The sequence below is a fragment of the Strix aluco genome, chromosome 28, assembly GCF_031877795.1.
Source record: "Strix aluco isolate bStrAlu1 chromosome 28, bStrAlu1.hap1, whole genome shotgun sequence".
NCBI classification, from domain to species: domain Eukaryota; kingdom Metazoa; phylum Chordata; class Aves; order Strigiformes; family Strigidae; genus Strix; species Strix aluco.
The window spans coordinates 6,320,840-6,451,970 of NC_133958.1; the positions used below are offsets into that span (position 1 = coordinate 6,320,840).

Genomic DNA, 131,131 nt, shown 5'->3' on the forward strand with positions numbered 1-131,131 from the left:
AGGCGAGTGGAGAAGAGCAAAGACCTCGAGGTGCTCAGGGAGCTCCCCCCAAGCCAGAAGAGCCTGGGCAAGCGCCCCGGGGCACTGCGGCAACCAGGAACGCTGCGGGTGGGAGAGGGCTTTCATATGGCTTTGCGTGATGGCTGAGGAGCCGCTGCCGTCGCTTCCCCGGTCATAAATTGGTGTGCGGCGCGAATCCTCCCGGCAGCACCGGCGGCAGCGTGCAACAGCGACGCACCGACGTCCCCCCCACCGCAGCGGGACGCCCGGTTTTGGCTGGTCACCAGTTACCCCATGGGAAGTGCCCAGCGTGACCCGTGGCCGTGGCTCCCCCCTTCTCCTGCAGCGTCGGGGGCCACTGGCAGAACGCAAAACTCCGCAGGCTGAGCCCAAAGCGGCGCGGGGCTGCAGCCGTTCCCCGCGGAGCGCGGCCCCGCTCGCGCAGATTTACACCGGTGCGCGTGTAAGTGATCCCGTTCATTACTGTGATGCACGGTTAATAGTTCTCTCTCTGTTTATTATCATGATGAATAACTGAAGAGTCGTAATTCTGTATACACAAACGTCTCAGCTAAACGCTCGCTGGAGAACGCTGGGGGAGACGCTCGGCTGACAGCTCAGTTTACAGAGAATATTCCTGTAGCTCAATTCACAATAACAAACAGATTTCCACAGACCATAATGTTTTCTAACACGGTGTTTATGGAAACCTCCCGGAGCAGCTTCACCGTGACTTCATCCCACCTTCCAGCGCGGTGCACGAGACGGGACGGGGGGGCCGTGACCCCCGCCAGGACGGACCCAGAAGAGCCGTGGGGGCGCCGCTGCCGCAGAGCTGAGCCCGCGGGCCGAGCAGAGCTGGGGGACACGCTCGACGCCGCGCAGGCTGTGACACGACCTCCGCCAACACCTCGTGGTCCCAAACGCCGGGATCGTCCCTCCTGGCCTGATAAAACCCGGAGGCAGCCGAAGGACATGCAGCATCCTGGGCACCCGGCAGCTTTGGGGGGGCTTTATAAAAGCCAGCCTGCAGACACCCCGCCGGAGCTGAGAGCTGAAACGGCCTTGGTTTTGTCCCCCATGTCTGCAGGAGGGCAGCTCGCCGGCAGCACGCGGGACCACACCAGTGCTACCACAGCAGCTCACACATCTCTGCCGGCCACCAGTGCCTCACTGGGAGAGGGAGATGCTGCTGCTCCAAAGAAAAAGGGACCGGTGGGAGCCCGGGGGTACCGGTGCCGTCTCGCCAGGAGCAGCTCCCGCAGGAGGGGTGGTTGAGGGGTGCTCTGAGAGTGGAGGACAGAGGAGAGGGGGGACTGAAGCATTTAAAGATGTGCTGGATCTTTCTTGCTAAGCCCTCGCTGCCTTCTCTGCGCTCCTCTCCTGCTGGGGAGGGAGGAGAGGGGAGACTGGAAGCACCCAAAAGATTTGCTGCATTTTTCTCTCCTGGCTCGTTTGCTCGCTGCCACCCAGACCCGGCTGATGCCACGCTCCTCTCCTGATTTCTACCCTCACCAGGCTGGGAGCGGGAAGCAATTAACCCTTTCGCCATCCCGGCTTGGGGCCAGCGGCCACCCAAGGATGGGGCTGCCCGTTGCCCCCTCGGCGAGGCCGGGAGCCCCGCTCCGCCGGGCAGAGCTCCCACAGAAGCGACTGACGGTTTCTGCTGGAGCGGTGGATACCTTCGCGGGGTTTCATTCCAGTTTCCTCAGCGACATCCGTGGGCTGGAGCAGGACAGCAGCCAGGTCCTCCCTCCAAGGTAGGAAGAGCCATGTTCTGTGGAAAATGTCTCTGCCACGAAGCAAAGCACGAGCCGGGCTCACAGGGAGCTGCTGATTTGTCACAGGCGTGGAGCAACCTGAGGTTTGCGAGAAAATTATTGCTCAACCTGCCCCAGACAACAACCCCTTGCATGGCAGGGCTGGGAAGGAGAATTTGCTGCCCCAGCTGCTGGAAAATTGAGCCAAAAAGCCCTTTGTTCTTTCTGGGGTTTCTGCGCGTCTCTCAGGCTCTGGTTGAATTTTGTATTAGGGACAGCTGCTGGGCACACACCTCGCCCGCTCCTCCAGCTGCACAGACGTGCTCAGCCCCGATTGCCGCCGTGATAATTCCTGAACTTTTCTGGCTGCTGTGCACCGGTGGGGGAATCCTGCGGCGGGCACCAGCGGAGCCCCGTGCCCACCGTCTCTGGTCCATGGCTGCCTGATGAACCTGCCCGGAGTCCCAGCCCCGGCTCGGGTCACTTGCTGGTGCGTCCTGGTGCGAGGCAGAGCCCGCAGCCCTCCAGGCCACGAGGGAAGCTCTCGCAGCGTTGGGGTCTATCGTGCCGGTTTTGGGGTCGGGCTCACACTGCTTGAGCACTGGCGGTTGCATACAGCACCCGGCACGCTCGCAGGTGAGTGTAGAGGGAGATGGAGGCCAGGGCTTGGCAGGGGATGCTCCGAGCGGGCCAGGGCAACGGGGAGAGCTCGGCACGGAGCCACGGCACAGCCAGAGCGTGGGCAGTGGGCGCAGGAGCCCCTCTGGCTCCCGGCCTTTTGTTGCTCCAGGTTGCACCCCACTTTGCACGGCTGGCAGCCAGCAGCTTGCCCCCCAGCACAGCGCAGCGATGGGGTTTTGGGGGAAAAAGGGGCAATTCTCTCCATGGTGTGAGCGTGGGGTGGAGCGGGGTACAGGGATGCTGCTGGCACCCCGCCACCACCCCGGGGTGCCCCTGCTCATCCCTCTCCCCCGTGCTCTTCTCTCCGCCGCCGTGAACGGCCCTTTTATCTCTTGGGTAGGTACAAATGGAGCTGTCAGATGCGATCAGCCCCACGATATGACAGGTTGCGGGAGCCGGGGCCCCTCGAACAGAGCAGCCTTGTCTGTCAGAGCCGCCTGACACTCCCCATAATGGCCAGATGGATGAGACTCTGAAAGTAGGGCCCGGCGCGTTTTCAACTCTATTTTGGGTGAAAACACTTCTTGAAAGATCTTGAAAGGAGCTGGCAGTTTAGTAGTTCAAATGATTAATGAGCACTGGCTCTGCCGGGTGGATTTCTCGCGCCGTGCCAGCAGCTGGGCTGCTCCAGCGGGCCAAGACACGCTGCACTCCCCCCAGCTCCCCCCGCGCCCCCCAGCTCCCCCCAAGCCCCCCTGGTTTTCCCGGAAATGACACCAACGCGACAGGCCCCGCATATGGAAAAAGTTAAATATAAATTACTGCTGAAAGAGGCCTCGCTGAGCGGAGTTAGTTAAAGATGTTTATGGATTCAGAAACACGGGCCTGCATATGTATTTAGGGATGACAAATGTGATTCAATAAGTAAGGAATTTCTCCGTGGGCTGAGGCGGGACCCGCGCGGTGCGGGCGCTGCTCTGGGCTCTCCGGCTCGGCCGCACCAGCGCCATAAATCCTGCAGACAGGCTCCTTTTTCCTTCCCGGGCAGCTCGGGGTTTATTTTTTTTTTTTTTTTTTCCTGGATCAGCCCAAGTCACTGCATCTCCCGCACTTGGGACATGACAGCGTGGCTCCGTGCCTGGACCCTCCGTGTCTGTCCCCCGGGGTGGCTTCGGGGGGCTTGGGAAAACCCGATGGATGCTCCGTGCGGATCACTGGGGACTGCGCCGTCCACACCGCCGCCGGTGCCAGGCACGTCCCCGTCCCCAGGCTCCCCCGTCCCCCCCGGAGAGCCGTGCTCAGCGGAGCAGCCGGACCCTTCAGGACTGTCAGCGGATGATTAATGACCAACAACTCCGAAACTGCCCCCATTGCCAGTTTGGGTGTTGTTTGACCCGGTGCTTAATGAGTTCAGACATAGCTCAAGCCGCTCCTCGCGGGCAGCTGGGCAGTCTCCTGGAGCCCGCTGGGGTGGGGGCACGCGCGTGTCCCCCACCCAAACTGCCCTGTGCTCCCGCCGCTCTTTAGCGTCTCGCTTGGGGCGCGCAACATCAGGGGCCTCACCAAACTAATGCAAGAAACCCCTAAACTAAACTCCAGCTGCTGCGGCGCGGGCCAGGCAGGGGTGCCGGATCCATGGTGAGGGTGCCGGATCCATGGTGAGGGTGCCGGATCCATGGTGAGGGTGCCGGGTCCCGCGGGGGGGTTCTGAATTTGGGGTGACGCCCCAGCGAACCCGCAGCGCAGGAGCCGGCCCCTCGGCTCCCCCCGATCCCGCTGCCTCTGTGGGACTCGTGGGGAAGCGCCTTTCGAGGGGGGGTCAGCGCCCGGCCGGGCTTTTGACCGACAGCCACATTCCTTTGTCCTGATTTTATTCGTTAGCAGCGTTTGGCCTGGACACAGAGACAGCTAATGAGGGACTGAGTTTATTGCAGTTTGATTTTTCTGTTAAAACAATACAATAAAATAAATGCACTTGGAAATCTGGTATGTGTTTGTACATAGTAGATTTATGGCTCTGGAGGCTTCCAGAGAGACGCAGCCTTTCATTCCCTTCCTTATTGGAACAGATCATATTGCAGAGTTTAAAGGGCTCTGGAGTTGTGATTTATTTGAAGGGAGAAACTAGGGAAATCCAACTATCTGTTCCCTGGCTCAGATCATCCAGTAACTCCCCGGCCAAGGGGATGGATCTGCACCTCCTCCACGGATTTTTCATTTTTTTTCCTCCTGTCGCTTACATTATCCCGCTCTAAATATATCACCGAGACAGGGCTGACTCCTGACCTGGGCTTCAGCACCTCGCTGAGGCTTCCCCAGCCCTTCCTGGAATCCCACAAATAAATCACACTCCTGGAGCCCTTTCCCAGCTCCTCCACGCCGCTCATGGGACAGGACCTGCGCGGGGCCGGCCACTGCCTCGCTCCAGAGCAGAGATCAAGGCAGAGATCTTGTTTTTATCTCTGGGATTGGGTGATAAATCCGTGCCACTGGTCTCTGCTTCCTTTCAAGGGAGCCCTTTCCCCTCCCTCGCTGCTCTCGCGGCATTTGCACAGCCCCGAGCAGGGAAGAGCACAGCAGCTTGGATCCAGGTCAGGATTTGTGCTTGAAACCCTCTTTCATGCATTTCCTAACCCGCCGGCCCCTGTCTTGTTCCTGTGGCTCAGCCGGACCTGCCGATGGGGGGACGATGCGGCTCCGTGCTCCGGGCCAGGGCTCTCGTGGCCGCTTCCCTCCCGCCCTCGCAGAGGAAAACTGGGTTTTGCCCCAATCTGAGGTTTTCTGCACCCCAGGGATTAAGCACCTCGATGGCTGCTGCGGGGACGACCGGAGCATCACCACGGTGGCTCGACACTCGGATCTGCCATGGCGCACCCCAGCGCCATCCCCGCCATCCCAGTGGTTCCCATTGGCAGGAACAGGGTGAGACTGTTCCCCCCAGCTCGAAAATGGGCTTTTTCTAAAGCATTTGGCACTTGCAGTCAGGAACTCTCTGGGGTTTTGTGCAAAACCTCTCCTGCTTCTCCCTGGTCCCGGGTGCCTCCGGGACATTTGGGAATGACCAGTTTGGGTCCCGCCAGCAGAATTCATCCTCCCCCGTGCCGTGCCAGGAGGCTCACGGGAGGAGATTTCCCTTCTCCTCCGCTGTGACCGTCTTGGCTGCAGGGCAGAAGAAGAAAGGGGAGGAGGTTTCCAGCCCGGGGGGGGGCACCAGCTCTGGCAGCCACTCCATCTCAGCTTCTCCAGCCCATGTTTTTCACTGGGTATTTTCTCCCCCCGTGCACAGACGGGCTCTGTTTGCCATTAGCTTCCCCTCCTCTGCCCTAAGAGCTGATCTGAGTGCTAATTCTCACGCATGTTTCGGGTAAATCTACTTTCTTTCCCGGGATGAATTGTGGTTTCCAAGCACCATTAATCATTTCCCTTTAGAAAACAGCGTCGGGGGGCTGGAAACATTGCTCCTTTATTTACTGGGAGGATGACCTGGCACGCTGGCGCCTGGCCACGGCACTGGCGTCTGCGGGACGACGTGGAGCGTGGAGCGAAGCCTCATGGTGAGTTCCCCTCTGCTGTGCCAGGACGGCGGCGTTGGCTCCCACCGGGACCGTCCCCACCAAGAACAAACCCCCTGGCCCCGAGGTTGGGGGTGAGCGAGAGCCTGTGGAGCACGAGGATGGAGGATGAAGAGGAAAACGCTGCCGAAATGCCACGTTTTAACCCTTTCTCAAGAGCCTCTTCCCAGAGGGGTTGTTCCCCTGAGAGCTTGCTGGCACCGTGAGATGTCGTGGCAACGGCAGAAATGCCGGCGCTGTTCTCTGCCTGCCCCAAGTGCCCCTCGAAATGCCTGGGACGTGAAATCAGGACCCTCCGCTTATCGCCCGCCGGCGGGGCTCGGGTGGGCAGCGAGTCAAAGGAAACTTCTCCTGCCCCGATTGCAGCGAGGGTAAAGAGGTGCAGCGAGCACATGTGAGCGGTTTCCTCCATTCCAGCTCAGGACTGTCAGAGGATGATTAATGGCCAATGCCGCAGAACTGCCTTGATTGCCAAGTGCTGTATTGTTAGCACTGACATGTAACGAGCCCGGACATACTTTAACACAATTCTGCACCATAATCTGCAAATAACGTTCGATAGACTTAATTTGTTAAGTATTTCCCCCCGCACAGTCCCTCTCCCCACCTTCTTTCCCTTTCAAAGCCGTGTCAGAGTGGGCAAGGGCCCGGCCGAGCGCCCTGCAGCCCCCCAGCCCCTCCACAGCCCCGGCAGCCCCAGCTCTTGCCAAGGATTTCCCTTGCCAGGCTCAGCTGCTCCTTTAGGTTTTGGCGAGGGAGCAGCTTTCTCTCTTCTCCCCAGCCAAACAAAAAATTGACTTTTTATGCACTTTCAACCCTGTGCAAATTTGTTCCCTGCTGCTGCCATACTCTGGTAAGAGCTGCAACAGTCACTGGCAATTTTGGGGTTCTCCCAGATGACCTCGGGGCTCCCCAGGCCAATAAACAGGTCACCACACCAGCCAGCACCCAGGTGAGGGGCCCCTTGACCCCAGAACGGCTCCTGACTACCAGGTAAAAGCCCCAGCGGAGCCGCCGTGAGTTGCACCGAGTGCTCACAGGGCACGTTTCATCCTCGAGGCACTTTACAAACATCGTATCAAATAGTTATTAGACACCACCGTTACCAAAACACTGGGTTGTCTTTTAGAGCAGCTTATTCCAGGGGTGCCAGAGCGGCCAAGCGTGGGGAGGTGAGCTGGGCCGTGCCGGAGGGTGCTGGGAGCAGCAATGGATGGGGACAGGGATTGGGGACGGGGATGGGGATGGGATGGGATGGGATGGGATGGGATGGGATGGGATGGGATGGGATGGGAATGGGGATGGGAATGGGGATGGGATGGGGATGAGATGGGATTGGGGATGGGACGGGATGGGATTGGAATGGGGATGGGATGGGGACGGGGATGCGGATGGGATGGGATTGGAATGGGGATGGGATGGGGATGGGATGGAGAAGGGAACAGGGATGGGGACAGGACTGGTGAGCAAGAGCTTTCCACCCCACCGCTCCAGCTGCGCACAGAGGTAACCTTAAACGCCAAGCAGGAACCGTGGGGACAGAGTTTTTCCACCCCTATTCACAACTGTCAGGCGGTGATTAATGGCCAACAGGCTCGAAATTGCCTTTATTGCCAGCCCGGCATTGTTACTTGTGACAGCTAATGAGGTTGGACAGACTTTTACACAGCGGAGCAGCCCCGGGGGGTTCGGTGCCCCGGGTGGGGGGACCCTCCCTGCTCTCCAGCAGTGGCCAAGCCCAGGCACATCCCGGGGGGGCTGCCCCCCTGCCATCCCCAGGTCTGTCCCCGGCGGGGCCAGGGAGAGGCAGCGGGCAGGCCGGGACCGCAGCGCTAACGAGAGCGCTCAGAGACCTTCAAACTTGTCTCAATTAACTTCGCAGTAAAACCTGCGAGATATTTTTATACAGGCTCCACTGCAGCGGGGCGGGGAGGAACGGGGTAGGGATGAAAAAGTTTTCAAGTGCCGGAGAGAAGCGGGTGTAATAAACCATTTGTTCATATAAAAAAAACCCCGTGCTGTTAAAAACCAGAGAGCCACGGCACAGACACCACCAAATGTTCCTGGCCCCGGGTCAAGAAGTAATGATTTTTTTGGCTTTTTTTTTTTTTTTTTTCAGGATTATTACAAATAATATTTACCTTTGTGCTAGTTCACATCTTGATGCTGTTAAACACGTGGCCGCAGCTGGTTTCCCATTCAGGGTAATGATATAGCGCCGCTGTTATGAAGCAAAACCTCGCCTGCAAGCCAGAACACCCCACATTTAAAAATCTATTACTTTTCAATATTATATGAATGTATTTTGCTTCAGCTCAGAGCAATTTCCTAGTTTACCCTTATTAAACTGAGAGGGGGCTGAGCAGAGGTGCTTGATTTATGAAACACATACTAGATTCATTAAAACCTTTAAAGATTTAATACATTTTATCAAGGCCTTAAATCTGGGCAAGCGTTTTAAAAAAAACCTAATACAGGGTGTATTTCATCTCTGGCGCCCTTTTGCGCTTATTTAAGAGCTGTAAAATTTGGATTGACAAATATCGCGGATATTTCATTCCTTATTTCTAAACGGCACTGAATCCTCCTGACAGGTTTGTTATATATAACCCTCAGAGATCTATCAAGTGTAAAGATCAAATTATTCTCCTTTATTGACATTTTATACGTCTCTCCCATGTTTTTTAAGTCCCCTTCAACAATTACAGAGGTGGAAGATTTAATATGTTTTCGCCCGGCCTGTCACTTTTCCCGCTGTTGCCCCTCTGTCTGCCCAAACGAGCTCCAGCGGGGGACCGGGGGCTCCAGGGTGGGGGAGCGGGGGGGCAGCGGGGCCGTGTGGGACCCCCGGGGCCGGGGAGGCCGGTGATGGCTCCCACGCGCGAGCCAGAGGTCAGCGCAGGGGTCAACCTTCTGTGGGTGCCTCCGGGGCCGGGCGGGGCACCCCGACACGCCGCTTTCCCGCCTCCCCCCTCCTTGGAGCGGGGTTGCGGGGGTGCGCAGCCCCCCCAGCCTTGCGGAGCGAGGGGCGCCGGCGCGGGCTGGTCTCGAACCCGCGGACCCACGGCTCTCGTGTCTCCAGCGCCCCCTGGCGGGGCGCCGCTGCGGCGGAAGGGGCGGTCGCGCTGTGATGACGTCACGGCGGCGCCGGGCCGGGGCGGCTGAACGGGCCGCGCTGCCCGGGAGAGCCGCCGCTGCCGCCGCCGCCGAGCGCCGGGCATGGCCCAGCTGGGCGCCATCGCGGCGCTCTCCCTCAGCTTCCTCGCCGCCGCCTTCCTCTCGGCCATCCACAAGATCGAGGAGGGGCACATCGGCGTCTATTACCGGTGAGGCGGGTCCCGCGGCCTCCCCCCCGGCCCCGCCGCCCGGCCGGGCCCGAAGCAGGCCGCCTCTCACGGCCCTCTCTTTCCTTCCTTCCTTCCGCAGCGGCGGGGCGTTGCTGACCTCCACCAGCGGGCCCGGCTTCCACCTCATGCTGCCCTTCATCACGTCCTACAAGTCAGTGCAGGTGCTGCTGGGCCGCTGCCCGCCCGCCGGGAACGGGGGTGGGTCGGGCTCCGCGGGTGTCCCGCCGCCCCGGGCTCGGCGGAGGCGCGGGGTGGTGCTTTGGGAGCCGTTGTGGTGAACGCCGGGGCTGGGCTGGGGTGACGGGTTGGCGGGGAGGGGTCGTGGCGGCGTGTGCTTGTGCCCGGTACCGGGGTAGAAGCGGCTCTCGGGACCGTCCTGCTGAGCTTTGCACGAGGGACCGAGCGGGGCAGGTTCGGGTCTTGCTTTTAGTGGTTTCCCCGAGGGGTGCAAGGGGGGGATGTGGGAAGAAACCTGCGGCTGCTTCATATGCTTAGAAGCAAGTAGGATTTGTGCAGGGAAAATCCTGTCTCTTAAGCCTCTTTTCTTAAATCTCTCTTCAGACCACGTTGCAGACAGATGAGGTGAAAAATGTTCCTTGTGGTACCAGGTGAGATGTTCAGCTGATACCTCCTGCAGTCCTTCATTTTTGCTGGAAACCTTTGGATCCTGTCCCTTTTTTCCCCACTGATTGCTCCAGCTTTAAAACGTGTAGATTTGTTTCCACGGACTGCGCCTCCCACCGCCACCCCAGATGAAATCGCTGAAAGTCTGTAACGTGTCGCCCCCGGCTGACAAGCCCTGCTGGGATGGTTTATGTGCAGCCATTCTTAGGGTCTGCACTGAGTTTTCTGAGCCTGGGCCCACATTTTCATGCTCCAGTTTCTGGAGACGCGTGTAATTGAAACCAGGAGCCCGGTGCGAAGCGTGGGGCGTTGGGGGTTTGCTGGTGAGCCGGAGCCGCAGCCGAGCCCGGCCGCTCAGCCCGCTAGAGGGGAGTGTCCTCCGCTCCTGCGCAGGCAGAGCGCTTGGCCTCCAGCAAACTTCATTTTCTTTCCTCCTTTTTCTTCCTTTTGCAGTGGAGGAGTGATGATTTATTTCGACAGAATCGAGGTGGTGAATTTCCTCATCCAGAGTGCAGGTGAGCTCTTCCCCTGTGCCCCTGCAGCTCCAGCCGCCCGGAGTTGTTCGTGCTCCTGCTGGTGTGTGATGAGGTGAAGAGGTTGAGCGTGGCTGCGCTTTGATTTGGAGCTGGGCCTACCCCGTGTACCTTGTAAAGCCCTCTACTTCCTGGGCGTAAACTTTAAACCAGCTCTCCCAGACACTTTGTGTGCTTGTTATTTCATGCACGTACTTGTTCTGTGCTGCTAGTTGCTTCTCTAATACCTGAACATCATCCGTCACTTGTGTTATTTGTATTATTATGGCCCCGCTGGGGTTTACGCTTTGCTGAAGAACTGATTTGAATAACGATGTGTGCGAGAGGTAGGGGAGACACGTGTCTGAGCAGAAGGCTGCCTCTGGAGCCTGAGGAGAACAACCTGTGCAGCCTTTTTTTCCAAATTCGTTGAGTTTTAACGTCCTGTTGGTTACAAGTGTGGTGTAACTGCCTGGCTCGTCGCTGCCTGCTTGGAGACCTCTGGTTCCTGCCAGCCGCAGGACGCCCGTCGCTCGCGGTGCGTAGGCCGCACGGTCTCTGTCTCCTGCAGCTCGGACGCAGCCCACGCGCATCTGCAGATTGTGTGGAGAGGGCTGGCACTGGTTAGATGTCCTTCTGTTCACAGAGCACGTGACAGAATACCGGGTAGGGTGTTATGAAATATTAACACTAAATAAAACTTCCCTGAACGAAGTAGTTGTGGTGCAGAATTCTCCTGTGGGTGGGTTCCTCATTTCAGAGTGGCACTGCGACGCTGCCTGCTGGGGCTGGGCCACAAATTTTTGCTGCACAAGTGCTCGGCCCAATCCCTCCATCCCAGCTGTTTTTTTCTTTTGTAGTATACGACATAGTGAAGAACTACACCGCCGACTATGACAAAGCTCTCATCTTCAACAAGATTCACCATGAGCTGAACCAGTTCTGCAGTGTCCACACGCTGCAGGAGGTCTACATCGAGCTGTTCGGTGAGCCCCCCTCTGACCTTCCGCTGTTGGATTGATGGCTCCTGGAGCGATGTTTCTGTTGGTTATTTGCATGGTCTGTTGGTGCAGAACTCACTACCCCAACTGATGGGCTTTTTACTTATTAATCCAGTGTCTGTTCTGCTTGGAATCGGGGTCGTTAGCCAGCTACAGTTATTTACTCCGTGTTATCTTTTGGTGCTGAGTGCTTCAGTATGTTGTAACGAAAAAAAAAATCCAAACCTGCCAGCAGTAGCAGAGGGCTTTAGGGAGTGGAGCAGTAATTCTGCAGCGTTATTTGTGTGTTTAGCAAATGTGACTTGTTGAATCAGTCGCAGCATTTGCTAGTCCAGATGGAAGAGGCAGTCTTCTGCTCTTTGCTGTTACAAAAAGTACGAGCGAGCGCTCCCTGGCCCGTGGGTTTGATCAGCTGCCTCACGCGCCCCGGCACCGCGAGCGAGCGCTGGGAAACGGGGCTGCTTGGCAAGGGCCTGCTGACCCCCCCCTCGCCTCCGGCTGCTGGGAAATGGGGCAGCACAGGCGCTGGAAGAACACATTGCAAGAGAGTCTGAAGAAAAGTTGTGGTTTCTTGGTAGAAATAGACCAATTGCTGCCAGTGCCGAGTGTTTTATTTATGGCTTTGCACTGACAAGAAATCCCTTGCAGCGTTTCAGCGCTACAGCAGTGCTGAGTGGGGGGAAAGTGTTGCTGTGAATGGTTTAGGACCCCAGATGGGCAGAATTTGTGCCTGAAAGAACACGGGGTGTTTGCAAACTCCTGTTCTCTGTTCAGATGGGCTTTCCGAGAAGCCTGCTTTCCGTGTTCTGCCGTGCCTCTGCACAAGCTGCAGAACTGGGGCCCAGTTCCCCTCCGGTTCCTTTATGGGAGTGCTGGCGGGTGTACTGGTTCTTTGCCGATGGAGACTCCAGATGTCGGCAGCTGCTGACGACAACTGCTTGAAATGGACTCAAAGCCACTGATTTGCACAGAAGGAACTTGTATAAACTCCCGTGTAACTCTTTGTTTGAGCTGAATGTTTTCTGGCTCGGGGGTTCCGCGATGGGGCACAGCCCGTTTCGAGCAGACTTAGGTCATTCTCTGCCCCCACATCTGCGAGCAGGTGCAGGAAACTGATAACAGCTGTTTCCTGGACTCCTGGCTGAACTTCGTTAGGAGCGTGAGTTCCAGATCGCTAAACTGGGACCAAAGCAAATAATCAAGGAGTGCGATGTGATCACTTTCAAGGCCGTTACATTTTTATTTTCCCTGTGCGCTTCTCAGCCGGCCCCAGCTGGAAACACTGCTATCCTTAGAGCTTCTCACTGAAGCAGGGCTTTGGTTTCTATTTCCTTTTGAAATTTCTTAGCTACGCTGGAGTTAACCGTTACCCACGGAGCCAAACAGACATTACCGATGAGTTTTTTGCAGCCTATTAAAATAACTAATGCAGCCATTTCACGTTTCTGCCTTTCCATTTTCTTTGCTGCTGGCACAGATGCTGTTCCTAATCAGTCACAGTTTAGCTGGACCATGTTACTTCAAGACCTAGTTGGGAGGATGTCAGTGGGGAAGCGGGTTAGAACACAGATTCTTTACTGTAAAGATGCTGCTTCTGGCTCGGAAAGATTCCAGACTGCAGGTTATGGGAAATGGGAAGGAGTTTGATTTTATGCCTGCCTTGTTCCTATAGTCTGTCCCAAGTGTTTGGTGCTGGTCAACGCGGCTTGATGTGCTGAGAGAGATGGGAACCTGCCTTGGGGTCAGGGATGGTTCTTCTCAGCCCAGCACTTCTACATCAAACTTAGATTTGTATTTATTTTCCAGGAATAAGAAATCTGAGCCATTCCAGCTAATTCTGTACGTGTTGACAGCAAGCTGCCTTGTAGGGTTTTTAGTTACTTTTTTTTTTTCCCCCCAATCAGATCAGATTGATGAAAACCTTAAACTGGCCTTACAGCAAGACCTAACTACAATGGCCCCTGGATTAATTATACAGGTAATCAGGATTCCACTTTGAGATAACTAAGGTACAGATCACAAGGAGGGGTAAGGGCTAAAAGGAAATATGAAACTGTGAAACTTTTTTAGAAAAGGGCTTTATAATATGGACTTTAACTTGAGGGATGAGAACAGTATCCTTTCCATCCTTTCATAGCTTTGATTCTTGGGTTTCTTGGTGTTGTTCTGGGTACTGGTTTACCCAGGTTCTAATCTCCTGTCATGTCAAGAGATCATTCAGTCCTGTGTTTGCTCTGGTCAGGACTTCTGCAGCATGTGAAAGCTTTGTGTGGCAGAGCATGCCCTATGTGTTAGCTCCCCCTCCCTTTGCAGCCTCGGGGGCCATTTGGCTTTTGATTGTTGGCTGCTTGCCTATGTTTTCTTCGGTCTCTCTTTCCAGGCAGTTCGAGTTACAAAGCCAAACATCCCTGAAACAATCCGGAGGAATTATGAGCTCATGTAAGTGCCTGAGACTTGCACCTTTGTGTTACCAAAAGGAATCGGTCATCCAGATTAATGTGTTTTCACAGCGTGCAGTGATCGGAGTGCCCTCTGCCAGGCCTGCTCGCGGCCCCGTGCTGCCGTGCAGAAAGGCTCTGGTGAGGCTGCACCAGATGAGCACGTGTCTGTCACCGGAAGCGCCTGGCAGGGCACAGCTGAGTTGGAAGATACTTCTCCATTTTGAACACTTGAGCACAGAAATTACTCACCCAGGGGCTCCTTCCTCTTGACACTGGCCGTCTTTCAAAGAGGCCTCCCAGAGCACGTGAGTGAGTGGCAGGTGGATAGATTCCACCACTAATCCCGTTGTTTGACTAGGATGGAGAAACTGTTGATTCAACAGGCTGAAGACTTGCAAAGCTTTGAAATAACTTTCTTTAATAGCACTTGACATACTGATCCCTTTCCAGTGCCCTGAGCCAGCTGCCTTCCCTTGCACTTGATCATTCAGAAATGCTTATGTCCTCTGAGCACTCTGCCAACACTGTGTAGGCCAGAATAAGATCCCTCTCGTCCATTTTGCTTCCCTAGCATCTCGTATGACCTCCTGGTATCGTGGCGAGTCGTGTGCGGTGTGGTCACGATAGGCAGAATCCCAAATCAGCCTGTTACCTGTTGCCATAAATATAGCAGGATGTGCGTTGAGGGAGACTTGGTATGTGTTGAGAGAGGCTTCTTGTCTCTAATCTCTCTTCCTTGATTGGGAGCAGGAGCATTTTATTTATATACACACTTCTAAAACATGTATGTACCAAGCGGTAAGATAGAAAAGGCTTTGGCATGTAAAATGCACAGAGCCATTTGATTGAGTGAAGGGAGATCTCAAAGCTGGGTACTTCCAAATGGAGAAGAATAACGATCTGTGAGGGCAAGGCTTTTAGAGGATTTTCATTTCTTTGTTTAAATAATTTCCTCATTAATAGTAGCCCTAAAAACTTAGACGTGTATGGTCTGTGACCTGCCTCTTGTAGAAGGTGTTGTGGCAGCCTGCAGAGGAGTGTTTCACACTGTCTTGATGGAAGATTCTTCCTGCTGTGGAGGGGAGAAAAAGACGCCTTGATTTAGGGAAAAAGCTGTGTGTGTGCAGGTACATGGAGTCACTCCCGATTGCTGCCTGCTCTAACCCGGTGCTCGACGGAGGACTGAGCCAGCAGCTCATCCTGGAGATGTGGTAGGCCACAGCACCTCAGGGAGCTCACGTTTTGAAACTGGCTTCTTCTGGCTCCTTAGGGAGAGTGAGAAGACAAAGCTGCTGATTGCAGCGCAGAAGCAGAAGGTGGTGGAGAAGGAAGCGGAGACAGAAAGGAAGAAAGCCCTCATCGGTCTGTATATCTCTGCTTGACTGCGGGGGGTGTGGTGGGGTAGGCAGCAAAAAGAGCCCAGACACCAGGGAGGGGTGCACCTGATTCACTTTTGGGGATCTCTCTGCTGCGTCTGTTTGCTGCTGATCTGAAACTCTTCCAGAGAAACTCAAAGAGTTTTTCAGGTGGGTTCCAGCTTTGCCCACAAACGTAGACTGATGCCTTCTGAGGACTGAAAGTTCTTCCCACAATTTATTTCTGCCAGAAGCGGGTGGGGAGGACTTTCATGGGTGAAGCTGCTTCTGGCATTAGGAAGACTGTGTGACGACAGCATGGATGTGTTCTTTTTTCATTTCAGAGGCAGAAAAAATTGCACAAGTTGCTGAAATAACTTACGGACAGAAAGTGATGGAAAAGGAAACGGAGAAGCGGATTTCCGAGATTGAAGGTGAGCGGTGAGCTTTCCACTAAGTAAACGTTCTGGGGTGAATTTTATCTAAAGTGCCTGAAGCAGTTCAGCATGGAGTCAAGTAGTGCTTGAAGGGTGTGTATTGACTGTGTTCTTCAATCCAGGCTGACGTCCACAGGGGTGAAGTTACAGGTCTGAAGTCTTGCATTTTAGCCCATGTGTGTGGTACCTCTTGTAACGCATTGCAGTTCTGAATAAACGTGTCTGAATACTCCGATTCCCCCAACATTTTCACAGCCTGTCTTGCAGTGGAGTTTTCAGGGGGGCAGATCAGTCGGGATAGTAGAAAGCATTCAGGATATTTGGGCAAGGACGAAGTTAGTGAAGCTTGACTCCAGATTTGTAGGTGATTCTGTGAGAGATTCTTCATATAAAGTAAGTGCAGGAAGTGTAGTTGTCACAAGTATGGCAGAAGGGAATGGCAGGCTGGTGTCTTCCTAAAAGAAGTCATGCCAGGTTTTGGATAATGGCTGCAGACTCGCAGAGAAGTGGAAGCATCCTAAAATATTAGTGTGCAGTGTTGTGGGGGCAGCCACATCTCTTGTGGCTGCGAGATAATCTCTTGATTATCTGCAGCAGGGCAGGGTTGTGGAAGCTTTCTATCCTTTTCTTGCTTAGGATTCTTCTAGCACCTGTCTCAGAAGAAGACGTACACAGATTTAGCTTTAGTTTTTTGTGTAGCTTGAAATATTTAGAAAACAAAGTCTGGCTGTTACACACTCTGCAACAGCAGGGGTCTGTTGTGTAGCTTCCAACTGGTAAAGATTGAGAGAAGGGGAAGGGGAGCGTCATCTTTTGAAAATGTAGTATTTTGCTTTAACCAATGAACCTGTAATATCTCTATCCCTGGATAGATAAAAAAAGGGAAAAAACTGCAATACAGAAAGGGAGAGTGTTTCTTTCCTTAAATGTCTCTGCTGGGAGTCGGGGAGTTTCAGTGTCCTGCAGGATCAGACCCTTTACACAACTGTTGATACTGCAGAGAAACAGCTCTCCAACATCTGGCCGAGGGGCAGAGCCTGGAGAGGTTAAAATCGCCTGCCTCTACGTGCCAGAGCCTTAACCTCAATATCCCAGACAAAATCCCATCTGGGGAAGTGCGTTCACAGTCACAGGCTTCATCTGTAGAGCAGTCTGCTGTGCTGTTCCTGGAGTCCTGTGCAAATGTTGTGGGTAAATACCACTTCTGCAGTGGAACAGTTGCTGCATTTTCAGCACGAGAGTTAGTGGCTGGCTAGAGAAGAAAGAGTGTTCCCAGTCCGCGTGACAGGGGGAGTAATAAAAACCTTATGTTTATAAAATGCTTTGAGGTCTTCAGTTGCAGATCCAATTTACTTATTCAGTGCTATCATCCTGCAGCGTTTTAGATGTAAATTGAGATCCCATTTCTGGGTTTCCCGTTTTGTTCCCTTTTCCCCTTGTTGTGTCCCGTACAGTTCAGATGTGGTACTGGCCACTTTAAAAAGTTTCCAGCTGCAAATGGTGCTAACATGGCTGAAAATAAAAATGTGAATATGAGAGCATGTGTCTTCTTCCAGATGCTGCATTTCTTGCGAGAGAGAAGGCACGAGCCGATGCTGAATGCTACACTGCTATGAAAGTAGCCGAGGCTAACAAGGTATGGTCATTCCCTTAGGCTGTGCCGTGAGGCAGGGCTCCTCGCATTAGTCTGTACAGAAACACTCAGCAAAAAAACAGTCTGTGTTTATTGTTTCCTTGTTGTGTCTTATTGTGTAAGTCAACAAGCAAAACAAAGCCACCATCTCAGAAGTTTTCCTCAAGACTGAAACAATTAGATCCTTATTTGCAAATTCATTTTCTTCTCTGGACAGATAAATGTTAGGTCAGGGTACATAAAATATCTGGTCATCTCTGGAGACAGCTCTGCTATTTGCGAATGGGGCCGTGGCTCCCTCTGTAGATAGAATATCAGTTTCAGCGTTGCCCTTTCACGCTGTTGTAATCAGAAATGTCGATTCATTCCGGTCTGCAAGGTGTCGAGCCATCAAAGCAGGGAGATCTCTCGAGTGACAGGCAGCCTTCGAGTAAACAGTGTTCAGGTGAAGAACAAATGGAGCTGATCTTATACACCAAACTAAGTAGCCTGGCAAAGCCTTGGTACTGCAAAAGCAAACCCCCCCCCAAAACCCCTAGAAACAGAGAGGCTGAACTGCCAGGGTTCTTACTGCCCACACCACGTTCCCAGGACATCCCAGCAGGAAGACTTTCAGTTCTGTAAGGGTCAGTGAGAATGGACAGAGGTCTGGGATGTTTGTGCACAGGTTTTGTCCCAGTTATTCTATCCTCTCTGTTATAATGTCATTATCCTGAACGAATGAGCTCTGCTCTCTGAAACAGCCTCGTCAGTCTACTCTCTGGAAAAAAGCCAGTTGTATTTTTCTCTCCAGTAGCTCGCATTGCAAGGGCTCTCAGTGAGTTATGTGCTTTCGAGCATCTCCATCTCCGGTACATTTGGATTGAACATTTCCCCAGCTGCCTCCATCACGTTCTCATTTTGCCATTTAGTCACTGGGATTTAGAGCTTCACTTAGACATACTGAAAGAGAGCCTTCGTCTGGGCACTCCGTCTCTTCAGCGGAAGAGAGGATGAGCATGCTGCTAGTGTTGTAGAAGAGTAGATGCCTCGCATGCTCATGACAGAAACTTGCTTTTGACTGAATCCGAGCTGTTGGTGATCCGTTTTCTTTTTGTGCAGCTGAAGTTAACTCCTGAGTACTTGCAGCTGATGAAATACAAGGCTATCGCAGCAAACAGCAAGATATACTTTGGCAAAGATATTCCCAACATGTTCATGGACTATGCGGGGAGCCAGACCAAATTTGCAGAGGGGCTGGCAGAAGGGATCCAAGAAGAGGATGGGGCAGGAACCAGTGAGGACACAAAACTACTTCATAATGTCAACTGAAAAGAGAGATTTCTATTTGTTTTATATCAAAAAACCATGAACTGGGAAGTTCCTTTTTCTTTTCCCCCTTTCCTGTACTGAAAAAAGATGAATCAGACTTAATCCTTTCAATCTTTTGTATGACAATTAGACGCAAAGACTTTGGTATTCATGGGGTGTTTTTTCTGGTAACTTCTAAGCAGCCAGCTCCAGGTATGTCCTCTAGACGCACCTCTCCCTGCTCTTGGACATGTAGACCAAATTCCTCTGGAGAGGCCAGGCAGGCTGCTGTCCTGCAGCCAGCCGAGATGGGTACTTCCTTTTGGGTTGAGGTGGTTCGTAGCAGTTGGCAGTAAAGAACCTTTGAGGTTTTGGAGGAAGGGAAATTGCTGCTACAACTTGTTGTTTTGTTTTTCTCGTTGGAAATTTCGCATACTTTATTTCAATCCCCTTTTAAAAAAAGGTGCTAGACTTTTGTACACTACGCGTGTCTGCTTGAAGGCCCAGACCTTGCCCGAGTGGCAGGTTAGTGCCCGTTGTGTGGGGCGCTGGGACGATCTAACAGCCTCTGTCTGTGCTCCGAGTCTGTCCTGAGTGCAGGGTGTAGCAAATGCACAAAACCACCTTTCACCAAGGTCTGAGCCGATGTGTTTTGCCTTGGTAGGGCAGCTGAGACCACGTGCGCAGTGAGTTACAGTTCAGCTGAAATCCTGCGGGTCACCTACTTACCGTGGGGGGATCTAAGCCTTAGACCATGTGTCGTGCAGGTAGTGTCCCAAACTCTTCATTTTCTGATCTTAACACTAGTTTGTTTTCCATTTGTCATATCTGAGGAGGGCAAAGGAGAGTAGTCTGTATTTTGAGGCTTTTCCCAGCAGTTTAGCTGCTAGTTGGGGGGTGTAGGCATGCTGATGGCAGCAGCGTCCTGCCAGTGGATAATTGGACTTGATTTTCAGTGAAACCAGACTGCAGGCATGGTACTTGTCACAGCTGTCATAGTTAGAAAAACTAGGGAGAAAAGAATTTTTGTCTCAGGGACCCTGACTTTGCTTTTTGCAAACTCCTTGCTGGCAAGTAACTGCTTGAATGACTCATCCCACGGTCATTACAGTACGTTATCTGCCTCTGCAAGACTGACTGTATTTTAGTGTTTACAGTGTCTTATTAGAAATAGGACATTCAGGTAAACTGAAATGAATGGAACCAAGTTACTGTTGGTTTGGGTTGTTTTTTTCTGAATAGACCTCGTGAAAGGCAGATTTACCAGTAGCAAAGGACACAAAACATCGTAATGAAAAGTCCCAGGGCAAAGAAAAGAACCTCTTGTCTCTGAACTGTCCAAAGATAAATTTTCCTTTTTTGCTCAGAACAATGCTGTATAATGTACCTTTCACTTCAGAAAACGGATTAATTCTTCACGTACCAGATGCAAAGAGGTAATAGGGTTTTATTTTACACACATGCAAAACTTGAGGGAGTGTTAAAGACAAAAGTTCAGGCCTAGAGAGAACATTTTTTTTTCTCTCCCTAATCCATCTGCCACTTGGCAGGAAAGCCTGTTTATTAATTGCTGTTATAATTTGCAGCCAACATACTAATAGAGATGATGCAAGTTTAAGTGCTAACTTAGTTGTCAGAGACCAGCCTATTGCATTTACAATCGTGTACCCCAAACACTTGCTACCTACTACACTTGGTTTTGTTCTTCAGTGTTTTAAATATGCATTAGCCTTTTTAATAAGGCGATCACACTAAGAGAGGAATCTGATTAATTTCAGCTGCTGGTTCCAGTATTTTACTTCAGTTTTCCCTGTTAGGAAAGGGACTATTGATGTTTGAAAACACGAAATAAGAGATAAGCATCAGTTTCTGCTGGAGAAAAGTCCCATCTCCTATGTGTCGTCTTTGAATTTGTTGGGAAATGCGAGCTAAGGGAAGTTCCATCTCCAGAGCGATGTACTCCGTTAGACAGCACAGCCTTTTATAAATAGCTCCCTGCAGGAAGATGATGGACAGGGAATACAGAAAGCAATGAGGTAATAGTACCTAATCCTTGGAGGGTGATCTCATTTGGGATTGTTCCACGTTCATGTTAGAGATTTCCACTGGTAACTAAAACCTCCTTTTTACATGAGTATTTTTCACTAATGAAAAGACCCAAATAAGCCGAAGTGGTATTACAAAAACATATTTTATATGACTCCACAGTAAGACAATAGTTTGGAATAAATAGGTCTTAATGATTTTTTTTTAATTGAAAACATTACTGCTAAGGTATTCTTGTAATTTAGTTAAATTGTTATAACAGTAAAAAAAGCAAAAACAAAGTTAATTCATATAGTCTTCACAAGCCGAAATCCACTGTTGCGTTTTCATTCAGGTTTCTTCATCATTTGTATAATTTCCTTAATTTTCCAGAGTAGATAATGTCACTACATATAAACCTTTATTGCATCTATCAGACATTTTGTCCTCATTTCAAGATTTCGGATTATGGAAATGAAGGTCTGAATTTTCAAAGCACTCTGTATAACAAAGAAAACACAGGTTTGTGGTACTGCTGATACCTGAGAGTTGCTGGCGGGAGCATGGTGATGCTTTACCAGTGCAGTCTTTGATCTTACTACGTATTGAATTAAAAGCCTTTTTATTTTGGTATTTGCTATGACAATAAAATGGCCTTCAATTTTAGTATCACTCGGGTTTTTTTTATGGATAACCTTTAACACAAAGTGTAGATATATTTGCAGGGGAAGGTTTGCCAGGGGTAGCCCCAAGGCTGCCGTGGCGCCGGGGCTGTGCTGGCGCCCACGCCTGTGCCGCTGCGCGGGGCCGGTTCTCCCTTTCCGGTGGGTCGAGGAACGCCGCAAGCGTCTTTCAGCCTCGCTTTGCTAATTGGATTGGTGAAAAATACGGTAACAAGACTTCAGTGGCAAATATCTAGGATTTGGTAAAGTTTGCAGAAAATCATTGTCATGTTTTACCAGACAAAAGGCAGGAACCTTCTGGGTATTTTTAAACAGCTGTGTAAATACTGTCACTGCTCAGAATATGGGGAGGGAGAGTAAGTTCTGCCCATTAAGACAAATATTTTAGCTAATGGGTTCCAGCTGGCAGTTTCCCATTCTTTCCGTCCGACTTGCCGCGATAAAGGCTGGCATTGTCCGCGGCGCCGGGGCCTCCCGCGCCCCTGGTGTCTCCGGCTGCGCTCCAAGCACTCCCCAGCGCCCGCCTGGCCCTCGCAGCGCCAAATGGTGTCACCTGCCCTGGGTTTATTAAGTTTTTTTTCTCAAATAATTCGAATTTGCACCCTGGGGAAGACTGTTCTTCACGCGAGTGGGAAGAATGTAATTTTTTGGGGGTGGGTTGTGTGGGCTTTCTTGGTTTTGGGGTGTTTTTTCCTGGAGGACGCGGGTGTTGTCGTGATGGGCAGCATTTGCCCACTGAACAAACAAGGCTCTTGGCTGCCAGATTTTCTTTCCGATCACGAGGGCCAAGGGTTTCTGCAGACGCCTTCCCCCTAGCTAAAAGACGCCTCTTGCCCAGATCTCTCAAGAGCTGCAGCTCCCGCAGTTCCAGCGGGGTTGAGGCAGAGTTACACGGTGCTGACGCCGCTTTCTTGTAGCCAGGACCCTGGATTTGTCACTAATTTTGGCCAAAACCCACGACAGGCATGCGGGGAGGGAGGGAAGGGGAGTGCCCGCGCTGCAGGCAGCCCCCGCCAGGCCCTGCGGCCCAGCCTTTCCCCTCAGGAGCCCGTGGAGGCTGGCGGCCGGTCCCCCATGGCGCGGGGAGCGGGGACCGCCCCGGGCCTTGGCGCTGCCCTCAGCGCTGCCCGCCATGGCGCCCGCCGACCTTCCCAAGATGGCGGAGACACCGCCCCCGGGCCCTGCCCCGCCGCTCCCATTGGCCAGCGTTGCGCGGCGGAGCGATCCCATTGGCCGCGGGAGGGGGAGAGGCGGGGCGGGGCTTGCGCGTGTGTGCGTGTGTGGCGGAAGCGGCGGGGCCGGCCGGGGATGTGGAGAGCGGGCATGGCCGCCGCGGACGGGCTGGGCCCGGCTCTGCGGGCCGTCACCGAGCAGGTGCAGCAGGCGGCGGCGCGGAGGCCGCAGGTGAGGGGCGGCGGAGCCGCCCGGCGGGGCGCGGAGGGGGCCGGAGTCGCGTCGACGGTGGGTGGGAGCCCTTACCCCACCGGGGTAGGCCCGCTCGCCATGGCGGCGGGTCCTCTATCACCATAGAGACGGGCCCCGCATCGTGAGGGCACGTCCCTCGTCACCATGGAGACAGCCCCCATCACCACAGAGATGGGCCCAGCATAGAGGCAGGTGTCTGTTCCCCCCAGCAAGGGAGGCAGGACCTCGTCATGGACCTTAGAGATAGGCCTCCCCCTCCACTAGAGTCAGGGCTAGGTAGAGACGGGCGCCTCATCGCCATGGAGGCCACCTCACCCCCTCCCATGGCAGCCCCAGGCTGTGGGGTGACTTGAGTTGGGGCTGGGGGGCCTGGCTGGGTGCTGCAGGACACTGGGGAGAGCGTGGGGCAGGTTGGAGCCTCCCCCGAGCATCCCCCTCACCTTCTGCAGGGGCTCCCGGCCGTGCAGCCGCGGCTGGTGGCCGTCAGCAAGACGAAGCCGGCAGAGATGGTGATCGATGCCTACAGCCATGGGCAGCGCAGCTTCGGGGAGAACTACGTGAGTTGGCTGGGCCCCACGGGTGTGCGAGTGGGTCCCCACGCACCGGGCAGCCCGACGCGTGTGGCTCTGTGCGTGGGGAGCCAGGCTCAGGCCCCTGGCCTGGGATTTATGAGCGCACGTTGGTCCCAGGAACATCCATTCCAGAGAGACCATTCTTACAGTGCGGGCATGCCTGGCGTGGTTTTAACGAGAGATTGTCTTGTATTCCCCTAGGTTCAAGAGTTGCTAGAAAAGGCATCAGATTCCAGAGTGAGTATGCAGTTCCTTATATAGTCTCTCTTCTTATATGGCTGTGCCCTGAGAGCTGTTTAGCAAAAGTCCTGGTTTTTGTTAGGGATTTGGCGATGGAGGCTGTTTGATCCTTGTCTGTTCAGATAAACAGTGGGGTTATTCTTATCTCTTTGCTTCTGCCCCGTTCCCCCTCCTTGCCTTGCTGGCTCCAGAGGATTCTGTGAATACGTGCACCTTAGTCATAAAGTATTTGTCTGAACAAATGCTTTACCTTTTGTGCTTTCTGCTGTAGGAGACGCAGCAGTCCTCCTTGAAAAAAATGGTAGCACTCAGTTTAGAGAAAACATACAATTTTATGATTGTTCAGTTACAAAAGAGCTTTGCCCTCCCCGTTCACTGTGTAACGCTCTGCAGCCACAGCCCTGTTCCTCTCCAGACTGTGAAGCAATCTCAGTACACACCACGAGCACTGCCTGAGCCCTGTCTCTCAGGGTAAACAAAAGAAGAAGATTGGGTGTCTGGTATTCTGTTTGTGGGCAAACTAAGACTTAAGTACTGTGTGGGGGAAGAGGGAATTGCCATTCAAACCTAACTGTTCCTCTCTGCTTTCAGATTCTGTCCTCTTGTCCGGAGATTAAGTGGCATTTTATTGGCCATCTGCAGAAAAATAACGTCAACAAGTTGATCGGTAAACTACTGATTTTTATGTGCAGTGACCCTGTGGACAATAGTCTTCCAGTGTTTAAATAATAACAGCCTCACGTACATTAACTCACCAGAGCGAGCTGAGTTGTAGGTACAAAAATTTCTGCACCAGCAGAATTGCCCTCAGCCTGTGTTTTCTCCCCAGCTGTCCCTAACCTGTTCATGTTGGAAACGGTGGATTCTGTGAAACTGGCTGACAGAGTCAACAGCTCATGGCAGAAAAAAGGGGCATCTCAGAAGCTGAAGGTCATGGTGCAAGTTAACACAAGTGGAGAAGACAGTAAGTGTTTTTTTCTGATGATGTACAGGTTCTTCCTGCTGACTTGACGGAAACAACCTGAACGGGATGGGTTGGTTTGTGCTCTTACAGCGTTTCTCTGAGCTAAGGTGAAACTTGTTCATCTGTCAGCTTCTGCCTGGCTGCGGGGAGGGGACGTCTCTGGCAGAGCTTGGCACAAATCTCCCTGCTTTTTGCCAGGTAAGCACGGCCTTCCTCCCAGAGACACCACGGCGGCTGTGGAGCACGTCCTCAACAAGTGTCCAAGCCTGGAGTTTGTGGGGCTGATGACGATCGGCAGCGTTGGGCACGACCTCAGTAAGGGGCCAAATCCTGACTTCCAGGTAAGACTTTCTAGGAAAAAATGTCAGCTGTTGGCTGGCCTCCCGTTACAGTCTGTCGCCTGTCGCGGCCAGACCAGCGTGCAGGCCAGCTGTCAGCGTGACTGGATGTTCTCAGCAGAAACACCTGTTCAGAGCAGTACAGAGCTCTGAAGCACCGGTGTTAATGCAGCTGTTGGGCTCTTTTCTTCAGAGGCCTGGTGCCCGTTTGCATTTGTTTCTCTGAAGCTGTAGCCAGGGTGTTGGCAGGGGCAGCGACTGCTGTCCCGGATCCACCGTGCTGCATTCAGACGAGGTTTGCAGCCGTCCTTTGCACACTGAGTGCTCAGGGCTGCATCAGGCAGAGGAACTGGGTCTGCCTTCCTCGTCTGTCACATTGGTGTGATAATTGGATGTCTTCAGGAGATGTGTAGACTTGTAAGTGCCTGTGTTGTCAGTAACGTAGCCTGTAACGGGAAATCTCCAGGCACTGCTACGGTGCTGCGGAGCCAGCTTCAGTGGGAAGTGTGGGAGCTTCACGTTCTGTGTGAAGGAGACTTCAAAGAAAGGCAGAAATGGAGATCTGTGAAACCTGAAACTGAGCTGGCATGGCTGTCAAGTGTCTGATCCTCTCTTCTTTCCTCCTCCCTTCTAGATGCTGCTGTCTTTGCGGCAGGAAGTGTGTGAAAAGCTCAGTCTCCCCGTTGAGAAGGTGGAGCTGAGCATGGGCATGTCCACGGACTTCCAGCACGCAGTAAGTCTGGTTTCCTCCTGCCACCCCTTCTCTCGGGAGACGAGCAGTAGGCGCCCCAAAGCCCAGCCCAGGCATCGCCCATCTGGGCCTCTTAGGCCTCGCCTTGGCTGGAGATCCTGACAGTGCTGTTCCATGAGAAACAGCTCTCCTGGCCCCGGGGCGGAGTCCTGGGTTCAGAACAGACCCCGGCTGTAGCGCGGATGGCGAGTGGGTGGGGACCCGTCCTGGGACACGGCGAGCGGGCTGTGATGGCGGGTGCAGGGGGCAGCCCTGCCCTGAACTCCTCCTTTCTGTCTCTTCGTAGATAGAGGTTGGATCCACAAACGTCAGGATTGGAAGCACTATTTTTGGAGAGCGGGATTATTCCAACAAAGCAGGCGGTGGCAAGGCCCCTGCTGAAACGAAAGGCAAAACGGAGACCTTGACAGTGCAGGGTCATTAGATGGGGGAGAAAAAAAGTGGCCTCGAGAGAGGACAGATGATGGGAGACCTCACTATGCATTCTTACCTCCCTCCGTGTCGGCACCGATCATGATGGAGAGGGAATTCCTCATAACAGAACAGAGGCCAGAAATGCCTCATAATTTATTGTGATTATAGAGTACCCATAGAAACAGGAAATTTTTATAACCAACAAATGATAAGAAAATTTATGGTTGGAAGTGACTGTGGTATCTCGGCTCCTCCGGGGTCATTACGAACAGTGACTTTTGGATAACTAGGTGGAACAAACCAAATACTTGCCAGGATGGAGCTGCTAATGAGCAAGATGTATCTGCAGCAGTGTCGGTGATTACGTTTTCACTGAGGACTAAAATTTTCATTAAACAAGTTATAAATCTTGCCAGCGACGTATAAATGTTTCCCCGAATAAAAGTTCTGTGCACGGTCACTACTGAGGGAGACTGGGACAGTGGAGAGGCCGTATCCCTTTGAACAGACAACAAGCACACAAGGATGGAGGAGGAACACAGCTGCCAGCATGAGATCCTGGCGGAATGTTTTGGACACAGATCGCAGGCGTGGGAGTGTCTTTTCGGCTGGAGCTTATGTTTGTTCTTTTCAGGCTGACACTGTGAACTTTTCCCATTGGTTCTGTGTCTGCTGAGATCTGGGATGCTTTCAACCTTCCCCCTCCCCTCTTGTGAAGTGTTGTTAGGAGTTATTTTCATCCTGCGTTGTAGTTCTTGACGCTGTACGTTCTTTTTTTGGTCAGAACGGGGCCTTTCTGCCAGCTCCTTGGTCTGCCATCAGCTCGCTGTTGCTTTCCAGGGCAAGTCACTTCACCGTCGGGTGCCTCCACCACCCCGTCTGCATCTGTACGAGGAGAATATTTGCATGTGCACGGGGCAGCGGTGGGGTTTGCTGGAGGCCCTGCAGGAGAAGTACTTCAGAAAGTATTATTGTTCCACCGTGTTCTAGGTTCCTGCAAAACAAATCCTAGCGCCAACAGAGCTTCTAGGCTGTGTCTTAATATCTTAAGCGCTGGTCTAGCCTTGGCTTCTGGAGGAGGGAAACGGGACTCTCAGTGCAGTAACTGTTTCATTGGGGTGGGAGCAGAAGCTCCTGCGCTGTCACATGCTGGTTTTGGCCAACAGTAGCTACAGCAAGTCTCTTGTAACCTGTGTTCAGCCACATTTTGGGGCTTTTGTGTGCTGCGAAGAGGAGGAGACGTTGGTTGCCAGCAGGAACATCCTTCCCAGGCTTTTCTCTGTGTGCGTGTGGTTAAATCTCGCTGTTGGTTTTACTCTCTGACTCTAAACGCTGAATGTAAATGAAAAGAGTCAACTCTAACACCAACCTGTCATAGCTACATGGTTTAGAAGCAACGTGCAGTCTGAGCTGCCCTCGGCACTGCACCATGTGGTGTTTCATAGTCTATTAATAAAAAGTGGTGAATTTTAATACCATCTGTGCCAACTATAAAGCTATTAAAGATGTTATTTTTATGTTCCAGCGTTGTCAGTGCCCTGAGTTGTTGCTGAAGCTGTTCCCCTAACCCGGAGCTGCTGTTGAGTGAGATTTGCGTGTCCGGGGGTGGAGGGAGGGGGTGGTTGGAAGGACGGCGGAGGCAGGGCTGGCCGGGGAAGGGGAGCTCACTTTGTCGGGAGAAAAACCCCTCTGCGGAGTGGGGTGAAGTGTCGGCGGGCGAGAGGTGTTTCTGGAGAAGCCCTCTGGGTGGCACTGCTCCCCTGGCCCGCTGGGGAGGCACAACCCCTCCTCGGCCGCCTGACAGGTACGGATCGAAAATGAGTCTCAAAAATTAACTCTCATTTCCCATCTGATGGTCGAAGCGAAGCCCTTCCTCCTCCACATCTCCCCCCAGAATTTCAGCACCACGCACTGACCGCAGATCTGCAAATTTCACCACGTTTAAAGCCTTTGGTTTATTTTACAGAACGCAGGACGCCCGCTCTGTCAGGATTTGGCTCCAGCGTGCACGAACTGCAGCGTCCCTGCAGCGCGTTTGCTGTGTCGAATGTGGCCGGAGCTCTCCGCAGCAAGCGAGGAACGAAGGTGAACCGCTACTGCGCTGACACAGCCGCGGGGGTTGTGAGCCTGAGGGGGGGATCAGGGCCCCCCAGCTCTGCTCGCCCCTCACTGCTGGCCCGTTCCCACCAGCCTGCGGCTCCCAAACCAGCTGCGCTGCCGCAGCTCGCTCTGCCCGCGCACGGAACGGCGGGACGGGCTCACGCTGAGAATTGTCTTTGCGTCGTGGCTCACGTCCCCTTTTGCTTTTCCTCTTTCAGTCATTTTGTGCTTATTTCCCGAGTTGAAACTGGGCGCTAGCCAAGCTTAACGGAGTAGTCAGTGGTGTAAACGGGGAGGTGAGGCTGCGGGGCTGGGCAAGGCTTGTCCTGGTTTCCGTGCCCGGGAGCTCTGGCTCAGCACAGCGGTGGTTTAGGAGCGGCCTGGCTCAGGAGAGCGCGCCGGCCTCTGGATTTCTGATCTGCCTCCGTAGCGTCTGCTAAAACGTTTGGGACTCCCTCAGCTTTGGCAGGGGCCTCCTGCGTGGGACCGTGTGTGTCTCGATGGTTCTGGGGGCGCTCTCTGCTGCGGGACCCCTCTGCCCTCCGGCCAGGCCGCGCAGTGGCCTGTGGGGAGCAGCTTGGGTGCTGTGCCAAGGCGCTGGCGAGGAGACCAGCGTCAGCTTCTGCTCCTTCCTCTGCAGTTGTTTCTCGCGCCCATCCTGCTTCCAACAGGCTTTTTCCCTTCTTGACCGCGTCGTGCCGCAGAGCTTTGCCGTGCTCCTCCCGTGGCCGAGTCCACAGCGCCCACTGGCACCTTCTGTTCCTCCTCGAGGCGGGAGGGTGCGGAGCCACAGTGTCGGTGACGCCGGACACCTGCCCGGGGGGGAGCGGGCGCAGACCACCCACTCCTTCCGCAGAGGTCACCCGGCAGATGGGAACTGCTGGTCACTGGAGTGGAGCCAAGGAGTGGGAGATGAAAGGCTCCCTGGCCTCTTAATGAACCGCTCCCCGCGCAGGCACCTCGGCCCCCCGCCACCCCAGCTTTATTTACATCTATTAAAAGCTCTCAGCCGGTTTATTGGAGCAGCAGTGCTGTCGCTCCCCGCGCCTCGGGGCAATGTCACTGTCAATATTTGCCTTGGAGGAATGTGCCCGGCAGACGGAGGCTGGTTGTGCGGCCGGAGGGGCTCCTCCTCCCTCGTGACCCGCAGCCCTTGCTGCTGGCCAATGGTGCAGGCTCCGTCACCTCCCGGGGCAGAGGCACCGGCTTTCCTGGCTGTCCCCTGAGGTGACCCTTGTTGCCACACTGCCCCTTGGATGGGGGCTGGCCAGGCTGACCCCCCCTCCGAGCCACACCGGCATGCGGAGCAGCGTTTCCCATGTGCTGCGGAGAAAAACCTTCCCGGGGGCTTGGGGAGCATCTGTGGGCAGATTTGGCTGCCTCTAAAAGGAATAAAACTGCCGGTTGTGCTGGACGGAGTGATGTGCTGCTGCTTCTCCTTTCCAGGCTCCTGGGGAGATGGGCTGGCTGCCCGAGGCCATCCTCATCCTCGGGAAAGAAGCAGCAGCCTCTCCTGTTAGAGAAACTGAAGCTGCTGAGCTCCGCAGGCTCCGGTTACCCCTTAGGTGAGAGTCCCGCCGTCCTTCGCTCGCCTTCCCGTACAAAGCCAGGCTTCATTTATTTTTTATCCCATACTATCCTTTGTGTTGCGGTGTCTGGAGCAAAGCTTGGCCTCCCTGCCAGATCGCAGCGCGAGCTGGGGGTGCGCTGCAGGCAGCAGATGTGCCGGGAGGCAGCGGGAGGGCTGGGGGGGACACCAGCGCGCCTGCTCCCCGACGCCTGGCACCCGCTGCCGTAGCCAGGCCTGGTCCCAGCGCCCGGCACCCCGCAGGCAGGCGCAGGGTGCTCGGCTTGCTGGAGAAAATCGAGAGATTTGGGTCAGTTCCCTGCTCTGCCTCGGGCTCCCGCTGCGGCCGGGATGCTGCGGGCAGGTGAGAGCCTGGGGGTGGCCGGGAGCCGCTTGGCCCCGGGGCAGAGCCCGCTGCAGCCCTTCAAAGTGGAAAGTGTGTTTATTTCTGGGATATCGGGTTTCCGGCAGGAAGGCCAGCAACTGCCAAGGTTTTTATTGGATCCCAGTGAAAGGAATTTTTAGAGAGTCCTGTGCTTGTTGTCTTTCCCTGTGCCTGCAGCGGTTGAGGAGCGTTTTTACCTTTGAATGGGAGTAAGGGGCAGGGGGATTTGGCACCCGGCACCGGCACGTCCGTGGTGATGGAGTTTCAAACAGGTTGCCTTGTTCTCTCCAGGGCAGGAGGCATCAGGAGGGGTCGGGGCTGGGAAAGCATCAAGAGGGACTTGGAAGTAGTTGAAAGAACCTGAACTCCGTCAGGCTCGAAGCATGTGGGAAGTGTTGCTTGAGCTCGGCCCTCATAGCGGGGCTGGGGCCGGGTATTTCACATTTGTTAGTAGTTTGGACAAGGTTTTGACTGTTCTTGGAGGTGATTTTATAGGAGATTGAAATTCTGAAGACCACGTACAGTGGCTTGATTGCTTCAATGTGTCGTGGAGACAGCTCCAGAGCTCTGATTGCTCTTGGATGCTGCCGGCACTGACCCAACACCCTCCAGGGCCCGAGCTCCGTGCCCAGTCCCATTTCTGTCCACGCACGGGGAGCTCTTGGCTGAACGCTGGGGGCTCCCTGGGCCCCTCCTCACCCGGCGGCAGAGCCACTGCCCCGAGGAAGGGGAGGACGAGAGGGGCAGCGGCTGTGCTTTGGGTCGGGGTCAGAGCTCGGGAGGAACGGGAGCGCGAGCAGCTCCCCGGCTCTCCCCACGGAGGAGAAACCAAACGGGCCGTTGAGGCGACGCGGAATCCCGCGGGGGGAGAGTGCTCCGGAGCAGCCGGGCCACCCGCGGCGAGCTGTGAGCCCGGGCTCTGCTCGAGGGCCCTCGGCACCGCAGCATCGGGCCGTTCCCTCAGGGACGAGACGCTGAAATCTTGCGTCTCGTGCTGATGGGCGCAGAGGCAAGCAGTGCTGCACGGTGGCTGCGGGCGCTGGAGCTCTGGGAGACAAGAATTTCTTTATTTAGGGCTTGATCCGGTGGAAGGAGGTGGCTGAGCCCTGTGCACTGCGGCGTTCGGGGTCGCGTCCCTGGTTGGGGCTGGGCTTGGCGGGCTCCAGATCGCCAGGCGAGCGGCCTCTGCTCCGTGTTGGGGCGCCCGGGGAGAGCCGTGGGCTCCGGCCTGCAGGCTCGTCTGCTCCAGGAGGAGGAGGGGAAACCACTCGTGCTTTCTGCAGCGTTTGAAGTGGGAGGCACAGCTCACTGTTTGGGTTTTGGGGAGGGGTTTCATACTGTGCAGATGCTCGCAGGATCTCTGAGCGGATACTGGACACGAGCGGTTTCCTGTTGCTCTTCCAGGATCTGGGACCAGCATCCTGCAGCGCTGAGCACTGGAGAGTCGCTTCTGCAGTGGAAATTTCACTCAGTGGAAAAAAAAAAAAAAAAAAAGAAAGGAGGAGATGTGGGTACACTGTTGATTGTCATTTTTTTACTGACAGGATGATGCCAGTCTCCGGGGCTCTGGGGTCCTGTGGCTGACCCCAGGGGCTGGGGGTCTGCGGGGGGTGCCGCTGGCCACGGAGGAGCCCCTGGGGCCACGGTCCCTGTCCCTGCTGGGGGCCGTGAGCGCCCGGGCAGGGAGGAGCTGGAGAAGCGGCTGACGAGCTGCCAACGCTGCCGAACAACAGCGCGTCGTGTGGAAACAGCTTGGGAGTGTGCGCCGAGGAGTATCCCCTCCTTCCGACGCCCACTGCCGCAGCAAGGCGTATTTATTTGGAGAAAGGAGTAAATTTCTTTTCCCCTCCAGGAACTATTGGTCCTAGAGAGAAACCGCATTCCCAGAGTCGCCTCTTGTCGTCCTTCCATGACCCTCTTCCTCCGCGCCCTGGCGCGGGGGCCCGGGGACGACTTTGCTGCTTTTGATCCCTTTTGATTTGAAGCTGCAGTGACTCGGAGGAGCTGAGCCCCCGGGGTGGGGGGGGAGAGGGCTGGGGGCAGCGCAGGAGGCAGAGGGGACGTGGGAGGGGGGAGCGGGAAGAAAAATATTGAACTTGGTGTGAAAAACAGTGAAGCAAACGGGGAAGGCGAGAAGGGAAGAGTGTTAATGGCGGAGCAGAGGCCGGGAGGGGTCGGAGCAGCTCTGTGAGCTTGGGGAGGGGGTTCCTCCGTGGCACGGGGTGCCGGAACAGGGGACCTGCGTGTCCCCACCCTGGACCCAGCGCCTGGGGCCCGTCGCAGCCGGGGCACTACAGCGAGGCGTCGCGCCGGGGCCCGTACGGACCACGCAGGGCTCCGGCCCTCACCGCTGCTGCCCGGGGCTCCGCTCGGGACCCGGCGGGGCTGGAGGATGCTCTGGTCCATGGGGCTGGAGCTCCTGGCGCTGTGGGACCCCACGGGGGTCCAGCCCCAGCCCACGGGGGTCCCGCTCTCTCCCACACAGCTCCAGGACCCCACCGAGCTCCATCTCCAGCCCACGGGGTCCGGCTCTTTCCCACGGAGCTCCAGCCCCTGTCCATGGGCGACTCCATCTCCCTCCCACGCAGCTCCAGGACCCCACGGAGCTCCAGCCCCGGCCCACGGGGGAATCCCATCTCTCTCCCACCCGTTTTTGGGGGGGAGGCGAGCCGGTGCCCCCGGCGGGGCCGGGGCCGGGGCGGGCCGGGGCGGGGCGGGGGAGGCGCCAGGGCCGGCGGAGCGCGGCGAGCGGGGGAGGCGGCGCCGCCGGAGCCGCCCCGGGGAGCGGGGCGGCGGCGGGCGCGGAGCCGGAGCCGGAGCCGGAGCCCGGAGGAGCCCGTCGCCCCGGGGCCGGGGCCATGCGGCGGGCGGCGGCGCCGGTGCCGCTGCTGGTGTTACTGGTGTTACTGGTGCCGCTGGTGCCGGCGCGGAGCGGCGGGGGGGCGGCGCGGAGCTGCCCCGCGCAGAGTCTGGGCTGCAAGTGCTCGGCCGAACGGCCCAAGGCGCCCGGCGGCCCCGCCGCGCCCCGCCGGAGGGTGGTCTGCAGCGGCGGGGGGCTCCCGGCCCCCCCCGAGCCGCGCCTGCTGCCCGACGGCACCGCCACGCTGTGAGTACCGCGCCCCGGCATCGCCCCCCCGGCCCCGGCATCGCCCCCGGCCCCGGGCATCACCCCCTGACATCGCTCCCCTGGTCCCGGGCATCGCCCCCGCGCCCCGGCATCGCCCCCCCGGCCCCGGACATCGCTCCCGGGTCCCGGGCGTCCACCCCGGCCCTGGGCATCCCCCCCCCGGCATCACCCCCCGGCCCTGGGCATCCCCCCTCCCAGCCCCCAGCATCTGCTGCGCCTTGAGAGGGACTGGAGCCCACGCGTGGGGGGCGGCCCCGGGGAAGTGGGGGGGGGCCCTGGAGCAGTGCACAGCGGGGAGACCCCCGCATCCCGCCCCCGCCGGTGGAGCCACCCGGGGCCGCGTTCCCACGGGCGGGCAGGTGCTGGCAGGGACAAGGGGGACGGGGGACAAAGTCCCGCGGTGTGGGGGAGCGCGGCGCAGACCGTTACTTTCCTCGCTTATTTTTCTCCCTGGATAAGCGGCTCCACACCCACAAAAGCGTTGCTGGGCTCTGCGTGACCCTCAAACTCGCAGCGAAGCGGGGGGGTGTTGGAATAACGGGCAGGGCCCCGCTCTGCCCGCGGGTCGCGGTGTGGACGTGAGCTGGAAATCCAGGAAACGGGCTCCCGCTCCCGCTTCCCTCCGCAGCCTTCGCTGTCTGAGCGCGGGGGGAGGAGGGTTTTGTTTGAGAGTGGCTGTTCTCGCTGGAAATATTGGCTGGAAAGAGCTCAGGAGCAGTAAGTGGGGTTTGGGTTTGTGCAAAGGGTCTACAGCTGCCTCTTGCTTCCTAAAAGTCTCCTCGGGCCCTCGGTGCCGGGGGGGGTCGGGGTTTCGGCCGGCGCTGGCAGCCGTTGCGCCCGCTCGCTGCAGCAGCGGATTGCAGGGTTTATTTATAACTCCAGAAGAAACGTTTGAATTAAAATCTGGTTCTGGAGGGCAGGGCCGGCAGCGCCGTTGCTGGAGGGAACGTCTCCCGGAGCGTCGTCCCACGAGGGTGGCCATGCCTGCCTGCCCCCGCCAGCGTGCCCGCGGCCTCGCCGCTCCCCTTCTGCTCCTCGGGGGGTTCTGTGGGTCGCTGTGGAGGTTGGGGCTGGGCGGGGGGCTGCGGCGCTCCTGGTCCCGTCCGCTCTCGCGTGCTTGAACCCACTTGGTCGCGTTGCCGCTCACGCGCCGGAGTCGCTGCTATTTCCGAGCATCTCTTGGTTCCGCACGTGCTCGCTGCGAAGGGGCTTCGTTTTGGGGTGGCAGCGGCTGCAAACGGGGTGGCTGCGTGGGACACCCAACCGGCGGCACCGTCCCGCACGTGGAGCGCGGCCGTGGAACACGCCTGCGCCGCGCGGCTGCCACGAGCAGGGTCGGAAGTGCGACGGTCGTAATAAAAGCGTAAATCACCCCGGAGCGACAGCACCGATGTGTGTCCCGGGCTGCCCTGGCAGGGGGACGCTGGGAGGCTGCAGGGCAGGTGAGGCTCGGGCGGGCTTTGCTCTTCGTTTCTCTCCTCCTACAGCCCTTTCTTATACGTCAGCCCCTCGGTGATACCCGCAGGGATGTTTGAGTCCTTTGTCAGTTTGTGTTAGGGAAAAGGATCCGGTTAGCTGCCTGCCCTGGCGCTCTCTGCAGCGTGAGCGAGTGTAACCGCGATGTTGAGCCCGAGTGGAGCCCCGCTGCAGCCCTGCGCCGGCGGTGCGGCCAAGGCGGGCCGTGCCCGGCGGGACAGGGGGGTTTGGAGCCCCCGTGCCGGGGCCGGCTCCCTCGGAGGGGCCGGGATGGCCGTGCCGAAGCATTAGGGCATTACACGATCCCACTAAAACGCGACATGAAACCTACAGGCGTAGGCAGAAACCTACAAATATGCGGTGACCCTGGGCTCTGCTCTCGCGCAGTAAACATGATTTATTCTAAACCCTTTCCAGATGGAACAATCAAAACCAGAGGCTCCAGCTTCGGGAGCGTCTCCTCGAGCTGCTGGGGTGCGAGCAGGGAGCGGAGGCGGCAGCGGGGCCTGGGCACATGGCAAGGGCTGCACGTGCCTCGGGGGACACCCCGCTGGGGACAGGCAAATTTTGAGCCCCACGGGTGAGCCGGCTCGGGGCAGGGCTCCTGCCTGTGTCCCCAGGGATGCTTCGGTCCCACTTGTGTCCCCAGGGATGCTCCAGTCCCGCCTGCGCCCCAGGGATGCTCCGCGTCGGCGCTGCCCCAGTCGCAGGCAACGCGTGGTGTGTTTTGTGCAGGAGAACGCTCAAAAGCGGAGCCCGGTTCCAGCCGTCGTCCGGCCTGGCCTGGAAGCAGCCGCGCGTTAGTGCTAACGAGCTGCGCGCGGGACGAGGGCTCCCGGCGCGGGAGCGCTGCTGTCCCGGCCGCCCGGGTGATGGCTGGGGGTGTGCGGGCACTCGGCACATCCCTCACCCTGGCTCTCATTTGGCTTTTTCCCACACTCTCCATTTACTTCTTTATTTATCTTTAATTATTAGGCCTGCACTGAGGAATCCAAGGCTGCCTCCGTGGCAGCTGCTGCTTATTTACCCCCCGCGCCTGCGAAACGCTCGCTGGCATCGCAGCCTGAGGACGGGCAGAGCAGGGGACGAGGGCTGACGGGTGCCCACGGTGGGTGCTGGGCTCGGCCGTGGTGTCCCAGGGAACGTGGCAGTTCCTCACGGGGAACCGTCCGCTGAGCAGAGCTGCGGTTCCTCTCCTCTCCCCTCGGCCCCTCGCAGGATCGCTGCTCCGCAGCCCAGGCAGTGCCCGCAGATGTGGAGCTGCAGAAATTAACTCCATGTGGGGAGGCCGCGGTGGCGGGGAGCAGAGCCGGCGTGGCCGGGGGTGCTGGGGACCGGTGGCCTTGATCCGGGGTTCCAGTGCCGGAGCCCCTTGAGCTGCAGGATGGCAGCGGGGCAGAGACTTGTGGCACTTGGGTTCTTGCCTAAATACCCCCGGCTGTCCCGGCCGTGTCCCGCCGGCCTTCGGTCCCACCTGAGGAACTCGTGCCAGGACCAGTGCAGGCAGAAGCGCTGCCTTCACCACGGAGCAGGCGCAGGGAGCTGGTGTGGCGTCCAGCGAGCGGGATGATGCTCCCGGGGCTGCGATATCCCCGTGCACCCCCGGCAGGCGTTACAAGGCTCTCTGACAGCCGCCCTCTTTTATACCTGGAGGTTAGTTCTTGCCCCCATCGTGGGGAGGAAGGAGGGATGCCAGCCCTAACAGATTGGCTTGTCCCCCCTTTTTGACTCGTAGCCCTGCAGACCGATGCGGCCTGGGGCACAGGGCATCCCCCAGCCCCTCCGTCATGGTCCGGCCTCCCAGGACTGCGGTGTCCCTGTGGTTCAGGGCTGGGGGATTTGGCACCTCTCGGGGCGTCCCTCCGGCATGGCTGCGAGGTGCCGGGGCTCTGCAGACGCGTATTAACAAGGCTTTAATTCCCTCCCCCTCCAGCTGACCCCCGTGCTAATCGCCTAATGGAAAAAGCACTGTATCCCTAACGAGACCCAGATAGCCGCGCCGGCCGCAGCCGGCCCCGCTGTCACACAGGCAGGAGCCCAAACCTCTTCCAGATGTGGAATCCCAGCACAGGCCTCATTTATGTGCACAGCTTGATTGCACTGAAATTACAGATTGTCTGCAGGGAATAGAGGGCTTTGACTTATGACCAATTTCCAGTTCTACTTGAACTCCCCTCTCCGAGGCCGGTTTATCCTGGGCCCTGCAGATGGTTTCTTTCTCAAACCTTTTTTCAGCTTTTTATTTGTTATTTATTGGGCTGCAGGTCCAGCAGGTTTGGTGTTTCGAGGGGCTGTGGGTCGCGTCGGAGCATCCCAGCCCTGATGCCCCGCGTCGGCTCGGGAGGTTTCACCTCCTCTCCGGGGCTTATTTTTCCTGTGCTAACAAAAGCCGAGGGTTGGAACAATAATTTTCACCATCCAAAATAGCCCGGTGTGACGTGAAACTGGAGGCAACGCCCCAGGCACGTCGCGGGGAGGGGAAGAGCCCCCGAGCGCCCAAACAAAGCGGGGAGGGGGCAGCTCCCACCAGGTCTGGGGGGTCTCCGGCCCCACTGGGCTGGGAGCTGCGGGGTCCCCCCTGGGCCGCTGCCGGAGCCCTTCCCAGTGCTGGAGCCCTCGGCACCTCTTGCCAGCCCCGGGGCCCCTTTTTTCTCTTCTAAAATCCCTCTGCAAACCAGCGAGCTCTGCTCGGGGCGCAGCCTGCGCCGTATCTGCTGCGAGCATATGCTTTGAATTAAGGCACTTGGAGAGCAAAGCGTAGCCGGCCTCCCCGCCCCCACCGCGGCCCCCCCTTATTAACCTCCGTGCCGCTGCCTGCGCCTTTCCCCTGCCTGCGCCTTTCCCCTGCCTGCCCGGGCTGGGGAGCCACCGTCTCCCCGCGTCCTTTTTTGGTTGGGTCCAGAGGAAGTTTATTGTTTCAGCAGCCCAGTTTCTGGAGCCGTTATTTATCCAAGTGGATTCCAGCGTGCTTGAAAAAACAATCTTGTTTTTTTCGCTTTTGGCTCTTCTTTTTGAGATTGGAAAAAAAAAAAAAAAGGAGAAGAAGAAGAAGGGATCTCTCTATCTCCCCGCCTGCAGCCTCGAGGGCTCCAAGCCCTGAGAGCCTCGGCGCGGGCGGGTCGGAGCGAGGATGCCGAACCCCTTCCAAGGCTGAACCCCCCAGGATGGGAGGATGCTCCCCGGGGGTTCCTTCCCGCCGCCCCCATCCCCATCACGCATCCCCCCCGTCGTTTCCGTTTGACTCGACGCTCCAGTCCTTAATCCCCGCATTGTCCGGAGAGACTTTTCCAGCCATCGCTCAATTAGCCGATTATTGTGGCAGCGGCGGGGCTGTCCCGGGAGCTGCCTGCCCCCCCACGCCCCACGATGCCGGAGGGTCTCGGGGTGGGATGAAGGCGCCGATTCAGATGGGGGGACGCTGGAGCGGCGCGAGGACGTCGAGAGCTGGGGGCATGCATGGAGTCCCCGGGCCTTTTCCCAGGCGCGTGGCTGCTGGGCTGGGTTTTGGGGTACCACCTCTCGGCCAGCGCTGCCGAGGATGAGGAGCCCCGGGCTGGGCTGAGTGCCAAGGGCTGGGTTCCCGGGGCGCGGTCCCGCTGCCCCGGGGCGGCTTGGGGGCTGCTCACCCGTGGCCCCCGTGTGCTGGGTCGGGGTGACCTCACGGGCACACTTATTCCATCGTATTTTGGGGTTTCTCAGCTCATCTCCTGTGAGGGGACAGTGCCGGGACCCGCACTCGGCTCTGCCGCCTGCGGACGCGCGGGAACGGAAAGTCCTGTGGAGCCTGATGAGAACTTCCTGGAAAAAAAGAAAAAAACAGAAAACATTTTGGAACGGAGTATCCATAAAACTAGAGAAAACAAAATAAAACCGCGTCTGAGGATGTGAGTTGTAACAGGGGAACGCGACCCAGCTGGCTTCTACAGGATGGGGAAAAGAAGAGCCAGGATTGATAAAAGTTTTGTCAGGAAGAAAACTTTCAGTCAAATCGCTGCTGTCAGTGCAATTTTTGTGTGCCAAACCCTCATTTTGGTCAAGGAACTCTTCCTTAAGGAAGGGCAGACCAGGTGGCGAGCAGCAGGGCGCTGCATGGACGGGCAGTGCCCGCGGCTCAGGGGTCCCCGACAGCCCATCCTGGGGAGCCAGTGGCGCCGGGGGTGGCTTCACCCTTGGCCCAAGTGCCCCGCGGGGAGGATGTCCCGTGGGTGCAGATCCCAGGGGAGGCCGATCCCGCCGGAGTGGTGCCTTTTAAGGCGGGGAGATCTGTTTTGATGGCGGAGGCACGGGCGGTCCCGGGGGTCCATGAACAAAGCAAGCGTCGCTGGGGCCGAGGCTGAGCCCTGGGGGCTGCGTTCCCAGTTGGGCTCAGCTCTGGGAGGCTCTGGTGTGGCTGGGTCTGGCTTGCTCCCGGTGCCCGGCTCCTCCCTGCCCAAAGGCTCCACATATCCTTGGCTGGGGACCCCCCTGCACCCCCAGGGCACGGGAGCAAACACAGGAGGTGTGAGACCAGAGTCTGGTTTCTGCGTTCGCAGCTCATGCAGCCCCCAGGGCTGTTCCAGGGGGGGTCCCTCACGCATCCCAGCTCGGCCCCCCCCAGCCGGGGGTTTCTGCTTGCCCTCGCTTTAGCAGGGAGCGCCCCAGGTCCTCCCCTGTGCACGCAGCCTGCGGAGGCTTTGCTGGGTTGTGAAATCCGCTGCCGATGGAATGAAAACCTTCTGGAGCTGTTGGGGCCTTGAGTAACAGCCCCCACCGTCGACGTGACGGGGAGTCAAGGCGCCCCGTGGGGCTGGGAGCATCCCTGCCGCCCCCCGCTCCGGGCAGGACCCCGGGGCTGCGCGTGGTGCTCGCTGCGGGTGAGCCAGGCCCCGCCAAAGCAGGGTCTCCGCAGGGAGGAAAGGGCCAGACGTGGCCCCGGCCGCGGCAGCTCCGGCCGCCACGTGTGGAAGCAATTTGCAGGCTGGCGAGGCCGCCGCCGCTTCCGCTCCCCACCGCCAGCCGGGTCGCAGGGCCCCGCGGACGCGGCCGGGCCCGGTGGTGGCTCCTCATTAGCACAGGATGCAGCACAAAGTGGGGGGCTGCCCCCCAACCCTTCCCTCCACATCGCTCCGGGGGTTTGGCAGCCCCCCGAGCCGGGTCCCGGTCCCGTCCGCTCCTCGGGCAGCCCCGGTGTGGGACCCCGGCCAGGGAGAGCCGAGCGCGGTTGGCGGCGGCGGCCGCAGGGTGGGTGTTTGGGGGAGCCGGGACTCTGCCGCACACAGCCGCCATTCAGCTGGGCCGCAGAGCCCCCCCGTGTGTAAACAGCCCCAGCGCCGGCCCTCAATGAGCCTTTTTTTCCCCTGGCCGGGGCTCCAGGGTGCCCTCCCGGCCCCAGCTGGCGGCTGCCCCCGCTCTGCTTTTGGGTGACGTTTGTCGGCGGGAGCGTTGCCGGTGCCCCCGCGGCCACCCTGGAGCTCCAGGGAAGTACCTCTGGTCCCTGAGAGCCAGCTCCCGTCCCCAGGCCAGGGTCTGGCTCTGCTAATTGCCACTGAGGAGCTTTAATGAGCTCCCGGCTGAGTTGTCGGGTGCTTGTGCCCTCCCCCCTCTCCTGTCACCCCGCAAGGGCCCCCGTGGCAGAGCTGTTTATTTTGGAATAAAATCTCAGTGCTCCAAGGCTCCCGCGACAGCCACACTGCCGTGACCAGAGTGGGTCAGGTCGGTGGGGGGCAAGAGCTGGGGGTGCCATGGGGTCCCCTCCTGGCTGCAGGTCCCTGAGGTGCCCTCTCGGGGCAGGCGCTGGGGTGGGGACCTCGTTGCCTGCACGTGCAGCTCCTTGCACCCAGGCCCAGCAGCGATGCCCCAGGAGCCAGCACGGCCCTGACACCTCCAGCCCGGTGCTGCTATGCACATGGGCCACGGCGCGGCATCCCGGCACGGCCGTTGCGTCCCATGTCTCCACCCGACCGTGCAAACCTGTCCTTGGGACTTCACCATTGCCGCCACCATCCCGGCGGCACAACCGCAGCTGCTGCTTCTCGCAGTGGGGTCTGGCCATCCCCGCTCCCTCCCCAGCCTCGCGGGTCACCGGGGCATGGCTGGGGCTCCCCGGCAGGTCGAGTAACGGGGCTGCCCCTCTGCTCTTCCCACAGGCTGCTGAGTAACAACAAGATCACGGTGCTGGAGAACGGCTCCTTCTTCGGGCTGCGGGCGCTGGAGAAGCTGTGAGTGCCCGGCGGGCGGCTGGGGGGTCGGGGCGGGCAGCAGCAGGCAGCGGGGTGCAGGCAGGGCTTCTGCGGGGCAGGTGCCGGCAGCACCCCACAGGTCCTGCTCCCGACGTCGCTCCCGGGTGCTGCGGCGGGGCCGGCACCAGGGCGCAGGGTTTGCCACTGGCACCCACGGGCATCCCAGGGACCCCGGGAGCTGCGCTGGGGCGGGAGGCACCGGGGGGGGCCGCGCTCCGTGGGGGCTGGTATGAAAAGCAACATTGTCCCCCCGAACAAAGTCAACTTTCTTATCTCTCCATGAAAGGCATCTCTATGGAGGGAGCTGTAATAAGGGGAGATTTATGGCCCCCAGATGGGTTTGATCCGTAGGTATGCAGGAGCGGGGACCGGCGCACTGAGGGCGTTTTGTTCCCCGCCGCGGCCCCGCGAGGGTCTCGCACATTCCTGCGCTGAGCGGGGCCGGGTGGGCTCCCGCCGCCGGCCGCTCACCCGGTGTGACGGTGGCCTCGGCCCTGGGCATTCCCCGCGGCACTGGGGCCCGGGCTGGGCGGTGGGGGTCCCCTGCCCTCGGGCGGTGGGTCCCTGCCCCGGCATTTTCTCTCAGGGCATCGCTCTGGGTGCAGACGGGCGGCGGCCAGGGGCAGCGGGGAGGTGAGGGCAGCGGAGAGTGCAGGCAGGGGCAGGCAGCACGCCCGGGGCTTGCGCACCCACCGCTTCAGCCGCGCTTGGCCAGCGGCGGGTCTGGGGAGGGTCACAGCCCCACGACAGCAGCCGGGGGGCTCAGGGGGTCTTCCCATGGGCAGCGGGACCCACACTGCCTGCCTTTCGTTAGCCTGAACAAGGAAGCGTTTATTAACGTGTATCTGTCCGAGTTACAGGCCGTGCACCTGCCCTGACCCGCAGCAGAGCCTGGTGGTGCCCACTGGGGGCTGTACTGGTGGGCACGGGGCTGTACTGGTGGGCACGGGGCTGCACCGCGGGCATGGCTTCAGGTGTGGGGTCACCTCCTCCACCTCCCCCTGCTCCTGGCACCGAGCGCTCATTAACGGGAGGGATTAACGTGCGCGCGGGCAGGGAGCAGCCGGGGCCACCGCGGGCGCTGCGCTTGCCGGGAAGGGCCGTGGCAGAGCTGGGGGGGCCAACACCCTGGGGGGACTGCGGCTCTGCAGCCCCCGGGGTGTCCGGGGACCCCCTAAAAGTCTCCGTGCTCTGGGAGAGCAGCCGCCCGCGTCACCTCCCGCTCACCTCTGCAGCGCCAAGGCCCCACGCGGGTCGGAGCGGGAGCGCCGGCGGGTTTTGGGGGGGGCCGCGGGCAGTGCGCCCCCGTCCCGGGCCGGCATCGCGCCGCGCCGCGCCTGATCGCTCTCGACAGGAGCCGTAATTGTTTTCATCGGGTCGGTTCGGGGCCGCGGCGCAGACGTGCCCCGTGGAGGGACAGCGCTGGCGCGGCGGGGATGCGGCGGGGGCTCCGGGGGCCCCTCGCTTCTCGTCCTGGGGCTCCCGCCCACCCTGGGTGCCCACCGTGGGGGCTTTGGGGTCCCAGCGTGACGGGGGGAACCCCCGTTCCCAGGGTCCCAGCGGTGTGCAGGGTCCCCCCACGGACCACCGCCCCTCTCCGGCCTTGCAGCTTGGCATCTCCGGTGATTTGTAGCGGCGTAATGAGATTAATGAGTCTGAGCGGGGCCGGTATGCGGCCGGGGGGGCCGCGCTCATTAGCGCAGCCCCGCTTGGGAACGTCCTGCCCTGCGCCGGGGCCAGCGCTTCCCCCCGGGGGGGGGCTGCGGGCAGCGAGGGGGCTCGGGGTGTGTCGAGGCCCGGGCGGTGGCCGTGCAGGGTCCCCGTGGTGTCAGGGGGGTCCCCGCGCACACGTGGCACCACGTCGCCGACGGCTCTCGTGCCTGCGGCGCGTCACCCCGCCGGGGCAGGGGGAGGAGGGGGCTCAGGACCGGCGGAAACGCGAAGGCAAACAGCCGCAGTGCGGGGAGAGGAGCCTTATCGGAAATCAGCAGCAGCCCCGGGCCCCCGGCCAGCGGGGAGGATGTGCCTGAGCGAGGAAGGCTCCCCGCCGGGCCCTGCGCCGGGCTGGCCGCGAGCCCCCGGGGCCCCACGCAGCGCCTGGGGGGGTCCCACCCGGGGCCGATGGTCCCCTGCAGCCCCCAACCCCTGGACCGGAGCCCGGGGTGCTGAGTTTTGGACGCTGCGTCCCCGACCGCTGCGGGCCCTGCTGGTGGTGGGTGCTGGGAGGGGGGTCCGGGGGTCCCTGGGGACCTGCGGCTGGTCCCCGGCGGGGAGCGGGGCTGGCACGGGTGGTGCCCCTTGGTGCGTATGGGCGGGTGTTTGCGGGACGGGTGTTTGCGGGACGGGTGTTTTTGGGGCGGGTGTTGGTGCAGCGGGTGTTGGCGGTGCAGGTGAGCGGAGCTGTTCCTTCAGCACCAGCACTCACCTGGCCCCTCTGCCTGCACCCCTGCCTGTACTCCTGCCCGCACTCCTGCCCGCACAGCCGGCTGTCGGAGCTGGCAGGCGTGGGCAGAGCTGTCGTGTCGGCCGAGCGAGGCGGGGGTGATGCCGGCCGGGGAGGCCTCACAGCCACCATTTCCCTTCCGTGGGTTTGCACCCCAGGGCTGTGCACCCCCACGCCCCGCCCGGCCCGTTTGGGGTTCCCTGGGGACCCCAGCGGGGTGATTTTTCCTCTGGAGACAAAACACCTCTGTGTGTTCATGGCAGCGGCCCCTCGTGTCTCGCTGGTGGGACCCCCGTGCCCGCCTGCACCCCCGGCTCTGCCCCAAGGCTTTGCCCCACTGCCCCCTCCCAGGAGCTGGCTCATGGCCCTGGCGTGTCCCCAGGGCCCTGCACGGAGCAGCGGGTGACCCCGGCACCCTGGTGACCACTATAAATAACCGCGGCGCTGCCATATGGATCCCATTTCCTCTCCCGGCCAGCGCCGGTGCTCGGCAGGAGCCACCTCGGGGGTCCCCGGGGCTGTGGACGGAGCAGCCGATGCCACCAGCCGACACCCCGCGCCGGCGCACGCCCGGCGACCCTCCGATTAGATACGTGCCTCCAGTCGGGCTGATCACCCAAACGAGCTTCCTGAGGGCCGCAAAGCCCTTTCGGCGCTGGCGATTGCGGCGTGCTCTTACCCCACCCGCGGGAGATAACGCGCTGGGACGGGGCATCCCCCCCCCGACAGCGGTGGGGAGCCTCTCGCCTCCCCTGCGCCCTTTGGAGAGCTAACGAGAGGGAAATGGGACGGAAAGCTGCTAATGAGGCTCTTGCAGGGGGTTCTGCAGCGCTTGGGGCCGCTGAGGAACCTGTGCCTGGGAGATGGGGGCTGGCAGGGGATCGGGGTGCGCTCGTGCCCCCGCCCCACTGTGTCGATGGGGCTCCTGAGGTCTGTGTCTGTCTCCCCGCAGGGACCTGAAGAACAACCTGATCAGCACGGTCCAGCCGGGCGCTTTCCTCGGCCTCCCCGAGCTGAAGCGTCTGTAAGTGCCAGCGCAGCCCCCCCAGGAGCCCCCCGGGGCCAGCGGGGCCCCCCCAGCCCTGACGGCCCCTCCACTTGCCTCGCAGGGACCTCTCCAACAACCGCATCGGCTGCCTGAGCGCCAGCGTCTTCCAGGGGCTCCCCAACCTCCTCAGGCTGTAAGCATCACCCTGGGGACCCCCCGGCCAGCCCTGGCTCCTGGCTCCCAAGCGGGAGGAGCCCCCGGCGGGGGCTGTCCCATGCCCTGGGGCACCGCTGGCAGTTTTGCAGCCCCCGGGGCTGTCCCTGTGCTGTGGCCCAAGGCTGGTCCCTACCCTTTGCCTGCGGCCGGCGCGGGGGCTCGTGCCCTGTGCCCACTCTCACCACGGGGTGCGCGGGGCCTGGGAGGTCTCCGGTCCCCTCCACGTCACCCTTCCCTCCTGTCCCGCAGGAACATGTCTGGCAACATTTTCTCCAGCCTCCCACCCGGCGTCTTTGACGAGCTCCCCTCCCTGAAAGTCGTGTGAGTTTGTGCCCCGGGATTTTGGCACCCGGGGGGGGCCCTGCCAGAGGGTCCCGGGGCTGGCAGCATGCCCCAGGCGCCCCGTGACGCCGTCCCTTGCAGGGACTTTGCCACCGAGTACCTGACGTGCGACTGCAACCTGCGCTGGGTGCTGCCCTGGGCCCGCAACCGCTCGGCGCAGATCTCGGAGCGGACGGCGTGCGTCTACCCCCGGCACCTCCAGGCCTTCCCCCTGCGCAGCGCGCGGGACGGGCAGCTCCGCTGCGGTGAGCCGGGGCCGGGGCGGGGGCGGCGGCGGCGGGCGGGGGCGCGAGCTCACCCCGCCGGCTGTGTCCCCCGCAGCGGGCGCCCCGGAGCTGCACACCCACCACCTCATCCCGTCGCTGCGCCAGGTGGTTTTCCAGGGCGACCGGCTGCCCTTCCAGTGCACCGCCACTTACCTGGACAACAGCACCCAGATCCGGTGGTTCCACAACCGCGAGCCCGTGGAGGAGGACGAGCGGACGGGCGTCATCGTGGAGGAGAGCCTCATCCATGACTGCACCTTCATCACCAGGTCAGGGAGGGGGGACGGGGATGGGAACGGTGGTGGAGGTGGAGATGGAGGTGGGGATGGGGATGGGGATAAGATGGGGACAGGGATGGAGATGGGGACAGTGACAGAGGTGGGGATGGGGGCAGTGATGGAGACAAGATGGGGACAGTGATGGAGGTGGGATGGGGACAGGGGTGGAGATAAGATGGGGACGGGGATGGGGACAGACACTTGTGGCCGCAGGGCCTGCTGTTTTGTGGGTACCAAGTGCCGTGGGTGGGATGCCAAGTGCCTCCTCTGCTTCGTGGTGTGTCCCCCCACATCCCCAAGCTCGGGGGACCGCTGCCACGCATTCGCCGTGGGGCAGACCCGCCGTGCCAGCCCGTCCCCTCTGCCCGCAGCGAGCTCATCCTCTCCAACATCCACGTCTCCGCCAACGGCGAGTGGGAATGCGCCGTCTCCACCTCCCAGGGCAACGTGAGCAAGAAGGTGGAGATCGTGGTGCTGGAGACCTCCGCATCCTACTGCCCTGCCGAGCGCGTCACCAACAACCGCGGGGACTTCAGGTGGGCACTGGCGGCGGGGCGGGTGGGGGACGCCCGTGCGCGTGCCACGTACGGCGCGAGCGGTGTGTGCCGGGGCGGGGGGCTCACCGCAGGTGACCGGGCGTCTGGTAGCGATTAGCGGCTGCGGGGAGCGCCAGCGCCTTTGAAGGGCTTCCCGTGCCGGCGGCGCAGCCCGGCTCCAGCGGCGGAGGTGTTGGAATTTCTCTGGCACGAGACGAAAGGCTCCGGGCGCCCGCCGTAACCCCGGCGGGGCTGTTACGGAATATAAATTACTGGGACAGTCAATGTGGCTTAAATTAGCGTTGCCCCCCGCCCGCTGCTTCCCTCAGCGCTGTGCGAGCGGGATACAGGATGGGGTGGGGGGCAGCTTTCTGGGGAGCATCACCCTCACACACACACCCCCCCAGCACCAAGGGCTTGCTGGGGGGATTTGGGGGCCGTGGCATGGCGCTGGGCGGGGGGAGCGGGCTGGGGGGGTGCCAGCGGTGGGTGCCCCGCGGTCACCCGATGTCTGTGCCCGCAGGTGGCCCCGCACCCTGGCCGGCATCACGGCCTACCAGCCCTGCCTGCAGTACCCCTTCGCCGCGGGGCCGGCCGGCAGCGGCTCGGCGGCAGAGAAGCAGGCGTGGCGGCGCTGCGACCGCGCCGGGCGCTGGGAGGAGGGCGACTACTCCCACTGCCTCTACACCAACGACATCACCCGCGTCCTCTACACCTTCGTGTTGGTGAGCCAGGGAGCGGGGGGGGGGGCTCGGCCATGCCGGGGGGCTGGCGCAGCCGGTGACCGTCACCCCACCATGGCCGTGCCGCTCTGCAGATGCCCATCAACGCCTCCAACGCCCTGACCCTGGCTCACCAGCTCCGCGTCTACACGGCTGAGGCAGCCAACTTCTCGGACATGGTGGATGTCCTCTACGTGGCCCAGATGATAGAGAAGTTTATCGGCTACGTGGACCAGATCAAGCAGGTAACGAGCACCGCTCTGGCCCCCTGCTCCCCCCAGCCCCGCCAGGTGTATTTGGGGTGGAAAAGCATGAATTGGGGTGTTTGCTACTGGGGATGGCAGTAGCTCTTTGCGGAGCCGCTTGCTGCCCTCGCAGCTGACGGACGTGATCGTGGAGATGGCCAGCAACATCATGCTGGTGGACGACCACATCCTGTGGATGTCGCAGAAGGAGGAGAAGGCTTGCACCAGCATCGTCCGCTCCCTCGAGAAGATCGCTGCCCACACGCTCGGCAGCAACTCCCAGCACATGGCGGTGGTGAGTGGGGGACAAGGGGGGGCTGCCTGGAGATGGGAGGGGGCTGAAGGGGGAGGAGGAGGTGGCTGGGCTGCTGGTGGGGGGTCTCTGCCTGTGCTGAGGGTCTCTCTGGCCATGATGGGGGTCTCTGCTCATGCTGGGGCGTCTCTGGCCATGCCTTGGGTGTCTCTTCCTGTGCTGGGGGTCTCTGGCCATGCTGGGCTTCTCTGGGGCCATGCCGGGGGGGTCACTGCCCGTGCTGGGGGGTCCCTGGCTACGCTGGGAGTTCTCTGGTCATGCCAGGAGGTCTCTGGCCATGCTGGAAGTCTCTGCTCCTGCTGGGGGCGGTCACTGCACCTGCTGGGAGGTCTGTGGCCATGCTGAGGGGGTCTTTGGCCATGCTGGGGCAGGGGGTCTCCGACCATACTGGGGGTCTCTGGCCATGCCAAGGGAGTCTTTGGCCATGCTGGGGGGGGGTCTCTGACCATGCTGGGGGTCTCTGCCTGTACTGGGGGGTCTCTGGCCATGCCAAGGGTTACAGCCCATGCTGGGGGGTCTCTGGCTGTGCCAGGGCTGAGGGCCGCCCCGCGGCGCTGTGCCTGGCAGAACTCACGCAACATCGCCTTCGAGGCGTACGTGGTGAAGCCCGAGAGCTACGTGGGGCTGAGCTGCGTGGCTTTCCAGCGGCGGGAGGGGGGTCCGGCCGGGCGTCCCCCCCCGGCCGAGCGGGGGGCCGAGCCTCTGCCCGACCAGCAGCTGAGGCTGCGCTGCACCACGGGACGCCCCAACGTCTCCCTGACCAGCTTCCACATCAAGGTACGGGTAAGCCGGGGGAGTGGAGGGGACGGGGGGGGGGGGTGACCCCCTGCTCACCAGTGACCGTGCGCCCGCAGAACAGCATCGCCCTGGCCTCCATCCAGCTGCCACCCAGCCTCTTCGCCAGCCCTGCCCCGGCCACGCCGCTGGCCGACTGCAAGCTCCAGCTCCTGGTCTTCCGCAATGGCAAGCTCTTCTGCAGCACGGGCAACTCCTCCCGCCTGGCCGACGATGGCAAGCGCCGCAGTGTGGCCACCCCAGTCATCTACGCCGGGACCTGTAAGGGCTGCTGTTGGCAGGGGGCTTGGAGGGCCCTACGTGGGGCTTTTCTTGGGGGATGGAGCTCCATGGGGCTCCTTGGGGTGTGCCCGGGGGCTCCTGCCATCCCTGGAGTCCTCGTGGGGAGGTGGCAATGTGCCTGTGGGGTGCAGTGGGGGGTCCCCCATGGCCAGCCCCCTTTGGGGGTGCAGGCTGAGGGGTGTCACTTGTCTTCCTGACCAGGTTTCTCTGTTGTTCCAGACGGCTGCGGGGTGGGAAACTTGTCGGAGCCGGTCGCTGTGTCGCTGCGGCACCCCGGGGAGGGTGCGGACCCCGTGGCCGCGTACTGGAACTTCGAGGTGCTGGGGGGCATGGGGGGATGGAGCGCCGAGGGCTGCCAGCTGGCCGCCCGCGAGCCCAACGTCACCTCCCTGCACTGCCGACACCTCAGCAACGTGGCTGTGCTCATGGTAGGTGGGGGGCGAGCAATGGGGCTGGGAGCCTTGCCCAGGGAGGGCGCGGAGCCTGGGGGCTGCCGAGGGGCGGTGGGGTGGGACGGGTGGCTCTGACGGGCTGTGCCGCGCCACGCAGGAGCTGAGCGGTTTCCCCAGCGAGGCGCGAGGCGCGGCGGAGGTGCTGCACCCGGCCATGTACACCTGCACGGCCGTGCTGCTGCTCTGCCTCTTCACCACCATCATCACCTACATCGTCAACCACGGGTGAGCGAGCGTCTCGGCGCCGGCCTGGGTTGTGGCAGCGGCCGAAGGGGCCCGGGGAACCGTCTGCGGGGATGACCAGCCAGGGGATGGACCTTCAGGGGATGATGGGCTTCAGGGGGTGATTCTTCAGGAGATGGGCTTTCAGGGGGTGGGCTTTCAGGAGATGGCCCTCCAGGAATGTGTTGCCCCGCAAGCGGCATGGCCACAGGAGCCCGTCTCGGGGCGATGGCTGGGTGTGTCCTGCCTTTATGGCAGTGGGGACCTTGGGCTGGTCGGCTGAGTCTTGTCCCACAGAGGGGGAGGCGAGTGGGACTTTGAGGGTGGGTGTGAAGACCCCCCGAGACCTTGTTGGGTCAGAAGGGGTGAACAGTTGGGGCTCTGGCCCCAGGCAGCGCAGCCCCAGGCGCAGCAGGAGCCCCCCACTGCCCCACTCCCCCCCATCAGGATGCAGAGGGGCTCAGGGCAACAGTCACTGCATGAGCCAGCGTGAGAGCACCCAGCAGGCCACTGACCTACCACAAGCTGCCTCCTGTGTAGCAAAAAGAACAAAACTAATTATATCTAACAGTTAACAAGTACTTAACGAGATGCACGTAAGGCCAAACCATTCCTCTTAACTATAAGTGAAACACTAACAAAGCCAAGCAACATTATTAGCCCACGTCTATTTTCTACTTCTCAGAAATAACCCAATAATAAGTATTATATCGAACACTTAACAAGCACTTAAGGAGTTGCACATAAGGCCAAACCATTCCCCTTACTGTAAGTGAAACAAACACTAACAAAATGTCCAGCAACACTCTCAGTCCATCTCTAACTACCACCCAGTTGGAAGAACCCAGCAATAATTTTTATATCTAACACCGAACAAGCAATGATTTAGATAAATGTAAGGCCAAGCCTGTGGCTCTGACACCACCAGCGCTGCCAGCCCACAGCCAGCGACGGAAACGTGGTGCTGCCCAGCCAACCCCGACCAGCCCAGAGCCGGGGTCCCTTCCCTCCAGCCCGGCTCCTGCCGCCCCCTTCTCCGCGTCCCCGGGCGGGTCCCTGCTGGCCGCCCCGTGATGGGACACGCTGCCAGCAGCTACGCGAAATCCTTGCCCACACGCACGCCCGTACGTGCACGGCTGCTTTACCAGCCGCGCTCCCTCGCCTGGCCAGGGACGGGCTGGCTGTGTCGGAGCATCCCCCGGAGGCAGGATTTGTGCCGGGCAGGAGCTGACGGGCGCCCGTTGTGCCTCTTCCAGCACCATTCTCATCCCGCGGAAGGGCTGGCACATGCTGCTTAACCTCTGCTTCCACATCGCCATGACAGCCGCCGTCTTCGCGGGAGGCATCACCCTCACCGGCTACCTGATCGTCTGCCAGGCGGTGGGTACGGGGGCCGGGGGGGCTGGCCGCTGCCCGGGGCCACTCTGCCATCCGCGAGGATCCACCCGGCGGGACGGCGACCGGCGGGGACGCAGCCGTGTCCGCGGCATCCCCCTTCCCAACCGCTGCTCTCGCCCACAGGTCGGCATCATCCTGCACTACTCCTCGCTCTCCACCCTGCTGTGGATGGCGGTCAAAGCCAGGGTGCTCTACAAGGAGCTGACCTGGAAGGCGCCGCGGCAGCCAGATGGGGACGCGTCTCAGCCGGCCCCCAGACCCATGCTACGGTACCGACACCCCCTCCCCTTGCCCTGGCCCTGCGGGGGAGCGGGGACCCGCGGGTGCTTCCCCGGCCCCATGTCCAGAGGCTGGGGCAGGGCTCGCTCTGCCACACAAGGCCGTGCTGCCCGCAGCTGTGCCGTGTGCTTCCGAGGGCTCGCTCCGGGTGTGCGGTGACACCGTGTCCCCCCCACCCCGTGCAGGTTCTACCTGATCGCCGGCGGGATCCCCCTCATCATCTGCGGGATCACGGCAGCCGTCAACATCCACAACTACCATGACAACAACCCCTAGTAAGTGTCCCTGCCTGACCGTGCCTCCCTCCCCAAACGGGCGGCCTCTCTCCACCGGGGCAGGGCAACTGGTAGCACCAGGAATCCGGGCAAGCTTGGGGAAAGGCCGGTGAGATTTTTTTCCCCAAGAGCAATCCATAGGGAAAACCAGCAGCCAGCATGCCTCCGCGGAGCCCGAGCAGCGCAGTACACGTGACTGCCGGCTGTGCAGGCACCCAGGTTGCTCATCAAAGCCCCTTCCTTCCCGTGCAGCTGCTGGCTGGTGTGGCGGCCCAGCCTGGGAGCTTTTTACGTCCCTGTGGCTTTCATCTTGCTCGTCACCTGGATTTACTTCCTCTGCGCCGGGCTGAGCCTCCAGTGCCGACCGTCACGCCGGAAAGACGTCCCCGAGCCGCCAGAGCCACCACCGCCGCGGCTGGGGGGTGCTGGCGACCTCCTGACAGACTCGGGGTCCATCTCGGTCACGCTGAACTCGGGGCCGCCCTGCCCCGAGGCCGATGGTGTCCACTCGCTGCAGGTGCAGTTCTGGGCGCTGGTGACCACCCACGCCTTGTACGTCGCCCTGTGGACATTTGGCGCCATGGCTGTGTCCCAGCGCTGGTACCTGAACATCGTCTTCAGCTGCCTCTACGGCATCACCGCCGTGGTGCTGGGACTCTTCATCTTCACCCACCACTGCCTCCGGCGCCGGGATGTCCTCAACTCCTGGTTCTCCTGCTGCCCTTCCTACAGGAACGCGCTGCCCATGCAGGCGTACGTCCACCCCGGGCTGGTGCCGGAGGACGGCTCGCAGGTCTTCATCGGCTGCGACCCGGAGGCGGCTCACTCCGGCGCCTCCTCCTCCTCCTCGCCCAGCAGTGCCGGCTCAGCCGGGGGCCGCTGCAAGCTCACCAACCTGCAGGTAGCCCAGAGCCAGGCGGACACTCGCCCGGCCGCTTGCCCGGAGCCGGACCCCGGTGACAGCAAGCCCGGCGGTGCCGGCAGACACGCCAGCAACCTCCACGGCCGCAGGAACCACCGGGGCAGAACTAAGCAGTGCCGGGATGGGAAGCACCACCGCTTGAAAATGCTGCGGGGCCCCTCCTCGGAGCATCCCTCCAGCGAGAGCGGGAGCCTCCACAACAGCCACTCCGAGAGCTACCACAGCGGCAGGAACAGCCCCGTCAGCAGCGGCCGCGCGGCGCCACGGGCCCCCCACGACGGGGAGACGGTGCCCAGCCACTCGGAAGGCAGCGACGGCGGCCGGCGGGCGCCCGATTTCGCCGAGGCTCGCCGGAGGAGCGCCAGCAGGGACAACCTGCGGCAAGCCGGCGCCGCCGAGAAGGAGGCGAAGCGCCGGTCCTACCCGCTCAACGTGGCCAGCCACAACGGCGGCCTCAAGGGCAGCAAGTACGACATCAACCTGGCCAGCGCCGACAGCGTGGCCGGGATGAAGACCGGCCTCTGGAAGAGCGAAACCACCGTGTAAGGGTGGGGAAGGACCGGACGGCCGCAGCGCCGCCGCATTTTCCTCTGGGAGCCGCGGCCGGAGCCGCTCGGGGCGTCTGCGAGGAGGCGGCGCTGCGGGAATCGCCACGTGCACTAGTGGGGACGGGCGGCACGGCCGGGGGCTCCGGCTCAGCCCGGGCGGGGGGCGAGGCCGGGCCCACCCGTCCCCCCCCCGAGGAGGCTCAAAGCTTCCCGTAGCGGCGCCGGGGTCTCGAGGTGAAAGGCAATCCTTGCTCTTCAGCAGCCTGAATTGCAACCTTACTTTAATCGCTCCTGCATGTCACTTCAGACTGATCCTAAATGCTATTTTATAATATACAGAGGAAACAAATGTCTATTTTTCAAAGCTATATTATTGAATGTATATATGTATAGACAGATCAGTAAGTGATGCGAGTGCCTCGTTACCGACCAGTGTTCCCTGGCCCTGGCCCGCCGGTGCCGTGACTGCAATAGTCCCGCCGAGAGGACCACACCAAGTGCCCTTCACGTACAGGCACCTCAGCGCCGACGCCTGTGCGACCCCCCAGGCTGCTTCGGAGCGAGTCAGAGAGCAGCTTCTCCGTCTGAAAAGTTTTTACATGCAAAAGTTTTTATCCGCGTGCGTTAAGACGCCGGCGTTTAGCCCTGTGGGTTACGCGGCTGCCAAAGAAAAAGCCATATTGCAAAGCAAGCACAAGGTGAGAGGAGCCTCAGCGCCGAGGCGAGGCGCTTGTCTGCACTGCTGCAGTGCCAGACGCTAAAATCGCGGCCAGAAAAGGCTCCCAAGCCCTCGGAGGCACAAGCTACGCCACGGGGTGGCTGGCGGAGCCGTGCCGCTGCCGCAGCTGAGACCGACCCTCTCCACCAAAGCACCAAAGAGCCAAAGCCGCGGGCAGAGACCCGGCACAGGGCCTCGTCCTTAACCAGGGCCGCGCGCTCAGAAAATACTTGGGTTTGCTCGTGGGAAGGCAGAGAAACGCCCCCGGCTACCGGCCTCGTGCTCGTGTAAGACGAGAGGAAAGCGCCGGGGAGCTGGGGCCATCCCTGAGAAAACGGGAGAATGATGCCAATTCATTAGGGACCTTCCTCGGGCAGTTCCCATGATGCATCCAAAGGGCTGGAACTTGGATAAGCACTTATTTTTTCCCCATTTAAAAACAAGTCCCCCCTTTTTTTTCTAGCATCTAAGCCCCACTGCAGGCAGCAGCAGGCTCTGGGAGGTCTCCTAGGCCGTGAGGAGGTTGGTTACCCCACAGCCAGGGGCTGTATTTCACCCCACATCTGGCGGTGAGCCCGCCTGACGCCGACCCCAGCCCTAAGAGTGATGCAGAGCCTGGTGCCTCCTCTGCCCTTCAGCCTCCCCCCCGCCCCAGTTTTCTCCTGCGTGCAAATGAGTTTAATTAGTTAGCTACCTCCCGAGGGGCCACGAGGGCCAGGCAGGGGCCGGCGGGGACGGGGAGCCACAAGGCCGTGGAGGAAAAAGCACTTCGTGGTGGATTTCTCTCTCCTCCTGCAACCCCACCCCACCCTGCTGCTCCCCGCCTGCCTCCCCCTCTCTGCCCAACCACCGGCTCCAACCACCTTTCGCTGCACCCGGTATTTAATACAATTTAAATCCTTATCGCCGACACCGCAGCCTACACGGTCGTGCTGATGCTGAGTTGTTATATATGCTTGCTGCACTGTGACAGTATTATAGAAAAAGCTTTGTATTATTAATTACACTTTTTTTTTGTCTGTTTACATTACAAGCAAATGACATATCAACAGAGAGCTTCTTGCAATATACGTGGGGGAGGGAGGGGAAAGTATGCCAAAGAAATGTCTTTAAAGGGGTCTTTTTGCATTTTTATATAAATAGAATGTTTCTAGCAGATATGTTTTGTTTAATATATTAAAGATTTGCCAATCTGCCAAGATCTACTGGTATTTCTTGCAGACTTTGTGCTCAAATACAACAGGTGGCCAGGCAGGGAGCGGGCAGTGTTTATGGAGCAGCAGCACTGCGCGCACGCACAGCCCGACGCCGCGCTGGCACCACAGATTTCCAGCACTTTCACCTCCCTTATTTAACCAAGGACGGGGTCGTTCTGTCCCAGCCACTTCAGGTGCCTCCTTGACCCTCACAAACCCATTTTGCCAAAGGAGGCGAAGCACAAGAAGGTGAGACCTGGAAAAGCCGCAGCAGCGCTACGGAAAAGCAGCGTCAGTGAAGGTGCTGGAGACCTTCCCCCGGGCCTCACCCCGCTGTAAGGCCTCACCCGACTCGGCCCCAACGCCGCCCCGCAGGGCTGGGACGCACCAAAACACCTTTTAGCAGAGGCTGCAAAGAGAGAGAACCCCGAAACCCGCCCTGGCACCTGCGCTCCTGTTTATTTCTAACAGAAATGTAACACAGCCCAAAGCAGTCACTCCAGACAAAGCCCTGTTTTGGTCCAGAACACGAAAGAGGACAGAGCCCGCTCCCTCCCCACAACCCCGCTCCCTTGTCCGACTGTCCCTGCGGCGTGCGACGGCTCTGTCAGCATCAGGTTTCACACTTTTGGTCCCGCAGTCCCTGCGGCCTCAGGCCCACGCTGGGGACGACCATCCTCACAGCCAGGCCTGGGCCTTCCTGAAGGCCCGGATCTCCTCCGGGCCCCGCAGGTACTGCTCGATCTCGCTGTCGGAGATGGGCTCCTCGCCGGTGACGGCAGAGTCCGAAGCGCTCGGGGCTGCCGTGCGCAGCCTCTTCCTCGGATTGATAAGGCAGGGTGGCAGCAAGGGCCGGCGTTTCCCTCCCGAGGGACAGCCCTCCCCCTGTGCTGCCCCTCCTGCCGCCCCGGGAGAGCCAGGGGAGGCCTCACCCGGGGCTGCGGCACGCTGCTCCTCCTCATCCTCCGGGCAGAAGGCGTTTTTCAGCAGGAAAATTCGGTGTTGCAGCAGGTCCCCGATGTGCTTGACCACCGTTTTCTTGTCCATGTTAAACACCCTCAGCCAGGCGAGCTGGGAGGCCATTCTCAGGAGGATCTCGAGAAGCTCCTTCAGCCTCAGGTGCGCCGGCGGCGGCAGGTCGACCCCCGCCAGCTTGCAGAACCGCGCCAAGGTGCAGGCGAGGCGGGCGGCGGGCTGCAGCGACTGCCACGACAGGAACGCCGCGGCCGTGACGATGGGAATAGGGTGCCGGCCGGTCACCAGCCACGTCTCGCTGGCCAGCTCCACGATCTGCATCGTTCGGGCAACCACCTTCTCCTTGTTCTCCACAAACGGGGCAGGGACGTCGGCCGTGTGCTGGAACAGCCGAAAACTGAAAGAGCATAGAGTCCGTCGTCAGCAGCGGGGCACGGGGACGCCTCGGCTGGCAGCGCCTCAGCAACCCAGCTCGGCGTGGGAGCAGGGCTGTAAGGTCCTTAGGACAAACACCCCCCCACCCTGCGAAGGGCCCGCGCTCCAAATGGAGGAGAAAGGGGCAGGAAGAGAAGAATCACAGCCCAGACTGCAGGAGGCACAAAAGGCACCACAGCCAGTAAAATCAGTGGGCTGTTCTGCCCAGTCCACCAGCAAACACCAGCCCTGCTGACATCCCCCTCTGGGCGGCTCTGCTGCGCTACGATCGCTGGCTGGAGCGAGAACTCGATGGAATTTGTCTTTCTAGGGACAACAGAGCGCACTCCCACATCGTGAATTGTAGATGCTGCTGCGCCAGCACTGCCAGCCAGCCCAAGAGGCGCCCAGGAGATATGTCCCCCTCAGCACACGGGGCTGCAAATACTTTTCCAGATGATCTGGTTTTGCCTTAGAGCACTCGGCAACAACACGCCCATGTAGCAGCACAGGTCACCCTGTCTGCACTTGTGGACTTCTGCCCTGGCCACAGCTGTGTTTCAGAAGCTTTTCCACCCTCTGGTGTCAAACACAGACTCTGAAACGGCTGAAAGGGGCCCCGTTACCTGTTCAGGTGGGTCTTCACCAGATCCGCCAGGCTCAGGGCCGGCACAGAGAGCCCGAGCTCTTTCTGAAGGCTCAGGTAGACGCTGGCAAACAGCTCCTGCTTCGCGTAAAGGAGGGAGCAGATCGTCCCCATCGTCAGGGGCCAGTTGTGCTGTCGACAAGTCACGAAGACGCAGCAGCCCCCCAGGAGCTCCTTCTTCTCCAGACTGACCAGGTGGAAGGAGGGGTGCTGCAGAGCTCTCTGGACGTACGACACCGCCGTCTCCTCAAACACCGTCGGGAGCTGGAGGACTTTACAGAGATCCTGGACCCGCCTGATCCCTGTGAGAAGACACTGGTCTTAAAGATCAGCTCCAGCAGTTTCTGATACACTCCCCTCCTTGATATTACGGCACAGCCAGCATTCACCCAGCCCCAGGCACAGGCAGAACAGCCCAGTGTGAAAATATCTCCCGAGTCCCTTAGTGCGGCGGTTTGCTGAAGGCAGGCACTGGCTGGACGCAGAACCAACTGCCACCTTCATGCTTTACTGCCAGCTCTGAAGGCTTTTACTGTTTTAGAGAGCATTAGAAACACATTCAACAAACTAGAGCAGCAAGAGAGAATCGGTGTGTGAAGGAAAGCGAATGGCACGCTCTTACCTCGCTGCAGGCAGCGGCTCAGCTGCTCTTTCTGGCCAGTGCTCTGGGAATAGGCCACCTCTGAAAAACAGGGAGTGTTAGGCCAGACAGTCTCGCAGTCACCCTGGGGGACGGTGCCAGGTAGATTCTGGGCGAGCAGATGCCCATTATCAGAACCGACAGGTCTTTGAGGCCACTAAACTAGAGCTGGCAGCACAGGTTAAGCGCTGGTGAGGAGCAGGATCCCTTCAAGACATCCCAGAACCAGCAAGTGGCCTCGGGGCTACTCCACAACGCTTTTAAGAGACTTGAATGGCACAGAGCAGCTCACCGCCGGTTCCAAGCCTCAAACCTGGCAGAGAAGCGCTGGGTTTTCGCTTCGGGAGGGAGCGGGGAAGCGGCTGCTCTGACCAGGGCCCGGTGTGGGAGGACACAACCCCCGGGCCGACTAAAATGGCCGCGTGGGGAGCGCTTGGTTGCTCAGACCGACTCGGAACGGTCAAAACAAGCTTTTCACCGGCAGTTTTGCCCCAGGCCGACTGCAAACGCTGCCGGGACGCTCTCCCCGCCGTGCCGGTGACCCCGGCGGGGGAAGAACCGCGGGGACGGCGGGCGCGGCCGCACCTCGGAGATGCTCCTCCTCGGCGTAGGTGGTGGTGAGGAGCCCCTCGGCGAGGACGCAGCCGCAGGCGGCGCAGACCAGCTGCTGCTGCGCGTAGTGCGAGTCCTCCACCAGCGCCGCGGAGCCGCAGCCGGGGCAGCTGCCCCGCGCCGCCATCCCGGGGGGAACGGCCGAGGGCAGCGGAGCGCTGAGGGGACGGACGCGGGGGCGGGGCGGGGCGCTGAGGCGGGGACACCCGGCGCCGCCCACCAATAGCGGCGCCCCCCCGCGGTCCGTCCCGCCGCCCGCCCGGCCGAGGCCCCGCCCCCGCCCGCCGCGTTCCGGGCGCCGCGAGTTCCGCCCGGGCGGACCCGCCGTCCCCGGGCAGCCGCGGAGGGGCCGCGGAGGGGCGGAGCGGAGCCGCGCTCCTCGCTCGGGGGGCAGCGCCGAGCTGTGAAAACCGGCCCTCGGGGGACTCAGCCGCAGCTCGTGGGCCCCGGCCGCGCCGGAGCTCTCAGGGCCCAGCCCCATCGCGGCCCCCGTGTGCCGGAGGGCGGTGGGCGGCCCCCCCCGCCCCTCAGGAGGAGGAGGAGGAGGGCGAGGACGGCACTCGGGGCTCCCGCGGCGCGGGCAGGTTTGGGGCTAAATGGCCCCGAGACAGCGGGAGGCCGATTTCCACTTTTCATCCCCTGCCCACAATTTCAGAGCCATCACCATTAGGGCTGGGACCGGGGTCACTGAACTGGCTCCTGGCCGAGAACCTTTCACACATTTTTTTTTTTTTTTTTTTTGCTTCACAGAAACTCTCGATTCTCGTGATGCGGATGAGCTCGTCCATCAGGTTTCCCCACCCCGCGAGGTGTTTACCGTGAACTTCCTGCACAGGCAGCTCGCTGGGATGGAACCAGCCCAAAAATACCTTGAGGATGAGGAGTTTTGGGCAGCAGAGCTGGTCACGAGGAGGGGATGAGGCCCTTTCGAAACCGCTCTTTCAGGAAAAAAACAATGTGATCAGAACACTGGATTTAAGGTATATTTATTTTAGTGTTCCATGAAACCAAAAGGCATTTAAAAACAAACAGGTACCCAGGCTAAAAGCAGACAGCATTAACAGGGAGAAATACATTCCGATCCTTCAATAATAAAACAATACATTTGATTCTTAAGGCCCTTAAAGCCAAGGTGAAGCACAGACATAAAATGCCGTCCCCTTAGGCCAAAGAAAGGCTTTAACTGGCATTGCCGAGACCGAGGTGCAAGGTCTGCGTGCGACGCTTTCACGGCCGTGGAAGTCGAAGCGTGGCCGGTGTGGGACCGTGACCCCGCAGCAGGCTCCACGCCTGCGACCACCAGAGAGAACCACCCCGGGGCAAAACCCAGCCACGACCCGCGGTCCACCTCAACGGACACGGCTGTAGCTGGCGAAAAAGCTGCCAGGAGAGGATATTACAAGTTTTAAGGCTTCACCTCCAAGGAGAACACTTAAGAGCACGTATCACGCTTCGTTTCGGTGTATGTAGCACTCTTGCCACCAGGAATTCAGGAAATCCATACTCCAAAAGCATCGCACGCAGCACCACGGTGCCTTCAGCAGCCAGCGACTCAGTAGTACTGATATTGCTTTAAAATGAGCAAAAAGCAAAGAGTGCAGTCTTGCTTCCCACGTGCCCAGTTATGACTAACAATAATACCACTTTTTTGGAACCGTTGAGCCACTGTTCAAAGGCACAGCTGGTTTTTCCAACTCTCAGACCTAGAACATCAGAAAGCTGTGGAATAAAGTCTAGAAGACAAGTTTGTTAGTGGGGTATAGGCAACTATTTATTTCCAGAGATCCACTGAGGCACAAGGAGGAAACAAATTAATCCTTCATCTTCCCCACTATTTCAAGGCACGAGAAGCAGCAGCAGTGTTCAGTAAGGCCAACCAGTACCAGTCAAAATTAAAAACACCAGCCAGGAGCTGAAGATGTCGCTAAGACCTGCGTTTCAGACCCGTCATTCACAGAAGAGGGTACAGTAGAAAAGAAATAACCCCCTCACTGAAGACATCCGCTCAAATAAAAATAAAACTAGAGAAAAGTACCCGAAGCCTTAGAAGACTCTTAATGCTTAAGGCTTGTTTCAGCTCGAGCTTCCCGTGAAGGACAGCTCTGTCAGAAAAGCTCCAGACTTTGGTAGTTAGTTTACAGTAATAAAAAGCTAATTAACAGCATTTTTTGAATTTTCCAATGAATGTATACATCTCTAGGCAAATATATTAAACTACTCTTCACTACAAAAATACAGTATTTGAGAAATCTCCAGCAGTTTTCAGTGTTATATATGAAAATAGTTACCATATGAAAATAGTAAGCAGACTACTAAGAGGTTGATAGTCGATCAGCTGGTCTAGTCCCTCAATAAAGTGCTTTGCTGTAGAAAAACTGAGTTAGAACCTCACCCCTTTCGAGCTAAGCCAGGAATGACCCAACAGACCCTTCCGGAGGCAGGAGCGTTTGCTTTGGTCCTCTGCGACCCACTCTTTCAGTATTTCAACTTTCTTCTAAACCTTTTTTACAGACTCTCGCAACCCTGAGAAATCCCAGAGATGCACAGAGGCATCTGATTTTTTTTTGATCTTTGACAAGAGCTTGCCGAAAAAGCCAGATCTAGTTTTTCAGTGGAGGAGGCCGTTGTGGTGGCTGCTCGGCAGCGCCACGTCACCGTTCGCTGTCCGATGAGACGGGCGGGAGAACATCCCTGTCTCTATCGAGCTGCAAAGCGGCCTCACGGTAAGGAAGCGGACGGAGAGGTGTTGATTGTTTAGCAAAACCAGCACTCTCTCAGCTCTGTGGAATTTTCATTCCATTCTGAGCAGCAAGTCACAAAGCAAACCAAACCAGACCCGAGCACCAGTGCCGTGACTGCTCCCACCCCCAGGGGAGGGCGATTTGGTTCCTCTCCTGGCTGTATAAGGAATGCACAAAAGAAAGTGTTGTAAGGCTGATCGCCTTTGAAGGTCGTTCCAAGGTAAGCCCCAGCTCCAAAATCCAAGATATTTAAATCTAATAAACTGCAGCGGTGTAGAAGGAAAATCGTCACAGAACTCCCACACAGCAAGAGACACGGGCCACGCACGTGTACGGTGAAATCCACACCTAGTTAAGACTACAGGAGCCAGGCGTACCTTTGCCTCCCTCGTTTGAACGACCTTTGAATCAGGAATTTGAAGCCTGTAAGAGAACAGCCTCCGATTTAAAATGCACCTTCGGCCCCAGTTCATTGCTACCATTCCTATGGTAGACAAACGTACCACGACATCTCAATGTTCCCTGTAACAAAAAAGCCTGTAAACCTTCCCCTTGGAGAACTGCTTTGAAACAATATGTACTTTATGAGATCAGCTAAGCTTTGCTTCTTCCTCTCCAGGCTAAGGTTTAACTTGTGTTCAACTTTCAGGGCATTAATTACTTTTAAAATCCAGCTCACAGCCCTGGTCTGAAGCACAAATCTTTGGACTTCTCCAGTGTAGTTATTAATTATTTTTTTTTTAAAAACAATCAAATCCTCAAGCATAAGATTTCATATTGCACTACAACCTAAGGTATGGAAAGAAGAGTAATTGATCTATCAAAGCTGCTACAAAACAAAACCATTTAAAAAAAAAAAACTTCATAAAGGATCATCAGTGCCTTGCTGGCAAGCAAAACACATCAAAAACCCCTCATCCTTCCTACCACAGTCAGCCTTTGGATTAGATGCCTGAACGAATCTTCCCAAAGAATGGAAAGAAACCAAAAAATAAATATGATAAGTTGACTCCACTTCTGGACTCCATATACAAGACCTGATGTAACTAGTAACCAAACTGAGAGTTGCTCAAGGCAGAAACAGGAAAGAGGTCATTTTCTGTGGGCAGCACAACCGGTACCACCTACTTCACATCGTCTCCTTATTAATCAAACTCCGCTGGCGGGACTTCAGTCCTTTGTTCAAGCTTTCACATCTTTCCAGCTTTTTTGTTTCCAGACGTTGAAACACGAAGAATGTTGGGGGTTTCTTCCATGACTCTGACAAGCAAGTTATCGATGTAGTCTTCGAGCTCACGTACCTGGAGATCTTTCTTGGTAATTGTATCCTTCTGTTTCAAGACCAGCTGGATCAGCTCATCGTGTGTTAGCTGAGCATAAGCGTAGGCAGGATCTGAAGGATCGTATTTCTGAGAGAGGGAGGAAAGGCAGGGTCATTACAGACATACAGGCACTTCCAAATAGCAGCACAATGGTATCTGGTAGCTGGCTTGGGGGATTTAAAGCACCAATGAGCAACTTTACACAGAGCGTTTGCAGAACCACAGCTGCTCTTCAGAAGTATTACCATGCTTGGTATCTTTTAAAAAATTAGTTCCATCCAAAGGATGTTTCGGAACATCAATCACCAGCACTTTAGGATCAGGAAGAGCCGGCTGCTCAGAGCCAAGCTGCACAACAGCCAAGGCACTGACGACAGGGAGCGGCTGGCAGGCCAGGCAAGCTTTCTGCTACAGAGCACCTTTGGGCCGTTAGCAAACCCAGCCTGGAAAAATTCATACGAAACACTATCTACTCATGCACTCCCGGGATGCGGAAGAGCTTTTCAAAAGTACCTGGAGGAAAAAAGAGCAACTGCCTCAGAGTCAGCGTGTGCTACTTGTGGCACAGAGACACGATTTACAGAGCTTAGGCAGCCTTGTCCAGAACAGAGGGCAGGCTCAGAGCGAGGCGGACGGTAACCAGGCCATTGGTTTTAGCATAAAATCTTTGCACAATGTCAGTTCTGTAATTCAACTCTTCTCCAATTTACTTTGAAAGAATGTCCTGCTGACTCCAGGCAAAGACACATGGAGGTTACAGCCGTGCACCATCAACTGCCATCGTTTGCAGATGAGCACTGGGACAGATACGGTTTAAAACATACCAAAGGCCAGGAACGCCAAATTCAGGTGAAGCAGCAATGAACACCCACCTAGGCCTTTGGCATTTCCTTCCTACTGTAGGTATCGCTGTGAAAACACAACACAGCTTCTCTGAAAAGTTTGCTTTTAACTTTTAAGCAAATCTGACGGGTACTCAGCAGCTTCTGCCAGTTCCTCCAGCCACCTCCTGGGACGTGAAACCAGAACTCCAGCCCAGGCTTTTCTTTCCCAGAGAGCACGTGTACAACAGGCTCGCGTGACTGCACCAGGCACGACTTCTTATGCAGAACAGAATACTAATTACACGTTTTCAACTCATTCAGAATAGCAGCTCGTCAGTTTGATTCATCTCACTCGCATTTTCTTCTTTCCCACTTAACGCCAGAAGGAGGCACTGCAGTTATTTCGGTACTAACTTTTCATTTTCCCCAAAAAACCCTTAGAGACAATAACGGTACCCAAGGTTTTTCCCTGCTGACCCAGAGACGCTTCTAGCCATTCTGATCAACGTGGCTTTTAAGCTACACCTCAAGCCTGGAGGTCTCTTTTGAGGCCAAGATTATGCAAAAAGCTCCTTTAAATCTGCGTTTTGAGGCCAAGTTACACAAGCTGCACAGCTACGCTTTCAGGAAGCAGCCGTGCCTTAGTGGCAGGCGCCTGCTCTCTCGCTCTGCACAGGGTATTAACACAACACGTTACAAGGCAACAGCCACCCTGAGGTTATTTTTCCCACCTTCTCAGCTTTAAAAGCCACATACTTATTTCAGGGTGAAAATGAGCTTTGGGGACTAATCACGTCTGACAATAGTGACTAATTTGTCCAATCTTCTGTGCAGATCCAAGTCAGGCAGCTCCCGGCGCAAACAAGAGGCACCAATTCTATTATAGATCAGTTTGCAAGAAAAAAAAAAAAATTAAAGACCGTCTCCACCTTTGGGGACTGACAAAAGGGAAGTTCACGCTCCCCACAGTCTAATAACCACAGTTCCTTTTCTGCTCAGGATATATGAGATGTGAGCCTATGCAAATTATCCTGAATACACGAACTCTGTTCAGTTTACTGCTTAACTTTTGGGTTAAAGTGCCACTGTCCCCCCTACCTTCATGTTCATCTCGAGCAGCTTTTCATTCATAGTGCTGATGACATTCAGGTTTTTACTTTGAGACTTGTTTGCTGTGGCATTCATTGGCTTCACAGGATGGAGTCTGTAACATTAAAACAGGCTCATGTTATTTAGGCAGTACATGTAACACCAGCACTACACAGATCTTCAGACTAAAAGCAAATATAGCAAGAAATTGGGGAAAATTCCCACCCTTATCTCCAGAGAGATAAGAGATTCAGCTTTGGGAAGACAAGGCATTTGTGTCTCAGCTAGAGGCTTTTTTTAAAGTATACCCCAGTTCTCTTTCTACTGTCCTTATCGACTTAAGGAGATAAAGCAGCAGTAACAAGGGACATCCATCCTGAATGGTACGTCACAAAGAGAAGGCAGGTCTGTCTAGACGAGACGGCAGGACACGGCAGCAGTTACTCTGATCTCACACACTAGTGTCTGAGCCCGACTGCCCTAACGAGAACACATCTGTGGCTCTTGCAACATATCAAACACATCTACTATCCCGGGACAAGCATGTATTACGCCTTTTCCAATCTGAACTTAGGCCGTAAGCTGCCAAAAAGCGCCATCTTCATTTGCTCGAGCAGGATTTAGAGTGCCAATTTTAATACAGGAAGAAAATTTTACTTGCATCTCGGCAAATGCTGGCCCAGAAGCGTCCCAGACCCCCGACGGAGCTCTGTAGATAAAGGGCCGCGGGCTGACAGGTCGGCAGCGCTGTTCCTCGGGTCAGGCAGCGCAGCAGCGGCTGCAGAGAGCTCCGGAGAGCAGCCACGCGCTGGGGGCAGAGAGGGGCTTGAGCTGCGCTTCACTTCGAGGCTCAGGAGCCCCGTTCGGCCAGGAGAGGAAGCATCCTGGTTTATCAGGCTTCCTGGGACCGTTCTCCCTCTTCTGACAAGGGATGAATTGCAGCCCATTCCCCACTTGATGGGGTGACCCTGTTTCTTAAACCGTGACCAAGTGTCCCTGACATTTTTCCAAAGAGAATGTGATGAATGTCAGGTCCCCTGGAGCACTCTGGGCACCCTTAATTACACCGATTTCTCTGGTGCCAGCAGTGATCCTACACTGGCACCACAGGCCCCGGGCCCCGACAGATCCACAGCCCAGAGGAAGTTACGGCTGGACGATGCCAGGTCACTGCAAAGCGCAGTAAATCCCCGCAGCTGGAGACAGCTCTGCGCTCAGAGAAGGAAACGCAGGGCTCACGTCAGCACGGAGACACTTTCCGTGTACTTCCCACGTTCTCTCACCTGTGCTTAGGAGACACGGTTTCACCACTCTGCTGAGTTTGGTTAGGGTATGTTTCAGAGGGTGAAACCCATGCCTGAAGAAGCTTCTTCTTGCCAGAATTTCCTGCTTTATCTGCGAAGCCCTCGGCTGTTGGCTTTTTCGGAGACTCTGCTCTACGACTTGGGGTGTCAGAGAGAGGGAAATGAGAGGAAGAGTAGGGCTGGCAAGGACTTGACAGGGAGGAAGAGGAAGCAGAAGGCTCAAAGAAGTCACACGCTGCACGCTCCTCATCACCTGCACTTATTTTCAGTTCTTGTTTCTCAAAATGACTACTACGCTCCCTGGAACGAGACGTCATACCCAAGCCTGCGTCAGCTACCTGGTGACTGGCAGCGTGACCACCCGCTCGGGCGGGCAGCACGGGGGATCCGCTCGGCTCACCAGCACCAGGAGCGCTCCCTCCTCCTCCTCCCGGAGCAGCCGGGGTCACTTGGGCGCCAGCAGAGCGCTCTTGCAGCTCTTCATGCAAAGGCATTAAACCTAGGGACTGCTTTCCAGTCTCTGAAACGTTTTTATCACCTGCAGTGACACCACAGTTCTCCTGACAGTCACCCAGCAGCTCGTCATCGGAGCCTCCCTCCGGAATAACTGGAAGACCAGCCAGTTTGGAACCACGGTCTCCAGTAACGGGAATGGCAGACTTTAGAATTGTAAGACAGTCAAATAAATCGTTGTCACCTTCGTTTTTTAAACGCCTACTAGTGCTGTCATCTCTGAGTGTCACTGAAGGAGTGACAGTCTCTAATGAGCCACTGTGGGGGAGGCACCCGTGAGCATCTGAGGCTTTATCATGAGGTAATGGGAGCCCAGGCGCAGATTTTGCGCCATCACCTGAAAAATGCACGTCACTGCTTAACTCACCAGCCGGAGAAACCGGTGAGCACTTCTTCGGAGTTAAAAACAGCCGAGGTGCTGGCTTCGGGGCCCCACCGCCAGCCCCGCCCCCCCCGGCTTCCCGAGGGGACGGCGCACAAGCTCCCCGGGTTGGTTTGGCAGCTCCTACTTGAGAAAATGAGTCATTTTTATCAAGCGGAGCTGCTTGGGGCTCTAACACGGGCGCACACTCTTGCCATCTCTTTTCACCAAAGCTCTCCTGCTTCTCCTTCAGCTCACTGTCGGGGGAAGGCTGTTCAGCACCCGTCTCTGGCAAGAGGCCACCACTACACTTTGAGAGACTCACAAAGCCCTCGTCGTCCTTTGTGCCGGGCTCAGCATTTACACCACCTCCCTCCCCCCGACCCCGAGCAGCGGTCTCGCTGTTTCGGGTGGGACCTGTGCTGTCACTAGAGAGCTCTGATGGTGGGCAGCACCCCGCTTCCAGCTCACGAGCAAACCCTGCTCGCTCTCCTGCTGCACCTGAACCCGTAAGTAACATTTCACCGACATCAGAACCCTGCTTTTCACCTTCCTGCCCACCCACATCCTCACCACCTGATGGAACGCCCTCCGACCCATCGGGGACAAGGGACATGGATTCCCTGTTGTCTAGATTCCTGCTCCTCAAAGAAGTCTCAACCTGAAGCTGGGGAGAATCGCGCTGCTTCTCTGGAGCCAGAGCAGGGTTGTCAGGTGTGAGAGGCTCCGATCCAGCTTTGCCATTACTAGTTAAAGCCACGTCTGAAGAGCTCCCCGAAGCACCGCGACCGGAGCGTTTCAGCTCAGCAGGGTGCTCTGCTGAGGAACAGTCTTCACCACGAGGAAGGCAGAAAGGGGAAGAGCTGGCAACAGCTTTAAAACCTGGCGCTTCTGCTCCCCACCCGAGCTTGGACACAAAGGGATTATTGTCATTAAAATGACAATCAGAGGGGAGAGAAGGAGCAGGTGGGCGAGAGAGACCCCGGGAAGGCCCCGTATCAGAGCTTTCGGCACCGTGGCCCCATGAGCTCTGTCCCCACTCAGAAGCAAAAGGATTATTCCCACTACCAGAGACGTGCCCAGGAAGAGGCGCTTTGGGAACAGAGGCTGCAAGATGATGGGATGGAGGGAAACGGGCAATTTGTTCGGGATCCAGGGCTGCGGATGCCCTGTCCCACTCGGCAGTAAAGGGGTTCTTGCCATTCAGAAGCTCTGCAGCAAAAGGAGGAGAAGTAAGAGATGCAGAACTAGTAACGTTCTCAGAGTCTGGCACTCGGACTTTCTGTCCCGTTTTAGAAATAAAAGGATTATTGTCGCTACTGATACGGTGTACAGAAAGAAAAGCAGGAAGGGAATCAGGTGCAAGAGTAGGAAGCATGGCTTTGGTTTCCTCCTCTGAAGACACGCCCAGTCTGCAAAAAGGGACAAAAAACTCGCATGTCACTTGTGGATGCAACACGAGGCAGGAACAGACAAGCGTTAGCACCAGACTCCATCAACTCCTAACGCTGGAGATGAGTTACACTCGCAAGAGACCCCAGAGCCTATCGGATAGACTGTGCATGCTTAAAGGCGTCTCTACAAAGCGCTCGATTTATGTCAGAGCACTTCTGCTGTAGAGTTCGCAGAGGTTACTGCGGTAGCTGCTTTTAAGCGCCATCTCATCTTTTACACCCCAAGCAATTTGATTAGTACGACACTTCGTACGCAGGAGGTTTAAACATGAGAAGCACTGAAAATAAGGAGTTAGAAAGAGACACAAAATGTAGCCTTATTAGTAGGACACACCCATATATATATAAAAACCACACACACTTTTTTATATATATATACATAAATGAAGGATAAAGGAGCAGAATTTCCGAAAAAGCCTTGTGTATAAATTCACACAAACGCCCTTCACGTTGCTGTGAACAACGCCAAAAGCAGAAGGGTTCCAAGATTAACGCTTTTGAAGACCACAGCCAAATACAGAAGAGAAAAGTAGAGACGTTAGAACTGGTATTTCAGCCCCTGGGTACGTTCAGGCCGCAGAGCTCAGAAGAACGTTAGTTTCTGCAAAAGATCCAGCAAGAAGAGTCACCCCTACAGTACCTGCAGAGACGCTTGCGCTCAGAGAACCACTATTTCGGCATCGCTTACAAGGAACACCCCTCCATCGATCTCTTTTTCACACCGAGAAAGAACTCGGAGTTGTTATTTGTTATCAAAGCGCCCAAAGGCCAGGTGCAAACCACGGGCACCCTGCGGAGCGGGGCGCTCCTGCCGCAGAGGGGAGCAGCCCGGTTAAAGCCCGCGGCGCCCGCGGCTCATCGCGGTTTGCGTCAGCCTCTGAAGCAAACGCCACTGACCTGGGCTTGACAGCTTTGGTCTTCGCCGGCGCAGGAGCTTTTTCAGGTTTCCGTTCTTCCTCGAAAGGGTTGAGCGGCTGCTTATTTGCAAAGACCTCTTCTGCGCGGTGACTGTCTTCTGAAGGATTCCCTCTGCTTAAATCTGCTGGAATTTCAGGATGTTTGGACTCTTGTTCACTCTTCGCTTCTGGAACTTTGTTCTCCTCATCCTGCAGGATCCTGCCAGGAATATTCTCAGCATCACTGGTCTTCACCAGCTCCTTCTTCCCAGTGACCAGGGAGAGCAAGGCAGACTTTTTGTGGTCCGTTTTTTTGGTCTCTTTAATAACCTCAACACTCGGAGGAACGCTGGTTTCCAGGTATTCTTCACTGCCAAGCAATCTGTATGACGGCAAAGTCACAGATTTGAAGGTCTCCAAGGATGCAGACCCAGAGAACGCATGACTAGGAGATGTTCTTCCCGTCTCTTCAGGTCCTTTAGTAGGTCTGGAAGACAGGTTCTCTTCTGAAGCAAAGAGCTGCTTCCTCCTGAAGTTGTGAGGAGAGGGGGAAGAGGCTGGAGTGTTGTCCTTGGTCGTGCTCTCTTCCATGTAAACGTGACTGCCGTTGATACACAGACTAGACTTGGAAACGGGATCGCTTTTGGATTTAAGGCCACTAAACAGAGAGAGCCCTTCTTTCTTGGTGTGGTTAGTGACTACTTGGTTGAGTTGCCTGCTGTCCAAAGTAGCTGTTTTACGAGATTTAAATACAGGAGGAGAGGACTTCTCTTCCAGGGCATTTCCAAAGGCTTCTGGAAGAAACAAACGGGGAGAAATTCAAGATGTGAGAACATCCTTTCCTCTGACACTCGCTACTGACAACCTCAGCGCTTCACCGTCATTAACGGATTGCGGCAACAACCCCCAGCGTGACTCTACCAGCCGCTTCCAAACCTTCTGGGTCCCCGACCCCCGCCAGCCCTCAGAGACGGGTCTCACGCGCCGTTCAATGACCTAAAACCACCACAGAGCACTTACCGTGGGCCGCGCCGCCAACGCGCGCAGCCAGCGCCCGCCCAGCCCCACGGTTTCCCCGATTCCCCCGGGTAAGCTTGGCCGCGTCTCCCGCCCGACGTGCACACCCGCCACCGCGGGCAGAAGTGACTTTCTACGGATTTGTTCCACGAGGAGAATTTAACTAGCGCTCTGAAAAGTGCGGGCAAACCTCTGGAGAAAGGCTTTGTGCTTCCCCAGCGCAGCGAGTGCCTATACTCACTTTCTGAGGTCGGAGAGGTCTCGGACTCCTCGTCGTCCCATTGCGACTGGAAGTCACTGGGCCGGAGCCGAACCCTCTCGGTGACGGGCTGCTGCGTCGGCAGGACTGACATGGACTGGGAGAGGGAGGTCTTCTGCAGGCCAGGTTTGGAAAACAGCATTTTGAACTTCGATTTCTTCTTTTCCTTCTCGACTGATTCATCTTCGCTGTCAGCGGGGGAGTGAGTGGTGCTGGGAACGATGGCTGACGCCGTGTCGGAAAGGCCACTGCTCCTCTTCCCCTTGAGCTTATCTTTGAGCTTGCCGAAGGGAGAGCGAGACTTGTCTTTCATGGACAGATCAAACATACTGGCTGTCATGTTGCTCCTCATGAACTGGATATCCACTTCGATCTCCCCTCTCTCCTTTTCCTTTTTCCCTGGTTTGGAGCGAAGCTTGTACCACCTGCAGAAACAACGAGATTTCTTTTAGTTCTTGAGAGGCACAGGTAATCTAGAACAGAGGGTGTTTATGTTTTAAAAACCAAGTAAGTCTACAGCGTTAGGAAAAAAAAAGAAAAGCCTTTAATCTTACAACTACGTCATAATCATACGGCCTCAGGCCCCAAGGAAAACATTTCCTATCGCAAATAGAAAATTAGTAAAATTTGTTTTAAAACCCAGACCAGGAAGGGTTAAAAAAAAGAAGAAAAGGAACACAACATGGAATTCCTGTATTTCAGCTCAGCCACCCTCTTCTGTGCTTTTATCTGGCTTCCCGAAATCCGCAGAGGCTCGGACTTTGAAGTGGGTTCGAAAGAAGCTGACACTGGTACCAAGGAGCTTGCACACACGTCCCACGCCCTCATACCTTTCATTCCAGCTTCTTTTCAGTCGCTATCTTAATGCCTCTTAAGCTAAGAAACCCCTAATCAACCCGAGGAGAGGCAAACCAAGCCTCACAGACGGGCTGGGGATTTCCACTCACCCCTCCCAGCTCGGGACTGGAGCACACCAGGACGGACATTCCCCACGGACAAAACCTTCCCCCTTTTCGGAAAGGCAGCTCCACAACATCGAGCGCTGCCCATCAAACGCGCGCTCAGGGTATCCTAAACTGCAAACCCACCCTCCGCACGCCGCTATCGCGCGTGCCCAACTAACCACCCGATAACACTCAAACCACAGTAGGGCTGGCAAAGAAAATTATCAGCGCTGCGCACCAAGATCTTCCGTCTATCGCTGGAGCCGCAGAGCTCCCGACTCCACAGAACCGGTAGGAAAAGCCGCCTGGAAAACGCCGGCGTCTCCCTCCTCACCGGCTGCTGCACGGAAAATAAGGGAAGCGAGCAGAGCCTGATCTGCCCCCCATCAGACTGGCACTCCCATCCTCTGAAGGTGCCCTGGAAGCGGTGACAGAGAATGGGAAAGGCGAGCTGCTTCAGAGAAAATTCAAAACTAATGAGCATTAACTGGAGGAGATGAATTCCGAAATCTGCTACTGAGAAACACACGAGAGGGAAATGACGCTCAAGCACCACGCTCCAGGTCGATGTTCAGACCCGACACCAGCACCAGGGAAGGGCTTTTATAAGATGTTTGGCTTTGTCAGGTCCCTACAGCCGCAGTCCCGCAGCGGCAAGCCAGCACGGGGCACTTTTGTTCTAAACCGCGTGATTTCTGGGAGCATCCTGCATTCGCACGGTGCCACAATTCATTCTGCACGCTCTCTGCCCCGGGGAAAGCGCAGGCCCTGCTCTAACAGCACCCAAAATGCAAACTACGTGTTCAGCGAAAGGCGGCTTAGCCCTGACACGGGGCCGTCGCGCGGAGAAGCACGGTAAATAACGTACCCACAACCTCCCCGCCAAAACTCCAAAATATAAAATCTTAATTCATTATGTTGGTGTGCACCTGTCAACCAACGCGCGTTTATTTTTCAAATAAAACCAGCCCTTTGTGGCTAGACATCACGGCAGCGAAGCCATGACAAAAGAAAAAGGCTTCAAACAGGAAATCAAGGGCTGGGGGGACGACACCAACAACTGGAAAGATCTAAAATTTTCCCAGGAGCATCAAAGTTATATTTTCTTTCCCCCTCCCCTCAATTTTCCTTTGACCCAGACACAAAGAAAGGAGCCTGGGATGACCCACGGCGCTCGCCTCGCTGGCTGACAGCACATCCCCCTCCACACTGTAAACACATTAGTGCTTGACACAACCTTAACGACAGCCACGTTCTAATTAAGGCTTCATAAACCCCGACGGCCCGTCAAGAAACACGACGCAGATCTCAGCGTTGGCCGAGCCGGTGTTAATACCTGGATCTGCTCGGGTGAGCAAGAGGAAGGTGACTCACCCGCCACCACAAGCCACATTACAAGGTGCTGACTCCCAGTAAAACCCTCCCAGTAACCGCCCGGGGACTCCAGCACAGCCGTCCCGTGTTTGTGTTCAAAGGAGCAGGTATGACACAGAGCTGGCGCCCGGCGTTAAAGGTCTCCCAGGTCGGTGTCCTGCTGACAGCAGTGAAGCCAGCCCGCGGGTTACCGACTCTCACACGCGCTCTAAGTATTTATTAAAAAAAAAAATACGTCAACAGCTGGCTGTAGCTGCGGTCGTTCTCTGTCAGAAGGCAAAAGCATTTCAAAGACGTGAAGTTTCTCGGGTCAGTCTGGCTGTTCCCAGCGTACGCTGTCAGCGCTCGCGTGTAAATATTTAAAAATTAAAGCCAAGCGCGAGGCAGAACTGCCTGAACAACCACCGGCTGCGTCTCCGCGGCAGCCGCAGGCGCCAGGACCCCCAGGCCTCTTCCCAGAGGGGAGGCACCCCCGAGCTATGGGACCCTGCCCCGAGGGGTCACCCCATGGGCCCTCCCAGGGCATCAGGGGGTCTCCGTGGGGCACAGGGGTCCCCCACAGACCCACACACACCCGTGGGGCACAGGGACATCCCACGGGGAACTGGGGTCGCCCCATCCCTCTCCCCAGGCCCCGTGGGGCACACAGGGCCCCCCCAATCCCTCTCCTCGGGCCCCGGGGAGCACAGAGCACCCCCAGTTTCCCTCCCCAGCCCCTGTGGGGCACAGAGCCCCCCCCCCGACCCTCTCCCTGGTTTCCCCAGCCCTCTCGGGGCACAGAGCACCCCCCAATCCCTCTCCCCCTATCCCCCATCCCTCTCCCCTGCCCTCGTGGGGCACAGAGCCCCCCTAGTCCCTCTCCCTGCACCCCCGATCCCTCTCACCGGCTCCATGGGGCACAGAGCCCCCCCCAACCCCTCTCCCCGGCCCCCCCATCCCTCTCCCCTGCCCTCGTGGGGCACAGAGCCCCCCTAGTCCCTCTCCCTGCACCCCCGATCCCTCTCACCGGCTCCATGGGGCACAGAGCCCCCCCCAACCCCTCTCCCCGGCCCCCCCATCCCTCTCCCCAGCCCTCGTGGGGCACAGAGCCCCCCTAGTCCCTCTCCCTGCACCCCCCATCCCTCTCACCGGCTCCATGGGGCACAGAGCCCCCCCAACCCCACTGCCTGGTCTCCCCATCCCTCTCCCCCGTTCCCCCACAGCACAGAGCCCCCCTCAGTCCCTCTCCCCGGCCCCCGTAGGGCCCAGAGTCCCCCCGCCCCGGGCCCACCTGGAGTCCCGCCGGCCGCCCTCGGCCCTCAGCGCCGCCAGATCCACCTCGGCGCGGCCCAGGAACTTGTCGAGGCCGACGAGGGCGCGGTGCAGCACGGTGAGGCGCAGGGCGGCGGCCCGCGGCGGCGGCGGCAGCTCGAAGGTGGCCTCCTCCCGCCAGACCGGCTGCCCCTGGCACCGCTCCGCCACCGACGTGGAGAACTTGTCGCGGCCCAGCGCCATCACGGTGTAGGCATCGCTGCCGCCGCCGCCCGCCGCCGCCTTGGCCCGCAGCCCCCGCGCCCGCAGCACCGTCACCTGGACGTGGGTGGGCGCCCAGGCCGGGGCCGCGCCGGACATGGCGGCGGGAGCGGGGGGGAGCGGAACGGGGAGGGAGCGGGGGGGGGAGCGGGAGCGGAGCGGGGGGAGCGGCGCTGCCCGGTGCGCGGTCCCGGTGCGCTCCCGCCCCGCCCGATCGCCCCGCCCCGCCCCTCTCGCGAGATCAGGGGGCGGGGCCTGCGGGAGGGGCGGGGCCTGCGGGAGGGGCGGGGCCTGGAGGTGTGTGTGCGCAGGTGGGGGGGGCGTGTGTACAGGTGTGTGTGTGCAGGTGTAGGTGCAGGGGTGTACAAGTGTGCACAGGTGTATGTACAAGTGTGTACAGGAGTGTACCGGAGTGTGTGGCGCGTACAGGTGTAGGTACAGGGGTGTACAAGTGTGCACAGGTGTATGTACAAGTGTGTACAGGAGTGTACCAGAGTGTGTGGCACGTACAGGTGCAGGGGTGTACATGTTTGCAGGGGCGTACAGGTGTCTGCACAAGTGTGTACAGGGGTGTGCAGGGGTGTACAGGTGTATGTATAGGGGTGTGTGGCATGTACAGGTGTGTGCAGGTGTAGGTACAGGGGTGTACCAGAGTGTGTGGCATGTGCAGGGGTGTACAGGGGTGTAGAGGGGGCGTGGCATGTACAGGTGTGTGCAGGTGTATGTGAAGGGGTGTACAGGTCTGTACAGGGTGTACCAGAGTGCATGGCATGTGCAGGTGTATGTATAAGCATGTACAGGTGTGTGCAGGGGTGTGTGGCATGTACAAGTGTATGTACAAGCATGTACAGGGTGTAAAAGGGCATGTGGCATGTACAGGTGCGTACAGGTGTATGTGTACAGGTGTGTGTACAGATGTGTGTATGTGCACAGGGGTGTGTAGCGGGCACGTGTGTGTGTACAGGGGTGTGTGGTTTTGTGCACGCGTGGGGCTGCGTGTGCCCGCACAGGGCAGCGCGGGGGTTTCAGGGAGGTGTGCGGGTGGGTGTCCAGGGGCACGGGAGCTGTAGGGTGACTGCGGGGGGGGGTGTGCGGGGCAGAGCAGGCCAACCTGTCCTGGCAGCGGCTCCATCAGCTGCGGGAAAAGTGTCGGCGCTTCTCCGAAAACAATCTTGCAGGAGAAACGCCATTTCCCAGACCCGAAAATCGATTTAACGAGCTGTGTGATTCATTTAATGAAACCGGCAGCTACTTCCAGCTGTCACTCCAGCAAAACGCTTCTCACGCCTGCCCCGCGCTCCCGCGGGCCCATTTCCTTCGTTAATTTAAAATAACGAGCCCACGGGGTCCCGAGGCGAAGCGCGGCCCCGCGCGGGGGAGAACGCGGCGGCGAGCGCCGCAGACCCCGGGAGGAGCCCGCTGGCCCCCGGTCCCACGGGCAGGACGGGCACCGGGAGGGCTCCGCCGCGCGGGGGGAGCCCGGGCTCAGAGCACGGCGCCGGCGGCCCCGCCGCTCTTGGCGGGGACGATCTTCCTCTTGCAGGCGAAGATCTTGCGGAGCTCCCCGCGGAAGCGGTCGTGCAGCCAGGCGTAGAGGAAGGGGTTGCAGCAGGAGGAGCTCATGGCGAACCAGTGGCAGAGCAGCTGGATGAGGAGGAAATGGCGCTTGTCGATGAGGTTGATGTCGATGTCCCGGATGATGTTGAAGACGTGGATGGGCAGCCAGCAGACCCCGAAGGCCGCCACCACCAGCACGATGAGGCGGAAGATCTTCCTCTTCCTCAGGCGGTCGAACTCGGCCTGGCTCTGCGTGGGGTGGCCGGGCACCACCCGGTTCCTCAGCTTCACCGAGATGCAGATGTAGGAGAGGGAGACGGCGGAGAGGGGCAGGATGTAGGTGACGATCAGGGTGCCGTAGGCGTAGGCCAGGCGCTGCGTCTCCTTCTCCATCCAGAACTCCTCGCAGATGGAGAAGCCCTCCTGCCGGAACTCCACGTGGTACGTGTGGGCAATGGCGGGGGCCACCAGCCCGCAGGAGAGCAGCCAGATGCCCCCCACCACGGAGATGCAGCTGGTGACCGAGATGCGCTTCTTCAGGGGGTGCACGGTGGCGTAGTACCTGCGGGGAGAGAAACGGGGGAACCCGAGCCCCAGAGCATCCCCCCAGCGGGGGGGCGGGGGCTGGCAGCAGGGCTGGGGCCATGGGAGGCAGCTCTGGGAGCAGGGACACGGCCCCGAGCGGCTGCTGGGAAAGGGCTGGCTGGGGACAGGGGGGACGATGGTGTCCTCTGGCTCTGCCACAGGGCCTGTGGAAGCACCAGGTCACTGCTGTTTTGGGGAGCCCGGCAGCGCAGCCAGCCGCCCCCGAGCACCGCAGGCAGCCCTCAGGGGGCGACAGCAAAAAGCCGGCAACTCCTCTTTTACTTCCTCCTCCCCCGAGCATCTTCCTCTCCTCTCCGCGCTGCCTCACCTTACATCCAAGGGTTGGCCCTGAATAAGCTCCCAGTGAGGTATCTTCAGAGGCCACAATTTGATTTTAGGCAGCTCTTTCACCCACGGAATGCTCTGCCCCCCCGCCACAGCCCGCTGCCGCTTGGAATCGCGGCGTTGGCCACCACGATACTGTGACATCCGGCGGCGCGACGCGCACGGAGCAAAGCGCCAACGGCTCCTTGTTGCTCGTGCTGACATCCGAGACCAGCAAAGCCCCACTGCGGCCATGTGCTCCCCCCCCCATTGGAACGGGAGGATTTGGGCAAAAATCATCCATTTGCGATAAATCCCAATGACGTTTTCGGAACATGCCGAGGACACTGTAACTTGGTGGCTGCCTCTTTAGCGGGAGAAACGAGCAAATCGTTTTCACCCAAAAAAAAAAGGGGCTTTGTTGAAGAGCAAAAGAACTCCAGTGCTCCTGGTGACATTTCAAGCCCCCGACAAGGGCAGCACAGCTCCGCCAGCAGTCCAGGCTTTCTCAGCTCAAATTTTCCCTTTTTTTTTTTTTCTTTTCCCCTTCCCATCATGGTCCAGCCCCACTCTCCCCCAGGGGCAGAGGCAAACCAGCATGAGAAGATCTCTCAGCGCTGCCGGCATCGCACCCATCCCCGCAGGGTTTGGAGCATCTTTGACGAGAGGAGGTCTCTATGGAAACACGGTTTTTATAACCCCCCCCCGCATCAGACCCTGCCCAGGCGCACTCAGGGAGACCCAAGCGCTCTCCACCCGGGGGCCAGAACACCGCGTGATTTGGCTGCACATTTATCCAGCAAAGTATGAAGAAACGGGCGCAAACTCCGAGGAGCCCTCGCGCGAGAGCTGTGCCTGCCAGGAGCACGGACCTGGCGGCCGGTGGACCGGTTTCCATAGAGGTGGCTTCGTACAGGCAGGCGTGAAACTGCACAACATCATTTCCCGACGCAAACCGGCAGCCGGCCGAGCACCCCGCTACGCTTCGTCCCCCCGAGACCGAGCCCTGACGCTAAAGAAAAGGTTGCAGAGACCGCCAAGATCCCCTGGATTTTCCCTTTTCCAATTTTGAGTGTTTTGGCACTTAACACCCCGAGCAGCGGCTTGAGAGGAGCAGGGGGACAGACCCAGACCCTCAAACCACCCGCCCCGCCGCCACTTACCTGTCAACCGCGATAGCCGTGAGCGTGAAGACGGAGACATAAACCGTCATGGGCTGCATCAGGAACACGAAATAGCACAAAAACTTCCCAAAAACCCAGCCCTGGGGGTTGAAGGCGTAGGCCAGGGTGAAGGGCACGCACGTGGCACACATCAGCATGTCGGAGAAAGCCAGGTTGCCGATGAAGAAGTTGGTGACGTTGTGCATCTTCTTGGTCTTGCAGATGACATAGAGGAGCAGGTAGTTGCCGAAGATGCCGACGAGGACGACGAGGGCGTAGCAGGGGATGATGAGGGGTTTGAAGGACTGGATGAGCTGCACCCCAGTGAACTGCGCGCTGGCGTTGGAGCGGTTCTGCAGGGCGAGCTTGTAGACGGTGGCGTTGGCCCCGTCCCCGTCCCCCTCCATGGCTGCGGCTCAGCCCCTCTGCCTGCAGGCAGGAGGGAAAACCCCTGACTCGACCAGCCTCAGCACCCAAAATCCAGCGGCCGTTTTAGGGGCCCACGGGGCGCATCCTGCTCCTCGTCACGGCTCTGCTGCGGCTGTCCCCCACCCTGCACCCGGGGAGGCTCCTCGGGACGGCGGCTTCGTCCTGGGGGCTCCTGGGGAGGGAAATGCAAAATCAGGCTCAGCAAAGGGGCGATGCCGGGGAGCAGCCCTGCATGGGGAGGGAGAGACAGCCCCGAGCTCAACAGCAGTTACGGCTCCGGGGGAAGAGGAGAAGGAGAAAAGCAACGGGGCTGACCACGGGCTCAGGAAAAGCACTTACCGAAATCTGGTCTCCCCTTTAAACGAAGCGTTCGCAGCGATCCTGCCTCTGCCCAGCCCAGCCGGCGCGGAGGGAGAGCTGCTGGCAGAAGGAAAAGGGAAGCGGCAGCGGAGCCAGAAAATAGCTCCTAATGTTTCTGGAAATAACAAACGACGTTAATGGATAAACAAATAAAGATGCTCTGCTACTTTTGCGCTGCCTCAAAGCCTCGTGCGCCTGCACCCCGCTCATCCATCCCCCTCACGAGGTGAACCAGGCTCCCCTCGAACGCGAGTCTGGCAGCAGCCAGCCCAGGCTCCGCCGCTGCTGCAGCTCAGGGGGCTCAGCCGAGACGTTTCCGTAGACCCCGGCACGGTCCCGCCGAAAGCGATGCCGGGTTGTCACGGAATCGACTGCGAAGGGAACGGGATGGGAACAAGGAGGAAATTCAGGGGCAAAAATCAGATCAGTCCTGGAAGAGAGGTCCCTGCCTGCCCTCGCTGGCAGCACCTTCCCCATCCCCGGCACATGCTGCCAGACCCCCGCGAGCCCCTGTCCGGGGCAGCCCCCGCCTCCCTCCCGCCCGCTGAATCATCTCACCACCCGCCGCAGCCTGACTTTAATTTCCTGGGCTATTTCCATATATTACCCCTCACTCTTCCCCAGCACAGGACTTCCCACCCTGTTTATTTCTCTCCGTACCAGACGTTATTTCACCCTTAATCCTTCACGTACCTGATCCAGTCAGACCGAAGCGCACCCGCCCGATGTTGGGAGTCCCCAGGGGAACGCAGCGGAGAGCTGCACGCGGCCACAGAGTTTCGTGACGCGTCTCAGCAGCCCCCCAAGAGCTCCACAGTCCGAATTTGCATTAAGTGGGTTTTTAGATCAACTTCCACGCGCCGTGCCCGCCTCACCCCGCGCGTTTGCAAGGTGCCCCACCTCGAAGGGCGCGTGCGGAGGCAGAAGAGGCGCTTCAGAACAAAGTGCCTCTTATCGAACATTTACCGCTGGATCCAAAGCTGTGAAACCGCCTCCCCCCACGGCAGCCCCCGCGCCGCTCTTTGTTCTACTCGGGGAGGGATTTTACGGGCTGAGCATCATCAGGTAAAAATCCTCCCCCCGCCCCGTAAATAAATTACATGGGCAGAAGCCTCCTCCTGAGATGCAGCCCAGCCCCGCGCACGTCCCCAGACCAAGGGCCGCTTGTCCAAACGAAGCGCCGGCAGCACAGAATTAAGTTGTGCTCAGCCCAGCAGCGTTCAAAGGCAGCTGCCTCCCCGCCGGCTGGGCAGGCTCCTGCTCGGGGGCTGCCCTGGGGATGCAGAGGGGAGCAGACCCCCCCCCCGTGCCCCCCTCAGCCACCATCCCGGCGAGGAGGGTGATCAGGGCAAAACAATTTCAACTGGGGGAAGTTTTACTTAATTTAGTTCATTGCAATTAACACAAGCTCCTCATCCTTGCCGTGAGTACTGAGACCACAGAAAATTTAGATAATTAAAAGGTATTTGGGGAAACGTCTCCCACACACCCAGGCTCAGGCCTTCTCCTGCCCTCTCTGCCCTGCACCAGACCCCTGAGCTAAGGGGGGGTCACACTGGAAGTCGTTGGGCACCCAAGGACATTAATGGGGTGCTCACACATGCACTCAGGTTTGCCGTGTTTAACCCCTCGTGCAATTAGTTGGGTGCTCACGGGTGAACTGATGGGTGCTCATGCATCAAATAATTGGCCACTTACGCAGAAAATCAAAGGGCTTTCCTGCAATTATTCATTGGAATTTGCTCGTGCAAAAAGGCAGGAGAGGCTGCGACCTGTGCCCGGTGGAGGCGCAGGGACCAGCCCCGAGCAGGGGAAGGCAAAGCCCGGGGTGAGCCCCGGCTCTTGGGGGGGTCTCATACAGCTCCCCTGGGCGGTGGGGTGTGTCGGGGAACATCTGGAGGACGTGCACACAGCTGGAGCTATACAGTCCCAGGCACCCAGCAAAGCCACCCCAAAACGGCTCCCGGCCCCACCGGGCTGCGATGCTGCCAGTGCTCGGGGCTGAGCTCAGGACCATCCTGCCCATCACAGCCCACAAACTCCTGGGGAACAAGTTAGCCTGGAAAAAAAACTCTGAAGCAACTTTTAGCTTCAACAAGAGCATTTTCTGCACCCCTGGCAGAGGGTGACGAGGGGATGTCCCTGCCGGGGGGGAACAGAGCCCGTTTCGGTGCTGGCTGGGTGGACACAGCCCCAGCCACACACAGCGTGACCGAGGGCCACATCCTGCAGCGGGGCCTGTCCCCAGCACGTTGTCTGAGCCTGTTTTGTCTCCATGACATTGAGACTCGGCTATTAATTACCTGGCAGTTGCCATGGTTATGCCAAAGCCCTCCAGGAGATGCTGCAGGCAGGATGCAGGACGGGCGAGCCGCTGCCAGGGGCTGCGGGAGGGGGGACAGAGCATCTCCCCCCAAGCACCCACCCTCCCCACAGCCAGCTCCAGCCCCCGCCCGTGGCTCTGGGGGGTCTCCCCGCTTCATTTGCAGCCGGGGCTGGGCACGCTGTCCTGCAGACCAGGCGTGTGGCTGGCGTGGGGGGACAGCTCTGTCCCCACGCACCCACCGGGGAGTCAGTCCTCGCACACGGGAGGGCCGGGGGGGCCGTGCCACGGGCTCCCACCGCTCTCAGGAAAGCACCAGCAGGTCAGCCAGCACCACGGCTGCTGCTCGTGCACTTTGGTGCTGGGCGCTCCCCTGACATGCTCTGGGCATCAAAGAGGCCACTGTGCAAATTCTCTGGTTCTGACCTTAATCCGCTTTACATTTCTTCCCTTCCTGGGTTTCTTTATAGGGCTTAATCTGCGCCCAGAGAAACGTCTTAATGCAGCTGCTGGCTCACGCCGAGCGGCCGGCGTTCAGCGAGCTTTCCAATCCACAGCGCCCGAGGAATGAGGAGCAATGAATTCATCAGCTGTTATTCCTGCTCCTCCGCGCCCAGCACCCCTAGAACACCCCTGAGAGGGGCTGCGGGATGCTCCGGCCCCCACGAGGCTCCTTGAACTGGAGCAGCCCTGGCAGCAGGGTGTGAGGGAGAGCCCTCACCCCTCGGGCCATGACAGGTCCCAGATCCGATCCTGGCGGGGAAAAACAGCCAGAATCACCATTTCCATCACCAGTTCTGGCTCTGATCCCCTCTCCAGGAGTAGCACACAGGGTCTTGTGTGCTGGGAGCGAGACGAGGACAGGGAAAAGCTGGATGAGTTAATTGGTCATTACGGTTTTGCTCTCCCCCCACCTTTTCACCCCTGAGTTTGGGGCTGTGCACAGCAGCAGCTTCCTGCTCCCCATCCCAGGGCACACCCCAAAGCCACACGCGGGGAGGGGGCTCGGGGCGCACACTTGCCTTGCAGGGGATGATGCCCGAGAACCCCCTGCCCGGGGCGAAGGCCACGTGCGATCACCCTGTGATCTGTCCCTTGTGTCCCCGGGGCCAGGCAGAGCCCACGCCGGTGGCCGACGCGCTGCAGCCCATCAGGGCTGGCAGCTGGTCTCACCCAGGCCCGTCTCCGGCCTCTCCCCAGCCATTACAGCGTGACGACATCAACCGTCCCCCCACGCACCGATCAGCTCGGCTCCGAGGCTTTTTCTGTTGTAAGTGGGGAAAATAAAAAAAGACCCCTGTGCTCCCTTCCCAGCCCCCCCCGCCTGCAGACTGAGGGCTCCCCTCAAAGTCAACCTTGCTGCCAGGTAATATCGTGCGTATAATGGATTTGGGCAATTTTCTCAATTAGGAACTGTAATTGTATTATTGCAGTGGCTGCTTGTTCTGGGAGGCTTTTGGCCGCGTTTCCCTGGGCTGCCGTGAAGACAGCAACACAACTTTGTCCTGTTGATCCAAACAGGAGACAGAGCCGGAACAAAAGGGCTGTTAGAAGGGAGCTCGCAGGATAATTGGTGCCAGGGCTGAGCCGGGGGGGTGCCACGAGCACCTCGGCCTCAGAGCATCGTGTCCTCCCCCCAAAGAGGCCACTGAGCTTGTGTGGACACACGAGCCCTGAGCCAGAGCACGGTGCAGCCTTCCTCCTCCTCCTCCTCCTCCAGACACAGTGGGGCTGGCAGAGCCCTGACCCTCCTGGCCTGGCAGCAGGCAGGGGAACAGGCAGCAGCCTGCAGCTCCCCAGGGGCTGCTTGCTGGGACCCCCGGCCCCCCAGACCCGTGGGTTAGAGGCGTGACCCACAGCATCACGGTGATTGCACACGTGGAATATGTTTTCCTGAGAGGAGGCAGAGAGCAGCCAGGGGTAGTGGGCAGGGAGAGGATGGCGTCAGAGTACCAGAACACAGCCCAGACCAACTCTAGGGTATTTGCACTTCCCCACTGTTATTGCAATAAAAAGAAAAAAGCATTTCTTTGAGCATGGTGGGAAGGATGGGGGGGAAAGGAGGGGAGACAAGGGATGATATTCAAAGCCCAGAGAGTTTGTGTCCCCCTGCAAGGATCTGTCCCATTTGGCACGAGGCACCTGCAGCTCCTGGCGCGGGGTGTCCCCACCATCATGCCCCATGGAGCCTTCTCAGAGCAGCGGCCACCCTACGCTGCTCCACCGTCATCCTCATCGCCTGCCTCTTCCTCCGAGAGCTCTTCCTTGTGGGGTTCGGACAAAGCATCATCCTCCACTGCGGAGAGGAGGTGCAGAGCTGCAGCGGGAGGGGGTGGCCCTGCCCCGCCGAGGGGAGGCGAAACCCTCCAGCCAGACGCAGGGCCAGCGATTCCCCCCCTACGCTGGGAGCGGGAACACGGACACGTCCCACCCCGCGGCGGCAGAGGCAGAGCGGAGAGCTGGCACCGAGCACCGCGTCGAGCCCACGAACACAGACGAGCACTAATCCCCCCATCCCCAGCGGCTGTTGAGGGCACGAGCCGCCGCGGGACCCCAGAGCATCCCCAGCGCAGCCCCCAGCCCACACCCGCCCTGGCCCTGCAGCTCTGTGCCACTCACGGGTGACGTGCTGCCCACTGAGATAGACCGGCCCAGCTCCACACTTGAGCACGAAGGTGACGGGAGGGACCAGCTCCAGACCTTTGAGGCTGATCTGCAAAGAGTCAGAGCTCAGCGACCCCCGACCCCAGTCCAGGGTGAAACCATCACCCCACGGCCACCCTTACCATGGGCAGCACCGAGCTGCGCAGCGCCGCGATGGGCACCGGTTTGTGGTCTCCGTAGGTGTTTTTCGAATCCACGGCCACCACGTGCAGCTCGTCCCTGGCGTCGGCCCCCAGGCAGATCTGCGGAGGCAAGAGAGACCCCGTGGCAGGGAGCCCGGCCGTCAGCCAGCCCCGCTGCTGGGGCACAGGCTCTTGGCGAGCCGCGGGTCTCACCGTTCTCAGCAGGACCAAGTGCTCCAAGAAGTCATCGTCCTCCTTCACCACGCAGCTCCGGGTGCCCGTGGTCAGCTGGCAGCCTGCGGGGACACGGCCTTGTCTGTGCATTTGTGCCCCCCGTGCCCAAGCCTCGGGCGAGCTGAAAGCAACGGGGAGGCTTCCCTGGGTGCCCACACCATGGGAAAGGGGGAAACACCCCCCACGTGCACCCGCTGTGCCCCCAACCCGCAGGTCCCACCCAAGCAGCCTGGGGGGTGCAGCTCCGTACCCCACAGGGCAGCCACGGGCCTCTCCTCCGACAGCAACCTGGAAAAGCGAGAGGAGCTGCTCATCCTCCACAGCAGATCCAACACCGGCAGCAGAAACCAGCTCCTGGGGAGCAAACACCAGAGAAGACAGCATTCAGCTGCTCTGGAGCAGAAACACAAGGAAGAAACGTGACTTTGGAGCAGCGGGAGCAAACTCTGGGGTCCCCAAAGCCCAGAGCCAGGATGGCAGCGCGCAGGCAGCTCACACCGGAGCGTTTGCTTTCTGCGACCGGGGACGGCAGCAGGCCCAGCCCCCCCCGGGCAGGACAGCATCGCTAAGCGGAGAATAAAAACACTTAGCTGCTCCTGCATTCCCTAGGGAAAGGAAAAGCCAGTTAAATGCCTTTAGAGACAAAACCAGCTCTAAGAGGAGCAGCCTCCCCGCAGCAAAGGCAGCTCCGGGCAGTCGCTGCACCCTCCCAGCACAGCGCAGCTTTGGCAAACGCCTCCAAGAAGTTTTGAACAGAGAGAGCACTTGGAGGCCTCCAAACACCACGCTAGCCCCAAGGACTGGGCCAGCATCAGTGCTTAATCCAGCAGCACGACCCAGCCTGGGGACGAGGGTATCAGAGGGAGCTGCCCCCCACCCCACACAGCAACCCCAGGGAACACAAACACACCCAGACAGCAACAGGCACCAGCCCCCAGCACCGGCTGCTAATAAAGAAAAGGGGACCCCGAGGGAGGTGCAGTTTGGGAACGGAGTGCAGGTGCTTTGGGAGGGCAGGTGGCACCAATGCACCCACCTTCACCCCCCAGGAGGGCCCGCAGCAAACAATTAAGCCTGAAGGCAGAAGCAGCTCCACCTGAGCAAACTTTATCACAGAATCCCAGGTTGGAAGGGACCTCAAGGATCATCTGGTCCAACCCTTGTTAGCAAAAGCCAGGTCTAGACAAGCTGGCCCAGCACCTTGACTGGAGACAAGGACACCAGCCCTGTGAGCGGGACCCAGGGTCCCCCATGTCCTGGGACAGCCCCCCTCACCCCCTGCTGGGGTTTGGGAAATTGCTCATTAACACCAGGGCTTTTGGGGGGCTAATGAACAACTCCTGGGCTGTGTCGCCTCGGCGGGTCACTGAGGGTACCCTGAGGAGGCTGAGGCCATGGGGGGGCTGGGGGACACACGGGACCTGCTTGTGCTGAGGGTCAGCTGCAGGGATCAGTTACCAGCCCCCCAAGAGCCACCAAATCGAGGTCTGAAGCTCTAAAATGGAAACAGTCAGCCAGAGCTTCATTTTTCTCTTTATTTAGCAATTTCATTCTTGCTGGGTATTGAAAGCAAAACGTAGCAAGGGAGGACCCCAGCAGGGGAGACACCCAGCACCCCAGTCCCTGGGGCTGCAGCCAGACCCTGCAGGCTCCGTGTGGGTGCTGGGACTTCTCCAGCCCCAGGAGGGGGCACTGGGAGGGGGCACTGGGCACCTCTGCACAGGCTCCCGAGGAGGGACACGGTGGCCGGGGCAGCTCGGGGGGCTGTGGGTACATGGGGTGCCCCAATGCTTTGAGCATCATCCTGACACGGGGCTCTCTGCCTCTCCCAAGCAAATGTTCGCACTGGTACAAACCTCCCGGATCACGGTGGGATGGCGGTGCCCGCTTTTGGGTGCTTTCCCACACTGGCAAACCCCCGGGGAGGCACAAAGCTGCTTCCCGGGGCACAGGGCTGGTGGGTGCTGTGCCCAGCCCTGGGGAGGGACAGCCCTGCCTGCCAGGGAGCCCGGGCAGCGCCAGGCCCTGCCTCCCCCTGCGGCAGGGCTGGGGGCTGGCAGCGTGACGTTTCCCTGCACGCCCGCTCAGCCGGGCCCTGCCAGCCACAGCCCCGGGAGGGGGATGCACCCCCCAGCCCCGGGCAGCCCCTCGGCCAGGGCACGTGGAGGAAGCGTCCTTCTGCTCGGCACAGACTCGAAGGCACCGCAGGGATTCGAAGGTTTATTTCACACAGAGGGTGGGGGGAGACGAAACAGGACAAAAACTTTACAGTCACCGTGACGTATTTACAACCAACATTATCCCTGAAGTCGCCGCGCGGCCGCGTGGCGTGGGCTCAGCACCCACGGCTGCACCTGGGGGCGGCACCAGCCCTGCCACCTCCCGCCACGCTGGCAGCACCAAGGGCTTTAAAACAAGAGCTTAACCCCCTGCCCTGGCCCCACCACCCCATGTACCCAGACGATCCCGCAGGGATGAAAATCCCCCTCCTACAACGCTCCCCCCGCCTGACCCCGCTGCTGCTGCTCCTCCGGCTTCATCCACCCCCTCCCACCCCCGAGCGGCACAGAAACACGGACATCTGCCCCAAATGGTCTGCCCCGAATGGCGAGGGAGAAAAGGAGATTTAGAAGAGCATAATTTGCTTTTTTTTGCCCGGTCCCGCGTGCTCAGAGCTCCCCTTGCTCCCCTGTGCTTCCCCTTTGCTAAAGGCGTTGCTGTGGCTCCCGGGATCCCCCCAGCCCTGGGAACGCTGCGCTGGGGCAGTGATGGGGTGGAGATCCTGGGCAGGGCTGGTGCCTGCAGGAGGCTCTTCTCCCCTTCCCGACGGGCTGTCCGGAACCCGGCCGAGCCCGGGACGACGAGGTCCTTCATCTTCCAAGAGAGCAGAGCCGCCAGCCACCACGTCCTGCTGCCAGCCATGCCCAGAAACACCCCCGGCTGGGCGATTGTCCCCCCGTCCCCACAGCGAGCGCGTCCCCGAGGCTGCTCTGCCTCTCGGCGAGAGCTTTTTCCCAGCTGGCTCCAGCTCTCCAGCACCAACGGCACAGAGGAGCCAGCTCCTCGGGCCCTGCGAGTGCTCCCGAGGGGGACCCCCTCTCCTCTCCGGGCTGATTCCTGCACCGGGGGGGGCCTTCCAGCACTGTCACCCCCAGCGCCGCTCCTCTGTCCCCTTCGCAACACCCGGCCCTGCAAGAAGAGGGTGGGAGGTGATGCAGCATCACCCACCGGGCTCAGCCCTCGCAGCTGCACAGCCCCGGGGACAGGGACCTGAAGCCACCGCCCCGGGGGGAAAAAAAAAGGGGAAAAGGAAGGGGAGCAGCGTGCACAATAAATTGGATAATTGGGGGATCCGGGACTGGGGCCACGCGGAAGGTCTGGAGCGCCGGCAGCCCACGAGCCGCCGCGGCAGAGGCAGCCGCCCCGACGGGGGTTAAAGCATCCCGGGGCAGGCAGGGGGTGTCAGGAGACCCGGGCTGACGCCAGGCTCACGTGCCCGAAAGCGGGCAGCTGCCTGCGGGCTGGCCAAAGGCTGCGCTCCCCCAGGGAAGGCAGCGGCCAAAGCGGGCAGAGGAGACGCGGAAAGGGCTGACGGCCCCGACCCCGGCGCAGCCCCGGCCGGGGGGACACACACTCACTGTCTGCCCGGCCCTCGGCTGCTCCCGCTCAGATGGAAGGACCCGCTGGCATCTCTCTGCTGGCAAACCTTGAACGGGAGAGCACAGTGCGTGACGAGCCCAGACCCTTCCCGCGATTTACTGTCCTGTGTTCCCAGGGTGGATGAATCCTTCCTCGGAACACGCAACTTCACGAAACACTTCCTTTCTGCACGTCTCTGCCGGCTGCAGCTCTGCCTGTGCGGGCTGGCACGACCCTCTCCTGCCTTCGGGCCTCAGGAGGGGTTTTGGACCAGAGAAAGCCGGTTAAAATCCACAGTAACCAGAATAATTCAAATTTTGTCATACTAATAAAAAACTCAGGGGGAAAAAAACCCACCCTGTAATTTGCAGAAGGAGGTGTAAATCCATGCAAGGGCGCAGGCAGGAGGCTGGCAGGGCAGAGCCCCAGCACACGCATCCCCTGCCAGCCCTCTGCCCTGGCACGGGGCAGCCCATCTCCCGGCCGCGGGGCTGGCGGCAGCGAGGGACTGAGGGCGACAGAATCAATTCCCGTCCCAGATTTACGCCCCGCTGGAGGGCAGAGACCGGCAGAGCCCAGGCTGGCGACCACGGCCCCGGCTGCCTCACTGCGGAGGGGCTGCCCGCGTTTCCCTTCTTTAACAGCAGAAAGCAGGAGCGGGGGGAGGAGGGGGGCAATCCCGGCTTTGGGACACGTTCCTGTTCAGCTGGTTCCATTCCCTTCTCACCTCCAGCGGTTTTTTTTACCCAGGATCACCAGACCCCATCCTGCCGCGCTGGGGTGCTCCCCAGGAAGGGAGAAGGTGGGACCCCGGTTTTGCAGCTCAGTGGGTGGGTCGGGGTTTTAGGGGAACCTAAAGGCAGAGGGCAGAGGTTCCCAGCCCCACACCCCAGCACCTCTCCCTGCCCCCCGGCTCCACACTGCACTGTCAGACCACAGCTCTGCCACCGACAGCCCCCCCTGGCTGCACCCCAAAGGGCTGGTCCCCCAGAGCCCCCCCAGATACCTACTCGTCAAGCTGGGAGCACAGCGTGGTCTGGGTGCCCTGCAGCTGGGACTCGCCCAGGGGCCGCTGCCGGTGGCCACTGCCCCAGGACAGGCTGGTCTCCTCCATCCGGCTGCTGCTGCCGCTGCCCCCGGCCTCGCTGTCCTCCCCGGGGTGCCCAGGGGCCACCGCCTTGCCGTCCTCCACGGGCCCCCCCTGGGGGCTGAAGGCACAGGGGCAGCGCTGCAGGTCCTGCGAGACGGCGTGGAGCCGGCGGTCGGCGCGGCGCGGACAGCACAGCAGCTTGCGGAAGGCGCTCCTGAAGTCGGGGCTGCGGCAGTAGATGATGGGGTTGAAGGCTGAGTTGACATAGCCCAGCCAGTTGAGGAAGAGGAAGAGCTGATCCGGCACCAGCGGCCGGCAGAAGACCTTGATGATGTTGGCCACGAAGAAGGGCAACCAGCAGAGCGTGAAGGTGCCCATGATGATGCCCAGGGTCTTGAGCGCCTTGTGCTCCTTGATAGCCAGCAGACGGGACGGCCGCCTCCGCCGGCTGCTCCTGGAGCTGGGGGGCTCCTGCAGGAACCTCACCTTGTCCTTGCCGATGAGCTGGACATGCCGCGTGGCCACGGCGAAGACGCGGACGTAGACGAAGATCATGACGAGCAGGGGCACGTAGAAGGAGATGGTGGAGGAGATGATGGCGTAGGTCACATTGGTGACAAAGTCACAGCAGCGCGGGTCGTCGTAGCAGCGCAGCGCCTGCTCGTCCGCCCCGTCCCGCCACCAGTGGTTCATGATGGGCAGGAAGGAGATGAAGGCAGAGATGGCCCACACCAGGCAGACCACGGCCCGTGCCCTGCCCTTGGTCACCAGCGCCTCGTACTGCAGCGGCGAGGTGATGGCGAGGTAGCGGTCCACTGCGATGGCGCACAGCGTCTCGATGCTGGCCGTGACACACAGCACGTCCAGCGAGGTCCACAGCTCGCACACCACCGTGCCGTACGGCCAGTGGCCGCTCAGCAGGATGGTGGCCCCCGGCGGCACCACCAGCAAGCCCATGATGAGGTCGGCGCAAGCCAGCGAGGTGATGAACACGTTGGTCATGGTCTGCAGCCGCGGCGTCTTGGCGATGGCCACGATCACCAGCAAGTTGCCGGCCACGATGACCAGCACGGTGAGGCTCAGGGCGGCCCCCACCACCCACTGCCGGCTCAGGCTGGTGGCCCCGCTGCAGTTGCCGCCGTTGCCCGCGGCTGCCGCCCCCCAGGCGCTGCCGTTGCCTGCGGGCAGGGGACCCATCTCGGCCGGGCTGGGGGGGGCCGCGGGTCCCGCACCCCCGACGGGCGCAGCCCCGCCGCCTCCCCGCGGAGCCCGGAGCAGCCCCCGGGGCGCACCGGCGGGGCTGCGGCGGGGAGGAGGAGCCTTTAAAGGCGGGGGGCGGCCCCGGGCTGCCCCGCTCCGGACATCAATGAAAGAAGAACGGGCTGCGGCACCGCCCCCCCCCCCGGCCGTGCACCCCCCGGCCCGCCCCGCGCCCCGCCGGCATCCCCGCGGTGCACCCCGGCCCCTCGCCCTGCACCCTCCCCTGCCTGCACCCTTCCCCTGCCTCCCAGCCCCTCTCCAGGACACCCTCTCTGTGCGCCCCAGCCCCTCTCCATGCACCCCAACCCCTCACCGTGCCCTCCAGCCCCTCGCCATGAGCCCCAGCCTCTCACCCTGAGCCCCTCACCCTGCACCCCAGCCCCTCTCCGTGCACCCCAACCCCTCACCGTGCCCCCTGCACCCCTCACAGTGCCCTCCAGCCCCTCTCCGTGCATCCCGGTCCCCCACCATCTGTCCTTGTTCTCCCCACACCCCACACTGTGCCATGGGCACACCAGCCCCTCGCCACGCGCCCTGGTCCTTCTGGGTGCACCCCTCATTCCCTCTGTGCCCCCCATTCCCTCTATGCACCCCTCACCGCCTGCTCTGGTCCTTTTCCCTGCACCTCAGCATCTCGCCCTGCACCCCCTGCTCCAAACCCCTCACCGTGCTATGTGTCCCTCCCCACGTGCCCCTCACCACGTGCCCTCTCCGTACGCCCCTCGCCGTGCTCAGGCTCTCCCTGGCCAGGACAGGCTGTCCCTGGTGAGGACAATGACACCCCCATCCCCCCAGCACTCAGGGTACCTCACAGTCACTTTTTCACTTCCACATTTACTGCCCAAACCTCCTTCCCAGCTGATGGAGGAGAATGGACGGACCTTTGTTGCTCCCCCTCCTGCGTTTGGGTGGGTGCTGGTGCTCTGGAGAACCCCCCCACCCTCCTCCGCTCACACATGGCAGTGGGGAGCCACCTCAGACTGGGAGGCACTGGGCTGCCCCACCGCTGCCCCCAGCTCCGCTCCTCCTGAGGGCCCCTGGGCAGACTCCAGAGCGGGTAATTTTTTCACTATCAGCTATTTATACAAATACTGGAACTTCTAAGACGGGCGCTCTCCAAATATGGCATTTTGAAGTTTCAGCCAAATGGGGGAATGTTGACAAAGAGGAAAAAAATATGTGTAAAAAATTATCCAGTTGGCATTTCTTCCCATTCATGAGCTAGCAAAACAGAGCCCCGTTTTTACAAGCTTGATCTTTACAAGACTGTTTTGGTTTTTCAAAGCAGTCAGACGAGGGCTTGATGCAACCCCCCTTAGCTCCCAGCTCTGGCAGTAATTCTGCCTGGGGCCGAGCCCTGGTCTTGCTGTTTTCAGAGGGATTCGTGTCCACAGACAAGACGTGGGCAGGAAAGTCGTCGTCTGCTCGGTGCGGCTGCCCGCGTAGCTCCAGCTCGTGTCGGCACACGGCGCCGCAGCTGCCTTTGGGGCCTGAAAAGCAAAGCAAGAGCATCTGCGGGCACGTCTGTGGGTACTGAGGGCGCTGGGCTGGGCTCCATGGAGCCAGTGGAGACTGGGATGCCCGGCGCTCTTGGTGGCTTTGCCACCACCCTGATGGGTGACCAGGGGCTGGTGGCTTCCCGGCCCCACCTCGGCTTCCCCGGCAGCCCCGGGGGTCGCCCACCGGGCTGGGTGCTGCCTCCCGGGCACCGAAGGGGCTGCAGGACTCAGCGCGGGCGTTTTACAGGGTGTTCTCCTGGTCCTTCACGGCGCTCTCAGCCCACCTCCACACCACCCTGCCCTGGGGGGGTCCCCCGCCACATTCGGAGCGAGAGACAGATGGACACGCTGCCCACGGCAGGACAAACAGCCAGGCTTTCTCCGGTGCCGAAGCAGGCATCCAAAACACTTCCGATGTCTCTGGCACTTAAATGAGACTTTTCCTCCCCCTCCCAGGCAGGAGAGCTCAGCGCCCTCCACCCTTCCCAGGGAGCCGGCTCGCCTGGGAGAGGAAGGGAGAGTCCCAGGCACCCCAGCGAGGCAGGGGAAGGAACGTGGCTCAACATCTTTGTCCCAGTTTTACAGCTGGAACAGCTGAAGCACAGAGGTGCTGGGTCTCGCACAGCCCTGACCCCCAGCCCCGTGGCTCTACAGCCTTGACCTGAGCCCCTGCGGTGCCAGAGGCCCCCGCTGCACCCTCCAGCCCAGGGCTGTCACCAGGGGAAGCGTCATCTCCCTTTGCCCACCCCTGCCACGGGCCAGAACCTCTGTCCCAGCTCTTTACCTGCGTGGCCACGCAGTGGGAGGCAGAGCCGGCCCCGGAGAGACCCTGCGGGCAAGTGCTGGCCAACGGGTCAAGCGACTGTTTAGAAAACTCTGGGAAAATATGTTTATGCCATGGGTCAGAGCAGCTCCTTTGGCTGTTGCTGCAGAATAAACAATGGATATTTAAAAATACTTCCTTATAGGTAGAGAGAGAGTCAGGATGGATTAGGGAAGATCCCTGCTTGGGGAGCAGGGGGGTGCAGGGAGCAAGCAGTGCAGCACATGGAGCTCCTGCTGCCCACCGATGAGTCTGGGGAGAGGAAACCGGCGTCTGAGCTGGTCCCAGGCCCATCTGAGGGGGCACAGGGTCTGCCCGGCCCCGGGGGCGAAGGGGTGAGACAGCTCAGGGAGCAGCTATGAGCCCTGGGCAGAGGGTGTTGAGCAGCTCCTGGGTGGTGCTTCATCGTGGGGCAGTTTCCCTGGGGAGGGTGGGGCAGGGGCTTCCTCTGCGACAGCGTTTCTCCTGCAAGGCGCTCCAACACCCTCTGTAGATTCCCGGGCAAATAACTCGGGGTGATTCAGAGACTAGTGCACCTCTCTAGGCTGGTGCACCGGCCTAACCCCTGTGCAGGGCCAGGACAATCTGCTTGGGCTGGCGCTGGCATCCCGAGCCTGCATAAGGTGTAAACCACCCTCCCTGATCTTAAACAAAGTTTTCACATGCTGGCATTCCTGCTTAAGTGGATGTAAAGTCCCTGCACTGCTTAATCCCTGTCCCACAGCCTTATCCACCCCCACCAGCCCCCATGCACACAACCACCCTACTGAAGTGTTGCAGGTTCACACATTCGGTTCTAGTTCTACCAATCCCCCTCACCGAGGGTGTGGGTGAGCAGGGTCCCGGGCAGGGAAAGCAGAGAAATCAGTGCCTGGGGTTTAGCAGAGAGGGGAGCTTGGGACGGCGGCAGGAGCTCGGCGGGTGCCAGGTCTGGCTTAGGGGAAGGGCAGCGCACCCCGAGGGGGGACATGCTGGTGTCGGTCAAAGGGAACCGGACCCGCAGCTCTGCCCCTCTCACCTGCGGGAGCCAGACCTCGTCCAAACCCAGGGGGCGGGTGTGCACCAGGACAAGGCTGTTTGGGGCAGGGTGGATCGTTTCCGTCTGCCCCAGAGACAAACCCAGCTTGGGCAGGTGGTGCGTGAGCCTGTGGAGGGAGGGCACCAGCTATCACATCCCTGCCCAAGCTCCCGTGACCTGGTATTAAGCACAGTTTTAATCCTCTACTCCTCGTGTTCAATTCATAATTGTGCCTGCGAGCTCACCAAAGGTGGTTGGGCCCCGGGAGGGCGGGCAGGCACCGAGGAGGGGCTGAGGATCGACGGGAGCAGAGGAGAGAGCCGGCAGCAACGGGCAAGCACCAGCTTTGCCTCCCAGCATCACTAAACACAGCACATTCAGACTCTGCCAAGGCTGAGCCGGGCTGATGCCATGCTAGGATAAAACAAAAGCTTTTTATAGCTGGGAACTCCTGCTCTCTCTCCCCGGCACAGTTTGCATACTCGCCCTTACGGAACCAGTGATAAAAACCAGCACACGGCAGGAGCTGCTGCTGGCTGCCGGCACTACGGGCACACCACCGGCAGGGACAGGGGTGTCCCCCTCTCCCCGGGGCCTCACCGCTCTCCCTTTGCCTTCCGCAGCCGCCCCACCGCAGCAGAGGGTCGAAAATCAAACCCAGGGCAGCAGCTGATGGCACCGAAACGGCCAAGGGAGCGTTTGAGGGGTTTTGCCTGTGCACCCCCAACCCTCCCCTGGCACGCGGGTGCAGGGAGCGGAGCCGGGGGGAGGCACCACTGCACCCAGAGAGATGCGCTTCAGCTTTGCACCAGTAAGAGACCGTGCCAGAGCCCCTCTCGAGCCAGGCTTGTGTTGCAAAGCCTTGCCCCTCCGTGGAATTCAGAGCCAGAGCTGCGCTGGCGCAAGTCCCCAGCCCAGAGCAAAGGGCAAGGGCAGCTGGAGAGGTTCAGCGCCGCAGCGCCAGCTCCTGCGGGATGGGCACCGCACCCCTACAGCCTCATCAGCACTCGTTCCCCCACAGATTTCCAAAACTTTCCCAAGAAACCACACACACTCTGGGAACGTGGCAGCACCTCCCCTCCTGGCTCACAGGCCCCAGATTAGCCAGAGCAGCCTCAGCGACCACTGAAGCCCTCAAGAACTTTGAGATAGGATTTACTTGTGCTAACGCCCTGGGGAAGCAGCCAGGCAGGTACAGGGCAGCAGGCTGCGGCGCTGCAGGCAGGACTAGCACCCCTGAGAGCTGTCCCTGCACGAGCCCAGGACCCCACAGCTCCCCCACATCCCCCCCGCTCAGGGCCATGGGGGCTCCTGGGGACAGCGCAGGAGGTGGCTGAGGACCCTGTGATGCTCTACCCTCCGCCTAAGCAAGAGCTGCTCGAGGAGCATCATTTTACCCCAAATCCCCTTGGTGCAGCGTGGGGAGGGAGCCCGGGGTTGCGTGGGGTGGGCGCGGGGCCAGGCTGGGCGCTGGGCTCTTGGCAAAGGCTCCTGCTCCACCTTTAATGTTCACAGCGGCAATTAGTCTGGGGCTCTGCGCTGAGACTTTAGGAATAGTTTCCATATCAGATTCACTAATCTTGCTTTGAAGTTGTTTGGGATTATCTGTCACCATGTTTCCTTGTCAGCACATAAACACGCTGTGATGAAGCTTTAACCCGCTGGGTACTGCCTGTCCCAGCGAGGCCGGAGGAAGCTGGACATAAACTCTCGGCTCTATATAAACTGTCCCCCCTGGTGAAGCAAGCCCAGCTCTGGGAGCCGTAGCAGCCTGTCAGCTGGGGCTCAGGCACAGGCAGCAGCAGGAGGGGAAAAATTCTCTGTCAGAACAATAAAAAATAATAAAAATGTGTTGTTTCACTGACTCTCATGCAAGCTGCTGGTTTAAGAGTTTGGGTTAGTCAAGACAAGCTCAGCACCCCACCACACCCGCAAAGGGGAAACATCTGTATCACCTTTAGGGGTTTTAAACTGGGTTTGTGCTTTACATCAGGTGTAGTTTACAGCCCATCGCACATCTCGTAGCTCCTTTGCCTCCCCGGCAGCCCACGGCAGAGAGCGGGGGCTCACCCCGGCGCACCCCGGCGCTGCCGTCCCGGCTCAGGGCAAGTCTTGCTTCCCACCGCGACGGGGACGGGAGCGTCCCGGCCGGGTCCCAGCTCCCACGTCTTTGGGAGGGCGAGCGGCCACCTCACACGCTCACATCCTGTTTTCCGAGCGAAGCTCCTGGGAGCAAATGCATCGATAATGATGAAAGAGGCAGTGTACCCCGGCTACCAAGAAGGTCCAAGCCCGCTGCCGGCTGCCTGCGCAGGCAGGGCTGAGGTCACTCCATTCGCTGCTTATTAGCCCGTTCCCACAGTGTTTTGCCCTACAGACTCATGGCTTTGGCAGACGGAGCCGTGGTGCCCTCCGGGGCAAGGGATGTGGCCAGGCAGGGCTGGTGGGATCCCTTCTCCTCCGTGGGGCACTCCGAGGTGGATTTGGGGGGACAGATGGGGCTGGAGGGGTGGAAACGTGGCACAGGGGGTGCAGCTTGTTACCCGCCGCAGTGGTGAGCAGCATCGCTTCCCCCGGAGCGGAGGTGGAGGCAGGGATCTCGCTGGGGACCGATCCTGCCCTGCCCGGAGCAGGCAGCGCCGAGGCCATCCCGGGGCTGCAGCTCTGCCGGAGGCTACGGCAGCCTTGTGAGAATTAGGGAAAGGGGCATCGAGATCCTGAAACCCAGCCAGTGTCAAAGGCTGCGCTAAAGCAATCTCAGGTCCTTGTCCTGCCCCCCAAATCCCTGAGCGGTTATGTTTACAATTGAAAAAAAAAATCATAATAAAGCTGTTTTCTTTCCCATGTTGCTGCGGGGAAAGCCTGTGGCAGCAGCAAGAGCAAAGCCTGCGGGCAGTTATTCCCCATTTCTGACATTTTCAACACACCTCACAGCAGGGTTTTGTTTCTGACGTTTCCCATCTCCCTCCAGCCGCAGGTACCTGGAGAAGCGAGAGTCCCTGAGCTGCCGCCGGGATCTGCAAAGGTTTTACAGACGTTTTCACAACTCCTCCATTGTTTCTGGTTTTCCTGCAGCTATTGCTAAAGAAAAACGGGGTGGGGGGGGGGCGGGGGAAGGAGGGAGAAGTTTGCAATAACGTCAGTGCGGATTTCACAAAAAGTGTGGAAACTGTCATGAAAAAATGTCAGCAACAAAAATACCATCTGAGGGTAGCTGTGCTGTGGGGCTGAGGTTTCCGAGGAAGAGAGGAGCATCCCGACCGTGGTCTTCCTCAGCTCTGCCCCTGGCCGGGGTCCGGCCCCGCTTTGGGGACAGCAGCCCTGAGCGGGGACACCTGCCAGCCCGGCCACGGTCATGGGCCACCGGCCAAACCGCCACAGGCCACCTCGGCGCCAGAGCCCTGGTGCTGCCCCCGGTCACCTCCTGCCCCCTTCCCTGCTCCCAGCACCCCAGTGCCCTCCTGGGCCTGACCCTGCACCCATCCCGCCCGCGCGAGGGCTCGGCCCCGCTTGCGCAGCCCCAGGGTGGTGTTTGCTCCCAGCCCACGATGTTTGCAGGGTGCAACAACAACAACAAGGAGGAGGAGGAGGAGGAGGAGGAGGAGGAGGAGGAGGAGGAGGAGGAGGAGAAGGAGGAGGTCAGGCACTTCCCCTCCAGCCGTGGCCGGGGTGGTGGCTCCCATGCCATGGCGGCTATTTTTAACCCGTGCATTCTTCCTGCCTCCCTGGCATTTCTCAGAAACCTTTTTGAGGGAAGCAAGTGGGGAAAAGGTTCCTCCCCGCAGGCTGCATCCTGGAGCTCGTGTCTGGGCACTGGGAGAAGCAGCCGCCCCGGTGCCCTGTCCCCTCGCCCAGCCCACCAGCATGGAGACCCCCAGGGCTGCGAGGGGCTCCAGGTCCCTCTGCCCTGGCAGGTGAACTTCCCTCCCCTGGACTGGGAGCTGAGTGAGATTCCACAGCTCCAGACACCCTCATCGCTGCCTGGAGCCATCTTTCACAGCCCAGCTCTCTCCCAGCCCAGCTCCAGCACCCTCAGCACCTTCGTCCGGGCTGTTTCTCCTCGCGTGTCGCGCGGGTGGGTGTTTCCATCAGCTCCCAGCTCACATCACACGTGGAGCTCAGCTTTTACACTTGTGCAATACACACTGCGGGCAGCTCGTCGTTGGGTGACTCCCCGAGCCTCAGATGGGGAGGGATGAGAATACGACCGAGGAGGTGCAGCGAAAGAACTGAGGGACACGGTGGGAGCCAGAGGGAGGAGGAGGAGGAGGAGGAGGAGGAGGCAGAAGCTAAGCCAGTTTCCAAACCCTGAAGATAAACCCCACGCTGGCAGCTCAGCCTCACCTCCTGCCGCAGACCTGCCTGAGCATCCCTGCTCACAGGGGGGCCAGCGTGGCCACCGAGGGCCGGTCACTCTCAACGCGGGCAGGGAGTGAAAACCTTTCCCTGCCCAGGCATTTCTGCGGTTGCAAAGGGCAGAGGTGGCTTCCCTGGACAGGGCAGGGTGGTGTAAGAGCAGGGAGCCTGCCAGCAGGAGCTGCTGAGCCCCTCCGAGGTCAGGAAAGGTCCAATTAATATTTTTTTCCCCTTTTTGGCTCCCAGGAGCCACCTGAAGCGTGAGCAAGAGCAGTGAGGGGACCCCAGGTGCTGGGACCCTGCAGCCGGGGTGGCTGCGCAGGGAGCTGAGTCCTCTCTGCAGCCGGCCCAGCCGCGCTGCCTCTTGCCTGTGTCTGCCCCAGGTAAGACCTGGGATCCGCAGGGAAGGGCAGGCGGATTGCTCAGGAATACTCCCCATCTCCAAGCCAGCTTCCAGCCCCATCTACGAAGCGGGCTGGAGCGGGACGGCACGTGGCCCCGGGATGCCGGGTACCGTGCAACAGCCAAGGGGCAAAGGCTTCCCTCCCGATCCGGAGATGCATCCCCGCTCCCGGGAGCCTGACGCGGTGCCATTTGCTCTCCCTGCTCTGTTTTGCCCCCCTGCAGTCGTTTCTGCCAGGCTTGCCCCCTGTCCGCAGCCGGAGAGCCCCAGCCCCCAGCGCAGGGGAGCCCCCGCAGCCCCTCGGCCGGGGGCAGAGCTTGCTGCGGGGCGAGGGAGCGTGGCTGGTGCGAGACGCTGGTGGCACGCGTGTGTCCCCGGGGGGGGGACACCCCTGCCCCTGCCCAACTGCCTTTGCAAGGGCGGGAACCAAACGGCGCAGCCCAGGGGTGCGTTTTGGGGTGCTGAGCACCCCCAGCAAGCGCCAGCCCAGACCCGCGCCCAGGGGACAGGGACACCGGGGAGCGCGGTCCGGCCCTGGTGAGGGTTTTCCTGCCCGAGGGCTGCGGGCAGGGCGGGGGTGCGCTTCCCACGGCCAGGATGGGCTTGTTTACGGGGGCAACTTTTATCTGCACAAACAGCCCTTGGGCGGGCAGAGTGGATATGGGTTTGTCGTTATCTCCGCAGGCGATCGGAGGGGAATGTAAACACGGATGGGGTGGAAATGCCACAGCACGGGGGGACATCCTCGCCGGGGGGACACTGCAGTGGGCAGCAGCACCCGGGGACCCACCATCACCCTGTCCCGCGCGGGGCTGGAGCTGGAGGAGCTGGGGGAGCTGGGGGAGATGGGGGAGCTGGGGGAGATGGGGGAGATGGGGTAACTGGGGGAGATGGGGTAACTGGGGGAGCTGAGGGAGCTGTGGGAGATGGGGGAGCTGGGGGAGCTGGGGATGTGGCGTTGGGCTGGAGACGAGCCCTCCCGCGCGGGACCCACGCAGACGGGGTGATGATGGATGGGCTGAGATGAAAGCCGCCCGTCCCCGCTGCCCACCAGGCAGAAGTTTATCCTCCCCTCCGTTTATTTTCTTCCTGTCTGCAGCAAACCCTCCTGTAATCAGCAGCCGGGGTAGTATTGGTGGAAGTGCCGGCGGTGACAGCCGGGGATGGGCAGGAACTGCCCCTCGCTGCCCGGCCCCGGGGGCTACTCCCCCTGGGGAAGGGGCTGCTCCCCCCCCGGGAAGGGGCTGCTCCCCGCGGAACCCCCAGCCCTCGTGCCTGCGGTGCAAACTTCAGTTTTTCATGACTTATAAGACAGATTTCCCTCCCCGGCAGCTTCTAGGGGAGCAAGTGTTTTACAAAAAGCCACCCCTGCTCAGCTAAAAGTGATTTAAACCAGGTCACGGCAACCGCCGGTGAGCGGGCGAGGAGGTGGACACCCGTGAGAAGCACTTCTGCTCCCGGTTTAGAGGGCAATAAGGCGACAACCTTGTACCCCACGAGGATGATGAAGGGCTTTCCAGCCCGGTTAGCTGCCCCGGGAAGGGGACTGTAACCCGCGGGTGCTGGCAGCGGGGGCAGGCGGACACCAGAGCCTGATGCCCCTTCCCTGCCTGCCAGCACGGAGCGGGCAGCACCGGGGCAGCGGGAGCCGGTGGCCGGGGGCATCCCCGGTCCCCCCCGTGCTGCCGGGCGCACCGAGCCCGACGGGCACCGGGACGGTGACACCGCGGCGGGGCTGGGGTCCCCACGTCCCCCACCATCTCTTTTCTTGGTGGTTGTCGGTGCCGTCCCCATGCACAGGACCGCAGAGAAATGCCGGACATCCCAGCGGCGGGCGGCACAGGGGTCCTGCCCCCCCGGAGACATCCCTGATTTATTGCCCGGGGCTGGTTGTTCCTTGGCCCTGGGTCCAGGTGGTTTCCCCTTTCTTTCTTCTTGCCTTTTTTTTTCTTTTTTAATCTCCAGCCTGTGTGGGAAATGGGAGGCAGAGACAGATGAGGAGGAAGGGCTATTGTTAGGGCTCTGGGCTGTGCATCCCGGCCCGGCCCGCTCGGTGCCAGCCGGTTTCTGGGGAGATGGTATCAGCAGAGTCCGGGAAGGACGTCGCTGCCAGCCCGGGAGAGCGGCGCGTTCCCCCCCCCGCGGGCTGGGGCTCTGCGGGGCTCAGCAAAGGCGGCGGGACCTGGGCACCCGCGTCCTCGGTCCGGGACAGGGACTGGCCGTCTCGCACCGCTCGGCTCTGCCGCAGTCTTTCGGGGTCCCCCGGGCACCCCAAGGGCCGCGAGGGAGCCCCCGCGATGGGGACGTGCCCGCAGGTCTCACGGCGCGGAGAAGCCGTCTCTGCAGGACAGGAAGGGTCCGGGGCAGGAAGGGGCATCTCCAGAACGGGCATTTCGTGGGATTTTGGACGCCTTGGAGGGTTTCCCCCCCCATTTACTGTCGCAGCCAGCCCTTGCCCACCCCCCGACCCGAGGGTCCCCCAGGCACCGAGGGCAGATGCCCCGACAAAGTGGGGGCTCGTGGCCCCCTGCTCTGCCCCAGCCAGGATGTGCCCTTAAACCCTGACCTCCCCCCGGCTCCTTGACCCCGTAATGGTCCATTCTCTGGGAGGAGGAGGAGGAAACAGCAGTGGACCTTGTTATTCGGCGGCGGGACGCCTCGCTGGGTTGGGGGTCACTGCTGATGTCATTCGGCACGGCCGGATATGTTATTTTCCTGCCCCAGCGCCCGGTAATCGATTCTGCAGCTGGCACAGGGCGAGGGCTGTCCCGGGTCCTGGGGGTTCTTGGGGGGGGCACCAGATCCTGCCCGAGGTCCTGGGGGTCCTTGGGGGGCACCACAGCCTGACCAGGGTCCTGGGGGCTCTTGGGGGGCACCGCAGCCTGCCTGGGGTCTCAGGGGTTCTTGGGGGGACACCGCAGCCTGTTCAGGGTCCTGGGGGTCCTTGGGGGGCAGAGCCCTCAAAGCACCCCTCTCACACCCCAGCCTGGCAGGAGTCCACTGCTCTGGCCACACAAATGCTGCCCTGGAGAAAGGGCTCAGAGCCCCCCGGGGACCCCCAGCACCCCCCGGGGACCCCCAGCACCCCAGGGCTGGCCCGTGGCTCCGCAGGGATGAGGTTTCACCCTGCAGGGATGGGGCGGTGGCCAGGGAGCCGCGGCGAGTCCAACCCACCCTGCTGCCCCCCCCTGCACTCCAGCTTCTCTTTAAATGTTTTATCTAATACAGTTTTAATTAAAAAACTATTTTTTTCCACTGCCCCGAGGCTCGGGCAGCCCAGCCGGGGCAGTCCTGCTCAGGGTGCGCCCCAGCACCCCTCGGGGACGCGGCGTGGGGGGTACCGGACACTTCTGCAGATGCTGTGTGGCCCCCCCGCCACCCCCCCCTCCTCCGCGTTTGCTCCCTGCCCCCCCGGAGGTGGCGGAGCCATTTGGGACGGGGGTCTGCCACCCGGGCGGGCAGACATCTGTCCCCGCAGGTTCACACGGGGACCGCCCGGGACCTCCCACCGCGGCCAACCCAGCTGCGTGGGGCGGGCGGGGGTCACTAAGCCGGGGTGGGGGCGGCTGGGACCCCCGTCGGGAGGAGGCAGGGGACGGCGCTGTCAGCATCCCCCCGCGGACCCTGCGGGGTCACTGGGTGCACGGCACGGCGGGGCAGGGGGCAACGCGCCGCCCAGGAGCGGGGGTTACGGGGCGGGGGGGGGGTACCCCGGGACGGGAGGACCGGCGGGCACAGGGACCCGCCGTGCTCCCGGGCGCGCCCCGCCCCCTGTCCAGGCCCCGCCCCCGCACAGGCCCCGCCCCGTCACTCGCCTTCCCGTCGCGCCCCGCGGCGGAAGGGGCGTGGCCTCTGCCGGAAGTGGCGGGCAGGGCGGGCAGGGCGGCAGCCGCAGCGCCCCGGTCCCGGCCGCGGCGCCATGTCGGGCCGCTGCTGCCAGGGGCAGACCCCGAGTCGCGACATCCCGGGCCCCGGCAAGTGCCTCGCCCTGCCCGACGGCGCCCCGTTGCCGCCCGGCGACTACAGCACCACGCCGGGGGGCACCGTCTTCGGGACCACGCCGGGCGGTGAGCGGCGGGCCGGGGCCAGGCCTCTCCCTGCCGGGGGGGGGGGACGGGGTGCTGGAGCGGGGGGAGGCCCCGGTTTTGCGGTGTTCGGGGGGAGGGGGCTCTTACCCCAGCGCGGGGTTACGGGGGGAGGCCCTTGTGCCGGCACGGCGGCGTGTGGGGAGCTGGGGGGCTCCTGTGCCGGCGGCGGGGGGCTCTGGCTTTGGCCAAGGCGGCGTGCGGGGAAGGGGGGGCTCCCCCTTTGCCCGGGGGTGTGCGGGGAGCTGTGGCGGGGGAGCCCTTGCTTTGCCCGGGGGCTGCATGGGGGGTTAGAGGGGCTGGGGATGCAGGAGGGGTGGCTGCCACTTTGACTGGGGGTTTGGCGGGGGGGCTCTTGCTTTGACTGGGGGGTGCAGGGATAGTGGGGGGGCTCTCGTTCCGCAGGTGGTGTGGGGGGGACACCCCCCCCTTTGGGCAGCAGCAGCTGTGTGGGCATTCTCATCTCAGGGCTGAGTTGGCGCTGGGGGGGTGACCTGGGAGCCCCATGTGTTGGCTGGGGTGGGGCCAGGGTCTGGCTTAGCAGAGCCAGGCTTTTCCCTGGGAGCTTGGCCACTGCTGCGCTATGGGGGAGAACAAGGGAACTGGGGGGCTCCCCCCTTCCCAGGAGCGTGCTGGAGCTGGTGCAGTGAAACAGCATCTGCTGGGTGCCTGCGCTGAAAAACAAGGCTGCTGTTTGCACTCCTGGGTAGCCTTGCAGGGAGCAAACCCATCCTCTAGTTTGGGTTACTTATTAATTCTGATCTCTAATATTTGCTGTTTGCTCTGGCAGTAAGCAAACCCTGGGCCCTTTTTTTGTCCCAAGTTGCTCTAACTTCTGAAAGTGCAGCTCTCCACTACCACAGAAAGACAGCAGGCTGGTTCCCTCTTTCTTTGCTGCAAGTCTTGTGCTGCCGTAGCTGCGCTGTGTGTGACCTCCAGGAGTGGTCCCTCTTTTGGGGTTTGATCTTCAAATACGAAGAATGCAGTGACTGGGGGGGGGGGGTTAGCTGTGCTCGCTGCCTGCTTGGAGTGGGGGCAGCTGAGGGGGCACACGGGTACATAACCTGTAAGCTTGGCATTTATTTCAGCCACCCTCATGTGTCTCCTGTCCCCGCGTACTACAGCAGGGACACAACGTGCACAGCTCCCTAAAGGGCTCGATCGTCTGAAGGGTTTTGTGTCCACGCTGCTTGAGTGTCTGTTTATTTTGAGTAGTTTGGCTTTCGAGACAAGCGGCTGCTGTTCCAGATGATGACACCGGGCACCAGATCAGTTGTGTGTATTTCCAGCTACGGCAGCTGCCTGCACTCCTGCTGATCAGTGGTTTGAGATAATTTTTTCCATACCTTTAAGAATTTTTCCCCCATGCTGCTACATAAAAGATCAATGTGAGCAGCAGGAATGATGAAACTGTACTTGAGGTCCAGCCAAAAGAACAAACTAAATGGGAGGCGGTGGATGGTGTTTTCTTTGTCCCTTGGACCTACTGGTCTCTTTACAACACGGTATTTCAGGGGTTAAAACTGAGAGAGAAGGGGGAAGTCGGCATTGCTGACTCACTTGTTTTTTTGTGTTTGTGCAGAAAAGCTTAGTTGGGGAACTGAAGTTCTTGTGTTATTTTTGCCATATGTTCTCTCTTCTCTGAAAGCAGCAAATAACTGAAGTACTTAAATGGCACTTGCGGTAATTGTGCGGTGGAAGCTGGGAGAATGACTTTCTCAGCTGCATTCATGTGCTCTGAGAAACCGAATAGAAATTAACAATTAATTAACAGTGCTGTGTAGCGTAATGAGCTTTCCAGGATTATCATCTCAGTTTGTCTCTGGAGAGTTAATGAATGTCTCGAGCGGGGAGGAGAAGCACAAGTGGTGTTTATTGTCGGGGTGTGCGCACCTGGCAAAACCCACAGCGCTCTCGTGACTACGCGGCACTTCTGTCCCCAGCCTGTTTGAGGACAGCTTGTGCCTCCGAGGTCCGGCCACGGGCGCTGGCTGTTTGCCTTCAGGAGCTGAATTCGGGTGCTCCAAGGAGGGATGATTTAAAACTCCTGAAGGACTTGGCGGGGAGGTGGGGGTGTCAGCCTTGGGCTGTCAATCCACCTTCGTGGTCACCCCTGCAAAGAATTCCTTGTCCTGTAGAGTCTGGAAGAGCTCTCGTGAAGACATTAACATTTGACCACAAAACTCCCCAGATTAATGTGCTAAAGTGTCACCTGAAGGAGTGCTGGGGCCAGGCTAGCTCGGACTGGGAGAGCCTCTCTGCTTCCTGGGCTGTGCTCTCTTCGTCTGTTTTCTGCTAGCCCATGTAGCCACTCATTCAGGCAGAATACTTTGCATGGAAGCCCTGACTGCTGTCAAAATAAATAATCTTGTGCTTCAGAAGCACTCATTTTAGGTCATTTTGTTGAAAACATTCATCCTATGTAGCCCACTGGAAACAGTCTGAGATTTCCTGTGAAGCCGTAGATTACGCCTGAAGAATCAGAAGAAAGAAGCAAATCAAGTTTGTTGTGTGAAACCTCTGACTAATTTTGGAGAAGAATTGAGGACTGTAATCCCTGAAGTCATCCCTTTGGCTGTCGGCAGCGCTGGGGCTGTGGGTGACGGAAAAAGGGCTCGGTGCCAGAGCCGGGAACCCACAGCAGCGGTGCTGGGTGGCTGAAGGCTTTTGGGAAGGTGCTGCCCCACGGCCGCGGTGTGCCGGGTGATGGGCACGGATCAGCCAAGCTCACCGGCTGGCGAGGAGCAGGGCAACACTTGCTTTTCCAGTCCTCGGGCGCTTGTAGGTCAGTTTTTTCTTTACCACCTTTACCCTGGCCTGGCTTTGCGGCCTGTGGTCAAAACCACAAGTTTTTCCTTCTCTGCATTGGGATGAAGTTCTTGGGGCAGGTCGCTTTTGAGTCTCCAGAGGTGCTGAAGTGACATCCTGAAATGCAGTTTGGATCAACGGGGCCCTTCGAGGAGGGCGGCCGGCCGCGCGTTGTGATGCTCTGAGGCGTCCTCCCTCGAACCCCGGTGGCAGCGGAGCGGCACAGCCCGCCGTGGCACTGATGGGAGCGAGCAGAGTTTTGCTGTGGTGTCTGGGCCTTGGTTTGGTGTCAGCAATCAGAGGGAAGGACTCGATTTTCCTTTTTCAGCTACCTTCACAGATCTCTGTAGGCTCTGCGATCCCCTCTGGAAGGGAGGAAATTCCCTGTCCGCTGCCAGCACAGGCAGTAGCTGCTTTTCTTAAAGAAGTGGTTAAAAAAAAAAAACAGTATGAAGGAGCACAGAGGAGCGTGGAAGAGGTGATGTGTGACCTTTAAGGACAGCCTGTTCTCAGCGTGTTCCCTTTGTGCCTGTCCCGGCTCCTCGCCCGCTTGCTGAGGGCACACGCATTGTCTTTAAGTAAATCTGGGGTGTCACGAGCCGACAGGCCCGTTGAGCTGCGGCGCTTGCCATGAGCGGCGGCGAGCTGGCGGGGCCTGTCGCGGGAGGAGCTGGCTCGGCCGCGCAGCCGTTGGCTCCTTCGGCAGGGATGGGATGGCCCGCGGAGCAGCGCAGCTCGCCGTGCCTGTGCTCAGGACCGGAGCGACGGCGGGGGCGTTGGGCAGGAAGGGAACGAGATGTTGTACTGGCCGCTTCTTCAAACCTCGTGTTTCGTCCTGATGAAGATCCTCGCAGTGAACCAAATTCTCATCCAGATTTCCCAAGTTGCCCAGCGAGGCACTTGGGTGTTGAAGCCGTGGTATAACCAGGGCTTTTGTGGAGCGGCGTGGTCCTCCCTGCTAAACACGTCCTACCCTCCCTCACAACACGAGGAGAGCTGCTCCTAACTCGGGAGGAGCCCATTTATGGCCTCTGGCTGTGCCTGTTGACAGCCAGGCCGGGTGTCCTGCTCCGGCTGTCTGCAGGGTGTTTGCTTTCCTCAGCTCCGGGCATGTGACTGTCAGAGGGACGGCAGCCAGGCGTGGAAGCTCCTCTCCGCCTGAACCGTGCTCCCAGTTCTCGGTACGTGAGCTGCACTTCTGGGAAGCCCCGTGCTCGCCTCTCTGAGCCTCCCAGGAATTTAACGTGAACTCCCAGATTAGCTGCTGCCTCCAATCCAGCTCGCTGCTAGAGCACGCTCCTGTGTTGGCTTGGATCTCCCCTCGGAGCTGGGGAAGGAATTCAGATTCACCATCTTTTACTGAAAAGGTTGTCAGCATTTTGGGAACTCATTAACAGAATTTTTTGAAACACAATACCCGGTTACGTTATTTTATAGCCACGCTTCAAAATAAAGTCAGTTTAATGTTCCAGGACAGATGTTAGTGGGGGTTTGTTTTCCACACGTGTGTACTTTCAGTTAAAGCTTTTCAGGGAGTACACGGGGTGACGCTGCCTTGTCCTCTGGCTGGAAGGGGCCTGATCCAGGGAGGGGGTTGGCAGCCCCCTCTGGGGGAAGGGAAAAGTTGTTTTCCAGTACTTTACGGGTTAAGGCTGCGGTCTGCCTGGAGGGATCCCTTTCCTGTGTGTGGTCTGTGAGCTTCTTCCAATGCAATTCCGTTAGAAGGAACAGGCTGTCCAGTACGCTGGTATTCCTAGAAATCCACGCCCGGAGCCGAGCTCTGCTCCCGTGGAGACTCGCTGTAACGTGCTGGAGCTGCCCTGTCCCACGCAGGGCCGGGCGTCGAGACTGTGCTCGGGGTAACCGTTACGGGCGTTGGCAGCTGGCTGTGTTGCAGCCTTTTGGAGGTGTGTGGAACACTTTGGAGGTGTGTGGAACACTTTTTGGAGGTGTGTGGAGCTGTGCTGGACAGCCAGCGCCTGGGGTGTGAAGCGCAGGAATTTCTGCCAGGCAGCGTTCGGTGACACGAGGAGGCACCGCCACGTCCTGTTGCCTGATGTCTGCGCTTGTGTCTGCCTACAGTTCTCCGCCCCTGACAACTTAGAAAAGCCTCTTCTGTTTATGAGCAGAAATCAAATTCAAGTTACTGTTTCCCTCGGGTGTTGTCGTGACCTTGAGTTAGGCGGAAGGGGCCGGATCAATGGCACGTGGCATCCGTCTGGGTTTTGTTTCTGTGCAGCAGACTGGTGGCAGTAGCTGTTACTTGGGTACCTTCATACATTTTTGGCAAATAGGGTGTTAATGGTGTCTGGCTTTCTTGGAAGGCAGCAGGGAACAGACAGAGTAAGTGCTAAATAACAGGTATGGCTTTAAATATGACTCCTGTTGCTTCACACATGTCGCTGTGAAGTGGCCCAGCTGTACTCGTGCACAACACTGCTGAAAAGTGACAGTGCTCTTGTCTCCCCCCAGGTACCAGGATTATTTATGATCGTAAGTTTTTGATGGAGTGCCGCAATTCTCCGGTTGCCAAAACGCCACCTTCTGACCTTCCGGACATTCCAGGTGTTACGAGCCCAAATGTGGAGGAGTTGAAGATTGAGAACAACCATGTCCAAAACTGTGATGAGAAAGTGAGCGCAGGTGAGTGACGCAGGAAACGACTGAAGCGTGCTGCTGGCTCCTAGAAACACCAGAGTGACCCAGGGCACGGAGCCAGGGGATCCCTAGAAGCTCTGGTCAATGCCCTGATAACTTCTTGCAAAATCAAAGCGTGCTTGATGTTACTAGGTGATCAGGTTCTCATGGTTATTAGGTTCTGCTGCGGTCCCCAGTAATGTGACTTTTTTCAGATCAGTGTAATTTGTTATAATCCTTTAATTCTCATTAATTTAGCATTTGGGAAACTGCCGCTGGATTAACAGTCCTGTGGTGAGAGCGGGAGCAGCTGGTGCTGCCTCTCTCTCTCCTGGACCATTTCGCAGCTGCTCTGCGTTTTTGAAAAAGATCAGATTACAATTCAGAGTGGGGTTTGCTTGGGGTTTTTAATATCAGCCCGAGTTACAAACTCCTCCTGCCTTTTTTTGACACTGAGGCTTCTGGTGCACAAGTGAGCTCAGCGGGTGTAGCCTGGATAGAAAACCTGCCTTGGACCTCTCGGTTATCCGGTGGCGGCTGCCGTGGGTTCAGCGGGGCCTTGCGGGTGCGCGGGAGGTGGCAGGGAAGAGGTTGGTCCCCGGGAGAAGAGACTCTGCTTCGTGCACCTGAACACTGAACTGAAGGCGCTGTAGCAGCGGCACGAGCAAGTGTCGCTCTTCAACGTGTTTGGGGTTTTTTTTAAAGTTATGTGAGATTACTCCCTGAAACTACCAAGTGTGGTTGTTTATCTTCTTTCTAAAAATAAAGGTCTGGATGCTCATTAGTTGGCTTCCACGCTCTCTCTAAGCAAAATCTTTCTGGAGTCAATATTGCTTAATGTGTTTTTTACACAGTTGTGACCTTTAGTGGCTCCCTGGCTTCTAGCAAACCGCGGGGCGGGTGCGTGCTGGGTGCCAGCTGCTTGTGACCCTTCAACGCTGCCCCGTCCCCAGGAAGGGATCCTCCGCTCTCGCTGGCCCCTGCTGAGCTCTGCTGGCAGCTGGACGGATAAGAAGTTGTGAAATGTGCTTTGGTGTCTTTGGTAACAGAAGTTTGTACCAGTGGTTGTCATCAACATTATTCTTTACGTTCCTTTCTAAAGGAAATCCAGGGGTAGAAACACATTATTTAAAGGTGTCTCCTCTGCCTCTGCTCTTGTCTGTAAGATTCCCTCTACAGACAGAGCTGACGTTTTGCTCATACAAGATGGTTTTTGCAGCAAGTTTGATGCGGATTTTAAGTCCAAACTGCCACATTTCTGAAGCACAGCTGACGGTCGTTTCTTCAATAAAAGATTTGGTATTTAATGTGAAACTCTGAGGACTCATTTGTGGTTTTTTTGTCCCCCCCACCAGGTGAGGAAGAGCAGTTTGACATGGACATCTAAAGCACGTGCCCTGAGAGTGCTTGTCCAGTGAAGAACCAGGACCTTGTCTTGAGGATTCCCACCAGCCAGGCTTAAAAGTAGCCCATGCCTTGAGTGCCTTCCTGCTCCTGGGAAAGGCCGTTTACTCCCCTCTGAGAGCAGAGCGTGGCCTGTCACCAGGGCTGAGGCTCAGCCTCTCTGCCTGGGGGCCAACACACAAGCGCAGCCCCTGCTGACGATGGGCCTTGGAGCGCCGGAGGAGACACTCTCAATGATTGTTTTTGTTTCCAGTTTTATGCTTTTGTTAATCATTTTAATACTGTAAAAGTTACGGAAATGCAATACAAGGGAGAAATAAAAATCATTTTGAGTCTCCTGGAATGGAGATTAATGCAATAAATACAGCTTCTGTCCTTTATTCGTTCCGGCAAGAAACTACCACCCTGTTAGAGAACAATCGATGGGGTGGTTCTGTGTAGCCTTCAGATAAACGCTGTGTTTTGGGGTTCCCCTGAAAGCCAAAGGCTGAGGTGCCTTGAGCCCTCTTGGCAGAACCTCTGCGGGTCCCTCGCGCAGCACCTGGTCACCGCAGGAAGTTTCAGTGTGCTCTGGGTCTGCTGCCAGAAATAGCAAAACCCGCCGCCGCGTCTCTCCAGAGGGTTCTTCTGCCGGGTCGTGGCGCAGGTGTTCGAGCTCCTTTTCTCCCCGCTGAGGCGCGGGGCTCAGCTCCGGGGGGAAGCGGCTGAAACGGGCTCAGGGGGGGCTGAAACTTCCGCACGGCCTCACGCTCGTTTGTCTGCTGTGACTTGGTGGGCAGCGATTAAGACCTTTGGAAGAGAGAGGGTTTAACTGGGAGCTCGGCAATAAGTCGGTGGGGTTTTGAGAGGGGAATCTTCATCTGAGGAAGTGCTTGTACTGTGGGAGCGTTCAGCTGGGGCCCCCGGAGCAAATATCTACATTTCCAGTCTGGGTGCAGCTCAGTGAAGGTGTTGGGAGCGTCTGCTGCTTCAGAGAGGGGGGGGCTGAGGCTTCTTGGAGAAGGAGAAGGTTCATTAGGACACGGCCTGAACCTCAGACTTCCTTAGACAATGAGTGTCTGTTCAAATCAGTCTTGGTAGATAGCATTTAAGTATCTGCTAATTGAGCTCAATTGTGACATTATGATATGCAAGCCTTTAATAATGAGTAACAGAAGAAAGAGACAAAGCAATTGCTGCAGATAAACTTGCATTTCTTTAAGATAAGATCAAGTGTTTCTCTGAAACCCTAATGGGAACAGATTCAAATTTATTGCCCTCAGGTGTCACTTTATCAGTCCTGCAACTCCCTAGTGCTGGGTTTTGTTATGATGTACATTTAGAGAGGAGCTGCCACGATGCTGGAATATGCGCTGTGACTGCAGCTGAGGCCGACTCGCCTTCCTTGCTAAAATAATATTTTCAGCTGGAAATGGCACCGCGGGGTCGCTGCGTTGCTGAGCATCGCGCAGCAGTTGGGGTCCGCGTGGCCTCGGAGCCCTCCTGCCCTGGTCACTGCGCGTCACAGCGGCCTCCAGCTTCCATTTCTGGGAAATTGGTTTTACACGCTCAGCGCTGAGGCTCGTTTTCATGCTCTAACCAAAATGTTTGTAATTGCTGCTCACGTGTGGCTTTACAACTGGAAGGGTTGTACTGACGTAACCCTCAGTAAAGGGCCTCTGGAAACAGGTCGGGGTTTTACCCCTCTTACTCCTCCACAATTTAACACCCGCTTTATCTGCCTCTGAAGTTCTGAGCAGGGTAGAGGTGTCTGCGCCGCTGCCCGGGCCCTGCTCGTCCTTCTGGCAGCCAGCCAGCGTGGCTTGGACGGCCCCAGCCACGGCGCGGGGCTGGCACGGGACAGCGGACCAGTGGCCAAGGGCTGCTGTTTGCCAAGCAGCCACGAGACCTGGTGCTCGCTCTGCGCCCGCTCCCTTCTCCGGGCAGTGTCCTGCTGAGGTTTCGATGGGGGACACGGTGCCGGTGACCCAGCGGCAGAGCTGTCCCAGGCCCCCGCAGAGGTGCCAGCCCAAGCGCACCCAGGCAGCTTTCTGGGGAGAAACAAGCTGATTTCAGCCTTGCTGCTGTTTTTCCCTGGGAGTTCCTGACCCGCAGCGGCCCAGACGTGGTTGGAGCCTCGTGGTGTCAGGATTTTATGGCGGTACAAAAGCAGCTGCCTGGCTCTTTTGGAGTGTCAGGTCTCACAAGTAATGCTTTTAACTCCTGCTCCCCCCCACCCCGCTACTCGAGGGTAACAAGTGCTGTGAGTGTGAAGGATTTTGTCCGTGCCCGCAGTAGCTTTGCATCAGTATCTGCGTGCTTATGTAGATCTGGGGGGAGAATCAAAGCGCCAGGTGCCTCCGAAAGCCATTCATCGCCGATAATTCGGAGGGAGGGAGAGCACCCTGCGAAGCACCCGCCCAGGTGCGAGAGGGGGTCCGGGAGGGTCAGGGCTCCTGCTGACTTCCCGGTGCAGGGCCCTGGGGCCATGGGCCCGTCATCAGCGAGTCGCTGGGGGCAGAGCGAGTCGCTGCCGGAGTTGCGAAGATGCAGCGATGTGGCACTTGTGTGCATCTGCTCCAGTGCCCCTCCCTGGAACTTCTCCACCCGTGGCGTGGGACCGCGCGGTCTGGGCACCCCCTGCTCCACTCTGTCACGGTTCCCCTCCCTCCCTTGCACCCCCAGCCGCTGCTGCATCCTCCAGCGGGTGGTTTTGGGTCCGGCTCCTGCCCTGCATCCGTGTTCCCAGCGCTCCTCGCTGGCCTAAGCCACACAAGGAGCAGCTCAGTGTTTCCTGGGCAGATCCCTGCTTGAGCGGGATTTGTTCCTCGCCCGGCCCCTGCACCAACGGGCCGAGGAGCTGCTTTTGCACGGGCCGAACCCCGAGGCGAGCCCAGGCTGCCTTGCACGCACAGCGGGAGGGGAGGCAGCTGTGGGTGGCTGCCTCGCACAGCTGGGATGCTCCGGGGAGGTCTGAGGGACAAGTGTTGGCTTTGTCATTGCATTTTCTCTCCCTGCCCCTTTTTGGCTCGAGCAGGGCAGAGCAGCGCGCCCAGCGTGCCTCCATCCTGCACCGTGTCCCAGTCATGGGACAACCAACACTCGCCTGGCCCAGCCCGTGCCTTAATCCACTGTTTGCACAAATATTACCCTGGGCTTCTGATAAGCCCTTCGATCTGTTTGTTCTCGCTCACTTTTTCCTTGTGTGTCCAAAGTAAACAGTGCCCGTGTCCCCTCCCTGCCCAAGGCGCGGGCAGCAGCTCGCTCACAGCCGGCAGCAGACCCTGCTCTTGCTCCCACTCAGGGGGGAGCGTGGGGGCCACCAGGCCCTGGCCCCATGCACGGCGAGGGAAGCTGGGAGGCAGGGCGGGCTGCAGCTCATCATCATCATCGCAGCCGGGCTGAGGCTGCCCCATGCCCCAGCGCTCCCTGAGCAGTCGCTGCTTGCCCCCCCAGAAAACCCCGGGGAACTTTCCCTGCTGGAAAACCTTCCCTGCACTGGGGATGCTCCGTCCTTCCCATGCCAACGTGTAAAGATGCTCAAGCCAAGCCAGCCCTTCAAAAAGCAGAGACCCTGCCAGCTCCTCGGCACCTCCAGGAGGGCAACGAGATGCTCCGCAGCCCGAGCACTCGCGGCGGAGCTTCTGCTCTGCAGCAAAACTCCCACCGAGAAACTGGTGCCAAACCCGGTGCGTTCTGCCCCGGCGCGGCTCACGGGAGCATCTCTGGGTGCCAGAGCCGGGTCTGGCCGCGCGTGCCAGCCGGAGCATCCCCTGCCCTGCAGCGGGAGCGGGGTGAAAGCCTCCATGTCCCGTTCCCGCTGTCCCACCGCCTGCACCATGTCCCTGCCCCGGCAGCTTCTGCCCCGGGACGCTGCCAGGCCCTGCCCGTCGCTGGAAAGGTGCCGAGCGCGGGGCCTGGCGATGCCAGGGCCTGGCAGGGCCCCCACAGCAAGGCTGGGGCTGTCCCCCCGATTTATCGTCCTGCGTGTCTGGGGTCCCTCTGCCACGCAGCGGGTGTGTATTGGGGCCGGAGAAGGGCCAGGCAGCGGCGCGTTCTGCCCCGAGATTAGGTCTCGGCTCACAGCCCAAGCCTTGCAAAGCCAGGCTCGCTAGCAGATACCTTGCATAAGCCCGGCGGTGCAGCTTTATTGTCACCGTCCACACTTTGATGTTTTCCTCACAGCCCTGGAATCTCAGCCTTTATTTTTCCACCCCGCTCTTCCCAGGGAACGGCTGTCTGCCTCCCCCTGCCCCACGACAACTTTTGAACCCGCTGCTGGATTTCAAACAGGCTTGATGGAGGGGCAGAGATCGCAAAGATACAGCTTCCAGCAAGGCTGATGGACGCAGGGGGCTGGGGAGGGCGAGGGGGGGGCCCTGGGGAGTCGAGGAGCTGGGGACCGTGGGAGAGAGAAACCTCCTGGCTGGTGTGGCAAGTTTTTGAGAGGGAGTAGCAAAGCCGCGGAGGGAGAGGCAGAAAAATGTAATTTTATTTCATGCAGAGCCCAGATCTCCAGACCTGCGGCTGCCTCCTGCCAGGGGTTAGCCCCGCGCCTCCCGGCCCACCCTTGACAGCTCCTGCAAATGACCCTCTAATGACGGGATGGGCCCAGTGTGAAACGCTGTCGGAATATGTGAGCGGCCGCGGGGGGGTCTGCGCCGGGGGGAACCAGACACGCTTTGTTTATCCGCCGGCTGGGATGTGGATTGGGGATAATCAGGCTGGGCCGGGGATGTGGACTCGGAGCTGCTGGTCCCAGGAGGGGAGGGCTGGGGATGGCCCCGTCGGGCACAGCCCCCCGGGCCACCCGCTGCCAGCCCCACTCGTCCCCTCCGCCGTGCCGGCTGTAGCCGGGGGCCGGCGGTGGGTCCCCGGCCGTGGGAGGGGGCAGCTCTGAGCCTGGGGGACCTCCAGACCCACGGCCGGTGAGCTCGGCCAGACCTGGGGCTTGACCCTCGCTGCCCCGGGACCAGCGTCCCCCCCGGGCTGACAAGCAGGGGGGGCACCGTCACGCCCGGGGGCACTTGAGACCCCGGGCACCGCCTGGGGCTGGAGCTCTCCCGCTTCGGGTGGGGGACCCAAAGGAGAGCTGCCTGCCCGGGCTTCACATCCATCGCTAACAGAGAACAGGGCCCTTCCCTTATCTCACGGGGTAAATAAAGGCGGAAAATCCCCTTAGTCCTTCTCCTCGAAGGCTGCAGGTGCTTCCCCGCTCACTTTTGAGCAACCCCCCCATCAGGGTGGGAACAGCTTCTCCGTTATCTCACACCAACTTTCCTGTTCACGGAGCTGCTGAGCATCTTTTGCACCGTCCGAGGGGACCCCCTTGCTCTGGCAAATTCCAGTAGCAGCCCACCCGCTCTGGGTGTTACTGGTTTTGCTGGTAACACTGGGTGGTAACGGAGCAGCTGCAGCCAGAGACGACCCCGGAGCGGGGAGAACCTCTGGGGGCAGCAGATGTGCAGAGAGACAGGGGGAATTGCATCCTGACAGACCTTCCAGCATCAGAAACGGGCTGTGGAAATCAGCAGAATCTACCGGGTATTTTTAATATATATAATTTATTGATGAATTATACAACCATCACCCTTTCATTACCGCCCCATCCAGCGAGTGGTGGAAAAGGTCTGAGCAAAGCCGTGGTTTTACAGAGGAAAGCAGCGTGTGAGCCCTGTCCAGGCCAGGTAGGAGGGTTTGGGGGGGCTCAGACCCCCCCCCGAGACCAACCGCGGGGCTGCCTTACTGCCAGGGGCATCCCGTTTGCCTGTGCAAACCCTCTCCAGCTCCTGGATGCTTTGGAGAGGGATGCGGGAGCCCCAGGTCCATCTGTCGCATCTCTGCCTGTGTGGTCCCGGGCGAGGAGCGGGTGTGATGGAGGTCGCTGCCTCCCCGCCGGTTTTTCTGGGGTCCGTCACTCCCGGGGCCACGCTCAGCCCCGCGGCTCAGGGCAGGAGCTGGCTGTGACAAACCCCTGCCCTGCTGCGGGCTCTGGACATTGGGCTGACGCATTAACTTGGCTTAATTGTGATACAAATCGGATAGAGTTTTAATAGAAATATAATAGAAGTCTTAAGAGAAATGCCTAAACCCCAGGGGAGATTGAAAATCCCGACAGTGCGGACACTCAGCGTGGCTGGACACCAGTGCTGCCGTGTCCCGCCGAGAGCCCGGAGCGACCGGCGATTCCTGTCGCGGGCAAAAGTGTCGCCCCAGCCCCACACCCCGGCTCCTGCCTCTGCGGTGCAGCACCAGCCCCCGGCCGCCAGCACCGCGGCTCCTGGATAAACGCAGCCGTCGGGCACCCACCACCCCGGCGCTGCCAGGAGGTGTCTGACGGCCTTTCCTGCGCGGAGCCTGGATCCGTCCACGTGCCGTGGCCGTGCAGCGCCACAGAACTAACACCCGGGCACCCCACTCCTCTCCTGGCACAGCCGGAGCTTCGTGGGCTTCAGAGACGCCCCGGTCTGCGTGTTGGACGTGGGTTGGGCAGCCAGTCCTCGGGGACACTTTCTGGGCAGAGCTGTGCCCCTTCCCGGCGGGGACGAGCTGGCCTCAGTTGCAGCCGCACTCCTCGATGATCATGTCCTCGTGGTGACGAACGACGATTTCGCCTTTCTCGTAGTAGAGCATGGAGAGGGGACTCATCCTGACCGGGGAGCAGGCGGGGCAGGGCACCTGGTTGGGCTTGTAGAGCTGCAGCAAACTCTGTGGGGAGACACAGGAAGGGCAAAGCGTCAGCCCCTGCCGTGGGCTGGGGGGCACGGGGGCGCAGCGGCAGCAGCCCCCTCTTACCTGTATGTAAGCGTGGTTGGTGGGCTTGAAGGTCTCGTCCACGGGCGACGGACACAGCCCTTCGCACCGGTAGGCGTTGTACTTTTTGGGGTAGACGATCCAGCTGCCCCAGCCGGTCTGCTCGAAGTCCACCATCATGTCCACCCTCCTGCACAAGGACCTGCCCTCCTCCCCCGGGATGGCAGCGGCAGCGTCGCTTGCTTTGATCCTTTGCTTCTCCTTCCTGTTCCTGCGGTGCCGGCGGGTCCCCGCGCCCTGGGAGCCGCTGTCACGCATGACGTGCTTGGAGGTCTCGGCTGTCCTGATGAGGCTGTGGCCTCCCGGAGACTTGTCCTTGGAGAAGACGAGCAGCAGGACTCTGTCCGTCACGTCCTGGGGCAGGGCTGGCTCGCTGTGGCCAGTGTCACTCGAGGTGGGCAAGCGCATCGTGGTGGTGGCCGGGGCGGCCGATCCGGTTGCCTCCCTTCCCGTGGGACCGTGGTGCCCAGGGGCCACAGCTTGGTGGAGCCAGGACCGGAGCAGGCTGGTGACCTCGAAGACTTTCCAGGAGGCCTGGGTGGAAGCGGCGCTGCCGGCCACGGTGCCCAGGAAGAGCTGGGGGGCGCAGGCCCCATCGCCCCGGCACCGCCGCCGCCGGCTGTGGTAGATGTCCAAGGAGACGTCGCGGGCCGGGGAGAGGACACGGAGCTGGGCCAGACTCACCTCCTGGCTGCTGGAGAGGGACGACATGTCGAAGGCGAGCGCCCAGCGGGAGCCGTTCTGCAGCGAGCCTGGAAGGACGGGGCACGGTGAGGCCGGTGTCGGACGGAGCCCGAGCGGCACGGAAAGCACCCACATGCACCCCGCGCCCGAGAGCCGGCGAGAGCACCGGCACTGCCCGTCCCGGGACAGGGGTGCTCGGGGAAGGTGCCTGTCCCGGGGAGAGGGATGCTCGGGGACGGTGCCGGTCCCGGGATGCTCGGGAATGGTGCGGGTCCCGGGGACGGTGCGGGTCCCGGGACAGGCATGCTCGGGGCCGCGGCCCCACTCACCGTGCGGGGAGAGGCTGAGGGCGGCGGCGGCGGCGGCGCGGAGCGGGGCGGGAGGGGCGCGGAGCAGCTGCAGCATCAGCGGGGGGCAGCGCGGGGGGGCGCGGGGCGCGGCGCGGGTGGGTGCGGGAGCCGGTGCGTGGGTTGGTGCGATGGTCGGTGCCCGGGTGGGTGCGCGGGTGGGTGCGCAGCCCAGGCGGAGCAGGGCGAGGGCGCAGAGCGCCAGCGCGGGCGCGGAGCGCAGCGGGTCCCGCATGGCTGCAGGGGCCGCCCGCAGCCGCCCTATTTGTACCGCGGCCCCGAGCGCCGCCCCGGGCGGCCCCGGCAGCCCCCTCCCCACGGCCCCGGCCCCCTCCCTCCCTCCGTCCCTATCTCCAGCCTCCGTCCCCTCCACCCCCAGCTGCCCCCCGCCATCCCTCCCCATTTCCATCTCCCCTGTCCCTTCTTTTCTCCCTCCTCCCTTCTCCCCATCTTCCCCCCCTGCCTCCAGCCCTGCCCATCCCTCCATCTCCCTCTCCCCGTCCCTCTCTCCATCCATCCCTCCTGGGCTCGTCCCCACCGCCAGCTCTCTCCAGCCCTGCTCTGCCGGGGGGGGCGGCCACCCCCTCCCTGTGCGGGGACACCGCTGTCCCCAGCACCCTGCACTGCCCGGCGCCTGGGACCCCTGGGGATGGGTGGCCCCAGCACCCTCTCCCCAGCCATCCTGTCCCGCTCCTTGGAGAAGGGACCAGGACCTGGGGTTCCCGTGGACACCACCCCCGTCTGGGCAGGGGCTCTGCCCCCATCTTCGTTTCCCCATCTCCCAGCGCCGCCCGGAGCAGGACCAGGGCAGAGGGTGCTGAGCACCCCCCACCCCTCCCCACAGGGCACAGGACAAGGGGGCTGCTGGGTGCTGGGGTGGGGGGATGCCAGCGCGGGGGGGATGGCACCATCCCTGGGTGGGCTTTGCCCAAAGTCCATCTTTGGGGGGCCTGACGTGGCTGGTCCGGGGGTGCTGCTGGTCCGGGGGTGCTGCCGGGCAGGCAGAGGGATGTGACAGGTGACCCCTCCTGCCATGACGAACCTTTATTGCTGCAGCGGGAGCGCGAGTGGCCGTGGGGACATGGGGCTGCGCGTCCCCCCCGGCACGGCTGTGCCCGGCCCCCGGGGAGGTGCGAGGAGCCGAGATGGGGGGGCCCCGCTGGGGAGGGTTTGGCAGAGCGGCAGCTGGTGAGGCCACGCTTCTTTTGGGGGAGAAACGTGCAAAATCTTCACTCAGGGTCCCCCCCTGCGGCATGGGGCCGGTGTCAGAGAGGGGGACGGGGGGGGGCACCTGCTCCCAGCGGGGACAAGTGCTGGCGCGGGGGTTGTTCCCCCCCCAAGTCAGCTTCGCGCCTTGCTGCCAGGCTCCCCCTGCGTGACGTCATGGCCGGGCGGGGTGACGTCACGGCCCGGCCCTTCCCGCCGGCCGCCGGCAGGTGGCGCCGCCCGCGCTGGGCCCCACCGGCCGCCGTTGCCCTTTAAAGCGCGGGGGGGGGATGGTCTCGCGAGAGCGGCGTCTTCTCGCGAGAGCGGCGGCCGCGGGGGAAATGGCGGCAGCGCCGGCGGCGGCCGTGGCCGGGGTCGTTCCTCCCGCGCCCGAGGGAGCGGAGCCCGCCCCGGAGCCTCCCGCCGCGGAGCCTCCGGCCCCGCCGGAGCCGGGCGCTACCGACGCCGAGACCGGGTAGGCCCCTCCCTGCCCGCGGGACCGGGCTCCCCCCGCACCCCCCCCGGCCCTGAGGACCCTGAGGGTTAGGGGGGGGGCCTCTCCCGCCTCTCCCGTTACCCTGGAAACCATGGGGGTACCGAGCGGGGTCCCTGCACCCTCCCCCGGGGAGCTGTAGGGGTCCGGGTGGTCCTTCTGCCCCAGGGACACTGGGGGTGCCCAGAGGCCCCGGGGCCCCCCCATTCCGGGCCAGGCCCCCCCCCTCTCCAGTCCACACGAGGCCCTGGGGCCCCCCCAGTCCAGGCTGGGGTTTCCTCAGTCTGGGCCAGGCCCCCCCCCCCCCCAAGTCCACAGTAGGCCCCAGGGCCCCCCCCAGTCCCCCCCAGAGCCCGGGCCGGGCTGTGCCCCAGCACAGGTCCCCAGGCCCCTCTCTGGATCTCAGTTCTGCTCTGGCAGGGGAGATGCCGCCCTGGTCGATGTCACCACAGCTCTGGACACGGAGTCTGCCAACGGGAAGGACGCCCTGGTAGGTGGCTGCCCTGGTAGGTGGCTGCGGGCAGCCGGGGCTCGCTGGCCCAGCCCGCGGGGTGAGCTCTGCGGGGCGGGTGGAGGCTGTGAGGGTGCAGCCTCCTGGGGGGGACACTGCCCTGCCGGCCTTCCCCCCTGGGGGTCTTTGTAGGCTGAGGTTGAGGCTTATCCTCGGGCCACCTCTTCATCAGATTGTAGCCCTCTTCCTTCAGCCATTGGTTTGTTTTCTTGTTTGGTTGTTTTTTTCCCTCACCACCAGCACGTTTTCTCAAAGGATTCTTACTTGGTAGCGATGTACAGGTGACAGGGGAGATGCAGAGGTGTGAGATAGCCACAGGTGTACGTAGTCTAGAAGAAGGGCAAGTATAGAGAATTTTTTTCAGGAGATAAAATGTTTCTATTTAACAAGTAGATGTCTGGTCATGCCTGACGTGTCAGGACTAATAAGCATCCTCAGTTTTCCAAGATTACTAAGTCAGGGCTAAGACGAAGATCTAGAAGGCGAGAAGGTAGTTATTCAAAAAACAAGATCTGAACACGTTCCTGTGGCTCAGATGAGGACTTTCCATCCTGCTAGTTCTAGTTTTAGTTCCTTGAGGAAATAGTTTGGAAATTAAATCCTCACCCATCTGACTAGTTCTAACGGAATCTACAGAATAGTTCCAGCTCACTCAGCATGGCTGTGTTTTGGGGGGGGGGGGGGGGGGGGGGAAGTGTTTCCTCTAAGTTCACCTCTCTTGACAGGTTACTGCACAAAGCTTCTTTCCTCTCTGATTCAGTCAGTCTTTAAGCCAGCCCCAAGTCTGCTGCTCTGCTCTGGTTGTAGGAAGCTGGCGGGGACAACTCCGAAGCCTTGGACGCTCAGGCAGGCTCAGTGGATGAAGAGAACGGGCGGCAGCTCGGGGAGATAGAGCTGCAGTGTGGGATTTGTACCAAGTGGTTCACGGCAGACACCTTCGGCATTGATACCACGTGCGTAAGCTCTGCTTAATGCTGGGCCTGAAACTTTGGTTAGCAAAAATGGAAGTATTTGGAGTGTAAATTCTCAAGGACCAGGACCCTGCCCAGGCCCCTGGGCACTAGGAAACCAGCGAGTTCAGTGACTAACAACAGCTTTACTCAGCACAGCAAAAAGTGTTTGTGTTTGTACGTTTTGGCTTTAAAAATAATCTTTGTCCTGACTTCAGGACTGTCAGAGCCAGCCTTGGACTTTGTGCCTTAGAGGCCTGTAAATGTTATTTGAAAAGCAGAGGGGGCTTCAACAGACACTTTCAATTGGTGTGAGCAAAAAATCTTCCTGTAAGTGAAAAGAAAATTCAGCTTTCTTTACAGAACCTATGTGGGACTGACCTTAGACTTATTAAAAACTTAACGTTTTTGGTTGTATTTTGTCTCTAAAAAGTACTGTCGACTTCCCGTTAAAATAATTGACTCAGATGGAGCTCCTTGTCCAGATCTTCTGTGTCGTTGTCTCTTACTTTACTGAATGAATTTCAGGTCTTCTCTAAACCAAGATGACACTTGGCTTGCTTACATTTTTCTTAAGAGCTTTGTGGCTTTTCTTGATGCCCAGGGTAAATCTATTTTGATGAAAATACCATTGAACCTGTGAAGATGTTTCTGGGTTTGGAGAGAAAGAGAATAATTAGTTTCTTTGCCTGAAATAATTAATTTCTTAACCCAATCTAGTAAAGAATAATTAATTTCTTAACCTGACGTAGTGAGGTGTACACCAGCACTTACAAATCAACGTGCTCTTTTCCAGATCCTGTCTGCCTTTCATGACCAACTACAGCTTCCATTGCAACGTTTGCCATCACAGTGGGAACACGTATTTCTTAAGAAAACAAGCAAGTAAGTGTGGAAGTGTGTTTGTTGAAATTTTGTGCAAGATAATTGTAGAGGCTTCGTTTTATCTGAAGTCGGTGGGAGGGTTCTGCTGAAACTCTTCAAAAACGACCAAAAGAATCCCATATTGGCAAAAAGCACGTCCAGATTTTTCTATAAATGTTTTGCTAGTTTGCTATAACTTATTAAGAGGGTGAAAATCTTCTCTTTGGTGAGGGCTGCTGGGATAGGCCAGGACTTGTGAGGGTTTTGCTGTTGCCCGAGATAGCGTGGGTGCGGCCCACGTGGGTGTGTGTTTGATCTTCCCTGTGAAGCGTAACTCGAGCTCTGGCATATTTTTGTTTTTAAGATCTCAAGGAAATGTGCCTTAGCGCTCTGGCCAACTTAACGTGGCAGTCGAGGACACAAGATGAGCACCCGAAAACTATGTTCTCAAAAGATAAGGTATGGCTGTTGTAAAAATCGTCACGCGTTTACGTAAGCTGCGATTCCAGTGAAGGGCAAGTTCAAATATTGGCAGCGAGGCTTTCGGGCCCGCATTGTCAAGACTCAATCTTATTTTTTTACAGGACATTATCCCATTTATTGATAAATACTGGGAGTGTATGACAACACGACAGAGACCTGGGAAAATGACTTGGCCTAATAATATTGTCAAAACTATGGTAAGTATTTGGAGTGAAATTTGTGGAGGATTTTCTGCGAGTGGTACATTTGTTTGCTGAGGTCTGACTTAGAGCTAAATGGTGAAGATTCTAATGTTTCTTACGTAGTTGATACACATACTAATAGTAAATACTATGATTTAAACACTTGTTAATGAACTTGATACGATCTTACCCTGTGTAACTTAAACTCCTCCTCTGCTGTAGTGCAAAGAAAGGGATGTGTTCTTGGTGAAAGAGCATCCGGACCCAGGGAGTAAAGACCCAGAAGAAGATTACCCCAAGTTTGGGCTTCTAGACCAAGTACGTAATTAGAGCTGGAGGTGAAGCGTGCTGCGGGGAGCTGCGAGGAGGGAGCGGGGTCCTTTTTGCGGGTGCCTGTTGCTCAGTCACCTGAGCCAGGTCACGCCGTGAGCCCGTGTTGCACCGAGCGATGTGTTGGAGCCTCTGGCGCCTGCAAGTGCCGTGTTCAGGCCCTGAGTGGTGAGTTTGACCGAGTCTAACTGCAGATTCTTTTTATCTCTTTCAGGATCTTGCCAATATTGGTCCTGCGTATGACAACCAGAAACAGAACAATGCTGTATCCACCAGCGGAAACTTAAACGGCAAGTTCTTTAATCAGGTGGCTTGTGAATATTTGGGACTAGGCTGGATTTTCCCAGCCCTGTAGCTGGGTGTCTGTGCGGTTACATCAGTTGAGATGCTGCGGTTAAACCTCTCATGAGCTGAGCTTATGTGTATTGTGTTCCCAGCACGTTCAGCCGGTCTCACTGTGCCTTTCTGTAGAGATCGATTAATTTTACCTTCTTGTGAAGGTTCAAATTTTTTTCTTCAGGGTGGCCAGCTAAATCAAGATGTTTGCAGGAAAGCTGAGCTTGTCGGTTTTCTTCCATAATGATTTTAATTTACGTGCTTGTATTATTCCAATTTCCTGTTTCCCTCACTTGGAGATTTGAAAGAAGTTGGGGAAAGTATCTGTTATTCTTCATAATCACAGCTTGGCGTTTGGCTGTTGTTCGTTTTGGGGGAGTGACGGCTGTGCTGACGACTTCCCGTAGCTCGCTGAGATTCCTGATAGGGGTCCCGCTGGTGGGGACCTTACCCATAATATTAACTACCGATGAGATTTCTTGGCGTGTGAGGCTCCACTGCTCTGTTAAACGTGTTCAGGTGGTACCTAACAGGAGGTGTTTGGGGCTTCTTAGAACAGGGTTATAGATATCTAAGGCTGCGTTGTCTCCGTTTTATGCACTGGTTGCTTTTTATTTAATTTCTGGAAGATTTGACAAATATGTGGTGCCACTTCTGTTCTTACAGGTGGAGCCTCTTTGGGAGGTGAATATTTACCTTTCAGCTTCTAAAACTTAAGTATTATTGTTTGCAAAGCTTTCTTGCTCAGTTATCTTAGAAGCTAAAGTCAATTAAAACCCGAAAGCGTGCCCTGGTGTGATTGCAATAATACTGTAGTACAAAACAACAATTCCACTTCTTAATCTTTAGCAGTTAGAAGCTTTTAAATATCATATTCTGCCCCACTTGACTGGTTTAAAGTTTTATTTTCACTTACGTATGTGCTACACTTTGTATGATTTGACCTGATATTGTTGTAGTTCTAATGCCTAAATAAGTGGTCTGAGTCTGTGAGCTGATACGATATTGTGATTTTGGTTTTTTTAGGCAAGTAAGTGATGACAAACTGGAGAGCCTAAATACTTATCTGCACTAAAACTAGGCAGTGCAGCTGAGATCATGTCATGTTTGTGCAGAATATGGTATTCCTTCGGTGGCTTTACACCGTAAGGGAACGCTGGTAAATTAAAAGCTGACTGGTTTTAGTTACGACAGAGTCTGCAGTTCGTGAAGGTGTTTATCTACAGTACACAAAAATTCTGTGGTTTTCTTTGTAAATCAACAGTGATTTTCTGAAATAGTGTAATGATGATTACTACATGCCTATGCAGTTTAATGTATTAAAACGTTACACTGATATTAGTTTGATTACATTTGACATGTAATTTTTCCTACGCTCTAGTTTTATTTATGAGTAAAAATCGGGTGCTGCAATACAAAATGGAACGCTGCTCAGTCGTGGCACTGACTTTGGTAATACTGAAGAGAAACACCTCCCTTGCTTTTCATTTTTCCTCAACTTAGGTGTATTTTTTTATTTTATAGATGAAAATTAATGTTAAATGCTTATTGCTGTCGGAGTGTTTCTCCAGCACAGCGTGTCACTGGGGTGATGACTTTGCTTAAAATCAGATGGTGTGTGCTGTGGGTTGGGTTTTCTGCTACTTTTGCAGAAATAAATTTGAACTGTGACTGGAATCTCCATGAAAGCAAACAGTAATGCTCTTGATGTGGATCCCCACGCTGCTGTCTGTAGGTCTTCTGATGACAGAAAAGATTCTTAATTCTCACCTTAAGAGCTTGAGCTGAGCTCATTCTGTTGATAAATCTCACTTAGCTCCCGCTCTAAATTCAGACGTTTCAGAAGTTGACTAGAAGCCTCGCAAGTTCTGGATTTTGCTCTGCCCACTTTCAATAAAGTGTTTCACGTGTGACTGTGCAGGAAGGTACCGGAGCTCATGAACTGGTTTAATTTGGCTGCTTCTGCCCCTTCCTGTTTGTGGAGATTCCGTGCTCACGGGCTCTCTCTGGTCATCAGCCGCTTCACGGCCGCTGTCTCTGTGTTCAGGGGGAATCGCAGCCGGCGGCAGCGGGAAGGGGCGGGGAGCGAAGCGCAAGCAGCAGGACGGAGGGACCACGGGAACGGCCAAGAAAACCAGAAGGTACGAGGACAGCTGCCGCGGAGGCACCGCGAGGGACGGCTCGACTTTGCTTCTGATGCCTTAAGCGGCCACACGCCTCTGCCCTTAGTAGATTTGTGGGGAATCATGCCCATATAGAACCATGTGATGTTACTGGTAGGTCACGTGCTAGAAATAATTTGGAACAGGTGAGTATATGCTTATTTTATAGACGAGCCTACGCCCCTTTCGCACGGGCGCTTGGAAGCGAAGCGCCGTGCGGGCCCTGAGCGCTGCGGGCACGGCTCTGTAAGAGGCTGTCCTGGGTCTGGGGTATGTTGTGACTGACCCGTAGCCACCGTGAGGTGCCAACCTGTAGTTTCTGTGTTTCACAGCGACCCGTTGTTTTCCGCTCAGCGTTTACCACCCCACGGGTATCCCTTGGAACACCCCTTTAACAAAGATGGATATCGCTACATCCTGGCTGAGCCCGACCCCCACGCGCCTGACCCAGAGAAACTGGAGCTGGACTGTTGGGCAGGAAAGCCAATTCCTGGGGACCTCTACAGAGCCTGCCTGTACGAGCGAGTCCTCCTGGCGCTGCACGACCGAGGTATGGCGCGTGCGGGGTGTGCGTGGGCTGTACGGCCAGCTCCTCTCCCGAGGGGCGTCCTCGGGAACCTCCCGCTACCGGCGTTTCGCACGTCCCGGCTGTAAGAGCTGCAAATGTTAAATCCGCTGTGTGTTCACTTGCCTTCTGACACGGCCGCACTCGTGCCGTCTTCTCTTGTCACCGCAGCTCCGCAGTTAAAGATTTCTGACGACAGACTGACCGTGATCGGCGAGAAGGGCTATTCCATGGTACGAGCCTCGCACGGGGTGCGGAAAGGAGCGTGGTACTTCGAAATATCCATGGACGAGATGCCTCCGGACACAGCTGCCAGATTAGGCTGGTCACAGCCATTAGGTAAATAATTTTACCAAATATTTCTTAGCAGTGGATTCCAGCTGGTTCCTGTAATCCTTTCCCCAGTAATTTAGACCTGAGGAGGGTAAGTCATGTTCAGCTTGACGGCTTCGTCGCTGCTTTTCTTAAGGGCAAGCTCTTTCTGAAGGGGATCTAAACCCTGCGGAACTGCCCTACGGGTGGAGCCTTTATGCTGTTGCACTCTTGGCCTCACTGTAGTCAACGCATTTGCACTAACAGGAGTTTTATTTGTTAACTGCACGGCATTACTGTTCCAAACCATGAAGCGGGACAGGCAGGGCTGCTCCTGCTGCGCTCTGTGTTCACAAAGAAACGTTACTCTCTGCAGGGAACCTCCAGGCACCCCTGGGATATGACAAGTTCAGTTACTCCTGGCGCAGCAAAAAGGGAACAAAGTTTCACCAGTCGATAGGGAAACACTATTCATCTGGCTACGGACAGGGTGACATTCTGGGATTTTACATCAGCCTGCCAGAAGATACCGAGACTGCCAAATCGCTGCCTGACACTTACAAAGATAAGGTGAGGTGTGGAGTCCATGACTGGGTTAAGTGTTGGCTGGGTGGTAAGTGGAAAACGGGTTGCTGTGGCCTCACTTCTGCCCCCTTTGAGCCCATCCTACCTCCAGGCACCGCTGTGGCCCATCGTGGAGAGGTCCAAAGCGTGGATCTCATTGATCTCAGGAAAACAAAACACCCAGAACCCCCCAGGTTCTGCAGGGAAGGCTCTGCCTGGACTGCTGAGTGAGATTGCCCCCATCTCGTTTCATCTTCTCTTCCCCTCCTGGTTCTCAAATAGTTGAGGTGTGTGAATCGCTCTGCACGGGGGCTCTGATGTGACAGGCCCCCCCATCCCAGCGCAGGGCTCCTGTAGGCCTCCCGCCCTCTAGTCTGTCGCTAAAGGTAACTCTCTTTCTGGCTTGTTTCTGAAGTGGCTGTTTTCTGATATTCCAGGCTCTGATCAAATTCAAAAGCTACCTGTACTTTGAAGAGAAGGACTTTGTGGACAAAGCAGAGAAGAGCCTAAAGCAAGCACCCGGGAGCCAGGTGAGTGGTAGGTGGAGGATGCAGAGCTTAGGAGGAGTGGAGAGCCTGCTGAGACCAGCTTATTGTGTGTATTAATTGCTTCCATTTAACGAGCACAAAGGGAGGCCGATCATTAGTTCCTCACCAAAACCAGGAATGCTTTTATTAAAGCAATAAACATGAAGCTAACGAACCAGCTGCGCCCTTTGCTTGTAACATTATTGCTGCCACCAAACTCGTGGTCTGGCGTCGGGGTAAGGGCAGCGTAGGCTGAGCCGCCTCGAGGGTCGCGGTGTCACCCACAAGTAAGGTCATGATCGTGTTGGCATCAGTGGAAGAAACCTCTTCACTTTTTTTCTCAGATAATATTCTTCAAGAACGGTGCCAGCCAAGGAATTGCCTTTAAAGACATCTTTGAAGGTGTTTATTTCCCCGCTATCTCTTTGTACAAAGGCTGCACGGTAAGTAACGTGGTTCCTAAGCCCATCGTGGTTTTAGCAACGTGTGGAGTGTGTCAGGGAAGGGAAGGTGGGAATTACTTCAGTGAAGTGACTCTGGGACGAGGCTGCAGGTCACTTGGGTGATGTGACTTCATCAGACCACCGAGTGAACGCTCCTTCCCTGCCCAGGATGTTCCCGTGGGCTTGCACGGGGTGTAGGTAGGCTCAGGAGGGGGTGAGGACCCAAGACTAAAGCACTCTGCCTGTTTTTCTGGATCTCATGACAACTGCGTCTTCCACAGGTTTCTATAAACTTTGGGCCGTATTTCAAGTATCCACCCAGAGATATCACTTACCGTCCGGTGAGTAATAACTGGAGCTTCTCCCCCCCGCCCCCTTTAAGCATTTAAACCAAAGGTGGTGGGTGTTGATTTATACCAAGGCTCTATCCATCCACTTCTTTGTACTCGGGTAGTGTAGCCAAAAGGACTGTATTTAAAATTATTTAAGGGTAGTTAGCCTAACAAATACCTTAGCTAAATTTTAACTAGTCTTGTTCCTCTTGACAGAGAAAGTCCCTGTTCTTGCCTGGTTTAGCCTCTTTTATCAGTAAGAGGGCTGAATTCTGGTTTAAGGGAACACTTGGAAGTTTTTTCCCCCCGCTCGTGTTTTCAGGAGGGAAGCAGTCCTGGCCCGTAGGACAGGGCCAGTCCCTCCTGGTCCTGAGCCTGTCCCCTCCTCCCTTCCCCGCGCAGATGAGCGACATGGGCTGGGGGGCGGTGGTGGAGCACACGCTGGCCGACGTGCTCTATCACGTGGAGACGGAGGTGGACGGTCGGCGCAGCCCCCCCTGGGAGCCCTAAACGCAGCGGCGCGCTCGCAAGCCACGCACGGGGACCCAGCCAAGTGGTTTTTATTCTCGAGGAACACGCACCCCTCGGAGCAAGCACCAACGAGCAAACAAGCTGAAGCCAAGGCCGCTCCTGGGGGAGGCGTCCCGGGGACTTGCTACCTGCTGCCGACTCGCGCTCCACCGGCGGCGCCGCTCGGGCAGGTGTTGTGCTGGTTGGGGGCAGGTCCCCGAGGCTTCAGTGACTTTTCCGGTGCAGCTCCCGGCAGGAGCCAGCGTTGTGCTGGCCGCTTGTTGTAACAGTCCCTCGGCAGCGAGAGCGGGCTGTAGCTGGCCCTGCCCGCTGTACGTACACAGGGAACAGCAGCACCCCCGCTTCTGCTCAGCTGGGGGGGGCCGACTGTAACCAACAGCCCCCAGCCCCAGGGAGGGTGTTGGTACAAGACTACTGCATGGAAGACTGAAATTTGGGCTTCTGTCCAAACTGTATTTTTTTTTTTTCCCCAAAAAAACTGGAAGCCAGTTTAAAAATAAAGGCTTTAACTCTTTTGGGTGTGTGTTTTTTTTTTTTTTTCTTTTTATCTTGTGACAAATGAGATTTAAACTCAAAGTAGCCACACTGTAGAGATCTCTCAAGCTGACGCTCTCCTTGACAGGTTATACATGAGCATCTCTGCAGAGCTTTGGATCAATAAATAGTTGGACACTTTGTGTGTGTCTGTACAGGAAAAATAAATTAGAGCTGCTTCACTGCGTGGGGGAGAAGGGAATAAAATGTGTGTTTTGAGGGGAGGAGGGGAGTAAAGTTTGAGGTTTGCCCTGCGGAGCGTGGGCTGGTCCTCCTGCCTTCCTCCCTCAGCCCTAGGAAACACCACTACTCAGAGGTTGCTTTAGTCATTGGAACTAATTAGTGAGGGAGGTCGCAGGGGCCTGACGGAGCCAGCACCTGCTCAGTGGAGCAAAGGCAGGAGGGACTGACTTACATCCCTCCAGTTTTTGGTCCTCATTTGCACAATAAGCAGGTGCTGACTGAGTCAGGTCCCTGCGAGCTCCCCAACTCAACTGGTTTCAATAAATAAAGGTTGGTTTATTGATTGAAACTCTCTATCAATTAGTGGTGTCTACTGTTACAGCCTGTGCTAATTAACCAAGGTCTTGTTAATTAACTTGCGTCTGCCTGGCCCCGTTACACCCCTCGGGGAGGGCAGCAGCCGGTGGCCGGGCCAGGCGCTGCCGGAGGTGGTTGGCGAAGTCGACCTGCGTCTGGGCCAGCACCTGGTTGACGACCGTCTTCGGCAGCCAGCCCTGCGGAGAGCGGACAGAGCCCGGGGCTGCACCTCCCGCCCGGCCTGGCCACCGCTGGCCTGACTGAGCTGCAGGCCTAAATTAGCTGCAGGCCTGACTTACCTTCAGGTCGATGCTGAGGAGCCAGGTGAGCCTGGTGTGCGAGGGGCTGCCGGGCAGCGGGCGCAGCAGCATGCAGGTGGGGCCGTTCTCGGCTCTGCAAGAGGATGGGAGCCCCCCCTCAGACAGCTGCGTCTCGCTCACGCCCCCAGCCCCTGCTGAAGGCTGGCATGTGAATCCCACCCCCCCCCGCACCCCCCTAAGTGCCTGCCAAAGGCGCCTGCTCACCTGACGACCCCCTCCTGCTCCGGCATCGCCCCGTGCGTTGTGGCCACGCCGGCCAGGACGCAGGTGGAGCCGCGTCTCTTGGAGCACCGGACGCTCACAAAGTCCCGTGGCCCCACGACGTTGCCGGGGGTAGCGGCCGCCTTCTCGTGGGTGATCACTGTGTCCTTCCCAATCTTCTGGAGAATCTGGAGAGTTCAGAATTAAAACGTTAATTTGAAGCATCTGCTGCAAAGATGGCTGACAGCTCGCGTGTTGAAATACAAAACCTCAGTGTTTATTGTGAGAAAAATTGCAAATATCTGATCTGCTTCATCCCAGAATGCAGAACGTTACTTTTCAACATCTGCAAAGGGAAGGTGTCTCTCTTAACGCTTCTCTTATTCCAGAGACGCTGTGAAATTGCAAAATGCCCTTCCCTGCTCCTTGGGGTACGTTCTTTCTCCTCCAGTAACAGGACGGGGGACAGCGGTGCTGGGCTGCTCCTCGCCGTAAAGCGGGAGCACGACTCCTGCCGAGCAAAGAGCAGCGCAGCAGCTGCAGCTCGAGCTCCGGAGGAAGCAGACAAGAGAAAGTCTGGCTTCTCCCTTCCTTAAAAACGTGGAGAAATCCCTGTGCTCCCGCTGGGATGGGCAGAGCGATTCCTCGGCCCTCCCGAGGCCGCTCGGGGCAGCCCGTGGGTGTGAGCCCCGGCCGCTGGGGTCTGCCAGGCGCTGCCTACCTTGACTTGCTGGACGCTGGGATTCCAGTCCCCCATCTGCTCCATGTTGTCCACCAGCTCGTCGTACAGCGCGGCCAGCGGCTGCTCCACCACCACCTCCAGCCGGAACACCTTGCCCACGTCCGGGAGCACCTTGCTCAGCACTCTGTCCCCGTTACCCTGGCGAGGGGAGCGCAGAGTGAACACCACGAATATGTGCAGGAGGAGCGCGTCAGGCTGCTGCAAAGCGGAGCCCCTACCAGCACCGTCTCTGTCTTCCAGCCCTCCTGGTCCCCCAGGATGTTGAGAGATTTCTGGAGGGCCTCCTCTCCTTGCCTGATGTAAGACATCTCCACCTCGCTGAAGGGCTTCTCCTCCAGCCTCGAGCCTGCGCGGGATCAGACAGAAGCAGGACCGAGTTGTAAGAACACTGCGCAGCTAACGCACCCTCGTGCCAGATAAGCTTTATCTACATCAAATAAATACACTTCTCCGTGCCCAGGGGCTGGAGAAGGAAACGCAATTCCCGCTGCTTGCCTGCCTTTGCCCTTTGTTTGGCAAAAGCCCAGGCTACCCGCGAGCAGGTTTTCCTCCAAGCCCTCTCCCGAGCCCTGAGCCGTGACGGTCGCCCCCCGCCTCAGGAAGGGGCAGAGCCCCGGCCGCTGGTCACTTACTGAGCAAGGAGCTTCTTCTGCGAACCTGGTTGACCCAGGTGCTGGGCCCCGCGCCGCGGCAGGCAAGCTTGCTCAGCTCCTGGCTGATGGCAACAGCAGCTTGTCTTCTCAGACCTGAGAGCAGAGAGCGCATCACCCGCCAGCACCGCACCACGGAGGGCTTGCTATTTTATTTTATTTTTTTCCAATTTAAACATAACGACACTGAAAAAGTCTCTGCTCGCCGCCTTTGCTGGAGTCCCCACAGGCACAGAGAGCAGTTGACTGCCCCTGCGCTGCTCTGGGACAGAACAGTCCTACACAAACCCGGGCTTTGCTCCAGGTCTAAGCCACGCAGCATGCGGGGAGCAGATGAGTCGTAAAAATACTGAGGAGCAATCATGGGGATGCTCGGAAAAGGCCGTAGGAAATGGAGCACAAGAATACAAAACCCTCGCAGCCAGCGGGACCGTTACCTGCAGCTACCCCCCACGTTCAGCTGCGGCACACGCTGCCCCCCTCAGACCCCGGCAACAGTCCTGGCAGCAAGAAGGGCGACAGAGACAAAACACAAACCCAGAAAGCGACGTGGGACAGGGTGGGGAGAGCATCCCCGGAGCCTCCAGCCCCCTCCCACCACAGGCAGCCCGTGCAGGGGGGCTCCCCCGGCCCCTCACCGGTCATGTTGCGCAGGTTCTGGTAGGAAATGGCAGCACAGAGCTTGAAGGTGGCGGGCAGCATCTCCCTGGGCCGGAGCGAGCCGCGGGCTGCGGGCGGGTGTCTGCGGCGGGCGGGTGTCTGCGGCGGGCGGGTGTCTCTGCCCCGGCCCTCCCGGCGCTCGGCCTTAAGTACGCCAGCTGAAGGATGCTGGCTTGTCAGCAGGGAGATAAGAGCCATCACTTACGGCAGGGCCCCGGGGGCCAAGGCCAGACCCGGCTCCTCACGCATCTGCCGGGGCCACGGGTCGTGTCCGGCGAGTGGCCGCGCACACGTGGGCTGACACGTGCTCCTGCTCGGTGCGATGGAGCCCGGCCAGCCCCGGGGGCCCAGGCAGAGGCACGGCCGCCCTGCCCGGCTCGCACGGTGCTTTGCGGGCGATCCCCGGCCCAGGGACAATCCGTGGGGGCCCACAGCGCGGCTGTGCCCGCACGGATCATCACCGGGATCACGGGATAACGATCAGTTCTGACAGCTAACGGCAGATAACGGCGGATAATAACAACGGATAATAACAACAGGTAACGAGGGACAACACCCTCTCACAGCACAACCATCCCGGAATAACCGGAGCCAGGCTCAGCCCAGCCTCAGCTAAGGCTGGATACAAGAACCAGGGGACCAGACCCCACCGTGGAGCCCTCACCATGGCGGCATGCGGAAGCCCCAGTGCACGAGCCCAAACCCCGCGAGGGTGGGGGGGGACGGGGGGACACCCGGGCTGGCCGTGCATGGCCGGGCAGCACCGGGGATGCTTCGTGCACATGGCACGGACACGAGCGTTTCGGAGGGCACACAGCCCTCCCCCTCGCCCCGCAGAGCCCCGCGCGAACGCAGCCTGTCTTTCGGCCTCCATAA

General features: G+C 58.9%; 13 protein-coding genes across 33 annotated transcripts in view; 5 read left to right on the plus strand and 8 right to left on the minus strand.

The window, feature by feature from the left end:
* The first annotated feature begins 9,100 nt into the window (after positions 1-9,100).
* On the plus strand, positions 9,101-21,287 carry ERLIN2 (ER lipid raft associated 2). 5 transcript variants are annotated; one of them, XM_074808149.1, is made up of 11 exons: positions 9,101-9,279; positions 9,380-9,461; positions 9,862-9,908; positions 10,378-10,439; positions 11,297-11,422; positions 13,342-13,415; positions 13,818-13,876; positions 15,149-15,240; positions 15,578-15,667; positions 17,227-17,306; positions 18,405-21,287. In XM_074808149.1, exons 1-11 carry the CDS (start codon positions 9,173-9,175, stop codon positions 18,612-18,614), a joined length of 1,029 nt encoding a protein of 342 aa, XP_074664250.1. In that variant the 5' UTR covers positions 9,101-9,172; the 3' UTR covers positions 18,615-21,287. The 5 variants fall into 5 exon arrangements, 3 of the variants coding, with proteins under 3 accessions (XP_074664250.1, XP_074664251.1, XP_074664252.1); XR_012621059.1 differs by lacking the exons at positions 15,149-15,240; positions 15,578-15,667; positions 17,227-17,306; positions 18,405-21,287 and adding exons at positions 13,948-14,183; positions 15,006-15,142; XR_012621060.1 differs by lacking the exons at positions 13,342-13,415; positions 17,227-17,306; positions 18,405-21,287.
* A 1,280-nt stretch (positions 21,288-22,567) lies between these two features.
* PLPBP (pyridoxal phosphate binding protein) lies at positions 22,568-27,527 on the plus strand. The gene is made up of 8 exons (XM_074808148.1): positions 22,568-22,705; positions 23,176-23,283; positions 23,500-23,535; positions 24,130-24,205; positions 24,368-24,502; positions 24,701-24,843; positions 25,475-25,573; positions 25,878-27,527. Exons 1-8 carry the CDS (start codon positions 22,610-22,612, stop codon positions 26,013-26,015), a joined length of 831 nt encoding a protein of 276 aa, XP_074664249.1. The 5' UTR covers positions 22,568-22,609; the 3' UTR covers positions 26,016-27,527.
* A 402-nt stretch (positions 27,528-27,929) lies between these two features.
* LOC141916068 (uncharacterized) lies at positions 27,930-32,545 on the minus strand. Its single transcript, XM_074808152.1, has 2 exons — positions 31,396-32,545; positions 27,930-31,297 (listed from the first exon to the last, which is right to left on the minus strand). The coding sequence occupies exon 1, from the start codon at positions 32,461-32,463 to the stop codon at positions 31,522-31,524; it is 942 nt and encodes a 313-aa protein (XP_074664253.1). The 5' UTR covers positions 32,464-32,545; the 3' UTR covers positions 27,930-31,297; positions 31,396-31,521.
* Positions 32,546-32,851: 306 nt separating this feature from the next.
* Positions 32,852-54,317, plus strand: ADGRA2 (adhesion G protein-coupled receptor A2). Of its 2 annotated transcripts, none has more exons than XM_074808144.1 (19): positions 32,852-33,163; positions 40,786-40,857; positions 44,274-44,345; positions 44,431-44,502; positions 44,775-44,846; positions 44,949-45,112; positions 45,189-45,402; positions 45,783-45,947; positions 46,471-46,672; positions 46,765-46,914; positions 47,048-47,209; positions 47,795-48,010; positions 48,082-48,283; positions 48,524-48,732; positions 48,854-48,981; positions 50,235-50,358; positions 50,500-50,645; positions 50,841-50,930; positions 51,183-54,317. In XM_074808144.1, exons 1-19 carry the CDS (start codon positions 32,916-32,918, stop codon positions 52,396-52,398), a joined length of 3,924 nt encoding a protein of 1,307 aa, XP_074664245.1. In that variant the 5' UTR covers positions 32,852-32,915; the 3' UTR covers positions 52,399-54,317. The 2 variants fall into 2 exon arrangements, with proteins under 2 accessions (XP_074664245.1, XP_074664246.1); XM_074808145.1 differs by having other exon boundaries at positions 47,795-48,004.
* A 437-nt stretch (positions 54,318-54,754) lies between these two features.
* Positions 54,755-57,779, minus strand: BRF2 (BRF2 general transcription factor IIIB subunit). Its single transcript, XM_074808146.1, has 4 exons — positions 57,575-57,779; positions 56,972-57,031; positions 56,330-56,651; positions 54,755-55,686 (listed from the first exon to the last, which is right to left on the minus strand). The coding sequence occupies exons 1-4, from the start codon at positions 57,726-57,728 to the stop codon at positions 54,993-54,995; spliced, it is 1,230 nt and encodes a 409-aa protein (XP_074664247.1). The 5' UTR covers positions 57,729-57,779; the 3' UTR covers positions 54,755-54,992.
* Positions 57,780-58,571: 792 nt separating this feature from the next.
* Positions 58,572-73,310, minus strand: RAB11FIP1 (RAB11 family interacting protein 1). Of its 3 annotated transcripts, none has more exons than XM_074808050.1 (6): positions 72,970-73,310; positions 69,364-69,806; positions 68,107-68,899; positions 64,861-67,167; positions 63,587-63,692; positions 58,572-61,751 (listed from the first exon to the last, which is right to left on the minus strand). In XM_074808050.1, exons 1-6 carry the CDS (start codon positions 73,308-73,310, stop codon positions 61,533-61,535), a joined length of 4,209 nt encoding a protein of 1,402 aa, XP_074664151.1. In that variant the 3' UTR covers positions 58,572-61,532. The 3 variants fall into 3 exon arrangements, with proteins under 3 accessions (XP_074664151.1, XP_074664152.1, XP_074664153.1); XM_074808051.1 differs by lacking the exon at positions 72,970-73,310 and adding an exon at positions 71,662-71,886; XM_074808052.1 differs by lacking the exon at positions 72,970-73,310 and adding an exon at positions 70,564-71,201.
* Positions 73,311-74,696: 1,386 nt separating this feature from the next.
* Positions 74,697-77,276, minus strand: LOC141916083 (prolactin-releasing peptide receptor-like). Its single transcript, XM_074808177.1, has 2 exons — positions 76,841-77,276; positions 74,697-75,330 (listed from the first exon to the last, which is right to left on the minus strand). The coding sequence occupies exons 1-2, from the start codon at positions 77,245-77,247 to the stop codon at positions 74,697-74,699; spliced, it is 1,041 nt and encodes a 346-aa protein (XP_074664278.1). The 5' UTR covers positions 77,248-77,276.
* A 4,842-nt stretch (positions 77,277-82,118) lies between these two features.
* LOC141916148 (nucleoplasmin-like) lies at positions 82,119-83,286 on the minus strand. The gene is made up of 5 exons (XM_074808321.1): positions 83,223-83,286; positions 82,952-83,034; positions 82,739-82,858; positions 82,572-82,665; positions 82,119-82,248 (listed from the first exon to the last, which is right to left on the minus strand). Exons 1-5 carry the CDS (start codon positions 83,284-83,286, stop codon positions 82,163-82,165), a joined length of 447 nt encoding a protein of 148 aa, XP_074664422.1. The 3' UTR covers positions 82,119-82,162.
* Positions 83,287-85,585: 2,299 nt separating this feature from the next.
* Positions 85,586-88,898, minus strand: ADRB3 (adrenoceptor beta 3). Its single transcript, XM_074808130.1, has 3 exons — positions 87,622-88,898; positions 86,611-86,678; positions 85,586-86,161 (listed from the first exon to the last, which is right to left on the minus strand). Exons 1-2 carry the CDS (start codon positions 88,896-88,898, stop codon positions 86,639-86,641), a joined length of 1,317 nt encoding a protein of 438 aa, XP_074664231.1. The 3' UTR covers positions 85,586-86,161; positions 86,611-86,638.
* Positions 88,899-100,903: 12,005 nt separating this feature from the next.
* EIF4EBP1 (eukaryotic translation initiation factor 4E binding protein 1) lies at positions 100,904-108,356 on the plus strand. Its single transcript, XM_074808078.1, has 3 exons — positions 100,904-101,127; positions 106,426-106,596; positions 107,946-108,356. Exons 1-3 carry the CDS (start codon positions 100,980-100,982, stop codon positions 107,975-107,977), a joined length of 351 nt encoding a protein of 116 aa, XP_074664179.1. The 5' UTR covers positions 100,904-100,979; the 3' UTR covers positions 107,978-108,356.
* A 5,234-nt stretch (positions 108,357-113,590) lies between these two features.
* Positions 113,591-116,052, minus strand: NODAL (nodal growth differentiation factor). Its single transcript, XM_074808106.1, has 3 exons — positions 115,800-116,052; positions 114,769-115,538; positions 113,591-114,681 (listed from the first exon to the last, which is right to left on the minus strand). Exons 1-3 carry the CDS (start codon positions 116,050-116,052, stop codon positions 114,529-114,531), a joined length of 1,176 nt encoding a protein of 391 aa, XP_074664207.1. The 3' UTR covers positions 113,591-114,528.
* A 1,296-nt stretch (positions 116,053-117,348) lies between these two features.
* Positions 117,349-127,122, plus strand: ASH2L (ASH2 like, histone lysine methyltransferase complex subunit). The gene is made up of 16 exons (XM_074808238.1): positions 117,349-117,498; positions 117,937-118,006; positions 118,835-118,980; positions 119,774-119,862; positions 120,206-120,300; positions 120,426-120,521; positions 120,729-120,824; positions 121,051-121,126; positions 123,220-123,313; positions 123,667-123,884; positions 124,071-124,238; positions 124,588-124,781; positions 125,213-125,305; positions 125,647-125,745; positions 126,027-126,086; positions 126,480-127,122. The coding sequence occupies exons 1-16, from the start codon at positions 117,365-117,367 to the stop codon at positions 126,585-126,587; spliced, it is 1,836 nt and encodes a 611-aa protein (XP_074664339.1). The 5' UTR covers positions 117,349-117,364; the 3' UTR covers positions 126,588-127,122.
* Positions 127,123-127,127: 5 nt separating this feature from the next.
* Positions 127,128-131,131, minus strand: part of STAR (steroidogenic acute regulatory protein) — a 14,175-nt gene continuing 10,171 nt past the window's right edge. For 8 of the 14 annotated variants that reach the window (XM_074808221.1, XM_074808225.1, XM_074808223.1 and 5 more), the window contains 7 exons: positions 130,234-130,427; positions 129,578-129,691; positions 129,164-129,291; positions 128,925-129,083; positions 128,207-128,391; positions 127,982-128,075; positions 127,128-127,879 (listed from right to left, as the gene is read on the minus strand). In XM_074808221.1, coding sequence (XP_074664322.1) covers positions 127,733-127,879; positions 127,982-128,075; positions 128,207-128,391; positions 128,925-129,083; positions 129,164-129,291; positions 129,578-129,691; positions 130,234-130,427 — 1,021 coding nt within the window. In that variant the 3' untranslated portion in view covers positions 127,128-127,732. The other 6 variants (XM_074808224.1, XM_074808222.1, XR_012621063.1 and 3 more) reach the window with 5 other exon arrangements.

Bases quoted from the DNA above. Each gene is read 5' to 3' on its own strand.
- PLPBP (XM_074808148.1), top strand. From the start codon at position 22,610: ATGTGGAGAGCGGGCATGGCCGCCGCGGACGGGCTGGGCCCGGCTCTG. The intron at 24,503-24,700 runs GTAAGTGTTTTT...GCTTTTTGCCAG, and splicing joins TAACACAAGTGGAGAAGACA to GTAAGCACGGCCTTCCTCCC. The intron at 25,574-25,877 runs GTAAGTCTGGTT...GTCTCTTCGTAG, and splicing joins CCACGGACTTCCAGCACGCA to ATAGAGGTTGGATCCACAAA.
- ADGRA2 (XM_074808144.1), top strand. From the start codon at position 32,916: ATGCGGCGGGCGGCGGCGCCGGTGCCGCTGCTGGTGTTACTGGTGTTA. The intron at 45,948-46,470 runs GTGGGCACTGGC...CTGTGCCCGCAG, and splicing joins AACAACCGCGGGGACTTCAG to GTGGCCCCGCACCCTGGCCG. The intron at 50,931-51,182 runs GTAAGTGTCCCT...CTTCCCGTGCAG, and splicing joins TACCATGACAACAACCCCTA to CTGCTGGCTGGTGTGGCGGC.
- LOC141916148 (XM_074808321.1), bottom strand. From the start codon at position 83,286: ATGAGCAGCTCCTCTCGCTTTTCCAGGTTGCTGTCGGAGGAGAGGCCC. The intron at 82,666-82,738 runs GTAAGGGTGGCC...GACTCTTTGCAG, and splicing joins GCAGCTCGGTGCTGCCCATG to ATCAGCCTCAAAGGTCTGGA. The intron at 82,249-82,571 runs GTGAGTGGCACA...TCCTCTCCGCAG, and splicing joins CAGTGGGCAGCACGTCACCC to TGGAGGATGATGCTTTGTCC.
- EIF4EBP1 (XM_074808078.1), top strand. From the start codon at position 100,980: ATGTCGGGCCGCTGCTGCCAGGGGCAGACCCCGAGTCGCGACATCCCG. The intron at 101,128-106,425 runs GTGAGCGGCGGG...GTCTCCCCCCAG, and splicing joins CTTCGGGACCACGCCGGGCG to GTACCAGGATTATTTATGAT. The intron at 106,597-107,945 runs GTGAGTGACGCA...CCCCCCCACCAG, and splicing joins TGATGAGAAAGTGAGCGCAG to GTGAGGAAGAGCAGTTTGAC.
- ERLIN2 (XM_074808149.1), top strand. From the start codon at position 9,173: ATGGCCCAGCTGGGCGCCATCGCGGCGCTCTCCCTCAGCTTCCTCGCC. The intron at 13,416-13,817 runs GTAATCAGGATT...CTCTCTTTCCAG, and splicing joins CCCCTGGATTAATTATACAG to GCAGTTCGAGTTACAAAGCC. The intron at 15,668-17,226 runs GTGAGCGGTGAG...GTCTTCTTCCAG, and splicing joins GCGGATTTCCGAGATTGAAG to ATGCTGCATTTCTTGCGAGA.
- BRF2 (XM_074808146.1), bottom strand. From the start codon at position 57,728: ATGGCGGCGCGGGGCAGCTGCCCCGGCTGCGGCTCCGCGGCGCTGGTG. The intron at 57,032-57,574 runs GTGCGGCCGCGC...CCTGTTTTTCAG, and splicing joins CGAGGAGGAGCATCTCCGAG to AGGTGGCCTATTCCCAGAGC. The intron at 56,652-56,971 runs GTAAGAGCGTGC...GTCTTCTCACAG, and splicing joins GAGCCGCTGCCTGCAGCGAG to GGATCAGGCGGGTCCAGGAT.
- RAB11FIP1 (XM_074808050.1), bottom strand. From the start codon at position 73,310: ATGTCCGGCGCGGCCCCGGCCTGGGCGCCCACCCACGTCCAGGTGACG. The intron at 69,807-72,969 runs GTGGGCCCGGGG...TTGTTTCTGCAG, and splicing joins GGCGGCCGGCGGGACTCCAG to GTGGTACAAGCTTCGCTCCA. The intron at 63,693-64,860 runs GTGAGAGAACGT...TTAATGTTACAG, and splicing joins ACCGTGTCTCCTAAGCACAG to ACTCCATCCTGTGAAGCCAA.
- ADRB3 (XM_074808130.1), bottom strand. From the start codon at position 88,898: ATGGGTCCCCTGCCCGCAGGCAACGGCAGCGCCTGGGGGGCGGCAGCC. The intron at 86,679-87,621 runs GTAGGTATCTGG...CTCCCGTTCAAG, and splicing joins CTGTGCTCCCAGCTTGACGA to GTTTGCCAGCAGAGAGATGC.
- LOC141916068 (XM_074808152.1), bottom strand. From the start codon at position 32,463: ATGGACCAGAGCATCCTCCAGCCCCGCCGGGTCCCGAGCGGAGCCCCG.
- NODAL (XM_074808106.1), bottom strand. From the start codon at position 116,052: ATGCGGGACCCGCTGCGCTCCGCGCCCGCGCTGGCGCTCTGCGCCCTC. The intron at 115,539-115,799 runs GTGAGTGGGGCC...CCGTCCTTCCAG, and splicing joins CCTCAGCCTCTCCCCGCACG to GCTCGCTGCAGAACGGCTCC. The intron at 114,682-114,768 runs GTAAGAGGGGGC...GTCTCCCCACAG, and splicing joins CCAACCACGCTTACATACAG to AGTTTGCTGCAGCTCTACAA.
- ASH2L (XM_074808238.1), top strand. From the start codon at position 117,365: ATGGCGGCAGCGCCGGCGGCGGCCGTGGCCGGGGTCGTTCCTCCCGCG. The intron at 120,301-120,425 runs GTATGGCTGTTG...ATTTTTTTACAG, and splicing joins CTATGTTCTCAAAAGATAAG to GACATTATCCCATTTATTGA. The intron at 125,306-125,646 runs GTGAGTGGTAGG...TTTTTTTCTCAG, and splicing joins AGCAAGCACCCGGGAGCCAG to ATAATATTCTTCAAGAACGG.
- LOC141916083 (XM_074808177.1), bottom strand. From the start codon at position 77,247: ATGGAGGGGGACGGGGACGGGGCCAACGCCACCGTCTACAAGCTCGCC. The intron at 75,331-76,840 runs GTAAGTGGCGGC...CTCTCCCCGCAG, and splicing joins ACGGCTATCGCGGTTGACAG to GTACTACGCCACCGTGCACC.